This window comes from Oryctolagus cuniculus, chromosome 6, assembly GCF_964237555.1.
Source record: "Oryctolagus cuniculus chromosome 6, mOryCun1.1, whole genome shotgun sequence".
Classification (NCBI taxonomy): domain Eukaryota; kingdom Metazoa; phylum Chordata; class Mammalia; order Lagomorpha; family Leporidae; genus Oryctolagus; species Oryctolagus cuniculus.
The window spans coordinates 147,476,301-147,620,479 of NC_091437.1; the positions used below are offsets into that span (position 1 = coordinate 147,476,301).

The 144,179-nt window shown below is 38.8% G+C and overlaps 1 long non-coding RNA gene and 1 pseudogene across 3 annotated transcripts; both read left to right on the forward strand.

Annotated features, from left to right (window-relative positions):
* Positions 1–43,198: 43,198 nt before the first annotated feature.
* Positions 43,199–96,934, forward strand: LOC103348121 (uncharacterized). 3 transcript variants are annotated; one of them, XR_007918715.2, is made up of 7 exons: positions 43,199–43,420; positions 62,480–62,773; positions 63,233–63,384; positions 66,987–67,132; positions 73,639–73,725; positions 89,603–89,654; positions 93,514–96,934. It is a non-coding gene; the product is annotated as an uncharacterized lncRNA (long non-coding RNA). The 3 variants fall into 3 exon arrangements; XR_011389513.1 differs by lacking the exon at positions 43,199–43,420 and having other exon boundaries at positions 59,307–62,773; XR_007918714.2 differs by lacking the exons at positions 43,199–43,420; positions 89,603–89,654; positions 93,514–96,934 and adding an exon at positions 76,304–76,599 and having other exon boundaries at positions 59,307–62,773.
* Positions 96,935–98,546: 1,612 nt separating this feature from the next.
* LOC127490913 (U2 spliceosomal RNA) lies at positions 98,547–98,659 on the forward strand (annotated as a pseudogene).
* The last annotated feature ends 45,520 nt before the right edge of the window (positions 98,660–144,179 follow it).

The window sequence follows — 144,179 nt, forward strand, 5'->3', positions numbered from 1 at the left end:
TTGAGCAGCCAGAACTCAAACTGGTGCCCATAAGGGAGGCCAACTTTACAGGCAGCAGCTTAACCTGTTAAACCACAACACCAACACTGGTACTCTCATTTTGCAAACAACATGTGTTAACATGCATTACTCCTCGTAATTCTTACAACAAAAATTGCAAGAAAGTATAAATAACCTACCTCATGACAAGAAAAGTGTAAGGTCCGATTGGATATTTGTGAACATATCATAGGAAGCTTTGAAGTCTGCACAACCATGTCTTTTCCCTCCCTTTAACTGGTAACCTTGGCTCAAACTTTCTGAATTAAGTATCAGAATCTTTGGCAACCCCAGAAACATCCAGAAGACAACAAATGTATGTGCAATGCAAGTGTATCCAAGAACACTTCAGGACGGGAAGGCTGGAGGGGCACTGCTCTGGAGAATTCAGGAGCCTCAGTGAAAGACTGCATACGAGCTCCCAGGTGGATGAGCTAGGATCCCTTTATAAAGAGATCAAAGCTTTCTCTGCAAAAGTCAGCCATCTGTAGAAAATGATTCAATGAGTTGCCTTCCCAGCTTCAAGTTTGGAATTTATATTTCTGATAGTTAATAACAACAACAATAATAATTACTATTCCCCAAACACAAACAGTGCCAAACACTGTGTTGGAGTCTTTTCATGCATCATCAAATCCTTTCATTAACCCTGAAAAATAAGAATTATCTTTTGATAGATGACAAAGCCCTGACTCAAAGAGATTGAGTGACCTGTCCAGTTTACTAAAGATTACCAGAGCTAAGACAAAACTCAAATTCTTTCCATTAGGCCATTTTGTATTCTTTAGATTCTTATCTCATTTTGCCATGAGAAACTAGTGGTACATATTGAACAATCAAGAAGTTCAGTAAAAAGCCGATAAACTACACTTCCGGTTAACACTTTTATATTTAATTTAATTTTCAGCCTTATTTCTGCTGAAGGTGGCACTAAACAACTGGGTTTACTAAGATACTAAAATTGGTGTTAGCTCCTTATCCTAATACTCCATTTGTGAATTAATGACAAATGTATTGTGATTTGTATTGGAAATGTATTTTGAAACTCTGACTTTAGCTCTCTGTGTCAGTTTCATCATCTGTATCACAAAATGTTGATTAGAAACCTTCCATTGCACTTCTGTGCTACTCTGGCTCTTAGCTTCCATCTTCCAGTCCCCAGAGGAGGAAGCACCTCAGTAGGTGTTCTGAAATGGAGGGCCTGGGCTGCTGCTCTGTAGAGACCTTCCTGGAAAAGGGAGTATCTTCGATTTCCAAGGTCAGCCTGTGTCCTTCCTCCCTCAAGGTGCTGCGCTTAAAGAGTTTTGCGGGCAGAGGAGCGGCATGGACAGCTGGTTTTCTTTAGGTTACCCTGCTTGACAATCCCACCATGCCTAACAGCAAGTCGGAGCTCGAGGCTTTGTTTTGCTGTCTCACAAATCATCACATGGGAAAACTGAAAATGTAATGGAGAAAATTATCTCTTACTCCCAAGAGAAAAGGAGAAGCTCATTTGTTGAAGAGCACTTAAGAGAACATTTTAGAGATCTTCGGAAATCCGCATTCCAGCACGACTCTCCATATCTACCAGGCAGAATTGGAAGGGGTGCTGTCTGCTTTCTCTCCTCCACACTCCACTGATAGTGCAGAAATGCCGGAGTTGGAGCAGCTGGCGGCAGGCCTCTATCATGCTGTCTCAGGACTGAAAATGGGAAGAGGCATTTCAGGGGGTCAAGATGTAATCTAGGTTCAAGCCAAACCCAGGTCTCCAGCCAGATCCAGGCTCAGTTGCTGTCTAGACGTGACAGCCAAGTTTCCATCAGCTTTGCTATAATTAACACATGCACAGACAATCATTTCTTAGTAATATGAAATGAAGCCAAACAGAAAAGTAACTAGCAGTTTGATCTTGGGTTTCATTTCTGGGTAAATCAGTAGACATCTTTCAGAGGCATTCTTTCTGTGTAAAATCCCCAACCAACTAAACCAAGTGGAATGAAATAAGAGAAGCTGTGTTAACGTCTGCTCTTAAATTTCCCGTAGTTGTTGGGATTTGTCTTAGTTTGGGTTTCAGACTCTTTTAAGTAGCAGTTGCCATGTTCAACTTTCAATAACTTAATAAATCCGGAAATACTTAATGTGATTCATGTGGGAATCAGTTATTGTAATAGTCAATGTGAAATTGCTGATTTTATAGTCATACCTATTCCAAGAGCTGCGTTCCCTGAAATGATGGCAAGCCACAGCGTTTGCAACCCTGAGTCACTGCTTCTTACCTACGCAAAGCCTGTGATCTGGCCTCAGTTTGAAGTTGGCCTGCCCTTAAGTCTCTCCACTAAGTTGGGATTGCTAGGGAGGGGGTTAAAACGGGAACTGGGGGAGGGAGGAAGTTCCTTGAGATGAGTAAAAAGTGGATCAGCTATTAGTAAGAAGATATGTTAGGGATTAAAAGGTTACAAATGTTCCAAAAAATTATTTATGTTCTTATGGTCTAAAGCTTGAGGGATATTTTTTTAACCTTGAAGACAAGATGGAAAGCTTTAGCAAAGCTGACACAACTCACCCTCTTTCTCTTCAAAAACTTCATCACCTGCATCTCAGTTCACCAAAGATAAGTTGAGGAGCTGTTCCGTGGAAACTTCCCCTTTAAGGGGTTGCAGATATGAAGGGCAGTGTGTGTGTTCTCTTGGGACTCAGTCTTGTGGAGCAGACAAGTACACGTGTAAGTCTGAATCTGGCAAAACTGGGCAGAGTGCAATCTTTTCCTGGCTTCCCAAATGTGGGTTTCTGAATCCCCAAAACACTGTATTTGAGACCAAGAATGTCCATCACCAACCAATGTCTAGGTCCCCTTTTTACTTAGTAACAGAGGGTTCCAAATTTTATTTTGGATAAAACTGTATATGCTATAATAATACATTTCCTATTGTTCTTTGCATCTAGATGGGGCTCATTTCTACCCACTAAGAGGTGAGTGTAATTACCTTGTGGGAGCTGCTTAAAAGAAGGAAAATCAACAGAAGTTCTCCTTTTACCTTTCATCTCTGCTTGGACACAGCCTAGACGGGAGATGTGCTGACTAAAAGTGGAAGAACTGTCTTGAACCATGAAATGGTATTGACAATGAAAGCTGTGTGCTAAGGAGATGTGGGGAGCAACTGGGAGCAACTGGGAGCAACTGGGAGCAACTCGGACTAGACTGTTACTGGAATTAAGACTTATTCTATGCATCTGCTCTCCCACAATATGGCGCTGAGAAGGGAGTAACAGCTTCTACACAGCTGCCTCCAGTTCAACCAATAAACTGTAGGACCTGCTCCTGATTGGAGGAGAGCAGCGTACTCGGCGTGTGGGTAGCAGAGTTGGGATTGGTGGAAGAGGACTATAAAGGAGGAGAGAGACAACATGCACCAGGAACATCTAAGAGGAACATCTATCTGAAGGAACACTTGTGCAGCCCCCGAGAGAGCCGGCCAGCGGTGTGCCGCTCCCCTGCGGAAGTGGGGAAAGTGGCAGGGGGAACCGCCCTTCCACGGAGGTGGAAGGGACGGTAGCCAACCTGGGAAGAACCAGCAGCAAACCCGGGAAGGGCCGAGCAGACAAAAGAACAGCGCAGGGTCCTGTGTCGTTCCTCCATGAAGAGGCGGAGCGACAGGAGATCACAGGAAAAATAGCAGCCTGGCTACCTGGAAACTTTATGGAGATACAATATCAGATCTGAACTCTTCAACTTCCAGAAATGATTTACATGAGACAGAAATAAGTGTATATCATTAAAAACTATGTTGCATTTTCCCTGAAATGCAGCCAAACCTTATCATAACTGATTTGTCTGACATAAAACTAAACACATTGTATTATAACTTCTTACAATTTTCTGATTCTCTTAAATAAAGACTTCAATCTCTTTAAAAAAATAAAGCTTATTTAGTCCTTTCTTTAAGGATTTCTGTATTAAGTTAGCATGGCAGAAGGCTAGGGCATCTCAGGAGAAGAAAAGCACATGAACAGTGGCTCAGAGGTAGGGGTGAGTTGCAGATGGATGAAGTAGAAATCACTGGAAATTTTGGGAAAAGTCATTAGAACTGTGCTTCAAGGGTGTGTACCACTTATTAATTTGCTCTCAGCGTGTTTTTTTTTTTTCTGCTTGTGCTCCACTGTACATTTTAGAGAAATTTGGGCCCTGTAACTTGTGTTTTCAAGATGTTCTTTCTGGGAAGTATAGGAAAGTGATTAGAAATCTGGAGGAGAAGAGAGAAAATTATCTTCTGGTTTCAACTACAACTGCAGTAGTAACGGTGACAATGAAACAGCAGTGAAAGAACTGAGGTGGACAAAAAAGGCAGAGGTGCCACTACAGAAGCAATGTCACCGTGGCAGGGACTCCTGTGGCAGCAACCAGAGAAAAACCCTGGATTTCCAATCTGGAAGCTCATTCAGTATCAGCAACAGCAGTATCAGCAGCCCAGAGCCCTTTACCCTGGGGTCATGCGTTTGTTCCTGGAGGCAGAGAGAGTAGCACTTTCACTAGGTTGCTAAGGCATGAGTAATCTAATTCTTTTGTTTCTCAGGTGTTTCCAGCTCCTGCATTAACTGCTTATCTGAGAAGACCTATTCTTTCTGTTGAAGACTTTGGCTTTTGAAAAAGATAACTGGATCACAGCAAGTGAAACTAAATGAAACAAGAGATAGTATAGAGGGAAATCATGTAAGAGGTATGTTGAGTATTCCAGGACAAAATCTAAATTCCTTTGCTGAGCTCACAAGACACCTGGCTGCTGCCCAACACCAGGCTTTTCTTGTATATTTGTGGCTTCCTTATCTATCCTTATCTTCCTTTATGCTTGCCTGCTCATAATGACTTACCATCTTGGGTTTTAGTTGTTCACCAAATTCTTTTGGTTGCTGTGTTTTTCACTCTGAAATATATTTGAAATATACTAGTATGAGTGATATTCAGAAAGTTTGCAGGAATGCCTGTTATGGAAAACTATGTAGAGTTCAACTTTTGTGCCAAAACAAAAACTCATCTTTTAATTCCATTTCCCGTAAACTTTTTGAAGTCTTCTCCTGAGAGAGTATACAAAGTACATAAACAGGTTACATAATACCAAAGAAATAATAATGCATGAATGCTCCAGTTAATAAATGAAATATTGCTAATACTTTAGAGTTCTCTGCCCCCTCTGAATGACATCCTTTTCTGTCCCATCAGGAGGTGACCCTAACCTTTTTATTGTAACTATTCTCTTGCTTTTCTTTATATTTTTTCAGTCTTTGAATGTGTCCCTAAATAGTATTTTTCATGGTTTGAACATGAAAAAGTTTTGCATGTTTTGAATACTACACTGTATAAAAGTTTTGAATGCCGCATAAATTATATATAAAAATCTTTGCTTCTAAAGTAGCCACAAAATCATTAAAACTTTTCACTTAATTATTTTTATAACCCTTGCCTATTTTCCTGCTCAACTATGGTTTTTCATTTTTTATTTGTGTAACTCTTTATTTATTGATGCATTAAGCATTTGACTATAATGTGTGTTAAAATGTTATCTCAAAAATTTTTAAAACATTAATTTTAAAAAGTATGCAGCAAAAAAAAAATCCGCTTATAGATTTTAACCCTCCCATCCTGACTGCGTGCTCATTGTCAATGAGATGGCTGCAGTATTTCAACAAGCTCAGAAGCTGTCTCAGTCACAGCTCAAACACGTTCTGAACGTAAAAATTTTATAATGACAAGTATTTAAGCCCTAAAGACAGACAGGAACAAATGTTTTGGTTTTCTTATTTTTCCTTAATATTATTATTTTTTAAAATTTATTTTGAAAAGTGGAGAGGGAGAGAAAGAGAAACCCCAATCTAGGTATCCTGTGTTGGGGGCATAGACCCAACAACTTGAACCTTCACCTACTGCCTCCCAGAAGCTGCATTAATAGGTTGTAGGATGTGGGCATCATAATTGCTGTGACAAATTCCTGTCCTGATTTGCTACTAATTTACTTTCTTCCAGGTAGAATAAAATAAATACCAAAAATGAATGAAAAGATTAACCTCCAACTTTTCCAAAAAATTCTTTGCTTCTTTTTCACAAGATACTTTTATATTCTTCTTCATTGGTTCCCATACTTGGAGTTTATCCTTTACTGATATAAACTTTCCCTTAAATATATATGTCCCACTTTTTGTCCATTATTTTCCCTTTGAGCTATATTTGATATTGCCACTATAAATATCATTGCACTTGTGTTGTATTTTAAGAGTTACATGATTTTTCAGGTATATATCTAGAAGCAGAATTGCTTTGAATATTTCCTTTTACTAGTCATGACTAATTTTTTAAAAAGATTTGTTTATTCAGCACTCTGGCCTCAGAATCAGCCCTTAAAGCATTTGGATCTGGCTAAAAAGCCCATGAGAGTATCTCAGGCATGGAAAGCCAAGACAATGTGGCAAAAAATGATCTAAATGAAAGATCTCTGTGAGATCTCAGTGGAAAAAAGAGGCCATCAAAGAAGGAGGTACCTTTCTCTGAAGGGAGGAGAGAACTTCCACTTTGACTATGGCCTTATCTAAATAAGGTCAGACTTCATGAACTCAGAAGCGTTCCATAGCCTTGGCAGCTCATGACAAGAGCCTTGGGTGATTACTGACATCATAAATAAGAGTGTCAATTGTTAAATCAAAAACAGGAGTCACTGTGCACTTACTCCCCATGTAGGATCTCTGTCCTTAATGTGTTGTACTATGTGAATTAGCGGTATAACCAGTACTTAAACAGTGCTTTATACTTTGTGTTTCTGTGTGGGTGCAAACTGTTGAAATCTTTACTTAGTATATAATAAATTGATCTTCTGTATATAAATATAATTAAAAATGAATCTTAATGAGGAATGAGATGGGAGAGGGAGTAGGAGATGGGATGATTTGCAAGTAGGAGGGTGGTTATGGGGGAAGAATCGCTATAATCCAAAAGTTGTTCTTTGGAAATTTGTATTTATTAAATAAAAGTTTTCTATTAAAAAAGAAAAAATAACAAAAAAAGATTTGTTTATTTATTTGAAAGCCAGAGAGAGGGAGAGAGAAAGTGAGAGAATGTTCTAGCCACTGGTTCACTTCCCAAATGGCCAAAACAGTGGGGAATAAGCCAGGCTGAAGCTAGAAGCCAACAACTCCATCTGGAACTCCAATTTGGGCTGCTGGGGCCCAAATACTTGAGCAGTCTCTTCCTGCTTTCCCAGGTGCATTAGCAGTGAGCTGGATGGGAAAACGAAGAGCTGGTGCTAGAACTGATGGGATGATATTGGAACGGCATTTTAAGTTTAATGCACTATGCCACAACAAAAAAAGTCAAATGACTAAATTTTTAAAAACTATATTGCCATTTTATTTCCACCAGAACAATACATTTATCGACATTACATTTGCACCAGAGTGGATGTTATAAAAACATAATTTTTGCTAACAACAGATGGTATGAAATGATTTCTCATAATACTTCTATTTGGCATGTTTTCAGATTCAGTTGAAGACTTGTTTTTCTATTTATTGATCATTGTTAAAGAAAAATTTGCGATGAGTTAAATTTGCCAAAGTTTATTTGCTTAAGAAAACAAAAGTTCTGGAACCAGGCAGCATTCTAAAACAAAGGTGGTTCAAAATACTCCGCTCTTCCACATGTGCAGTTTACGGTTTTAGCCAGAGAAAAGGAAGTGACATGCAAAGACAACCTGAGTGGGTGCTATTTACACAGGCATGATGTGATAGACATTTGCCCAACATGGGAAAGGTCTGATTAACTGGCAGTAGGCGATTGGCTCAGACTTGGTTATTTGGTGATGGTAGTATACCACTAGGTAGATCACAATGTGTTCACACACCAAGTTAGGAAATAACTCACTAAGTAGGGTAGTTCCATCAAGCTAAACTTTATCAATCAAGTATGGAGACAGTTTTAGTTCAAACTTTATAATCAGTTTAATATCATTTTCTCTCTGTTGATAAGTACTATTTAATGTTTGCATTTTTCTTATTAGTGTGTAGTAAATTTTTACTCTGAGATTCTACCAAATGAATTGCAAATATATTCTAATTTATGTCTTATTCTCCCACTTTCATTAGGAGATTTATTATGATTAAAACTCCTAATTTTAATATGTGCCTTTAAAAAGTTAATAAATAATCTTAACAATTGTTTAAGAAATAATTTTCTACACCAAGATAGTAGAGATAGCCTTACATATTTTATTACAAAGGTTTTTATAGCATTGCCTCTTTTATCTGGTAATAGATCCTCCTGAAACTGACTTCTTTAATGGTGTGAACAAGGTGCTCCATGTCATTTCTAGCCGTATTCAGCCATAGCATTTACAGTTGCTGCAATGCATGTCCCGAAAGCCTTTCCTTCCCCATGGTCCTGCCCTTTCATCTCTGTTGTATGTTTAGTGTACATACATGCAGAAATTTGATTCAGAATTGTATATTCTGTTGGATGTTTTTCTATTTGCCATTCTTTGTACCAATGCCATACACATTTGCATATTACAGTTTAATGAGTCTGTACATGTGTATCAGGATTCTTCAGAGAAATACAAATGAGAGAAGCAGGGGGAGATTTTGCGTTAAGCATTTGTGGGAAATGACAACTTCACGCTCAGCACAGCAGGGTAGATATTAGAGATTCAGAGAAGAGTTGATAAATTGGTCTTAAGTCTAGAGACAGAATTCATTTTTCTTTGAGGATCCTTTGTTCTTTTTTTTTTTTTTTAATTGTTTGACAGATAGAGTTAGACAGTGAGAGAGAGAGAGAGAGAGAGAGAGAGAGAGAGAGAAAGGTCTTCCTTTCTTTGGTTCACTCCCCAAATGGCCGCTACGGTCAGCGCCGCACCGATCTGAAGCTGCACTGATCCGAAGCCAGGAGCCAGGTGCCTTCTCCTGGTCTCCCACGTGGGTGCAGGGGCCCAAGCACTTGGGCCATCCTCCACTGCCCTCCCAGGCCACAGCAGAGAGCTGGACTGGAAGAGGAGCAACCCGGTGCCCATATGGGATGCCAGTGCTGCAGGCAGAGGATTAACCAAGTGAGCCACGGTGCCGGCCCCAAGGATCCTTTGTTCTTATTCTTTAAAACTTTCACATGATTGCATGTACTTCACATATGTTATAGAAAGTAACATGTTTGACTTAACATCTATGGATATGTTGTTCACATTTTAAAAAATATCTGGATGGCAATATGTAGACCAGTGTTTTATTTATTAACACAAAATCAATCATTACAATATATGGTAGGAAATTTCTCCTTACACTGTTCCTTAAGAATCTTGGCCACTCTTAACCTACATTTCAGAAATAATAAATAATTAGAATCAGTTTATCAATTCCAGAAAATATTTAGAAAAATACTTTGGTAGAGTTTGTCCTGAATTCTTAGCTCATTTTGGATTTATTGAATATTGGCTAGAAGATAGGAGAGTACCAGAGGGGTGAAGTATGACATCAAAGTGTTTAGTTCGATCAACTGTAAAGCTGGTTCAGGACAAGTATGGGGAAGAAGATCCAGAGTTTGTTCTGAAAATCCTTTTTCAACTGGTCTATAAATTAGGGAGTTGTGTGAAAATAGGCTTTTAAAATTATGAAACTTGATGCAATTTTCTAGGGATTAAAGCAGAAAGATAGCAGACGTATAAAAGGATTAAGCCTACAGCATTAATGCTCAGAGACCAATAATAAAGAGGACAAGAAAAAGGAAAAAAAAAAAAAAAAGGACTCCAAGAACAGCCACTGAGGAGGAAACCAAGAGAGTGATTTTCTAGAAAATTATGTTAAGAAAGTATTTTGAAGGAGAGAGTGCGCCAAAAATAGCTGATCAGGTAATCTACCTACCTATTATTGAAAAGTTGATTTAGCCTTCTGTAGTCACTGGATGTTTTGGTGGCCTGGTAGGACTGTACCGTTTGGCTGAGAAAAGTTACACAGAAAGTAAAAAGAAAGGACTACAGGTCACATTTCCAAGGAATTTGAACTGGGACTGTCATGGTAAAGTGGAGCTGGAGAAGGTTGCACCACCCTAGGAAATTTACTTTTTATTACTGTCATTGTTATTTATTTATATGGAAGAAGTTACTGCATGTTTCTAGGCAGAGTCAGCACTATTTCATGAGAGGGAAGAATTGACAAAAACTGTCTCTGTGAGGCTAGTGTTGTGGCATAGCAGGTCTTAAGCCACAGTCTGTGATGCTTGTATTTCACATGGGTGGTAGATCAAGTCCCAGCTGATCCACTTCTGATGCAGCTCCTCGCTAATGCACTTGGGGAAAGAAAATGGCCCAGTTCTTGGGCCCCCATATCCACTTGGGAGACCTGGATGAAGTTCCTGGCTCCTGATTTCAGCCTGGCTCAGTCCCAGCTGTTTCGGCCATTTGAGGAGTGAAACTTGGGATAGAAAAATCAATCTCTCTCTCTCTCTCTCTCTCTCTCTCTCTCTCTCTCTATTTCTCTTTCTCTCCCTCTTTCTGTATAACTCTGCCTTTAAAATTAATAAGCAAACAAAACCTGTCTGTGTACTCCTGTAGCTCTTCTGTCTGCCCCATGCGCCGAGTTCCCTTATAAAGGGATTATACGCTGATAGTTCTTTTTTATTTTATTTTCTGCAACAACATTGTAAACTCCCTGTAGTTGGGAGTAGCATTGAATTTTATGTTCTACTTGCTGGGTGGTCTGTATTGATTGATTGGCATCATAAAGTGTTAATGACTATAGGATGCTTAATGATTTACTGGCTCCCCAGAGCTCTGTAAAGCAGAAGCTTGATGAGGTACTGCTTTTTCTCAAACACAAAGGGATGGCTCTTACATGGTGGGAGTTTAGAAATCTGTGGCAAGTGATTAGGAGAATGGGACGTGAATCTTCCCAGGCTTTAACCACACATTCTGCCTTCCTGCCATTCATGTAAATAGTTGCTAAGCCCTTCATTTGATGCCCCAAATGAGAGAATTTAGTGTTACTTTCCATAAGCATAAGTAAGCAAACATAATAATTCCTTTCATAAACAAAGACTCCCTGGCATCTCTTTACATTCTTTTTGTAAAAAAAATAATTTATTGTCATTTCATTGGAGAAAGAGATAGATTGATTTTCTGTCTTTGGGGTCATTCCCAATACCCTCAATAGCTGGGGCTGCACCAGGTGGAAGCCAGGAGCTCAATGTGGATCTCTCGCTGAGGCGTCAGAGATTCAAGCACCCGAGCCCTCCATCACCTGTGGCCTGCCAGTGTACACACTAGCAGGCTGCTGGAAAGGAGAGTGGAGCTGGGACTCAAACCCACATTCCAATATGGGATATAGGTCATCCAAGTGGGGTCTTGATCTTTGCGCTAAATGCTTGCTGGTTGACATGCTTTCTTGATTAACAAAGCCTTTCCCTGACTTAGAAGAATGGTAAGCCCTAGATAGTCAGAAATTCTTTTGACTTACCTGTGCTAACAGTGGAGGTCCTGAGGATATTCTCTTTATGGACTTCTAAAAGAAATTCTCTTCATTATTTGAAGACTGACTCACTTAATCTAGAAGTGATCTAACTAGGACTATAACCTAGTCACTTCATTTTCAGACTCTTCTTTCTCATCCACATCCCACCTATAAGAAAACGATCATCTTTAAATGGCCTTTGCAACTTGTTAGCAAACAAAACAAAAAGGTTGCTAAGGCCCAGAGGCCAAATGTATCAACTTAAGAGAAAATGGTGTGTGTGTGTGTGTGTGTGTGTGTGTGAAAATGTACACATTCAATTTCTGGTCTAAACATGAAATGACGGCCGGCGCCGCGGCTCACTAGGCTAATCCTCCGCCTTGCGGCACCGGCACACCGGGTTCTAGTCCAGGCCAGGAGAATCACCTGGCTCCTGCCATCGGATCAGTGCGGTACGCCGGGCGGCAGCGCGCTGGCCACGGCGGCCACTGGAGGGTGAACCAACGGCAAAAGGAAGACCTTTCTCTCTGTCTCTCTCTCTCACTGTCCACTCTGCCTGTCAAAAAAAAAAAAAAAAAAAAAAGAAATGACATTTCCTTAGGCAATTATTCTGTGTAGGAAATACAGCCATATACTGTGAAACACCCTCAGTCATCATCCACTCCAAGATTTATTTAATAAGTAATTCTTTTTCAATTAGTGTTATTTACTTGAAAGTCAGAATGACAAAGAGGGGGAAGGAGGGGGAGAGTGAGAGAGACAGAAAACATCAATGATCAATTCATCTTCAAAGACCTCCACAGCCAGGGCAGTGCTTGGCTGAAGCCAGGAGGCAGGAACTCCATTCAAGGCTCCCAAGCTGGTGGTAGGAATCCAGCACTTGGGTCATCATCTTCTGCCTCCCAGGCACCTTAGCACAAAGCTGGATAGGAAGTGGAGGTGTAAGGACTCCAAGGAGGCACTCATACATGGGATACAAGCATCACAGGGGGAGGTTTAATTTGCTGCATCACAACATTCACCCCCAATAAGTGTTTTTTCAGACTCTGGTTTTATCGGTTCATGGATGAGTGAATAAATACTGCCTTCCTTTTTTCCCACTGCAGCCGCCTCAGTGGCACTGCTAGTAACTGCTCCTGTGATTGACCGTAGTAACTATCAACTGAAATTCCCTCTCCTAGTCTGGAGAGGCCGGAGCACTCACACTGTTCTGCTGGCATACTCTTCAAAAGAATGTTGGAAACGCTCATTTCCTCCTCACAAATTTCTAAACTGACATCTAAATACTTTTACTTCTTGTTTGCATAGTTGTGAAATACGGAACACTGAACATCATAAAATATTGACACAAAAACGGTGATATCATCTTTAAAAATATCTAATGGAACTTAATATCCTGAATGAGTTGGTATGTTAATTGATAAAAATTAACAACTTTCTATAATCCACATAAAACCCCATTTAAAGTGTCCAATTTCATGGTTTCTAGTGTATTCACCTCACTGTGTAACATTTACTACAATCTAAATTTAGAATTTTTTTTTTGACAGGCAGAGTGGACAGTGAGAGAGAGAGAGACAGAGAGAAAGGTCTTCCTTTACCATTGGTTCACCCTCCAATGGCCGCTGCGGCCGGTGTGCTGTGGCCGGCGCACAGTGCTGATCCGAAGCCAGGAGCCAGGTGCTTCCTCCTGGTCTCACATCGGGTGCAGGGCCCAAGCACTTGGGCCATCCTCCACTGCCTTCCCGGGCCACAGCAGAGAGCTGGCCTGGAAGAGGGGCATCCAGCGCTTTGACCGGGACTAGAACCCCGTGTGCCGGCGCCGCAGGTGGAGGATTAGCCTATTGAGCTGTGGTGCAGGCCTAAATTTAGAATATTTTTGTCATCTCTAAAAGAAACCCTGAACCCATTAGCAGTCTCTTCCTCTGCCACCATAATCTTCCCTCACTTCAGTCCTAGGAAACCACACATTTATTTTCTTTCCTTATATATGTTCCTGATCTGGTCCTTTGTGACTGGTTTCCTTAATAACATAATGTTTTCATAGCTTATCTATGGTAATAACATAGATCAGTTCTGCCAAATAATATTCCACTGTATGACTATCCCCCCCCTTTTTTTCTTTTCATCAGTTGATGGAAATGTGGTTATTTCAACCTTTTAACTATATGCTGTTGTGCATATTCATGTACAAAATTTCTTTAAAGATTTATTTTGTTTATTCAAAAGGCAGAGTTACAAAGATAAAAAAAAGAGAGAGAGCGAGAGATGTCCTTCATCCATGACTTTACTCCCCAAAAGGCCACAATGGTCAGTGCTGGGCTGTATAGAGGCCAGGAGTCAGGAGTTTCTTCCGCATGGGTGCAGGGTTCCAACCACTTGGGCCATCTTTCTTCCATTGCTTTCATAGGCACATTAGCAAGGAACTGTATCAGAAGTGGAGCAGTCAAGACTCAAACCAGTACCTATATGGGATGCTGGCTTTGCAGGCTTTATCTGCTATGCCACAATGCCAGCCTCCCATGTACAAAAGCTTTCATTTCTCTTGGCTATTTATCTGATCGTGAAATTACAGAGCTATATGGTAATTTCATGTTTTATCTTTTAAGGAAATTTTTCAAAAAATATTTTTCAAAGCAGATACACCATTTTGCATCCCCACTTGCAATATATGAGGGTTATAATTTCTCCACATCCTCTGTAGTGTTTATCTTAAAGGCGTAGTCAGAGGAAGAAGGAGAGAAAGAGGGAAGGAAAGAGAGAGAGAGATCTTGCATCTACTCATTCACTCCACAAGTGGATGTGCCAGGCTGAAGCCGGGAGCCTGGAATTCCATCCTGCAAATACATGGACTATCTTCTGCTGCTTTCCCAGGTGCATTAGCAGGGAACTGGTTTGGAAGTGGAGCATCTGGGACTTGAACTGGTGCCCGTATGAGTTGCTGGCATCTCAGGCAGCAGCTTAACCACTGCACCACAACACTGATCCCTTATCTGTCGTTTTGACTGCAGGTATCTCAATGGATGGCAAGAAGCAGCTCATAGGGTTTGGATTTGTATTTCTGAGAACACAATGATGGGGAGCAATTTTTTAACGTGCTTATTGCTCATTGGATGTCTTCTTTGGGAAAAATATCTATTCAGGTAATTCTAATTAAAAATGGATTTTTTAACTTTTATTTAAGAAATATAAATTTCCAAAATATAGCTTTTGGATTACAGTGGCTTTCCCCCCCCATAACTTCCCTCCCACCCACAACCATCCCATCTCCTGCTCCCTCTCCCATTCCATTAACATCAAGATTCATTTTCATTTATCTTTATATACAGAAGATCAGTTTAGCATATATTAAGTAAAAGTTTCAAGAGTTTGCACCCACACAGAAACACAAAGTGTAAAGTACTATTTGAGTACTAGTCATAGCATTAATTTACATTGTACAACACATTAACTACAGAGATCCTACATGAGGAGTAAGTGCACAGTGACTCCTGTTGTTGACTTAACAATTGACACTCTTGTTTATGGTGTCAGTAATCACCCTAGGCTCTTGTCATGAGTTGCCAAGGCTATGGAAGCCTCTTGAGTTTGCCAACTCCGATCTTATTTAGACAAGGCCATAGTCAAAGTGGAAGTTCTCTCCTCCCTTCAGAGAAAGGTACCTCCTTCTTTGATGGCCCATTCTTTAAAATTGGATTATTTGTCATTTGATTACTGAGGTATAAGAATAATTCATATATTCTGGATATACACCCCTTATCAGATATACATTTTTCCAGTATTCTCGCTTTCTATTTGTGCACTTTTAGCTATTGGAATAATATAGTGTGCAATGCAAAATTTTAAGATCTTGGTTACTCCAATGTATCTATTTTTATTTTGTCATGAAAGGTGTTGGTGTACTGTACAAAACAAACAAATAAAATGAAAAACACCAAACCCAAGGTTTACCAAACCCAAGGTCATAAGAATCTACTCCCCATGTTATCTTCTAAAATTCTACAATCTTAGCTCTCACATTAAAACTATGACCAAAGCTAATTTTTGTGTGTGTGAAATAGAAATTCCCTCTACTCTTTTGTATGGGATATGCAGTTGTCCAGCACACTTTGTTGAAAAGTCTTCCTTTCTAATTGAATTATCTTGCAACTCATTGTCCATATCCACCAACCAAAACATGAGTTATCCTGACACTATCCCATCACGCCCCTTCTCCACATACATTTTAATTCTATTTCCTTGTTCTAAATGCTGTTCTTGTACTAGTATCTTCATTAGTTTAGCTTTGTTGTAAATTTGAAATTGGGAAGTGTGAGTCATCCAACCTTGTTCTTTTTTTCAAGATTGTTTGTATTTCCAAATAAATTTTGAGACCAGATTGTCAGTTTCTGAGGAGAAAAAATAGCTGGAATTGCACTAGGGTTTTCAATCTGTCAATACATTTGCATGTATAATGATCTTAACAATGTGGTCTTATGACATGTGAGCATGATATGTCTTTTGATTTACTTAGGCCATAAATTCTTCAGCTCACATTTTGCAGTTTTACAAACTTTTATTAAGTTTTTTCTTCCCAAATATTTTATTTTTGATTCTATTATAAATGATTTTTCCCCAAAATTTTATTTTGAATTGCTCATTCTTATGTCTAGAAATGCAACTGATTTTGTGTTGACCTTTTTTTTGCACAGCAACCTTGCTGATCATTTGTTCACTAGTCTGAATGTTTAAGTGAATTCCATATGGTTTTCTCATGTCAGACAATGTTATCTATAAAAAGCTTCTGATTCTTTCTTTCCTCTTTCTTTCTCTCTCTTCCTCTTTCTTTCTCTCTCTTCCTCTTCTTTCTCTCTCTCTCTTTCTTTCTCTCTTTCTCTTTCTTTCTCTCTTCCTCTCTCTTTGTGTCTCTCTCTCTTTCTCTCTCCTTCCTTCCTTCCTTCCTTCCTTCCTTCCTTCCTTCCTTCCTTCCTTCCTTCCTTCCTCTCTCTCTCTCTCTCTCTCTCTCTTTCTTTCTTTCTTTCTTTCTTTCTTTCTTTCTTCTTCTTTCTTTCTTTCTTTCTTTCTTTCTTTTTCTTGCCTGCCTAATTCCTATAGCTAGGACCTCCATAAAACGTTAAAGGTGTTAGGACAAATGTCATTGTATTACTCCTGTTCTTAGAGAAAGTTTCACTCTTTCCTTATCAAGTGTTATTATAAACTGGTTTTACTTACATTCCTTTCTTTTTATGAGATTGAGGAATTTCCACAAATAATGATGAGACAGTCTGAGAAGGATTACTACTCTTTAGTTTTCTGAGTGTTTTAACATAAAAGGATGTTGGGTTCTTTTAAATTCTTTTTTTGTGTCTACTGATAGGATTATGTGGCTTTCCAACTCTGCTATATAAATATGTGTATTTTGTTGATTAATTTTCACGTTAAACAATCTTGAATTCTTGGGATCTGTCAGGATTTTTCAACATTACCAGCGGTTTCTCATTGGCTCAGTATAAATCTTGCATTATATGGCTTATCAAAAGCTGACCTTTGCCCATTGAATATTTAAGTTCCTCCTTTAGATTCATCTTTTCATTTTGAAGTTTTATTTGTTTATATTAAAGGAGAGAGAGAGAGATTAAATCTTCCATCCACTGTTACACTTCCCAAATGGCCACAACAGGTGGGCCAGGCTAAAGCCAGGAGCCAGGAATTCCATCTTGGTCTCCCATGTGGGTAGCAGGAACTCAAGTACTTGGGCTGTCATCTGCTACTTTCCAGGCAAATCAGTAGGGAGCTGGATTGAAAATGTAGTAGTTGGTTCTCAAACAGGCACTTCAATGTGTAATGTGGGAGTCCCAAGTGGTGGCTTAACCTGCTGTGCCAAAATGCCCACCCCTTTGTTCCCTCTTTTTTAAAAAGTATCAATTTTATTTATGAGAGAGGAGAAAGAGAGAGAGAGAGAGAGAGAGAGAGAGAGAGAGAGAGAGACTCCCATCTGCTGGCTTACTCTCCAAATGGCTACAACTGATAACACCATACCAGGTACTCAATCTGTATCTCCCATTTGGGTTACAGGGACCCAACATCCCAGGGTGTACATGAGCAGAAATCTGGGTTGGAAACAGAAGCAGAACTCCATATTAGGTTCTCCAATATGGAAAGCAAGCACCCCAAGGAGTGGCAACCCATTACTCCACAATGCCTGCCCCATTAAGTCCTATTTTTATCTTCATTATTTCTTTCATATATTTTGGACTGTTTTTTAATGACTTTTTGAAGGTAGGAGCCTATTTAAGTACCAAATTTCATTATATCTAAAGATTTCAAAATATTCTAAGCTTGGGTTCTTAGACCAAGGAGCTCAAATGATAAAGGACAATATTCGCAGACTACTTGCTATATTTCTGACACTATTCTAAGCCTTTTGTGTGTCATTCTATTGAATCCACTGGAAAAAGAACACATGATATTAGTATCTTCACTTTATGATGCAGAAATTATGGCAAAGGAAGGTTAAGTGATTTGCCTGAAGTTGCCATTTTCGTCCTTTTAGTTCCAGGTTGGAATTAGGCATGTTGTGTAAGATTGCTCCTCATCTAGTCCTGAAGGACCACAAAGAGAGACAAGCTTGCTAAAATCCAAGTGTGTAGCAGGCCAGAAACGTGTTTCCGAAAGAAGAGGACAAAATCTCTCCTCAAGTAGTACAATAGTCTGGAAAAAGAAGAAAGACAGGAATACTTCCAGGCATAAGATCAAATATGATTTGGAGAGCCAAAAGGAACAAACCAGCTGGGAGCAAAATGTTTCCAGTATTTGGAGCACATGGAGTAAACCATCAGATAAGCATGGAAAGTCAAACAGAGAAAAGCCATGGGGGTGGTTGCTTTAGTTTTATGAAGCTCATGTGGTATGGTTAACAGCCTGTCCCAGTGTATGGTGAATTTGTGATATTTACTGTCTCAAATGTTTAAGTTTGGTCACCATCTCACTCTGGCATTTGAGTTTACAAACCTAAATGCCATTCAATATAAAAGGCAATTGTTTCTTTGCTAGACTCATGGTCCTTATCCTATACGGTCTTTAAACTGTGTATCTCCCAAGCTGCACCTGCTGGCTGCATCAGTGAAAGGCTTCCCTAAGTATCTGTAGGATAAAGGAAGACTGAAGGAATGTTAACAAAACTAGCATTTTTAATCAAATTGTATAAGGCTACAAAGCATTTATAGAGTCATTCCAAACATCAAGAAGGGTTTTTTCCCCTAAAACCTCTACAGTACAGAAGATACAAAATTTTACCTCTTACAAGAAGCAAATGCAGATCACTGAACAATAGAGGGTCAGCAAACAGGGAATTGTCACTTCTCAGTCACTGAAATATCTGAAAAGTGAAATGGGAGGAAGTGTTCATTTTCATCCTGCTCATTCACATGTAGTGCTTGGGTGTTTATACACTGACACTGTTTGCACACACACATAAAGCTTATAGTTAATATGCAATGCCTATTTTGCAGTATGTCAGAGGATCACAGTTCTTTAAAAACTCAGCTTAATTAGGAATTGTATTCTTGTTTCTTTAGAGAATTGCTTTAACTAATATTATTTTATCATCAGTATCACTTGAGATACTATAGAATATAACCCAAGACAAACTTTGTGTTAATATTTGATGTGAGACACATAAAATTTGAATATCCCTTCTCAATTTATAATTCACCAGAGCATGGTGACAATTTGGCTTCACTACAACTATGTCTGAATGCAAAAGTTTTCTTTTTGAGCAATAAGGATTCTACTTGCATGAGGAATCTCTTTTTTCCCTTTTAGTTTATTTTTAAAGCGATTTATTAATTTTCCCTTTGGTAGAAGTAATTCCAGAGTTTGCTTTTTCTTTTTGTCTTTTGAGGAGGAAGGGGTCATTTTCAGGCAGTTTCCTTAGTCATTCTAGGCAGTCAGCCAATGAAATATAGACTAAACAACACAGAGGTTATTAATGCTACCTCACTATACATGTACATGGCTGGTGATGCACAGAGTCTTCATTCCAGGACTGACATTAAAAGGGTTATGCAATTGTCTAGGTTCCAACGTCACTAACAGTTTTCTGAGGGAGTTGGAAGGAGATAAGAGAACAGACCTTGGGGAATGATTTTTAAATGGCTCAATAGTGATGGCAGAGCCAGACTTAAACCTACATCAGTGTGCTGCAGAGAATTAATCTCAGAGTATCTTAAATACTGACTTTGAGAAGAGAAACTTCAACCACGATTCCAAAAAAAAAACAAAACAAAAAACAAAACAAAACAAAACAAAAAACCATGTGTCTTTCACAGATATATTTAGCGTTTCTTGGCAATAGAAGAAGCTGTATTAATTGGAAATTTTTTAAAAAGTCTTTTTTATTTAGTTGAAAGTCAGAGTTATGGAGAGAGAAGGAGAGGCAGAGAGCAGAGAGTGTGAAAGAGAGATCTTCCGTCTGCTGGTTCACTTCCCAAATGTCTGCAATGGAAGGAGCTGCACCAGTCAGAAGCTAGGAGCAAGAAAGTTTTCCACGACTCCCACATAGGTGCGGGAGTCCACGGATTGGACATCCTCCACTGCTTTCCCAGGTGCATTAGCAGGGAGCTGCATTGGAAGTAGAGTAGCCAGGACTCAAACCAGTGCCCATTTGGATTGCTGGTGCCACAGGCGGCAGCTTTACCTGCTATGCAGCAGGGCCAGCCCCAAACGAGAATTTTTAAAAAATAAGCCTGGGGCGGCATTGTGGCACAGTAAATTAAACCTCCCCCTGCAGCACCTGCAACCCAAATGGGCACTGTTTTGAGCCCCAGCTGCTCCACTTCAGATCCAGATCCCTGCTAACGTGCCTGGGAAAGCAGTAGAAGATGGCCCAAGTTCTTAGACCCCTGCACCCACGTGGGAGACCCAGATGAAACTCCTGGCTCCTGGCTTCAGATCAGCCCAGCTCTAGCTGTTGCAATCATCTGGAGAGTGAACCAGTGGATGGAAGACCTTTCTTTCTCTGTTGCTTCCTCTCTCTGTCTGTAACTCTGCCTCTCAAATAAATAAATAAATCTTTAATATAAAAGTAAAAATAAAAAGTTAACCTTTTGATTGAACTATAACATATATACAGAAAAGTGCCTAAATAATGAGTATAGACTTGATAAATGTCTATAAAGTAAATATACCCATGAGAACAATTTTGATTAAGAAATAGGACATCACTCACATCCCAGAAAATATGTCCATAATTTCATCTAGTCAATACCCTCCCACAGGGTAACTCACATCCTGAGGTTTATTACCAATAGATTAAATTATTTTTATTCACAAATATTAGACATTGCAGTGCATATTCTTTTGCAGCTCACTTTGATTTCTTTAATTTTTTAAAAAGATTTACTTGAAAAATAGAGTTACAGAGAGGAAGATAGTGAGAGAGAGAGAGAGAGAGAGAGATGCAGAAAGGGATAGAGAGCGATCATCCATCTGCCGGTTCACTCCCCTAATGGCCACGAAGGCTGAGGCTGGACCAGGCTGAAGTCAGGGGCCTAGAACTCCATCCAGGTCTCCCATGTGAGTGGCAGGCATCCAAATACTTGGACCATCTTCTGCTGCTTCTTTCCCAAGTGCATTAGGAGGAAGCTGGATGGAAAGTGGAGCAGCTGGGACTTCCATAGGTGTTCATATGGGATGCTAGCATGTCAGACCTCAGCTTAACCCACTGTGCCACAATGCCAGCCCCATTTTTCCAAAGTTCTACATTTTATTTTTTATTTAAGTATCTTTGCAGTTCATTCATTCTTTTTAAAAAAAGATTTATTTTATTTATTTGAAAGACAGAGAGAGGTAGAGACAGAGAGAGGTAGAGACAGAGAGAGAGGTCATCCATCCACTGGTTCACTCCCCAGATGGTTGCAAGAGCTGGAGCTGTGCTGATCTGAAGCCAGGAGCCAGGAGATTCTTCCATGTCTCCCACGCAGGTGCATGGGCCCAAGGACCTGGGCCGTCTTCTACTGCTTTCCCAGGCTATAGCAGAGAGCTGGTTCAGAAGAGGAGCAGCCAAGACCAGAACCAGCACCCATATGGGATGCCAGCGCTTCAGGCCAGGGCTTTAACCTGCTGCACCACAACGCTGGCCCCTCATTCATTCTTACAAGTGAATGGTACTAATGTATAAATATATCCAGTTAATCATTCTATTAAAGACATTGGGATAGAAAATATTCCACACTTTATATATCATTGTGTTTTATTTACTAATATTTGCTTGCAACTTTAATATCTATTTCATGCCATAGATTGGTCAGTAATCTTTGTTTCTTGTTTGGTATAAAGACTATTCTGCCTTTATAAAAATTACTAAGAAGTTTCCCACTATTTTCATTCTCTGAAAGACTTTGTATAAAATTGACACTATTTCTTCATCAGTTTTTCAGGAAGAATTAACTAGTAAAGTCAATTTGATTTTCATTTCTTTTGTGAGGGTTTTCATGACAGAATTAATAACTTTAACGTACATGGAAGTACCATTTCAGAAAGTTATATCAAGTTTCATGAAGTTGCGGCTTTGAGTGATTTATCAATTTCATTCAAATTATTAAAGCCATAGACATAAAATTGTTAATAGCAGCCCTTTATTATAGATAGTGATTGTTTTTATTCCTGATATGTTTATGTTTTGTGCTATTTTTTTCTCATTATTCACACTAAGAATTTGTGTTTCCAGCCTGTTTTTAGTGATTTTCTTTATAGTACTTTTGTTTTTATTCTCTAAATGTGCATTTTTTTTCATGAAAGGAGATTTTTAAAGTTTATTATTTATTATTTTTAAATTTTTATTTGAAAGGCAGAGTGACAGAGAGATCGTCTGTCTACTAGTTCACTCCCTAAATGCAACAGCAGCTGGGGCTGAGTGAGGCTGAAAGCGAGGGGCCAAGAATTCCATCTGGATCTCCCATTCGGGTGGCAGGAGCCCAAGCACTTGAGCCATCATTTGCTGCCTTCCAGGGTGTACCTCAGTTGGAAGCTGGATCAGAGTCAGAGGCAGGACTCCATCCTGCACACTCCAGTACGGGATGGGTGCATCACAGGGGTGGCTTAACCAACTACTCCACAACTACTCCTAGCCCTGTTAAATCCAGTTTTTGTCTTCATTATGTCTTTAATTATTTTGGGCTGCTTTTGGATGCTTTTATTACTCTTTTAAGATAGAAGCATATTAATATTGAATTTTAATTCTTATTCTTCTACAACATATTTATTCTATGGTATATATTTCCCCATACATATTGCTTTAAGAGTCTATTACACATGTCTTAATTTATAGATTAACTATGATTCAGTTATAGTATCTTAAACATTTACATTGTTAATTCTTATTTGAACCATGGATTATTTAGAAGTGCATTATTTTTAGGCAGCTGGAGATGTAAATTATTATAATTTATTTCTAGCTTAATAAAATAATATATACTGAATTATTTCAATTTATTGTGGATATTTATGATTCAACATATAGTCAATCTTGGTCAGACTTACTTGAAGTGTCAAAAATTCTGTGAAGTTTGGCCTCTTGGCAGCAATATTTGATAATTACGTCATGCTTGCTCACCACATTCCTCAGCATTTGTTTATACAAGGGTACTTTTTTTTTTAAAGATATATTTTTGTTTATTTGAAAGAGTACACAGAGAGAGGAGAGGCAGAGAGAGACAGAGAGAGAGAGAGAGAGGTCTTCCATTGCTGGTTCACTCCCTAGAGAACCACACTGGCAGGAGCTGCGCCGATCAAAGCCAGGAGTTTCTTCTGAGTCTCCCACAGGGGTACAGGGGCCCAAAGACTTGGGCCATCTTCTCCTGCTTTCCCAGGCCATGGCAGAGAGCTGGATCAGAAGTGGAGCAGCCAGGACTCGAACTGGTGCCCATATGGGATGCTGGCTCTGCAGACTGGCACTTTAACCTGCTGCACCACAGTGCCAGCCCCTATACAAGGGTGATTTCAAAACATTCATGAAAACATGAAATCAAGAGTTAAGTTTGGACTGGGCATTTCAGCTAGTAGTTAAGGTACCTGCATCCCATATCAGAGTACCTCGATTCAAGTCCCAGCTCTGCTCTTGATTTCAGTTTCCTGATATTCACCCTGGGAAGTGAAATGACATCTCAAGTAGTTGTGTCCCTGTGGCCACCTGGGAGAACCTGGACAGAGTTCGTCACTCCAAGCTTCAGCCTGGCCGAGTACTGGCTGTTTGTGGGACATCTGGGAAGAGAACTAGTGCATTGGCATGCTCTCTGTCTCTTTCCCGCTCTCTGACTCTCAAATAAATAAATTTCAAAAAAAATAGAAAAAATATTTTTTGCAAAAATTTTGAAATCCATGTATAATTTTTCATAATACACATTTACATGAAATTTTTAAATACCCCGAAACTTTTGTGCATGGATCTATATGAATGTATATCTATATAAAAATATACCTACGAAACATATAGGTATAATTACAGTAAGTGGTTATCAGCTAGAGGTGATTTTTCTATATTTGTTGACATTTTTAGTTGTTGTAACCAGAGGTTGGGAAGTATTATGGCAGTTCGGTGAATCTAGGCTAGGAATGCTGAAAATATCCTAAAATGTACAAGGAGTTTTCTACAAGAAACACACGTTGCTGTATCACCTATTTAGAGTTGTGCATTAAAGCCTCTCTCTCTCCTCTCTCTCTCTTTCTATCTCTCTCTCCCCCTCTCTGATGAGATTTTATCTATTTCTCCTTTTGTGTTTTCAAGATATTATGAGATTTTTATAGTCATATAACATTGATATCTTTCAGATTATCTCATAATCATTGTTAAATAAATATTTATTTATTTGAAAGGCAGAGTGACAGAGCGAGAGAAACACACAGAGATCTTTCATCTGCTGGTTCACTCCCCAAATGGTCTCAATAGCAGAGTTGGTTCAGGCTGAAGCCAGGAGCCACAAACTCTATTTGGGTCTCTCACGTGGGTAGCAGCAACCCAGGTACTTGGGTTCTTCTTCAGTCTTCCCAGGCATGTTAGCAGGAATCTGGATTAGAAACAGAACATCTGGGACTCAGATTGGTGCTCTGATATGGGATGTTAGCTTTGCAAGTGATGCTTAATTTGCTGCACACAATGCCATTCCATCAGCTTTCTTTTGGTTAGTGTTATCATAGTATCTCTGTTTGTGTACCTTTATTTTTAACTATGATTTGTCATTGTAATTAAAGTGCATTTCTTATCAAAAGTCTAGAGAAGGCATTTTAAAAGTGATTTTGGTAAACTTTTTTTACAGGTATATTTAGCCTATTCCCACATAGTGTAATGAGTAATGAAAATAGACTTTTAATTTGTCTTACTATTTATACTTTTATGTAATTACTCTCCTTTTAAATTAATCAAATGTTGGTTCATTGTTGTTTTTGTCATTTATTAACTTGTTTTTTAAAGCTCAGTATTAGATGTACAGAAAATTTGTGAAGATAGTTGAGAGCATTTCCACTCAGCCTAAATCCATTTCTCTATTATTGAGCCCTTTTATTAGTGTGGTGTCTTCCTAATATTCAATGATTATTATTAAGTAAAGGCCATATGTTCAGATTTTCTTTGCTTTTACTAAATATACTTTTACTGTTCCCAGATTCCATTCATAATACCATGTCATGTGAATAGTCATGACTGCCTAAGTTTCTCTTGGGTGGGACAGCTTCTCAGAATGTTCTTGTTTATGAAGACTCTGGTATGGTTAAGGAGCACTTTTAGTAGAATGCATTTCAGCTGGGGCTTGTCTGATGTTTTCCTCAGTTTCTCTAGAGTTATCTGATGGGGAGAGGAAGACCACATAGATGAGTGCCATTTTATATGGTAGTAAGGGTACATTTTAAAAATATTACTGAAGCCGGCGCCACAGCTCACTAGGTTAATCCTCCGCCTTGTGGTGTCGGCACACCGGGTTCTAGTCCTGGTCTTGGCGACGGATTCTGTCCCGGTTGCCCCTCTTCCAGGCCAGCTCTCTGCTGTGGCCAGGGTGTGCAGTGGAGGATGGCCCAAGTGCTTGGGCCCTGCACCCACATGGGAGACCAAGAGAAGCACCTGCCTCCTGGCTTCAGATCAGCACGATGCACCGGCCGCAGCACGCCAGCCGCAGCGGCCATTGGAGGGTGAACCAACGGCAAAAGGAAGACCTTTCTCTCTGTCTCTCTCTCTCTCACTTTCTACTCTGCCTGTCAAAAAATATTTTTCTGACCCCTGTTGATGTTATTGCTGATTATGAGGCAGAGGCAGTGTCAGTCTCCATCAGAAAGTTACTTTTTCTCCCTTTCCATACTGAATTCACTGGAAGGAAGTCACAAAGCTCCACACTTAAGGAGCGGGATTATGAGTTATACTACACCTTTTAGAGGGAGAGGTATCTGCATACATTATTCGGCTCTTCTCCTTTGGTTACTTTCAATCATTTGTTATATCATTTTGGACTAAAGAATATCTATTTTTCCACTTTGATTTATAATTCCAATTTTTTTTTAAAGATTTATTTATTTTATTTGAAAGGCACAGTTACAGAGAGAAGGATAAAGAGAGAGCAGTCTTTCATCCACTGGTTTACTCCCCAAATGCCTGCAACAGCCAGAACTGGGCTGATTCAAAGCCAGGATCAAGCAGCTTCTTCGTATCTCCAAGTTGGGTGCAGGAGCCCAAGTACTTGGGCCATCTTCCACTGCTTTCCCAGGAGCTTTAGCAGGGAGCTACATCAGAAGTGGAGCAGCTGGGACTTATATGGGATGCTGGCACTATAGACCGAGGCTTAATCTACTATGCCACAGTACTGGCCTGTATGATTGCATATTACTTGATTTTTTTTTAAAGATTTATTTATTTGAAAGTCCAAGTTACACAGAGAGAAGGAGAGGCAGAGAGAGAGAGAGAGAGAGAGAGAGAGAGAGAGAGAGAGAGGTCTTCCATCCGCTGGTTCACTCCCCAGATGGCTGCAATGGACGGAGCTGTCCTGATCCAAAGCCAGGAGCCAGGAACTTCTTCCATGTCCCCCACGCGGGTGCAGGGACCCAAGGACTTGGGCCATCTTCTCCTGCTTTCCCACGCCATAGCAGAGAGCTGGATTGGAAGTGGAGCAGCTATGTCTTGAACCAGTGCCCATATGGGATACCGGTGCTTCAGGCCAGGGGGTTAACCCACTGAGCCACAATGCCAGCCCCTCTGTATTACTCTATTGATTTTGTCACTCATATTGTTCCAGTTAAAGTGCATAAATCTGTTTTTCAGATTTTTATTTTATATTTTTATTTTATGTTTTATTTATTTATTTTTTAAGATTTATTTATTTACTTGAAAGTCAGAGTTACAGAGAGAGGAAAGGCAGAGAGAGAGAGAGAGAGAGAGAGACCTTCCATCCGATGGTTCACCCCCCAATTGGCCACAACGGCTGGAGCTACACCGATCTGAAGCCAGGAGCCAGGAGCCTCCTCCAGGTCTCCCACGTGGGTGCAGGGGCCCAAGGATTTCGACCATCCTCCACTGCTTTCCCAGGCCATAGCAGAGAGCCGGATGGGAAGTGGAGCAGCCGGGTATTGAACCGGTGCCCATATGTAATGCCAGTACCCCAGGCCAGGGCGTTAACCCACTATGCCACAGCGCTGGTCCCACAAATATACTTTTATTATTCTTTTATTCAATATCTAGTGGTTATAACTTACAGTACAAAATGTTATTTTTTTATTTTATCAATATTGCTAGACTCAGACTTCTTACACTCTTCTTACACTTTTCTTACACCCTTTCTTGCTATTTGTACTATTTTGTCATGCATTTTAATTCAATATGTATTTTGAACTCAATAATATGTTAGATTTATTGCTTTAGTCTTTTCCATTGTTCTTTATTCCTGTCCAAATTTCCTTGTTTCTATTAAGGATAATTTCCCCTCAACCTGATAAACTCTGTTATATTTGTTTCAATGAAAAGATTTATCATTAAATCTCTACCATGTTTTGTTACCCGAATGAGTTTTTGGAAGAAGTTTTTCCTAATGTTTATAATATTAAATTGACGGTATTTTCTTTCTGAATTATAAACACATCGATCCTTGGTCCTCTGGCTTCTATTACTTCTGTTTTGAAGTCAGCAGTCAGTGCTTCTTGCAGTTTCTTGGAAAATAATAATTTTTCACTGGTTTTAAATTTTTTTCTTTATCTTCGTTTTCAGCAATTTGATATGACTAAATATCTTATATATCTTTATATGGTTAAGTAAGCTTCCTGAATCAATAGGTGATTTCTTTGACTGAATTAAGGAAATTAGTAGTGATTAACCCTTTAAAAATTGCTTCTACCTTCTCTTTGCATGTAATTTTATTCCACAGCTATTATTAAGCTGTGTCTGATATATTTGTCTTTGTTCTTTTTTCTCATTCTTTATTTTATTTATTATTATTTTGAGGATTTATTTGAAAGGCAGAGCAACAGAGAGAAGGGGGGAGAGAGAGAGAGAGAGATTTTCTATTCCTTCTGGGCCAGGCTGAATCCATGGGCAAGGAACTTCATCCCAGTCTCCCACATAAGCGACAGGGACTTAAATACTTGGGCCGTGTTCTGCTGCCCTTCCAGATGAATTAGTAGAATGCTTAATCAAAAGCTGTGGAGCAGGGATTCAAACCTGCATTTGGATTTGGGATGGAGGTACAAGAAGTAGATGCTTAACCACAATGCCCACTCTTTTATACAATAACTTTATATAATTATAATTTTATAATAGTATAAACATAACTTATTAAGATTTTAGATTAAAATAGCCTGTTTAAAATGTCTACAGGTTATAATGTAGCAGATGCATTGTAGAGGTGTCTAATAAAATGTTTTATGATTAGTCTACATTTTATACCATTTGAAAATGAACTCATGACCATTGTGTGGTGTTACTTTTTCAAATATGCTTTGTAAATCTTAACTGGGAATGAGGAACTAAGTGGCTCAGCTGTACCAGCTGCTGAACAGAGAGATTTGCAGGGCCTTGTGGTGATGCATTTAGAGAACGATGTTACTTACCACAATTGCAGAAAATGCAGTTGGAGAGCACAGAAGATTGAAGAGAGTTGGTGTTAACTTAAAAAGAAATAAAATAGGGAGCTGGCATCGCAGCATAGTGGGTAAAGCCACAGCCTGTGATGCCGGCATCCCATATGGACATCTGGCTGCTCCACTTCTGATCTAGCCCCCTGCTAGTGCACCTGGAAAGGCAGCAGAAGATGGCCAAAGTGCTTGGGGATCTGCATTCATGTGGGAGACACAGAAGAAACTCCTGGCATTGGCCGGGCCCAGCCCCTGGCTTTTGAGGCCATATGGGGAGTGAACCAGCAAATGGAAGATTCTCTCTCTGTCTCTCCCTCTCTCTATCTCTCCCTCTCTCTCTGTAATTCTAGCTTGCAAATAAATAAATCAATCTTTGTTTTTAAGGAAAAGATTTATTGTTGGGTGGGGGAAGCATTATGGGGCAGGAGGGGAGGGTGAGAGAGTAAGAGAGCACATGTATGGGAAGTAGATCCTATTAAACCTTTGCCTTGGGCAGGGAAGTAGGAGCAGCAAATCCTGTTAGGGTGGGGGTGGAGCTGACACCTGTGGTTGGGCCATCTGTCACCTGGCTTCCAGCAATGGTGGGGAGGGTTACAGCTTAGGATGGTGCCTGGGGCATAGATGGCATCACAGATAAGACAGCACCATTTTACTAATGGTTTTTTATATAATGTGTTTTTTATAAAGTGAGTGTTATATGGGATTATATCAGCTCCAAAAGTCCAGAAGGGGTGGAGGGACAATGATCTGTCAGCTACTTTCTGCTTCCATGGGGCAATGAGTTAACTCTCCACTGGCCAGGGGCAATGTCTCAAGCTGCTGTTTCCTGCTTGGGGAACTTAGTATATCCCTATAGCAGCATTTGGTTGACTGCCTGGTTGGTGGGAGCTTTGGTTTGTTCCATTATCACCTCCTGTAAACACTTAAACAGACAAGATAGTGTAAAAGGGTGAGAATAGCAGCAAAGGGTCCCAAGAGTGGCATTAACCAAGTAATGAGAGGATTTCCTAGAGGAGAGGAAATGGGGGGTGTCTCTGGACCTAGTGAAGACTGTTTGATAGATGTGGTTTTACCTGGCATTGGTTAACATAATAACAAACTGTTAAGGCCCATCTGTTCCATAGTACCATGCCTGTTAGTGAGGTGACATGGCTTTGGAGACCTCAGATGGCATCAGCTGAGGTTTCAGTGGACCTAGTGACCTCCTCTTGTAACTGTTGGAGTTGTTTTGGAGTTGGTTGGTCAAGATAATATTGTGGCCCAAAGCTGTTCCTGAGATCACTACTGAGGAGAGACAGGCTGCAAAGCTGATCCCAATCAAGACAGGGAGAAAGGTCACTCATCTCTTATGGATAGAGGGGTTTGCCTGTAGAAAAATTCTGAACAATCATACATTAATTGGGAGAGAGGACCATCAATACACAGGTGTTGGAAGTAGACCCATTGATGTAAGAATAGAGGGTGTGATTACAAAGGAATGAGGCCCCAAGTGGGCTAGACAGGGTTTAGAATAAAGGACAGAGTCATTATTGGAGGACCTAAGAAAGGTGGTGTCTAAACCATGGCTAAGTTTTCTGATTGAGAGGCAAACAGAAGGGGCCTGATAATAATCAGGTGGTCTTTAAAGCCTTGCCAGTTAGGAGACCCAGATCTATCTATCTCTTCACATCCTAAGGGAGGTATGAACCTCCTTGGGGAAGGTACTCTGTTGACTTCCAGTACCTAGCTGGCCTGGGAGGAGAGATGGCCAAGTAAAGCCAGGTGGCAATTCTAACAGGAAATTTACAGTTCTGCCTGCAATGTTACTGACCCTACTTGGCCGTCCCCTCAACAGCGGTTGTTACTTTGCAAGCTGGGCAGAGTGAAGGGCTTTTCAACTTAGAACCAATAAGGTCTGTGGCTCTGACCTAGGCGTCCTTCGACTCCAGGGCAGTTCCATTTCCAGTGACCCAACTCTTGGCTGGCAGAGCTCTTCATAAACTGACTTCTGCTGAAGCCCTGACTTTTCATATTGAAAGCCACTACAGTGGCTTGTTGGGTCTCCTTGATGGCAGATCACTGTATAGAACAGCCACTAATTGGCCTGCCAGCTATCTTTACATCGCTTCTGTTGCTTAGCTTTCTCTTCAACCTGATTTCTGTTAAAGCAGACCAGAGGAAACCTTTAAGAGGATGAAAGTCAAGGGGTGCTCAAGTCCCATCTCTAATCTTTGGTGGCCTAAACTAAAAGTCGCAGGCATGTTCTGATAGTGTTTTTTTTCTGTGAGGTAGACAATGCCCATGAAGAAAGCTATATCTTCACTTTAAAACTTTCTTTCCCTTTGTTTGGTCTCAAAGGGAGGATTTGCCTGTTTTCTGTGCCCATGGAAAAGTAAATCTAGCTGTGAAATTACAATTTACACTCTCCTTTGGCTATGCTATTATTACAGAAAAGGTTAGCCAAACTAAAGATCAAATTGTACATCCTGGCGGGGGGGGGGGGGGAGTCCTTCAGTATAGAGTCAGTTCCCCATCCTAAAGAGAATTGAGAAATGAGGGAACAAGCTATTCTTCCCAGATCACTTACTGACAATAAAAATATCAAATGAAAACTTAGCAAGCAGTTTCAACCAATAAATAACATGTTATGAAAACATTTACTGGAAGATCCAATGCCTTTTATAAATTTTCAGAATACATGTATTTGGAAATTTCTCTTAAATATCTAACATGGTGTAGCTTGTTTTACCAGAAAACTCAAGCACAAACATGTAAAAACATTTTTAGTTTCTTTCTAACAACAAATTCAAAGCATCTGATACAAAGATTCAGGTCACATGAATCAAAATGTATATTTGATTAACTTAGCAGTTTAGATTTATGAGCAGAGTTTTTTTAATCGTTCAGATAATTAAAACAGAATTCTTGTTTATGTGATCCCTTTGACTCTTAGACCTATCAGTATGATCAATTGTGACCTGAAACTGATCACTTTGACTAGTGAAATGGCATTGGTACATGCCACCTTGATAGGATTGAATTGGAATCCCCTGGCACGTTTCTAACTCCACCATTTGGGGCAAGTCCGATTGAGCATGTCCCAAATTGTACATCTCCTCCCTCTCTTATTCCCACTCTTATATTTAACAGAGAACACTTTTCAGTTAAATTTAAACACCTAAGAATAATTGTGTGTTAATTACAGAGTTCAACAAATAGTATTAAGTAGAACAAAAAAAATACTAAAAGGGAAAAGTATTAAATTGTACATCAACAGTAGGGACAAGGGCTGATTAAGTCACTGTTTCTCATAGTGTCCATTTCACTTCAACAGGTTTCCTTTTTGTTGCTCCATTAGTTGTCACCGATCAGGGAGAACATATGATATATGTCCCTTTGGGACTGGCTTAATTCACTCTGCATCTGCTAATACTAACTGGTAGAATAAAAAAAGGGAGAGAACTATCCAACATGGGAAGTGGGATACACAGTAGACTCATAGAATGGCAGATGTCCTAAATAGCACTCTGGCCTCAGAATCAGCCCTTAAGGCATTCAGATCTGGCTGAAGAGCACATGAGAGTATTTCAGGCATGGAAAGCCAAGACACTCTGGAAAAAAACAAAAAACAAACAAACAAAAAAACCTAAATGAAAGATCTCTGCAAGTAAGATCCCAGTAGAAAGAACGGGCCATCAAAGAAGGAGGTACCTCTCTCTGAAGGGAGGAGAGAACTTCCACTTTGACTAGGACCTTGTCTAAATAAGATCGAAGTCAGCGAACTCAAAAGGCTTCCATAGCCTTGGCAGCTCATGACTAGAGCCTAGGGTGATTACTGATGCCATAAACAAGAGTGTCAATTGGTAAGTCAACAACAGGAGTCACTGTGCACTTACTCCTCATGTAGGATCTCTGTACTTAATATGTTATTCAATGTGAATTAATGCTATAACTAGTACTCAAACAGTATTTTACACTTTGTGTTTCTGTGTGGCTGCAAACTGAATGAAATCTTTACTTAACATATAATAAATTGATCTTCTGTATATAAAGATAATTGAAAATGAATCTTGATGTCAATGGAAGGGGGGAGGGAGAGGGAAAGGGGAGGGTTGCAGGTGGGAGGAAAATTATGGGGGGGGGAGCCATTGTGACCCATAAAATGTACTTTGGAAATTTATATTTACTAAATAAATGTTAAAAAAAAACAGAGTTCTTAATAAATTTTCCCATGTAGACATACAATATGTATACACGTATAACAAAACATACAAGATAGAACAATAAAGCAGTTTCAGTAATAATAGTTTTCTAAAATCTTTAACTGTTTTTATAAATTACTGATTAATATTACTTCCTGCTCTTAGTAACCTGGATTAACCATACTTTCTCTCAGTTGGAACCTGTAGCATGTTATTGACTTCACCTGCTTATAAAGCCATCCCAAAGTACTGAATACAATAGAAGTCACTGGAAAACATCTCTCAGAATCTATATGAGGCCAGTTAAACACAGAACCATTAATGTTTAATTTTATGAGCAGCGAATCTGATATACAAAACTCTGGATGACAAAAGACTTTTTTTTTTTTTTTTTTGACAGGCAGAGTTAGACAGTGAGAGAGACAGAGACAGAGAGAAAGGTCTTCCTTCCGTTTGTTCACCCCCTAAATGGCCGCTACAGCCAGCGTGCCTCGCTGATCCAAAGCCAGGAGCCAGATGCTTCCTCCTGGTCTCCCATGCAGGTACAGGGCCCAAGCACTTGGGCCATCCTCCACTGCCTTCCCAGGCCACAGCAGAGAGCTGGACTGGAAGAGGAGCAATCGGGATAGAATCTGGTGCCCCAACCAGGACTAGAACCTGGGGTGCTGGCGCCGCAGGCGGAGGATTAGCCAAATGAGCCAAGGCACCGGCGACAAAAGACCTTAAATAGACATATTTAAAATTATAAACTCATTAATCAACAAGAAGCATTTACTTACTTCACACAGTATTTTCAAAACCATCTGTAAGATTTTACAAAATATTTATCCCTTTTAGGCCACTGGGTCTTTCTCATTAAGATAATCATCATGTCTAGTAACACAAGATCATTAGACTTTTTAACTTTTGGATATTTGTATCAGTAACATTTTACATTATCATAACTTAAAATTTAACACCACTTCACATCTTGACAGTACCTCTAATATAATCCAAATAGCCTGATTAGTTGGTGTCTCTACAAGATGAGAGACATATTCTTTGACATTTTCAGTGGCCCAACTGGACATATCAAAGTCTTTGGACTTTGATATTTTTTTTTTTTTTGAGTACCTGTCAAGGATGCCAAGAAGGCTTAAAATATCTGGTTGAAATAAGATCCCTTAACAACATGACATATAAAGACCAGATTTGATCATTGTTACAAGGTGATTACTCAAATGTTTTAGAATAATCATATATTTAAACAAACTACAACTCAATTAAAAAAAAACTCAGCTATTTTTAACCAATTTGAACCTAACAGAGACATCAAGAAACCATAATAGATTAATTTAACAGAACACAAAATCTGTGCCTCTCTGTGCCCAAAAATCAGAAATAAAACCTTAAATTTAAGAATGGAATAATATCCCATAACTTGGAACAGTTTTAACAGTCAGAATTAGGGAAAAGAGAATAGCTTACTGGAGCTGACTACAAAATTTACGGAGAGTCACCAATTAAAGCTATTAAAAGGAGATGCTTCAGGTTTTAAAGTTTTTTAGATGATTTAAAATATTGATTCCCATATATACATCGTGAAAACCTCTTTGCTTTAACAGAGGATCGGATTCTAGTTCTATGTCAAATAGATTAATAGCTTTTGCTTTCCATCTGCTGATTTCATTGATTTATATTTTGAAATCACCCCTTAGAAGTCTCCAAATTAAGACAACATTTTCTAAATAAAATAACACATCAAATTTCAACGTTAGTTACTTTCAAGCAGTGTTGAACTATTTTCATATGGAAAATTTATGAAAACATCAGCAAACCCAATAGTTTTGCTATAGAATATAAGGTATTAAGAGTATCAGCATTTACATTTAGACACATTTTTCTCATTTGCCTTTACCCAATTTACATTTAGCAATTATACTTGCATGACTGAAGATGCTGGTATTATACCATACCTCTATCTGAATTAAGGTCAAAATTTCATTTACATGGAATTCTACTGTTTTTATAAAACTCTAGCTATAAATCAATGACATTAAACCAGAGATTCCAAAATCCACATTAGGGGTTATAATGAGTACTGATTATCCATTCCTATGTGATCAGAAACCTGCTAAAACAAATTGCAAAACAAGCTTGGTAAGTTACAAGGTAAAATTTTTAAAGGCAGTGATCTTTCTAGATTTGAGAGAAATTCCTTTAAACACAGTGTCCAGTTACAGTTGAACCAAATTTTATGCATGACATTGTTATTTACCAAAGACATCTTTTTTAGATTTTAATTGAATTTGAGTCTACTTTTCTTTTACCCAAAGAACACCTTAGGCCAATGGTGCCCTAGTCAACAGTCAGCCGTTTGGGATTACCTCTGAAACAAAAGTTCACAAAACTACCGGACAGGTCCCAAAGGTGAGTATAGGCTGGGGCCCATGTGCAAGGGACAAAAAGGCCACTGGAGATTGTTCACCATTATGTTAGGTTTAATGGGGGAGAACACCCTTCAGAGTAGATGGACACCCCTCTGGTTGGAAAGAGATTTTTAAGGAGAAGAATGTGATAGGTGACAGAGTAAGGGGCATTTAGGGAAAAGAAGATATATCTGGAAATAATAATTAACTTGGTGAGCTGGCTGCTTTGAAGGGCCAGTCTAGGAAATGCTTGCTACTGAGACCAGGAAATCAAATTTGTAGGAACTGAGGAGACCTGATGAGGTATGGAAGCATTGCTTCAGGCTGTGCCCAGTCTCAGTGACAAATTACTCTCCAAGGAAGGAAGAATAGAATGTAGTTTTCAGCCTACACCTTAGTGGGGCCAAAAGCCATGAGAATACCTGATCATCCTGTCTGGCTTGCTCATGCTAAAACAAAAGAGCCATCAGAAGGGTGGGTTAGGTGACTTAAGAGCACAGGGGGATGCTGTTCTTATGGCAAAATTGGAATAGGAGGGGGAGAGGTGAAGACTGGTTGGAAAACAAGGTCCTGAGGGTGATGGCAAGGAGGTGGCCTGTTCCCAAACTTGCCTTTGCTTCTCTTGGAGGAAGGTGTTAGAGAGGATCATGGATAAGGCAAGGGGAGTAGACTTTGGACAATGGCTGATTTCTGAGATAAGGGTGGAATTCCTGGGTGGGAGGGGGAGGTACAGTGAGCTGAATCAGTGAGAGTCAGAGGGCGAACGTAGAAGAAAGAGGTTTTGGCTTTTTAGCAAAAGCTTTAGAAGTCAAGAGAACTTGAGCTGGAGAAGGTTTAGAGCTGAGATAGGAGAAAGTTTAGACTTAGGAGATTTTTTTTCCACTTTTCTGAGCATTCACAGAAGTGATAAAGATCTTGAATAGTGTCAGGGTCAAACGTGGACTGGTTTGACAAGGTAGGAGACAACCGAGAGGAGGGTTGGACTAAATGCAGGATGGAGAGGTTCCCATGGTGACCATGGAATCAGACTGGCAGATAACTGGCATCCCTAAGATCACAGCCATCTGATGGGGATGGTACGGGAACAGAGAGTGGGGGTTGTCACCCATGGAAGGCATAGAGCTCATGGTTTTGGAGCCTGGTACCAGGACTTCATGATGAAGCAGAGTGGAACCACAACCCATGGTAGAGGTCTCCGTGAGAAAATTCCCTATTCCCTATCTTACTTCAGGAATTTGAAAGGCCGGTGTGTGGATGGAGATCACGGAGCATCTGGGGGTGTGTTTTGTGGCTGGCAGAAATCCAGGATCCCAATGCAGCTGAGGTCCCCTGGGGGAGAGCAAGGTCGACGGGAGAGCCTATATCCAAGTCACAGCACCAATGTAAGGCTGTCACAAAACATGCCAAACACTGGAGTTAAGGAGAAGGTTTATTGTTGGGTAGGGGAAGCCCGACAGGCAGGGGTGGGGGAAATGAGCATGACAAAGTAATAGAGAGTAAGAGCAAATTCTTTTTTTTTTAAAGATTTATTTTATTTATTTGAAAGACAGAGTTACAGAGAGAGGTAGAGACAGAGAGGCCTTCTATCTGCTGGTTCACTCCCCAGAAGGCCTCAATGGCTAGAGCTGCGCTGATCTGAAGCCAGGAGCCAGGAGCTTCTTCCGGGTCTCCCAAGCGGATGCAGGAACCCAAGGACTTGGCCCATCTTCTTTTGCTATGCCAGGCCATAGCAGAGAGCTGCATCAGAAGTGGAGCAGCCGGGACTAGAACCGGCACCCATATGGGATGCCGGCACTTCAGGCCAGGGCTTTAACCCGCTGCGCCACAGCACCAGCCCCAAGCAAATTCTTTTTTAAAAATAAATAAAATAAACTTGATATGAATTTATCTTTGTTGATGTATCATCTTAGTCTGGAATACATTACTTAAAATACTTTTTTTTTTCAGATTTGGCAGAATTAAACAGACTGGTTATATAACTATCTGGGACTTAGCTTCCTCATCTGTGAAGGTTTTTTATAATATTGAATTGATTTTCACCTAGGGAGGAAGCAAACTCAAGAACACAGACTTCATAGACAGAATGGTTAACATTCCAGCTTGACCACTGGCAACTGTGTGACCCTGGGCAAGATATTTGACCCCTCTGAACTCATCTGTCTAATAGGGGTAATAATAGTACATAATTCTTAGAGTTGTTGGACGATTAAACAAGTTAACATTTGCGGAGTGCTTGAAATAGTGCTTGGCATATAACAAGCACTATGTAAGTGTTTGGCAAATAAATAAAATTAGAAATGGAAGAAAAAAAGAAATAATTTGGTCTCAATGAAAGCTTGTTTCTTCCCTTTCCAAATGCTTAAAAGCAACACTTTAAAAAAGCCTCCTTTGGGTGAAATATAGTGTAAGATTTAGGTCAGATAAGGATCATTCTACACTTCTTTTCAAAACAATTTTCCACATTTTCCATTTAAAGTTTCTTCCAGGTATGTGAACACATACAAATGTTTATTTATGAAGATTATGAATATGTGTGTATGTAAATGTTTATTTATGTACACCATTGTATATCTAAGGACATTCAGTCCAACCCTTTGTTATTGCATTAGCCCTCTGTTGAATTCTGAATTCTGCTCTGCATCATTTTTCCCCTTGTTCATTGACTGATCCAACCTGGAGACGACAAGGAGAAATGGTGCTTGGATCTAATTCCAATCATCTCGCTTTCAAAAAAATGGAATAGTGTTTATGTTAGAGTATTTGACCACGAAGAAGTAAAATTTTTTTGAAGGCCTAATTTTAAGGTCAAGTTTGCTCAGGGAGGGGCCCTGCTCTTGGCTGAGAGGCCACATTCACCACTGGCCCCTTACCTGGAGACCACAGATGGCCAATTATATGACAACTAGTTGCTGGACTGGAATAGGGTGCAGTGAGGGAAGCCCCAGTCAGAGAAGGTTCTCGGCCAGCAGCCTTTCAAGTGTTGGAGGGTTCTAGGTGTTCCCAAGGATCTCCATTCCATGACAAGCATTTTATCAGAGAGCAAAAGTTTTCTTAACTTGTAAATTAGAGGCACAACAGTGACCAGTTAGTTTTGCAATAGCTAGCATGATATTGTGTAATTGAGAATGACCCATTCTGAAAAGAAAAAAGTCACAGGCATTTCTAGTAACTGTTTAAACACCCAAATACTTGAGCTGATCATATATGCCCAGAGTTTCCCTCAAAGACACTAGTCTGGGTTTCTCACTGTACTCAGTTTCAGGCTGACATGATTTGGCAGGTGATAGCAGCCTTTGGCACCTTTCAGGTCAGCTGAAGGAAATGGAGAGTGGCTGAATGGGGGAACAGCCTGGAGGAAACACGTGCCATGTACTTAATTTTCCTCGCCTTACACATCGTATGGCATTTTAATTTTTTTGAAATCCAGGTGTGCCAAACAAACAGCCTTCATTAGATGGTGTGCTTCTGAAAAAGACTTCAGCTTTTGTCCTTCTTTCTCCAAATTCCCTCCTCCAGTCCTGAGAGTTCCTCTCTAAGTTGCCGCCAGGAACTGTACCAATCAAAAGAGGGGAGAGTCCCAGTGATCAGCCACCTGCTGGGTGCAAAGGGTTTCCCAGCAGAGCTGTGTTTACCTCTTCTCCTTTTGCTTTCTCTTTCCCTCAAGCTCTTCCTCTGCAGAATTGGAGCTTTGCCTCCTCATTTCCTTTCCTGAGAGCACACTGTGATAGTAATGAGGTTTTCTGTAAGGTCTTTTAGTTGTCTTTTCACTCTTGGAAGAAACACTCAAACACAGGACTTAACTCCAATTACTGTCTTCATGGTTGATTTGCAAGCTCACCCAGTAGTTCCAAAATTTGTAGAGCTCCAAATTGTTAATAACCATGGATCATTTTTTCCTACAAAATTGTGAAAAAGCAACTAGAGCCCTGGCTAACTTCTTATTCAACAGAAATCTATAAAGCTCTTAGTAGATACTATTTAAGAAAGCAACCTTTTAATTCTCCGTTAAGGTAGAATTATTATTCACTTGAATAATTAAGAAACATTTCTCCTTTTCTGTGTCTCTCTTCTTGCAATTAGTCCGGTGCATAGATGGACCTGTCAATCACGTTGCTTCTCAGAGGTCCCTCATCTTTAGTCTCTATAAGAATTATATGAGTATGCAAAGATTAGGCCATTTTACCTGCGATTGTGAAAACCCAAGAATAGATGATGGTCAGTAAAAGACTAAAATAAAATTGATAAAAAAGTAAAACTCAGAAATTTGCATATATTCAGGTTTCTTAACTCTGGGGTTAGTACAGGGGATTTGAGGCCTCTTTAGAAAACTGTGATGGTTAATTGCATCTTAAATTCTTTTCCTGAGGTGTAGGCTTTGCAAATACAATATTACAAGAGCTTCTACAAGGTGATTTTCTCACTCTTCAGAAAGGGCGATTTAGGGCTGCAGTGCAGATTGCTTTTGGAATCAAGAAAATAAAAGGTTTAGGCTCTCTAATATCAAGTAAGGCCGTAACAAACAAATACAGTGCAAACTTTAAAACACTACCAGTAAATATGCAACGCCTGGGCAGAAGAAGTGGCTGGGTCTTTCCCCTGAGTAGTGATTTAATATTCATTCATGATGAATCTCCAAACTGCACTCAAGGTTAGGGCCCTAGCTACACTGCCTGGAGACAGCTGGAGAAACTCTTGGGTTGTTTTCCAGTTCGCTTACTGTTGTTCTTTCAGTTTGCTTTTGTAACGTGACTTGGTGTTGTGAACTGTTGAATTAGGCCCCCATTGGAATCCCTGGGCATGTGTTTAACTATTTGAACTTAAAAAGTTTAGCTTTCATTTTCTTTCTTGTAAATAGGAATCATCATACGTACTTAGTGCTGCTGTGAGATTTCAGTGCCTCTACAAAATGTGCCTAGTGCTAGAGAAAATGTGCTTCCTTTCCCAATTTCCTGTCTTAGTAAACCCATTAACTCTCCACTTAAAAAATTAAAGCACTTTCTGGGACCAGCATTTGACTTAGTGGGTTAGATGCTGGCCACTCATATCAGAGTATATGAGTTCCAGTTCTGCCTCTGCTTCTGATTCTAGCTGCCTGCTAAGGGGAAGTGGTAGGTGATGACTTAACTAATTGGGCTCCTGCAACCCATGTGGAGACCTGAACTGAGTTCCAGGTTTCTGGCTTTGAACCCCAGGCCATTTAGACATTTGGGGAGTGAACCCACAAAGGTGGCTATCTCTCTCTGTCTCTCCAATAAATAAAAAGTTAAATAAAAATTCAAACACATCTAAAAAATTTTTAATTGTATTTATTTATTTTTAAAAAATATTTATTTATTTATTGGAGAGGCAGAGAGAGGTAGAGACAGAGAGAGATCTTCCATCTACTGGTTCACTCCCCAAATGGCTGCAATGGCTGGATCTGGGCTGATCCAAAGTCAGGAGCCAGGAGCTTCCTCTGAGTCTCCCACGTGGGTGCAGGGGCCCAGGGACTTGGGCCATCTTCTGTTGCTTTCCCAGGCCATAGCAAAGAGCTGGTTTAGAAGAGGTAGCCGGGACATGAACCAGTACTTATAGAGGATGCTGGCGTCACAGGTGGAAGGCTAGCCTGCTACAGCACAGCGCTGGCCCCAAAGCACTTTCTAAAGGATCTGTCCTTTAGTTACTTATCACGTTCTCCAAAATACGGAACAGTCATTCAGTCATTATTAATGGAGAAGCAAACGGCACATAAATTGTCTTGAAGAGGTAGTGGTAAGTTAAACATCAAAAACACTCTAAATGGTAGCATTTTTTTTTTTTTTTGACAGGCAGAGTGGACAGTGAGAGAGAGAGACAGAGAGAAAGGTCTTCCTTTGCCGTTGGTTCACCCTCCAATGGCCGCCGCGGGCGGCGCACTGCGGCCGGTGCACCACGTTGATCTGAAGCCAGGAGCCAGGTACTTATCCTGGTCTCCCATGGATGGGCCCAGGTACTTGAGCCATCCTCCACTGCACTCCCTGGCCACAGCAGAGAGCTGGCCTGGAAGAGGGGCAACCTGGACTAGTCCAACCAGGACTAGAACCCGGTGTGCTGGCGCCGCAAGGCGGAGGATTAACCTAGTGAGCCGCGGCGCTGGCCTAAATGGTAGCAGTTTAAACTGCAGAGAGGTTTCAAAAAATGTGTACCAATATCGGGTGTTGGGTATTTCTTAGTGAGGAAGATGCTAAGAGGCTTTACTTATTTCTGGAAGCAGAGCCTATGGGAAAGCTGTAGGTTCCAGGAATCAAGTTCCACTGAGGAGTTCTGGGTGAATAGTTCTTTGACCTACAGCTATTTCAACACTGCCTCCTGGTGGTGAATAGAAAATATTTTTATGAACAGATTAAGTATTACGGAAGGAATTGGTTTAATTAAATGGCAATAATAAAGTCTCCACAGAGAGTTAAAATCTAAGAACCAAAATGTGAATAATGTCAAATTAGGTTAATATATGTTTTCTGCTGGGGCAAGAAGCCATTATGCCACAATGGTTTGGATTTTGAGAACCCTTTTATAAAAGATGAGCAATGGGAGTTCCTTTGGCAGATGACAGATTTTGTGAGAAACAGTTACAGATTGGTTGAACAAGGGAGACAGGGATTATTTCATTTGAAGTGTTTTGGGAGGAACACTGCTTTTCCCAGTAGTCATTATGGTAAACTGGTCAACACCCAGGACATTTGGTCAATGCCCAGTAAAACATGCCAGTTGGAAAATATGTTAGTGTCCTTTACATCCACATTTTTTTGTTGCATCAAATGACTAGCCCCAAATCACACAGACAATTAGTGGCAGATATTAGGGTCTGTAATAGTCATTATTCTTTGAGCTCTTGTTAAGTGCTAGGAACTGTGTTAGGTAATACAAGCACAGTGATGAACAATTAAAGACAGTCCCTACCCTAACAAAGTCACTGACCACCAATAACTACACCCATTGTCTCCTATAATCAGAATACATCTACAACAACAATGATTTTCAAAAATGACATTTGATAGGAGACATAATAAGTTTGAGCAGGGAAACTCTTGGGAATGTAGATTCTCTAGGGTAGGCAGGATTCTACCTCTTTTTAATGAGTGATTGCCAAGAGCAATTTTGTTAAGGCCTTATAGAAGATACAAAATGAAGCTTTTAACACTAGAGCAATAATAAATGGATCTCATTTTGACACTATTAGTGTGTATCTATAGACCTTTGGGTATGTCAAAACTCTCTTTTCCCCACAGGAAACTCAGTACTTACTCATTTTAGCCAACATGGAAAGAGTTCACCTGTTACTGTTAAAAATCATTACTACATCAACATTGTAATCATCTTAGTATGAAATTCATGAATTAGTTCACAACTGATTTCATCTAAGTGATTAAAGTGCTTAAATAATAGTAAATGGACTGCTGCTGCTTCTAATAATGTAATGAATTCCCAATGCATTTTAAGCCTCAGAAATCACTGTTTTTTTCTTTTATAATATTATTTCTTTCTTTGAGAAGCAGGTAAACACACAGCACTCTCCTATCTGCTGATTCAATCCCCAAATGCTGGCAAAGCCTGGGGCTGGGCCAAAATCAGGAGCTGGGAACTCAATCCAGGTATTTTTAAAAAAATATTCTTTTATTTAATGAATGCAAATTGCATAGGTTCAACTTAAGTAACATAGTGATTTTTCCCCCATATCCACCCTCTTACCCCCACTCCCGTCCCACCTCCTACTGCCTGTTCCATCTCATTCTTCATTAAGATCATTTTTAATGAACTTCATATTCAGAAGACCAATTCTATACTAAGAGTTCAACAGTTTGTATCCACAAATGCACACACAACGTATAAAGTACTGTTTGAGTACCAGTTATACCTTTAATTCTTATAGTACACTCATTAAGGACAGAGATCCTACATGGGACTAAGTGTACAGTGACTCCTATTGTTGATTTAACAATTGACACTCTTATTTATGACATCAGTGATCACCCGAGGCTCTTGTCATGAGCTGCCAAGGCTATGGAAGCATTTTGTGACCACAAACTCCATCAGTATTTAGACATGGCCATAAGCAAAGTGGAAGTTCTCTCCTCCCTTCAGAGAAAAGTACATCCTTCTTCGATGGTCTCTTTTTCCACTGGAGTCTCACTCACAGAGATTCTTCATGTAGGATTTTTTTTTGCCATAATGTCTTGGCTTTCCATGCCTGAAATGCTCTCCTGGGCTTTTCAGCCACATCCAAATGCCTTAAGGGATGATTCTGAGGTAAGTTTTACTTAAAGCAATTGTCTTTCTATGAGTCTTCTGTGTGGACTGATTCCCATGTTGGGCATTCCCTCCTTTTTAATTCTATTATTATTATTACCAGGCACTTGATGTTATTTATATGATTTCTTTAACACTTAATCCTATCTATACATTCACTTTAACACTTAATATGACCACTTTAACAATTAAAATGGCATTTTTAGCACCAATTTTAATGGGATTTGGAGTCCCATGACAAGCTTTTAAATTGTACCCTTAAAAGCTCGTAGGAATGTATGCAGAACAATACAGCTTTACAGTTACAAACTTCTTCCTTCTTCTCTTATTCCCTCTCTTATTTATTACTGAGATCTACTTTCAGTTGACTTTATATACATACGATTAACTCTATGTTAAGTAAAGAGTTCAACAAATAATATGAAGAAGAGAAAATAAATTAAAAAACTGTTCTTCGACAGTCAAGACAAGGACTGTTCAAATCATTGGTCCTCAAAGTGTCAATTTCACTTCTACAGCTTTCGTTTTAGGTTCTCTATTAGTTCTCACAGATCAGGGAGAACATATGGCATTTGTCCCGTTGGGACTGGCTAATTTCATTAAGTATGAAGTTTTTCAGATTGATCTATTTTGTTGCAAATGACCAGATCAAAAAAACACTGTTGATAGTTTTTATTTTCATGTTTACCTAGACAGCAAAAACTTCTCTGTCCTTTGTCTTTTGGTTGTCTCTCTCTTCCTTGCCACTTTGCCAGAGTGAAATAATATAGTCCAAAGGAAGTTCTGTCATTGCTTCTTAGTTCTTACTAATTTTCCTGGACAGTGAAAGGGGAAGTCACTGCCCAGAATTCATTTTATTGGTAATTTAAGGATTTATGAGTTTATGAACCTATTATATGACTTAGAACACAGACTTTATTTTCCATTATATAAAATATTCTTGCCAAGTTATTTTGAACAAATATCTATTTGTTTTCACATGTTTGGAGATACATCCTGTTGGCTTATGTTTAAACAGGATCAGTGGTACCTGTGTTTCATAGGAATTTGGGAGGGACAAAAATCATGCTTTTATTCTGCCCCTCCTAATTCCAAGGTAAAAGACATTTCAAGTTCCAGACAGTCTTCACTGGGATGTTTAAGGATGCAAATGAGGTAACCCAAGTAGCGTGTTTAGCATAGGATGAGGTACTTAAGTTCTTAGTAAATGGTAGCAATTTCTTTTATCACTTGATGAGATAATTGGCAAATGAGCTAATAGATGGCAGCTAGCGAATGTACAAGAAGTTAGGTAATTCTCAGGGCACACATTGGCAATCAGTGACACCTAAGAAGAGAGGTTATTATCAGGGTGAATGTCAGGGAAGACACTAATAATCAGCAGAAACATACATAAGGCAGGTGGTTACTGTGGTGTTATCAGGGATATCATGGGTCCAGTCATAGGGAGAATTATACCCAAAGTATAAAATTGTATCTATGGTAAAGTGGATAAGAAATAAAGAAAGCACATAATTATTGTGAAATTGTGATGTGAAATGGAGATCTTGGACCGTGGAATCTTTGAGGAAAAGGGAGGTAATTTCAGGGCATGGTTTATATATAGATAAGAGAAATATAACTCTTGAAATCAGAATCTTAAATCAAAACTAAGCAGTTGGAAGCAATGCTTGCATTTTCATATACCTCCATAGGGTGTTAGGAGCCAACACACCTCCAGGACTGCACACTTCATAACTTTGGTAGGGTTCCACCAGCAGGGGCAGGAGGGGCGAGACAACCTGTTGGTTCAGTTACCGAATGCAAGAGTTGAAGTTGGGTGGGAAAGAGAAATCTTCTTATAAGATCTAGTGAATAGATGTCTCTGCAAATAAGAAAACTGGCCAATGAACACCCTATGAAGAAACTGATCCTGAAACAAAGTCTGCATGATCCTGTATTCTAGGAAAAGAGAGTAAACCAAGGATTTGTAATTTAGATTTTGTGTTTGATGTCCTTCTTAACCCAGAAAGACTGCTTAACTTCCCTGAACCTTAATATTTTCTTTGTAAAACTTTGTATGTTAAAACTACGGACACCAGGTAGGATGCTTGCATCTCTCAATGGAGGACATGACTTTGATTCTCAGCTCTGACTGCTGATTCCAGCTTCCTCTAAAGCAAATGCTGGCAGGCAGCAGGTGGTGAGTAAAGTAGTTAGGTCCCTGCCACTCATGAGGAAGAAGTTGTTTGACTTCCCAACTCCTGCATGGATCCAACACACTCCAGTTGTTGTGGGCATTTGGGAAGTGAACTAGTGGATATTAGCTCTCTGTCTACACATTAGTCTCTCCATTTCTCAGACAAATTTTAAAAGCTAGAGAGTTTGTACAACATATAACCTGCATGGGAAATCATACAATGGATTCTCAACTCTATACAATGTTTGTCATTATTTTTACCCATTCTTTTGCATTGTGTTTTTATTGAGCCATCTCCTCTTTTTCTGAGCACACATTCTTTTACATTTAAAAGAGGAAAGTTTCAAACAATGCTCTCTTCCCTCATATGTGTCTTGGCAACAGTGATACGGGAGTCCCCACTGACTTGAAAAAAGAAACTACTCTATCTTGAGCAGAACTCCAAATATCTCAAAGGCCAGTTTTCAGGAATACAACGGAGTGCCAAACAGGACAGAGCTGCACAAGATAAGGGCCTGGCTGAGTTGAGTTGCAGTCACTTATGGGGCAGAAAGCTCAGATTCTAAACCCAGGAGCTCTTGCCAGCTCATTCATTTTTTCAGCATAATGAAGACAACACATACCAAGAGCTACTTCCCAAAGAGATGGGAGACTCCAAAGTTCTTTCAGTGGGAAGTTCTCTTCAGCCCTTAGATGCCATTAAATTAGCAATTCTCTTCTAATTTCATTGTTTGTTTGCAGTATGTGTTTTTATGATTGTATTTCTATTTAGAATACCAGCTGGCTTCTTGTATCAAAATGTGGGACTTCTGTTGTCTTGTATTTGTGGAGATAAGAAAAAGGTTGTCATCCAATTTCAGGGCAGGGACAGGTCGCTGTGATCTTTCAGTAATTTCTTACGGGGAGGGAAATACACTTGTGTGGTTTTTATATGCAAAATCCATCCAAAGTTGTAGAAACAGGGGCGTTGCAGAGGGATCAGAAATTATTCTCTGATGAGAAGAGAGCCATGATATCACAGAGGCGGGATCTGCACTGGCTTCAATGGAGTTTCATTGAAGTCAGAGTCTATTGCCTAATGTCATTCTTAGGTGGAGTTAGACAATTTAAAACTTATGAGTCTGAATGTCTTGCTGTTCATGGCTTGGAAAAAGAGCACAAGGTATAACTATCAAAATAAATACATGGAATGATAAATACTTGTATTGTTGCTTGTTTGTTTAATCATTGCTTTGGGATTTATATTTTTTCCCACTCTAATAGTGAATTTTATGATACTGAGCTAAAAATCTTTCACTCCTTTCTGTAAACACAAAATATATTTCTTTTTGTTACAAATGGTTGTTATGGAATCCATGCGGTTTGCCCACACAGAGGATTTCTTGTGTCAATGCAGTGACTATTGGGTTGCTCACATCATCATTATCCTACCCCTGCATTTCTGTCCTTTTGATATTTTGCAGAAGTTTCCAGGGCAAGAATGGGCTTATAAACAATCTTGCTCATCTCCTTCATCCCCTAGGGGCCATCAGAGCAGTTAGAAACAGACTTTTCTCCGGGCATGTCCTTTTTATTTATTCAGGAAAATGTCTTATTTTCCTTCATCCAGACTAGGTAGTATTAACAACTCCTGTAAACAGAAGGGACTTCTACAGTCATCTAGCTCAAACTCCTTATATTTCAGGTAAGAAAATACAGCCACAATAATTAAAACTGTCTGAACAATATTATAGTTAATGAGCTAGTACAAACATCCACTCTGATATATGTTGCACTTGGTTGATTTGATACCACCTTTCCCCAATACAGTAATAGCCTTATAGTGAAAAAAAAAAAAAAAAAAAACAAGCAATCATTCTATTATCTGCCTATTTATCTATCTCTCATTCATATATCTATTATCTTTCATCTTTGTTGTTTTTCTTGTCTGTGATTATTTGGAGAATGATAGGATGTCAGATAAAAAACAAATAAAATAGCATATCTTTTGAATCAGTAATTTGTAAATATATTGGAGAAAATTTTAATTTCAATGTTGATTTATTTGCATTTACTTGAAATCATAGCAACAGAGAGAGAGAGAGAGACCACTTATCTGCTTTATTACTCCCCAAATGGCTACAACAGCCAGGACTAGGTTGGGCTAGGCAGAAGCCAGGAATCTGGAACTCCATCTGAGTCTCCACATGAGTGGCAGGGTCCCAAACACTTGAGACATCTCCTACCTCCTTTCAGGGTGTGCACTGTCATGAAGTTGGAATCAGGAGTGGAGCCAGAAAGTGAGCCCAGCCATTTCAATATGGAGGCAGGTGTCCCAATTGGAAGCTTAACCTCTTGGCCAAGTGCCTACCCCCAAGCAGTTAACTTTAGATATGCTTTCCTTAATAATGCTTTAGTTCTTTGCTTGAGAGTATTTTTATTTATTACCTTCCTCCATATATTACACCCTTCTTTCTGGTGGCTAAAACTCCTTTTATAAAACATTTCTCAATTTTCTTCTCTTAGCCAGAATGAGTTTCCCTGAGATGTTTCTTAGAAATCTAATTCTTATCACTTCTATCTTTTTTTTTTTTTTTAATTTGAGAGGCATAGTGAGAGAGAGGGAGAGAGCTCCTATCTGTTGATTCATTCCCCAATTGCCCACAAAAGCTACTACTGGACTGTAGATGAATCTAGGAGCTGAGGAGGTAACCAGGTCTACCACAAGTGTGGCAACAGCCCAATCATTGGAGCCATCACTGTTGTCTCCTATGGTCTGCATTGTGGGAAGCTGAAGTTAGAAGCCAGACTTGGAAGAGGCCGGCCTTGCAACATAGTGATTTAAGCTGTTGCTTGCAATGCCAGCACCCAATATGAGCACTGATTCAAGTCCTGGCTGCTCCATTTCTTATCTGACTTCCTGCTAATGCACCTGGAAAGCAGAGGAAAATGACCCAAATGTTTGGGCCCTTGCTACCTACATGGGAGATGCAGATGGAGTTCCCAGCTCCTGGCTTCAGGTTGGCCCAGCCCTGGCCATTGCAACCATCTGGGGAGTGAACCAGTTGATGGAAGGTTCCCTACTCCCAGCCCCTACTCTGTATATCTGCCTTTCTAATAAATAAATCTAACAAACAGAAAGAACCCAACGCTGGGAATTAAACCCAGGCACACAGATATGAGATGTGGGCATCTTAACCACTATTTTAAATGCTCACATCATGTCTTTTTAATGTATTAACTTGAGGTCCTTGAGAGAAAACTATCAATCAATTATATTTTGTGGTATTGAAAGCAGGGTCACTTTTATTCTCATCAGTTTAGCTTCAGGGATGTGAGTTCGCCATCATTTTGCCCAAGCAATATTTCTGTTTTCAGAGTTTGACTCTATTGTCTGATTAATCTGTCATCATTTACATGTTTTATCTACTTTGAAAAACAACTTGAAAACCATTAGACAATGGTTCCCTTTTGATTTGAAAATGCTATATATATATGTTTGATGACTTAGAGATCATATTTATGTTCATATCTTTCTTAGGTAGTAAGGTACCAACCAGCAAATTCTCTTTGAATTATTTATGTTAACATCTCTTCAACACTGCTCTCTCCACTCCAGAAGGGTGGGTGTCCATTGCCTTGGGTTGCATTAGTATCTCCCTAAGAGGGCAGGCTTTCTGACATGCATTTATGCATCACTGTTGGTCATGATCAAGTGGTCCGATTGGTCTTGTCTGACGAAGACAGTGGATGGAGCAGCATGTGCAGATATCATGGTGATCCAGGCAAAAAAAGAGAGGGAGCATAGTTTTCTCTATGTCATGTGGTCTTCCCTGATAAACCCAGCATTATTACATTACAGGACCCCATTCCAATAGCCCAGTCCAATCTAATCACTCTCCAAAGACCCCATTTTCAGACACAATAATTGGTTTAACCTTCCACCCTCTTTAATATTTATGAATTTAGGACTTTAAACCACAGTAAGTCTCAATCCAATACCAGGTAGTGCCACTACATTTCTAGTGATTTATATCAGCAACTTGTACCATCCCTTTCCTCAACCACAAATAGGATGTAGATTACACAGAACCTTTATATACAGGCTAAATAACTACTGCAAACAATGAGATTAAAAACTTAAAGTGGCCAGAAGACTACATTTGTCTCAGGCCATATTTACTTTAGACTTCACAGGTAGCTCTGCCATGGGGTACCCAGGCAGTAGTGGACCAGTCACTTCCTTCTCTGGGATTATCTCCTCTCTTCTCTGAAAACTAATAGAGAGAGAATAAATAATCTTTTCCTTTCAAGGCTTAAAGGGCTTCTGTTATTTGGCTCTAAGCATAACTTTTGTAGTCTATGCCATGGCAAGAGAAAAACTGAAAATAAAGGATTAGTGGCAATAAAACCAAAATGGTTTATGGGGTTCAGAAGGTAGTGTCACTTAGGGTTCTTTATTCATAAGACAATATATAGGGATAGGCTCGACATTTCTGTTATAAATGGACTATCTCTTGGTGTTAAGTTGATTGGAATATTTTGCTTAGAATACAAGATTTTACTAAAAAAGTAATAATCTCATTTTACATAAGAAAGAGTAGGGAAAACATACTGAAAACAAAATTGTTTTAAAACCAGGTACTCACCTTAGAGTCAATGGGAGAATCTTTTCCTTCTGATCTAGTACTTGAAGCCAAAGGAAAAAAAATGAGGGATAGTTACAAGAAAACCAGAGGAGGCATGAGTAATAAAAAATAAAGGAAAGAAAGAAAAAGAAAACTATGAAAATTTGTTAGCTGAGAATTTTGGTTCTTGAGAGAGATTATCTTTGAAGTTTATTTTGTAACCATCGAAAGAAAGACATGAGGTGGTATTCTTTGAATTAAATGTTGAGGTTTGTCCTAAACACAGGAAAAACAAAGACAGGTGCTGTTATCATCTACTTAAATAACAGTTTCTCTAAAGGATAGTGTGAAGTACGTAGCCAAAATTAAAGGATAATCCAACTTTATAATCAGATTTTGCCCAATAGATAGAATCAGGGAGAAACACAGGCTGTGGTGGAAATGAACTCCCAAGACTCTTCAAAACTGGATTGCAGCATAGGAGAGGATAGATCTAACTAGATGGAGAAATTTGGAATCTGCTGGCCACATTTTCACTTTCAAAAGGCAAGCCAAATTCTAAGATTCCTGTGACTTCGTAAAAGTACCACATCAGCCTTGGAATGTACACTTCTGGAAATCTTTTATGTGAGAAAAATGATAGCCTTATACTATTGGCCCACTATTGTTTTGAGTTGTCTGCTATAAGAAAATGAACCTAATTATTACTATGGATAAATTTAACAGTAGACTAGAGAATGGGAAATTAATACATAAAAATAATGACATTTTCCAGGAAGCATCAAAAGAGATTTTGAGAAAGAAAATGACAGAACTGTGGAAGATATATGGAGATAGGTATGTGTGCGTATTACAAAAGAAGACCATAGCAAGAGAGTGTACGGTGAATGAGGGACAGGAGAAGGGATTGCATTAGTAAAGTTTTTGTTTCTTTAAGGTTTTGAAGGATCACAGTCCAGCATCAGGCAGATCCATTAGTCTTGCATCTGGTAATCATGGTGGAATGTGTTTGGTGGAAGGATTTCATGGAAAGGCAGGAATCAGAAAGTCATGGTCAAACTCAGCTAATAAAACCCAACCCTCTCTTGAGAACTCCCTTCAGAGGACGCCATTTCAATAACCTAAATAACGCCTACTATAGGACCTAATTAGACTTCTGAGACTCCCTAATTAGCCCAAGTCTCTACCTTTTAAAGACTTCCATGTGGAGGGGAACCCCTCAATATATGGGCCTTTGGGAGTGCCCAAACCTTATCCAAAGCATAACAGGAATGTTTGAACAGAGCATTTTTGAAACATTTTCAGAAAGTTGATGGCTACAAAAAGTATGTCTCAAGTTTATCTACAGAGATAAATCCATGACTATACATTTCTTGATAGAACTATAGAACATCTAACATAAAGCTCTTAAAAACAACCAGAAAGGGCAGAGTGACTTCAAGAGAACAAAAGTAGGTTTCTCAATGAAATGAATACCATGATACAATGAAATGCTATTTGTAATTTATTTGAAAGGTAGAGAGAGAGGAGACAAGAGAGATATAAATCTTTTATCCACTGGTTTTGTAGTGGTAGTGGGATTCATGTACAGAAGTGAGACACCAAGACCTTTAACAGGAAGTAATCTTTATTATTATTATTTTGTTATTGCTAATATTATTATTATTGTGGCAGCTTAAGGCCCAGTTGGATTTTTATCCAAAAGCCTGAGCCCAGAATAAAGAGGAGTAATGTTTATATATGGTTTTAGCCTTTTTGCTTCCCTTATGTGGCTACATGCATACATTTGATGAGGTATTCTAATATTACATGGTGGCCACTGGAATCTATGTAATACTGAGCAAGAGTACATAGCTATTGATGTTTCTTTCACACACATACTGAGCTGTGTGCTATCTGGCAAAGGGTAACACCATTGCTTGGTTCAGAAGGCAGAAGCTGAACGGTTACATAAAAGCAGATAATAACTACAGTTGAAGTATTCATAAGCAAGCAGATAATGACCACATTTAAATTTTTTTGTGAGCTTGGGGAGTCCTTTACCAGAGTTTACTCCCCAAATACCTGCCACAACCAAATCCAGGAGCTAGAAACTCAATTTTTGTCTCCCCTAATGATGACAGGGACCCAGCTACTTGAGCCATCACCTATTACCTCCAGGTATGCATTAACAAGAAGCTAGATCAAAGACTTGAACTCAGGCAATCCAATAGGAGATTTGGATTTTCCAAGCAGACATTAATCCCTGTATCAAATGCCTGGCCCTGAAACATTAATTTCAAAATGTTGGCAGAAGGAAGACAATCTGGGATTCCATAACCAGGTAAAAACTGCTTAAGAAAATAGATATGTTGTCACCTCTACAAAGTCAAAGATCTCTTAGCAAATCCTGAAAGAAATACTAAAGGAAATACTACAGAAACAAGAAAGCTAAACTCAGAGAGAGAAATGATAGGTGTAAGCAAATAAATTAATATACAATGATTGTAAATAAGCAACAACTATGCAAAATAATAAAATAATGACTAATTATAGCTAATGACTAAATAGCTAATAATAGCACAGGTGTCAAGAGAGACTGATGAATATTAAAGAGTACAAATGTATGGATTAACATTAAACTTTGCTAAGCAAAATTTGAAGAAAAATTCTAAGATATTAAAAATAAAAAACAACTATATGGAGGTAAAACACATGCAAATGTTGGGACAGACCTTTGCTACAGAAGTTAAGATGCTATTTGGGGCCGGCACCACGGCTCAATAGGCTAATTCTCCACTTAGCGGCGCCGGCACACCGGGTTCTAGTCCCAGTTGGGGCGCCGGATTCTTTCCCGGTTGCCCCTCTTCCAGGCCAGCTCTCTGCTGTGGCCCGGGAAGGCAGTGGAGGATGGCCCAAGTGCATGGGCCCTGCACCCCATGGGAGACCAGGAGAAGCACCTGGCTCCTGCCTTCAGATCAGCCAGGTGCGCCAGCTGCAGCACGCCAGCTGTGGCGGCCATTGGAGGGTGAACCAACGGCAAAAGGAAGACCTTTCTCTCTGTCTCTCTCTCACTGTCCACTCTGCCTGTCAAAAAAAAAAAAAAAAAAAAAAAAGATGCTATTTGGAAGGAGGGCATCCCATATGCTGTGCCTGGTTGGAGTCTCAGTTCCACTTCTGATTCCAGCTTCTTGGTAATGCACACCCTGCAAGGCAGTAGTGATGTCTCAGGCAGCAGGATCCCTGCTACTTATGCGGAAGACCCTGACTGCATTCTGCGCTCCTGCTATCATTTGGCCCAGTTCTGGGTATTGCAGGCATTTGGAGAGTGAAGCAACAGATGGAAAATCTCTCTCTCTCACTATGCCTTTTAAATAAACTGAAAGTAAATAAATAAATTTTTAAATAATTAAAAAATCTTTAAAATATCTAGGTAAATTTAAATAAACATTGACTGTAAAAACAATGTATGACCTATAGAATCTAAAATAAATGAAGAATTAAAATCAATGACAAAAATAACATGAAAGACTGAGAGTGAGAATAAATCTAGCATACTGATTTAAAATATTTTCAGGTTCTTCTTTTTTTCTGAGAGTTGGTAAAACCACTAATCTGAGGTAGACTTTAACAAGAATACAGTTACCATTTCTATGATATCATTAAATGAATAATACATGGATAACTAATAAATTAATGGGAGTGGAAGTAGATAATTAAAAATTCAGTTTTGGTGGTAATCTAGAATGTGTAAACCAGAGACAAAAAACACTTTGCCTACAAAAGAACAAAAGTACAAGTGAGATTAGAATTTTCAATAAGTATAGAAGCAATGAGGCTAATATGCACTTAAATATTTTTTAAAGCTTATTAACTTATTCATTTTTATTTTAGAGGCAGAGAGATGGAGGACAGATCGACAGACAGGCACACAAACACACATTCGGAGGGAGAGAGGGAAAGAGAGAGTGAGAGAGAGAGAGAGAGAGAGAATGTTCCTATTTAACAGATGACTTCCCAAATTTCGGGAATTCAATCCAGGCCTCCCACAAGGGTGGCAAGGACCCAACTACTTGAGCCATCATCTGCTCCCTCTCAGGACGCACATAAGCAGGAAACTAGATTAATGAACACAGCTAAAATTTGAACCCAGGCACTCTGATATTAGATGTAAGTGTCTTAAGCAGCATTTTAGCTGCTAAGCCAAATTTCTGTCCCTATTTCAAGTGTTTTATTATTATTATTATTATTAAAGTGATTTGTTTTTTTTCCCAGAAAACTTTTATTTAAGGAAAACAAACTTCATGCATTTCTTAAACACAACTTTAGGAATATAGTGATTCTTCCCACCGTACTTATCCTTTCACCCACACTCCCACCCCTCTTCCTCCTCCCTCTCCTATTCCCATTCATATTTTTTTTACTAAGATCTATTTTCAATTAACTTTTTACACATATGATTAATTCTATACTAAGAGTTCGACAAATTGTATATAAAAATACCATCCTCAATAGTCAAGACAAGGGTTGTTCAAAATTGTAGCTTCTCAAATTATCAATTTCATTCTATAGATTACTGATGCTCTATTAGTTACTACGGATCAGTGAGAAAATATAGTATTGGTCCTTTGGAGACTGGTTGATTTCACTATGATGTTTTCCAGTTCCAGTTTCATCCATTTTATTGTAAATTGTGGAATTTCATTTTTTTTTGCCACTGTGTAGTATTCCATGGTGTACATATCCAATAATTTCTTTATCCAGTTTTCAATTGATAGGATTTGGGTTGATTTAATATTTCAGCTATTGTGAATTGAGCCGCAATGAACATGGGAGTATAGATAGCTCTTTCCTGTGCTGACTTCATTTCCCTTCAGTAAATACCCAAGAGTAGAATGGCCAGGTCATATGGTAGGTCTATATTCAGATTTCTGAGGAATCTCTACACTGTCTTTCACAGTGGCTGTACCAGTTCACATCCCATCAACAGTGAATTAGGGTACCTTTTCCCCCACATCCTCAGCAGCATTTGTTGTTTGTTAATTTCTGTATGAAAGCCATTCTAACAGGGGTGAAGTGAAATCTCATTGGGGTTTTGATTTGTATTTCCCCGATGGCTAGTGATCCTGAGCATTTTTTCATGTGTCTGTTGGTCATTTGAATTTTCTCTTTTGCAAAATGCCTGTTTAAGTCCTTTGCCCATTTCTTGACTGGATTGTTTGTTTTGTTATTGAGTTTCTTGATCTCTTTATACATTCTGGTTATTAATCTTTCTTGATCTCTTTATATATTCTGGTTATTAATCTTTTATCAGTTGTACAGTTTGCAAATAATTTCTCCTATTCTGTTGATTGCCTCTTCACTTTGCTAAATGTTTTATTTGCGCTGCAAAATCCTCTCAATTTGATGTAATCCCATTTGTCAGTTTAGACTTTGATTGCCTGTGCCTCTGGGGTCCTTTCCAAGAAGTCTTTGCTTATGTCGGTGTCTTGCTGGTTTCCCTAATGTTCTGTAATGATTTGATGATATCGGTTTGTAGATATAGGTCTTTTATCTATTTGAGTGGATTTTTGTGTAAGGTATAAGGTTGGAGTCTTGCTTCATACTTCTGCATGTGGAAATCCAGTTTTCCCAGCACCATTTGTTGAAGAGACTGTCCTTTCTCCAGGGATTGGTTTTAGCTCCTTTGTGAAATATAAGTTAGTTATAGATGCTTAGATTGATTTCTGGCAATTCTATTCTAGTCCATTTATCTATCCATCTGTTTTTGTACTAGTACCAGGGTGTTTTTAATTATAACTGCCTTGTAGTATGTCTTGAAATCTGATACTGTGATGCCTCCAGCTTTGTTTTTGCTGTATAAGATTGTGTTAGCTATCCAAGGTCTCCTGTGTTTCCATATGAACTTCAGCATAATTTTTTCTATATCTGAGAAGATTGTCTTTGATATTTTGATTGGTATTGCATTGAATCTGTAAATTGCTCTTGGTAGTAATGACATTTTGATGATATTGATTCTTCCAACCCGTGAACATGGAAGATTTTTCTGTTTCTTTGTATTTACTATTTCTTTCTTTAATGTTTTGTAATTCTCAACCTTGGTTAAATTTATTCCAAGGTATTTGATATTTTCTATAGCCTTTGTAGGTAGTATTGATCTTAGTAGTTCTTTTAAACCATGACATTGTCTGTGTATACAAAAGCTACTGTTTCTGTGTGCAGAATATCCATAAGCATCTTTTGTAAGGCTAGACAAGTGGTCACAAATTCTTTCAATTTCTGTTTGTTATGGAAGGTCTTTATTTCACCTTCTTTCATAAATGAGAACTTTGCAGGGCACAGTATTCTGCACTGACAGTTTTTTCTCTTAAGATTGGACTCTATCTCGCCATTCTCTCCTAGCCTGTAGGGTTTCTGATGAGAAGCCCACTGTGAGTCTAATCGGAGATCCTCTGACAGTAACCTGGCATTTCTTTTTGCACATTTTAGAATCTTCTCTTTATGTTTTACTATGTTGAGTTTGATTACAATGTGTTTTGGTGGAGATCTTTTGCGGTTATATCTATTGGGAGATCTATGTTCTTCTTGGATATCTTTTTTTTCCAAATTAGGGAAGTTTTATGTTATTATTTCACACAAAGGCCTTCTAATCCTTACTCTCTTTCCATGCCTTCAGGAACTCCTAAGACCCATATGTTGCATCATTTGATAGTATCTCAAAATCTGGCACTCTTTTTTAATTTTCTAATTTATTTTTTTTTTGGTCTCTCTTTAAAATTTCTAGCAAATTTTCTTTTAATTCAGCTATTTTTCTTCTGCCTCATCACATCTGTTCTTAAGGCTTTCCACCATATTTTTAATTTTTTCTACTGAATTCTTCATTTTCTTTTTATTTTTTTCATTTTCAAATATCTTTATATACAGAAGATCAATTTAGCATATATTAAAAAAGCTTTCAACAGTTTGCACCCACATAGAAACACAAAGTGAACAATACTGTTTGAGTACTAGTTATAGCATTAAATCACAATGTACAGCACATTAAGGACAGAGATCCTACATGAGAAGTAAGTGCACAGTGACTCCTGTTGTTGACTTAACAAACTGACACTCTTGTTTATGGCATCAGTAATCACCCTAGGCTCTTGTCATGAGTTGCCAAGGCTATGGAGGCCTTTTGAGTTCGCCGACTCTGATCATATTTAGACAAGGTCATAGTCAAAGTGAAAGTTCTCTCCTCCCTTTAGAGAACAGTATCTCCTTCTTTGATGACCTGTTCTTTCTTTCTTTTCTTTTTTTTTTAAACTTTTATTTAATGAATATAAATTTCCAAAGTACGACTTATGGATTACAATGGCTTCCCCCCATACCGTCCTTCCCACCCACAACCCTCCCCTTTCCCACTCCCTCTCCCCTTCCATTCACATCAAGATTCATTTTCGATTATCTTAATATACAGAAGATCAGCTTAGTATACATTAAGTATGGATTTCAACAGTTTGCTCCCACACAGAAACATAAAGTGAAAAATAATAGATGATTTTTTTTTAAATGATGATGAAATCAGAGTCTGCTCTGAATTCTTCATTTTCAATATTTCATTTTGATTTCTATTTTTTTTTTAAACTTTCATTTAATGCATATAATTTTCCAAAGTACGACTTATGGATTACAATGGCTTCCCCCCCATACCGTCCCTCCCACCCACAACCCTCCCCTTTCCCACTCCCTCTCCCCTTCCATTCACATCATGATTCATTTTCGATTATCTTAATATACAGAAGATCAGCTTAGTATACATTAAGTATGGATTTCAACAGTTTGCTCCCACACAGAAACATAAAGTGAAAAATAATAGATGATTTTTTTAAATGATGATGAAATCAGATCAGACCTATTGTCATGTTTAATCCCAGTGAGAGTCAAGTTGGGAATTGATAATTTCTTTCTTTTTTTTTTCTTTTCTTTTTTTTTTTTTTTTTACAGAGGATCAGTTTAGTATGCATTAAGTAAGGATTTCAACAGTTTGCACCCCCATAGAAACACAAAGTGAAATATATTGTTTGAGTACTCGTTATAGCATTAAATCTCCATGTACAGCACATTAAGGATAGAGATCCTACATGAGGAGTAAGTGCACAGTGACTCCTGTTGTTGACTTTACCAATTGACACTCCTGTCTATGGCATCAGTAATCTCCCTATGCTCCAGTCATGAGTTTCCAAGGCTATGGAAGCCCTCTGAGTTCTCCGACTCTTATCTTGTTTAGACAAGGTCATAGTCAAAGTGGAGGTTCTCTCCTCCCTTCAGAGAAAGGTACCTCCTTCTTTGATGACCTGTTCTTTCCACTGGGATCTCACTCGCAGAGATCTTTTGCCAGAGTGTCTTGGCTTTCCATGCCTGAAATACTCTCATGAGCTTTTCAGCCAGCTCCGAATGCCTTTAGGGCTGATTCTGAGGCCAGAGTGCTATTTAGGACATCTGCCATTCTATGAGTCTGCTGAGTATCTCACTTCCCATGTTGGATCACTCTCCCCTTTATTTACTCCATCGGTTAGCGTTAGCAGGTACTAGACTTGTCTATGTGTTCCCTTTGACTCCCAGTCCCTTCACCATGACCAACTGTGAACTGAAACTGATCACCTGGAACAGTGAGATGGCATTGGTACATGCCACCTCGATGGGATTGAATTGGAATCCCCTGGTATGCTTCCAACTCCACCACTTGGGGCAAGTCAGCCTGAGCATGTCCCAAATTATACATCTCTTCCCTCTCCCATTCCCACCACCATGTTCAACAGGGATCACATTTCAGTTAATTTTCAACACTTAAGAATAACTGTGCATCAATTACAGATCTAAACCAGTCATATTAAGTAGAACCGATAAAAAAAACTACTAAGAGGGATAATGTATTAAGTTGTTCATTAACAGTCAGGGCTATGCTGATCAAGCCACCATTTCCCATAGTGTCCACCTCACTCCAACAGGTTTCCCTCTTGGTGTTCAGTCAGTCGTCACCGATCAGGGATTTCTATTTTAAAAATCTCAATTTCATGAGAAAAATTTTCATTCATATCACATATGAATTACTTTTTAAAGAGTTATTTATTTATTGGAAGAGAGAGAGAGGTCATCCAGCTGCTGTTTAACTCCCCAGATGGCCACAGCGGCTGGAGCTGTGCTTATCTGAAGCCAAGAGCCAGGAGTTTCTTCCAGGTCTCCCACACAACTACAGGGGCCCAAGGACTTGGGCCATCTTCTACAGCTTTCCCAGGCCATTAGCAGAGAGCTGGATCAGAAATGGAGCAGCTGGGACTTGAACCAGTACCCATATGGGATGCCGACACTGCAGGTGGTGGCTTTACCCATTGCACCACTGTGCTGGTCCCACAAATTTCTTTAGTTCATGAATTTGATTCTGATTACTTCTAAGTAATCCCACAATCAACGTTTTTGAATTCTGCCTGGCATTTTGTCAATCTCTTCATCTTCACGTTCTAGTATTTACAAGTTATGTTCTTTTGGGGGCATCATGTGGCCTTATTCTTGTTTCTTGAATTGCTGTGTTTATTATTAGCCATTTGTGGAGATACTTGTTTGTTTGTTTTTTTTTTCTTTTCCCTCTGATGGTTTTTATCCTTGGACTACACCTCTGTGGCTTAGTGGAGTGTCTGCTGTTTCTATGAATACCCAGAGGCATGTGCTGGGTATGATCAGGGAGCTCTGTTCAGTGCTTCAAGGTGAGGGGAGTATCCAAGGTAAAACACAAGTTGAGCATGGTAAATTTCTTTTTATTATCTTATTATTACTATTTTTTTTTAATCAGAGGGGAGATATGCTTTCTTCTGTTGGTGTATTCTCACAATCACCTCCTCTCCTCCAAGGAGACCAGTGCCTCGGCGCTAGCCCCAGTGAGGACAATATTTTTCCATGCTACCACAAGAACCATACAAAGAACTATCAGTCCTGGGTATGGGCACAAATCCCACAACAGTGACCTTCCCCAGGGAATCAAGGAGTCCTGAGCACGTAGAACCACCTACAGTGACTGCCCCAAATCCCAGCCACATCCTGCACCCTCCCAGACAGTCTCAGTGTTTTCACAGTCCCAGCACACAAGGCTCCCATGGTCAAAAGCATCAAGATCCTTGTCAATTCTCCCAGTCTCCTCCTTGCTGGTTGCTGGGCACCCAGACATGGGGTGGCACAACTGTTATGTATATCTAAAATGGCACCTACCCTCTCTTAGCTAGTTACAGGACGCCAGTGCTATGTGGTTGGGAAGAGAGACACATGCCCTCCCCCCATACACACCTGCTTTTTTTCCTTCTAGGTTGTCAGGTACACTGTCCCCCACAGGGCTCCAAGATGGACTCGTGCCACCAGGTTCTTGTGCAGCTTTATCACCAGTGGCTTGGGCTGCTGCAGTCTGGTCTCGCCTCACTCCAAAACTGGTGCTGACGCTCTTGGCTGCTGGGGTCCTGAGCTGTGCATGTCCAGTCCTCCACACAGCTGTATAGTGTTTCCTGTGGAGTTTTTCAAATGAAGAGATGGAAGACAGGAGCCTTCATCAGAAGAGTGTGCTGCTGGATAGCTCTTGGCCAGCACTTTTTATTAGAGGGTACACACAATTCTACAAGGTAGCAAGCACATAGGCACAGCAATACAGCAATGAAAGCCCTCCATACAAACAGGAAAAACCAAACCCTATGTTCCGAGGTGAGGGATAGAAGCTGATCCATACCATGCAGTATGATGATCTGAATCTTATTCATAATCTTGACTCCCGAAACTAGTATTCACTATTAGTTACAGATTACCCACCATACTGCCTTCTGCCACTGCATTCCATTGGGAGGTTGTACCCTCACCTAACCTGCGTAGGCAGAGACAGAACCGCAACCTTGTCCTATTCCATGGGAGTGTGCTCCCCTGAGAACATTTAGGCAATGCCCTCTACATTCCCCCAATTAGCATATAGTTTCCTCTTAGTTTCCTCCCTAACCCTTCCCTGAGATTGCAATCGCTCTATTTTTTTAAACTATCCTCTCCTAGACTAGAGCAGTAGGCTCCCTCCCTATTCCACCAGCTTGAAAAGCTATTTTTTTTTATTTTAAAAAGAAGGGAGCAGTGAACAAATGAGACAAACATAAAAGTAATAGGAAGATGTTCAACTTATAAATAAATGTCACTAATTACATTAAATAAGAATTTACTAAATGTTTGTGTTATAAAATAGAGGTAATGAAACTGGGTTTATATACAGTGTTCAATCCTGATTATGAAAGACACTTCTTAAAGTCAGAGAAAAAGGACAAAAACTGTCATGTAAAAAATTACTAAAAAGAAAGTTGGTGTTTGTATACCAATATCAACAAAGTAAGTTTTAGTTCAAGAATTTCTACTGGAGTCAGAAACATTTCAGAATGAAGATCTGAATAGGCAGCTACAGTAATTCTAAATTTTAATGCAGCCAGCAATATTGTCTCAAGGCATACAATAAAAAACTGATAGAATTAAAGAAGAATTAGACACATACACAACCATGGTTGGTACTTTTAATGCTTCATCAACTAACAGAAAAAAACACCATTCAAAATTTGAGGAACTGAATGTCAAGATTTGAAAACTTGAACTAGCAATATATACAGTACAATCAGAGGTAACATCCCATTATGTTTGGCATAGTCTATCATGGATCAAAAATTCCACAGATTCCACATTTCCTAAAGGGAGGGAGTCAGAGAAGGTCATGGCTCATTGGGGGTGATTTCTAAGGTGTTCCCCAACAGTCACACACACATTTATTTGGCAGCTGTTTATAGATTACAGATCATGTAGAGTTTTGGACTACTGACACAGCTGTAGTTGTCTGCTCTCACAGAGCACTTATTGTAGTGGAGCCAAAGACTCAAACATTCAGCAAACCATATGCATGTGCAATGACAGAGCCATCAGTGAGAAATGGGAAGGAGAGATGCCTAATCCATCCTAGTGGTGTGGTAAAGGCAGTTAAGAAGACTACAAGGGTGAAATCAAAGTTAAGCTGATTCTGGAAGGGAGATTTCTAACCGTCCAGGTGGTGAAAGTAGGGAAAGATGTCCCATGTAAAAGGCACAGCCTGAGCAAATTCCCCACATACGATGTGTGCAATGTTGCTGAAGGTCAAGAGCCAGGTGCTCTTCTTCAAGTCGGAGGCTTAACAAAGGCACAAAGAAAGGACTCAAAGCATTCCTCACCTCAGCTTACATTGTCAGCCCTCACCTTGCCCTTACTTTTTTGTCTTTTCAGCTTAGCCATGGGGTCCCCTGGGGACAGAGATTGTGTCATGTTCAACTTTCAGATGTTTTCTTCTCCCACCCTTTGGAGCAAAGATTTCTCTAGCACTCAGCCCTGTACGTGGAGAACGTTGGTGGACTGAATTCGTGAGTCGGCAAGGATCACTCTTTCCTGGGAGGAAATGTTTGCAGCCTGGGTCTCCTGGCCTTTTTCCAACCCGAGGACCACCTGCCTCCCTACCCTGACCTTGAACGTGATCCTGTGTGGCCTCTCACAGCTGCTGCACCCACCCCACCTCAGCTGCGGGTGCGTCACTGGGCGGATGAAGGGATCCCCGTGTACCATACGCACATGGCCTTGTTTGTGAGTGGTGCGGCCCCCAGGGAAAAACAGACCGGCCAGCCAGCCCTGCTCTTCGTGTTCCATGTTGTTGTGTTTTGTAGGAGGGCGGAGTGTGTGGTGAGGGGGAAGGGCTCGGGTGGAGAAGTCGTGTTTTGCAGGCCTAGGACTCCCTGCACTGCGGCTCAGCTCCCTGCGTTGTTCCCCAAGCAGCAGGGGAGGGGGCTGGGCTGGGCCTTGCAGCACAGCCAGGTCACTGAGCAACTGGGGGAACACCCCCTCTCTCTGCCAAGTGGGCAGTGTTCAAGCTGGGCCTGGCAGGAAAGCCTGCTGAGTCACTTGGGACTGAAGTCGGAAGCATGTGGGGAGGGTGTCGGGGATGGGTAAAACCCCAAGTCCTAAACAAAATAAATCTCTTGTCTACAGACCTTGAGCTACAAAGCGACACCCTGGAACAAAAGTGTTTGCATCCCTACACTCAGATATAACTTATGTGAATACCAAGTGGCAGTGTCCAGACTACTGTGAGATCCCAGTGAGGAGGATGGTGGCCAGATTCAGCAGGTCTGGACATGAAGGTCAGTTGTTTGGTCTAGGATATTTCTCATCTCTTTGCATTCTGTGCTCCTGCACATTTAAAATCCCACTCCCCTCATCCTTACCTCCAAAATAAGCCTTAGATCTGAGTCCTAGGATAGGTCCCTTATTTAACCAATTCTGGTTTTTAAGATGATCATTATTTGATTGTGTTATTAAAAAGAAAAACTGGAGCACAGATTCAAAGCTAAAAGAAAACTTCCTGAAAAAACAAAGATTTTAGAAGAATGCAAAAGAAACTAAATACGTCAACCAGGCTCCCACTTTGGGGAGAAGTGTGGAAGGACCACAGTGGTGAGTTCCAGGGCATGGCAGCCCCTTTCTGTCCCTCTCCCCCAGGTGTCCTGATCTAAGATAGCAGCGACAGGGACACTCCAAGGTTCTTAGCTGTCTAAAAGTTTAAGCTGTGAAAATGATCATGGCTGCTGGGCGTGATTCTGGTGTTGTGTCTTTAAAAGCCTCTCCCAGATTTCTCAACCTGCTGAGTCAGTGGAGGAAATCTGGCCAGTCTCCACTCTGATCCCAGAAGGGAAGCTTCCAAGTTAAAGGGTGGGAGCTTTGAATGGGTTGAGCAAAGCAGAAGAGACACAGGGAGTAGGTGTCTGAAGACTTGGAAGGACAGTGAACGCTGAGTGAGGCTCAGATATCTGGGATCTGTTCCATGACTTGTCTCATTATCTCTGGGGATTTGCTCCTCTTGAGGCTTGATTTAATGATGTTGTGAGACAGTCCAACACTGAAGGTCCATGTTGCAGAGAGGTCTGCAGAAGCCACAAACTAGATCGCCTGAGGTTTTACTCCTAGCAGGGCATACTGCCTCCAAAAGACAGATGGACACTGGCAGTCACAGTGTGGAGTAGAGAGAGAAGATGGAAGCAGCTGCTGCAAATGACTGATTAATCTTCTGCTTGTACTTTGGACCCCCAAGGATTGGTAGAAATGGGTTTCCTGTCTTATCCCTAACACCATTCCAGAGTGTCAAACAGTCTAGCCTTGGGTGAGTCCAGAGTTGCTTGGAGGTACCAAGTTACATGCTGGACTTCTGAAACTCACCACACAGGATTATTTACCTTCAGACATTTAAAATGGCATTCTGGAAGTAAACCTTCTGCACTTGGAAATCCACCACTTCAAAAAGCATGATTTTGCTGTTAAGAGCATTAGCTCCAAATAGTACAGCCTTGAGTTCAAGTTCCAGGCATACTTCCATATGCCTGCAGAGCTGCTGGATTCAAGTGTGCAAGGTGTTCACTGTCTAAGGATGTCAGGCTTAGGAGTAGCTGGGCTCTGAAATCCAGTTTCCATTCTACTATGTAAGCTAGTACTTGGCACAAGAGCTTCTTCCATTTGGAAGAAGTGGGAAGTGGTTCATTTTCATTATCACAGAGACATCAAACACATGCTAAGCCAAAAGTCCTAGGATTACACCCACCTGCAGGGGCCTTTTCTTATTCTATTCAAGGTGATAAACCAACATATCACATAGTGGTTAGTTATGAACAACAGAAATATTTTTCTCTTTGTTCTGGAAACTGAGCAGTACAAGATCAAGTTACTGGTAGATTCTGTGACTGGTGAAGGCCAGTGTCTTGGTTCATAAACAGTACCTTTTACCTGGGGAGAGAAGCTATCTGGCTCTCTGGTATCTCTTTTATAATGACATTAGTTCTATTCACAAGGGCTATTGACCCCACCTCCTAGAGCCATCATATTGATGATTGGTGGTGGTGGTGGTGAGGATATAAAGGTTTAGATCATATAATTCTATACCCTCCCTCCCTGATTTTTGCTCCTCTTGCATGCAAAGTACTTCTACCCCATTCCAATAGCCCTGAACATTTTAGCTCATTCTCATATCAACTATAAATTCTAGGTCCAAAATCTCATTTAGTTATCATCTGAATAAGATATGGGTAAGATTCAAAGTATGATTCATCCCAAGGCCTTTTGTCCTCCAGCTGTAAAACTGTGGGATCCAACAAGTTATGTGCTTCCACAATATCACTGTGGAGAAAGATACCAGCTGGACATTCGCATGTAAAAAAGGAGAAAGAAGAAAGGATAATAGGTCCCAAGTCAGTCTGAACTTTAATTGGGAAGATAAAATCAAATCTTAAGCAAGCCTCAAAATAATCTTTGAGAGTAAGCATTTAGCCTAGTAGTTAAGACACACACCACACACATAGAAGTATTTGGGTTCAATTCCCAGCTCTGGCTCCTGGTTCTAGCTCCCTGCCTATGCAGACCCAGTGATGTAGCTGTGATGATGGCTCAAGTACATGGGTTCCTGCCACCCATGTAGGAGACTCAGATTGAGTTCCTGGATCTTGGCCCAGCCCTGACTATTATCTATTGTGGGTATTTGGAGAGTGAACCCTGTAACTCTGCCTCTCAAATGAAAAAGATGAGGTGGGGGGGAGGAGAGAATAAACTTTCTGGAACTTGATGTAATACCTTGTAGATATAGTGAGTCAGGAGCTGGATTTCCAAGATTTGGGGCAGTTCCACCCCTATGGCTTTGCTGGGCATAGCCCACTTCACAGCTCTCACTGGTTGGAATCATACTGTGGTTCTTCTAGGCTAGACTGACATGAAGGTGGCTTCCGTGAACTGGATCATTGGGTATTTTGGGGCCCAGTTCTTGGATTATGCCCAGGGCTCCAGATGGCTCCATCATTTGAAACTTTGGTGGGCGTATTTAGTCCCCCACAGCATTTTGAACTGGCAGAGGTGCAGTATCTAGGCACTGGTAAGGTTTACTGTGGGCAACACAGCATGTGTCATTCAAGGACCCACACCTGGGGTGCCCAGGGATTGCTATCTCAGAACGTGGAGAGTGGAGCTCTGAAATAGTTTTGCCCCAAGTCACTTTCTGTCTGTAATGGGAATGACACCCCTAAAAACCTCTGAGATGCTTTGGGATCATTCTTACATTGTCCTTAAAAATACATTCTGGCTTCTGTTTAGAATGTGCATCCGAATTAATCTCCTTATCTTTGAGTCAACTGACCATGCTCTTGTTCTTTCCTGTACAGGAATTCTATTTTTTTTCCAATACAGATAGGCTAAGAGTTCAAAATTTTGTCTTCAAATTGTATCTCTCTTCTTGGATTTTACTACAAGAATTCAAGAAAAGCCAAGTTGTACCTCCAACAGTTTGCTTAGAAAATTTTTCAGCCAACAAATTCATTCCATCACTTGTTAAATTCTACCTTTCATCAAACACTAGGACATGGAGACAATTCAGTCAAGCTCTGCTGAGCCACAACACTGGCCCCTGTTGTGTTCAGTAAAGTCTAACCAAGTAGCAGAAACTCTGGGTTGGATGGATTGATAAGTTTGGATCTATTAAATCAGATGTCAGGAAACTTCACACTAGAGGTGAAATTTAAATTGGGCATCCTTATGAAGGTACTTAGCAAGGAAGATGCATAAATTAAAACAATAGGAGATAAAACTGTTTCTTTGTCTGCTTTAATTCATTAACTAAGTATTTGGGAAAAATCAAAGGGACTAAAATAATTTTGAACAATGGGGGGGAACTTGTTTCGAAGTGGTGGTAGTTTTGGACACTGTTTTGTAGGCATCCACAGCGGATAAGAGAAACCTTGATAACTGCTCCCCAAGTAACTCACCTGACTTATTGGAGAGGTGCTTGCAGAGGCAAGGCTGCAGTACAGAGTCCATTACTTCTGTTATGCTGCTGACTGGGAAGAAACAAGGACAGAAGTGAGTGAGTCTGTCATTATCAGTGATTTCCCTTCAGAACATTCTGTCAATAAACCTGCCTGCTAGTAAAGGCCCGGAAGACAGAGAGGCACCTGCTTGTCTCCATCTATTCTGAAAGGCGAGACCCAAATAAATGCAGTTTTCACATATTTTAAAGAGAGAAAAACCCAGAAACTTTTCAAATCATAAGATACTAACATGAAAATTTTTACTTTGTCATTTTTCTACTTTGCAGACTGAATTTTGAATCTATTTCTGGCTTTGCATATAACTGCCTTTGTGGCCTTAAGAAAATCAGGCAATCCCTCTGAGTCTTTTATTTGTTGTTGAAATGATGGAACTCCCAACCTTCCTAAAGCAGATATTTTCTCCTTTTTATTCTGTGAAACCACTATTTAAATTTCTCTTCAAGAATTTGTCAAAAGTTGTAAATATTTTATGTATTTACTATTCTTATTTTTGAAACTCTGCCTCACCAGTTGAAAATTATTGTATTGTAGACTCTTACTACTTATATTGGATATTCAATGATACATGTATTTGTTTAATACATAAATGATACATATTAATTAAATAGAAGTATTTTCTTTAAAAGTGAAATTTTCGTGTAAGTTTAAGTCACCATTAAAATTTTTATTTGTCACTTAGCAATTCTTTTCAATCTTGTTTCATCCAGCTAGCTCACTATTGGGTTAAAGATAAAATCAAGGGGCCGGTGTTGTGTCATAGCAGGATAAACACCACCTACAGGGCTGGCATCTCATGTGGGCACTTGTTTGAGTCCCAGCTGCTCCACTTCTGATCCAACTCCCTGCTAATGCACCTGGGAAAGCAGTGGAAAATGGCCCAAGTTCTTGGGCGTGTGCACCCATGTGGGAGACCCAGAAGAAGCTTCTGGCTTCTTGCTTCAGCCTAGCCCAGCTCCAGCCATTATGGTCATTTGGGAAGTTAACCAGTGGATGAAAGGTATCTCCTTTTTCTCTTGATTACTTTCTCTCTGTAATTCTGCCTTTCAAATGAAAAATAAATGAATCTTTAAAAAAAGATAAAATCAGGAGTAACATGTTCTGCATTGCCCATATCACAATCAACATAGACTGGAATATTGGACCATTTTAATCCAAGATTATTTGTGTGATTGAAGGGCTATCACTCCTGTCCTTAGGTGCCTTTCTCTACTGGTAACCAAAGAACCCTAATTCTATCCTGAGATACTAACTTATTTGGTTAAAGTCTTGAAACTCAAGTGCAAACAGCATAGCACGGAGTGAGCTCATTTATGTATTCCAAGAAATTAACTCGTTTCATTAGGATAAGAAGCATTGCCATTCAGGAGAGTAGGCAGCAGGGATCTGATGCAGAGGAATCCCACAAATGTATTGTACATAACACATTTCATACTGCTCATGAAGAGCAATAAATGTAGGCCTCTGGCCATGTGATGCCATTTATAGAACATAATTATCTCTTACAAGGAAGCCGAATCTCTAGAGATGCAGCTCAACTATCAGGAATCTGTGTTATGGCTGCACTGGGCATTCATGTGAAACTAAGCAAGAGGCCTCCTTTGTAGATTCAGTTATTTTTTAACAGCAGAATAACTGAAGGGCTCTTTTAAACTTTGATTCTTGTCATTCAACTGGAGAAATGGTGTGCTTCAAAATTTGACCCTATACAACTAATAAGAATTTTAATTTCAAATTTGTAATTTTAAACTAATAATGTTTATAAAGATTCACCATAAAATCTCAGCAACAAAATATCATATCATATGATTTTTATTAATTAAAAGAGAACACATTTCATGTAGTTCATTCTAAGAATGTAATGCCACCCTTCATCTTTATCTCTCACCTTTTCCATCCTTCCTTCCTTCCTTATTTCCATCCTTCCTTCCTTATTTCCTTTCCTCTTTTATTCCTTTCTTCTTTCCTTTTTTAATTTTTGCAATAACATATTTTTAATTTACTTTTAGTCATGTTATTGATGCTCCATTACATAAAGAGTTCAACAGCTGAAAAGTGGAAAGACCATTGTTCAACAGAAATATAGACAAAGACGATGAACAATCAAAACCCTAGATGTCATTTCACTAATGTATATTAAGTTTTTTGATACTGTATATTTTAACTACCACAAATCAGAGAAAAGTTGTGGTTTTTTATGTCTGGCTTATTTCACTAAGCATAATGGTCTTCAGTTGTATCCATTTTGTTGTGAAAGACAGGATATCATTCTTTTTTGGCTGAGTAGTATTCCTTTGTGTATATATACCATATTTTCTTTATCTAGTCTTCCAGTTATAGACATGTGTATTGGTTCCATATCTTACCTATTGTGAATTAAAGTGCAATAAACATGGGTTTAAAGGTAACTCTTTCACATGCTGATTTGACTTCCTTTGGGTATATTCCCAGGAGTGGCATGGGTAGGTCATATGGTAGATCTATTTTTAGATTTCTGAGGAATCTCTATACTGTCTTTCATAGTGGTTGTATCAGTTTACATTCCCACAAACAGTGTATTAGGGTACCATTTCCCCCAGCATCCTTGCCAACTTTTTTTTTTAATTTTTGGATGATAGCCATTTTAACTGGTACGTAGTGATATCTCATTGTGATTTTTATTTGTATTTCCTCGATGGCTAATGGTTCTGAGTACTTTTTCATGTGTTTATTGGCCATTTGCATTTTATTCTTTGAAAAAATGCCTGTTCATATCCTTGCTCACTTTTTTTTTTTAAAAAAAAAACCTTTTATTTAAAAAATATAAATTTCCAAAGTACAACTTTTGGATTATAGCAGCTTTTCCTCCCACAACATCCCTCCCACCCACAACCATCCTATCTCCACTCCCTCTCCCATCCCATTCTTCATCAAGATTCATTTACAATTATCTTTATATGCAGAAGATCAACTTAGTAAATACTAAGTAAAGATTTCGACAGTTTGCACCCACACAGATACACAAAGAATAAAGTACTGTTTGAGTAGTAGTTTTACAATTAATTCACGTAGTACAACACATTAAAGACAGAGATCCTACATGGGGAGTAAGTGCACAGTGACTCCCATTGTTGATTTAACAATTGATACTCTTATTTATGACCTCAGAAATCACCTGAGGCTCTTGTCATGAGTTGCCAAGACTATGGAAGCCTCTTGAGTTCACAAAGTCTGACCTTATTTAGATAAGGCCAGTATCAAAGTGGAAGTTCTCTCCTCTCTTCAGAGAAAGGTACCTTCTTGTTTGATGGCCCGTTCTTTCTGCTGGGATCTTACTCACAGAGATCTTTCATTTAGGTCTTTTTTTGCCAGAATGTCTTGGCTTTCCATGCCTGAAATACTCTCATGGGCTTTTTAGCCATATCTGATTGCCTTAAGGGCTGATTCTGAGGTCAGAGTGCTGTTTAGGGCATCTGCCATTCTATGAGTCTGCTGTGTATCCCGCTTCCCATCTTGGATTGTTCTCTCCTTTTTAATTCTATCTGTTATTATTAGCAGACACTGGTCTTGTTTATGTGATCCCTTTGACACTTATTCCTATCTTTATGATCAATTATGAACTTAAACTGATCCATTTGACTAGTAAGATGGGATTAATACATACCACCTTAATGGGATTGATTTAGAATCCCTGGCACATTTCTAGCTCTACCATTAGAGGTAAGTCCGAATGCTTTGCTTCACTTTTTAAATGGATTGTTTTGTTGTGGTTGAGTTTCATGAGCTCCTTACATATCATGGATATTAATCCTTTATCAGTGGCATAATTTGCAAATATTTTCTCCCATTCTATTAATTGTCTCTTTACTTTGCTGAGTGTTTCTTTTGCAGTGCAGAAGCTTCTTAGTTTGATGTAATCTCATTTGTCTATTTTTGTCATTATTGCCTGTGCCTCTGGGGTCTTTTCCAAGAAGTCTTTGCCTATGCCAATGCTGTTCAGAGTTTCCCTGTGATTTTCTTCTAGTAATTTGATGATATCAAGTCATAGATTTAGACCCTTGATCTGTTGTGAAGTGATTTTTGTATAAAGTGAAAGGTAGTGGTCTTGTTTCATAGCTCTGCATGTGTAGATGCAATTTTATCACACCATTTCTTGAAGAGACTGTTCTTTTCCAGGGATTGATCTTAGCTCCTTTGTCAAAGATTAGTTGGTTATAGAGACATGGATTAATTTCTGGAGATTCTACTCTGCTGCATTGGCCTACATGTCTATTTTTATGCTAGTGCCAGGATGTTTTGATTATAAGAGTTCTGCACTATGTCTTGAAATCTAGTATTGTGATGCTTCCAGCTTTGTTTTTATTGTGTAAGTTTGCTTTGGCTATTTGGGATTTCCTGTGTTTTCATAAGAATATTAGGACTTTTTTTCTAGATCTGAGGAGAATGCCCTTGGTATTTTGATTGGGATCATATTGATTATGTAAATTGCTTTAGGTGATATGGACATTTTGATATTAATTTTTCTAATCCATAAACATGGAAGGTTTTTCCATTTTTTTTTGTGTGTCTTCTATTTCTTTCCTTAATGTTTTGTAATTTTTGCTATAGAGATCTCTTACATCATTGGTTAAATTTATTTCAAGGTATTTAATTTTTTTATAGCTATTGTGAATGGGACTGATCTTAAAAAATTCTTTCTCATTCATGGAATATTTATTGTATCTAAATGCTACTGATTTTTGTGTATTGGTTTTATACCCTGTAACTTTGCTGAATCTCTAATTAATTTTAATAGTCTCTTAGTGGAGTATACTTGTTCCTTTATATAAAAGATCATATTGGGGCTAGCACTTGGCATAGCAAGTAAAGCCACCACCTATAGTGTTGGCATCCTATATAGGCACCAGTTCAAGTCCCAGCTGCCTCACTTCTGATCCAGCTCTATGTCATGGTCTGGGAAAGCAGGGAAAAAGGATCCTAGTCCTTGGGCCCCAGCACCAATGTAGGAGACCCGGAAGAAGTTTCTGGCTCCTGTCTTTGGTTCAGTGAATTTCCAGCTGTTGTAGCCATATGGGGAGTGAACCAGTGGAGGGAAGATCTCTGTCTCTGTCTCTTTTTCTCTCTGTGTGTAACTCTGACTTTTCAAATAAATAAATAAATCTTTTTAAAAAAGGACCATGTCATCTGTGTACAGGGATAGTCTGACTTCCTCCTTTCAAATTTGTATCCCTTTGATTAGTTTTTCTTGCCTAATAGTTCTAACACTTCCAGAAGTATATTGAATACTAAGATGAGAGTGGGCATCCTTGTTTTGTTGAAGGTATTATTGGAAATGCTTCACCCTTTCCCCATTCAGTGTGATGCTGGTTTGGGTTTGTCATATATTGCCCTAATTGTGTTCAGCTGTGTTCCTTCTATATCCAGATTTTAAGTTTTTTTTTTTTTACCATAAAAGCATGTTATATTTTATCAAAAGCTTTCTGTGTTTCTATTGAGATAACCATATAGTTTTATTTTTCATTTTGTTAATGTGATGTGCCATGTTTATTGATTTGCATCTGTTGGACCATTCCTACATCTCTGAGATAAATCCTGTTTGGTCTGGGTGGATAAACTTTTTGATATGCTGTAGGATTTGATTAGTTAGTATTTTGGAGGGGGGAGGTTGCATCTATATACATCAGGGATATTGGTCTCTAGCTCTCTTTCTTTACTGTATTTTTTTTCTTCTGGTTTTGGAATTAGTGTGATGCTGGCCTCATAGAAAGAGTTTGGGAAAATTTTCTCCCTTTCAATTGCTTTGAATAGTTTAAGAAGAATTTGGATCAATTCTCCTTTAAAGGTTTGGTAGGTAGAATTCAGCAATGAAGACATCCAGCTCTGGGCTTTTCTTTTGAGGGAGGGTGGCATTTATTACCTTTTAGTCTCAGCCTTGGTTATTGTTCTATTTAAGTTTTCCATGTCTTATTGACTCAATTTAGGTAAATTGTATGTGTCCAGAATTTTATTTCTTCTAGATTTCCAATTTGTTATCATATAGCTGTTTGTAATAATTTCTGTTGATTGCTTTTATTTCTGTGTTATCCCTTTAACATCTCCTTTTTCATTTCTGATTTTATTAATTTTGATCTTCTTCCTTTTTTTGATTAGCTGGGAAAATGATGTATCAATTTCATTTACTTTTTTGAAAGAATCAACTCTTTGCTTATCTTTTGAGTGATGCTTTTGATTTCAATCATGTTTCTTTCTTCTCTAATTTTTATTTCTTTCCTCCTACTAATTTTGGGTATGATTTGTTCTTGTTTTCTAGGTTCTTGTGACACATTGTTAGATCATTTATTTGCTACCTTCCTAATTTCTCAATGTAGACACAAATTACAATAAACTTTCTTCTAGACACTGCTTTTGCTATGTCCCAAAAGTTGAGATATGTTTTGCTGTCATTTTCATTCATTTCAAGTTTTTTGATTTCTCTTTTGATTTCTTCTATGATCCTTCAATTAAAAGTTAGAGCATCTCTGGGTAAAGTACTCTGGGTGACAGGTTTTTTTTTTCTTTTAGGACTTGGACAATAACTCTCCATTCCCTTGAGCCTGTGGGGTTTCTGATGAGAAAACTTCTATCAATCTAATTGGAGAATGTTTAAAGGTAATCTGGTATTTCTCTCTTGAATATTTTAACATTTTTAATATTTTATTTTAAAAGTTTGTTTATCATCTATTGTGGTGAAGATCTTTTCTGATTATGCTTATTTGCAGTTCTATGTGTTTCCTGTATTTGGATGCCCATATCTTTCTCCAAATTGGGGAAATTTTCTGTTATTTTTTATTTCACTGAGTAAGTTTTGTAAGCCGTTCATGTTTTCCATTTCTTCAGGTATTCTTAAGACATGGTATATTTAGCCATTTAATAGTTTTCCATAAATCCCAAACACTCTTCAGTTTTTCTAATACTTTTTTTCATTTATTTTTGTTTGAGATACTTCAAAAGATTTGTTTTCTAGTTTGGATATTCATTCTTCTGCCTCACTGAGTCTGTTGTTAAGTATTTCCACATATTTTTTGTTTGACTATTGAATCTTCATTTCTAATACTTTGGTTTGATTTTTCCTTTAATATATAGATCTTCATATTTCTTTATTTCATGTAACTACTTCTCTGTGTTTTTGAGTAATCTTACATTCATTTTTAAAAATTCCTTCTCAGGTATTTTGTTAATCTTGTCATCACTGCCCAATATTAATGTATTATTGTGTACATTTTAGGGAGGCATATTGACTTTCTTATTCACGTTTCTTCTATTTCTGCATTTATTTTAATGCATCTGGGAAATCATTGTTGAAGGTTTTTTTTCCTTGGAAATGTGCCTCTGTCATTTGGCTGAATGCTAAATGATATATAGAGGTGTGTGCTGGGTGGGGAGAGGGAGCTCTGGCCAAGATTTGTGAGCGGAGCAAAAGTCCAGAGGTTTCATCCAAGTTTAGTGAGGTTGCTCTCCTCTATCATCAGTGGGAGGAGGGATATTCATGCTGGCTGGCGTGTTCTCAGCTTCAGACGCTCTCTGTGCCAAGGTGAACCAATTGAATCACTGTCTGGATTGAGTTCAGAATACCTGTTCACCCAACTTACTCAGGCATATGAATTGCACAGAGCTCTTACGCACTTCCTAGTATGAGCACGGAGTCCTCCTTGAGGTCTCTTCCTTGAACTCACGGAGTCTTGAGCTTCTGGAGTTGGTTGAGGTGAGTGGCCAGAAACCCAGCCGCACTCCACAAACCTTTCAATCCCATGGTCTATGCAGAACTCACGCTGTCACAGGAGCTGAGAGTCTGTTCTCTTCCCTGTGAGCTTCCCTGTCCCCAGAGTGGGCTACCTGAGGTCAGCTGAAGCTCCACCTCAGCAAACTGAGACTGGTGCTATGGTAGGGAGAGGGATAACAATCATAATGGCCTCCCTCCTTATAGTTAAGTGGACGTCCTGTCCTCACCAGCTCTCCAGGCTGGATTCAAGGTCACTGGGGACTTGGAATTTTCCCTCAGTAAAATCCCAGTGATACACAGGCTGCCACAGCCTCCTCTCACCTTGCTCTAGGAAGATTGTGCTCATCTACCAGCTGCCAACCATGAGAGTCACTGTAGCTGCTGACTGCTATGTATTTGTACATTGTCTTTTTTGGTCAATGGAGTTTGTTCTATTCTGTAGGTTATCCATTGAGAATCTCTCTCCAACTGTCCCCTGGGAATGTGGCCCTCCCTTTGTTTTTTCTGGTATCTTCCCATAACTAAAACCTGTGTGTCTTCTCTCTATTCAGCCATCTTGAACTTCATATCATATCATTTAAATCAAATCTACTCATCGTCAAATTTTTTTTTAAATTACTCACCTATTTGACAGGAAGAGTGACAAAGGAAGTGAAAGGGAAATGCAGAGACACAGACAGATATGTAACTTCCATTTGAGGGTGTACTTCTTAATGGCTGGGACTGGTCCAGACCAAAGCCAGGAGATTAAACTCCAGCTAGGTCTCCCATGTGGGTAGCAGAGACCACGGACTTGCACTATCATCCATTGCTTTCCAAGGCACATTAAAAGGGTGCTAAGTTGGAAGCCCAGTAGCTGGGACTCAAACTGGCACTCCTGTTACATCACAACAATCAATTTTTTTATGATTCATCCTATTTATTTGAAAATCAGAGTTAAAGAGATAAAGCTGGGTTGGGGAGGAGAAAGAGAGAGAGTGAGAGAGAAAAAGAGAGAATCTTGCTTCTGTTGGTTCACTTCCCAAATGACCGCAATGTCCAGGTTGGGCCAGGCTGAAGCCAGATGCCAGAAGCTTCTCGCAGGACTCCCAGGTGGATGCAGGGGCCCAAGCACGTGGGCCACCTTATGCTGATTTCCCAGGCACATTAGCAGGGAGCTTGACTGGAAGTGGAGCAACCAGCACTCCAACCGGTGCCCCTATGGGTTGCCAGCATCACAGGCAGTGGCTTTACCTGCTAGGCCACAAAGCTGGCCCCCAAATATTTTTAATAACAGTAACAAGAAACTATAAATAATACTTTCTGTTTATTACTACCTTATAATTCAGTCTTTATGGCAGATGTTCATAGTCATATATACATTTTACTCCTTCATAAGGTTTTTCTTGAAGGTTAAATCAGATAATACTCTGTAAACCACTGTCACATAACAGCTCACTGTTTACCCAATTCTGTTCTCTCTCTTAGTAACAGCACTGTAGCTGTGTTCCTGCTCACCTGCTAAAAAATCATGTTATCTGATTCCTGGTGAAGGTAACAATGCTAGTTCATAACAAACACAGACACTTTTTCCTGAAGATGGAATTGTAGTTGTCATTGTTCTTAAATGATCACAGGAGGGGAGTGCTGCACTTTTATGTGAATGAGAAATAAAGATCTATCTTGTTAAAGCCATTGAATTTTGGAGACTCTTTTTAAATCGCAGTTCTTATCACCTTAATGTAAACATTACGGAAAGTTTCACAAACATAAACAACTGAAATATTGCCAGCTATTATTATCAATTTTATTCTAGTATTAATTATTCTCACATTCAGTCCAGAAGTTAATGTAAAATAAATGAAACTAGGAGGCTCAATGGAGGATATGGACATTTTTTCCTAGCTATTTCAGTTACTGATTTGAAATCTTATTTCTAGTAGTTATATTTTATCTGCTTTGTCAACCTAGTGATAAGGCAAAACTGAAAATAACAAAAACCCTTAAAAGTAGAATTCAGAATAAAATATATATGAGAAGGGAAGCCATTCTAGCTTTCCACAGATGGAGGATCCTATGAATTCCAATTTAAGGGAACTGGAGAAGAATGATTAGCTTGCACTTCTATGCAATCCGTGACAGGTATACATTCTGGAAAACACGGGATTTCCAGGGACTATTTCAGAAAAACATGTGAGCTGTTTTGATTGCTGCATGTATGATCGGAAACAGGATATGAAGAAGGGTTCTCTGTTACCTTTTAAAACTATGGGTTCCTCTATCTGTGTTCCTCTATGCTCATATCCTATCAGCTTTTCTCATTATTCTACCCCAAAATGACCTAAATGAAACTAGTAAGATTCAGAGAAAGGGAGAAAAATGCTTGGAACCTCCACAAAAGGACAAGTTGGGTCACGGTCTCGGAGGGCAGGGCTCTCTTTGTTTTTCCTCTTTCCTTCATGGACACCACCTTGTATGGTTCCAACAAACCCTGCATGTACAGGAAAACCTGCATCTCATTTCTGCTGAAATATGTTTTCAATTTAGGATTTGAGTTTCCAGATTGACTTGTGAACATCTAAAGAACTCAATGTCACCATGACATAATGTTCCCCAAAGGCCAGTTGCCCATCAGCAAAGAAATGGGCAGTGATTAGCTGGCTGTCAGTGGTCAAAGGTGCTGAAGTGACTGCGGAAACTGACGTGGGAAAAAGGAGAGGGAAGAAGGGGAAAGGGAGGGTGTTGTGGGGGAGGGGAAATGGCACAAGGGGATTTTGTCAGCTGAAGGGTTTTTTTAGAAGATGAAGGATGAGGACATACTGGATAAAAAAATAGAAATTTTACAAATAACTTGGAATGTATCAGAGATCACTTTCAATTTAAAAAAAATTAAAACATGAAATTCCAAACCTAGGGTGAGAAACTGCAACCGAAAGAGAAAGTTTTCTACATTTGAAGAAATTAGATTTACAAAAGTTTCATGGGCTAATTATTTTATAATTGTTTTAAAAATTACAGTTATAGCACCTAAGAGTCAATGGTGATTCTAACTACCACTACTATCTATGAGGGTCTTTTTCCATGCCAGTCACTCTGCAAGCATTTTACATTTATTCTGTGGGAGTGTTAATATCCCTGCTTTACAAAAGAAAACAATATTATTCAACAGTTTACAAATTTGTAGCTGTCCTTTTCTTGGAATGGAAAAAGCAATCACCAAAGTAGGAAGAGAAGAAAGCAAGGAGATGTCATCATGTTTACTGTTAAGAACGGAGGTGGTGGGAAAGCACTTGTTCAGTTTGTTGATCTATGTCTGTGAGTTTCCTTCTCCCCATCTCTCGCCTGCCCTGCAAGCCACTCCTTTTCTCCTCATTGGACTCTCTCTGACTGAGATCCAGCTATCCGTAGGGTAAATATCCCACTCCTTGTATAACTGAGTATCACAAGATGAGCCTCTTCAGCATGTTTACCGAGAGTTGCTTGGAGATCTGTGGTCCTTTCCAACGTTTCACTTTGGAATTTTCTGTATCATTTTCTCAGTAAAGCTTTTTGTTCACTATTTTGACTATGCTGATTCATGGGATTTTCAAAAATGGATAGATATAGTTGACACTCAAAAATTCTATGGTATAACTCAAACAGTGCTTTATACTTTGTGTTTCTGTGTGGGTGCAAGCTGTTGAAATCTTTGCTTAGTATATACTAAATTGATCTTCTGTATATGAAGATAATTGAAAATGAATCTTGATGTGAATGGTATGGGGGAGGGAGTGGGAGATGGGATGGTTGCAGGTGGGAGGGAGGTTATGGGGGAAAAAGCCACTGTAATCCAAAAGCTGTTGTTTGGAAATTTATATTTATTAAATAAAAGCTAATAAAAGGACAAAATCCTAAGAGGCCACTCTGAAAAATTAGGAAGTTTCAAACATTGCTGTGGGTACCTTCACAATTCCCATTCTGACTTTCAATACTATTCCATTTCATTGCAACTTCAATTTATTTATGAGTGAATTTGTGTCTAGGAAATTGGGCCAAATTTCAATCCAAAATCAAGTACATCTGGAGTTATATATCAAATACTGTGTGACTTCAGTTCCAACACTTCTGCTTTAATTTTCTTAGTTGTATGAGGAAAATAATGCCAACTTTTTCTAGTCCTTGTGCTGATCTTATCACTCTATTTTTGAAGTCTCTCAGTCAGAACAAATTTTTACTTTCCTTGTGTTCTGCAATACTTTTAAGTCAGTAGCATAGCACTTACCATGCTGTATGAACTAGTTGTTAATATGTATAGTACCCTGTAAGATTACCAGTTTCTTGAAAGTTAGGATTGTCTTTTTTTTAATTCCTTTGCATTATTCTAATTTATTTTGAAATTATTCTATTATCCCATACTATTAAGTGTTGGTTATGTGTTAATTTGCTTTAGTGAGTCATATTTCTTTAATTTCTAAATATATGTATTTGAAGGGGGGAGAGAGAGAGAGAGAGGGAGAGCTTCCCTCAGCTGATTCACTCTTCAAATGCCTACAATGGCCAGGGTTTGGCTGGACCAAATCCTGGGCCTGGGGACACTGTCTGGGTTTTCCACATGGGTGGCAGCTACACAGTTACCTGAGCCATCAATGCTGCCTCTCAGGACTTGAATAAGCAGGAAGCTGGAGATGAAATCCAGAGGCAGGAATCAAATCCAGGTGCTCCAGTATGGGATGTATGCATCTTTAACACATGGCTAAATGTCTACCCCTGTGTCTCTTACACTTATCACCCCTCGTAGAAGCCAATCTCTGTGTAGGTCCTTGGCTAACCTGTTTTTTTTTTTTTTAGGACTTGTAATGAATGAATTCTTTTTTTTTTTTTTTTTTAATTTTTGACAGGCAGAGTGGACAGTGAGAGAGAGAGACAGAGAGACAGGTCTTCCTTTTTGCCATTGGTTCACTCTCCAGTGGCCGCCGCGGCCGGCACATCGTGTTGATGCAAAGGCAGGAGCCAGGTGCTTCTCCTGGTCTCCCATGCGGGTGCAGGGCCCAAGGACTTGGGCCATCCTCCACTGCACTTCCGGGCCACAGCAGAGAGCTGGCCTGGAAGAGGGCCAACCGGCACAGAATCCGGCGCCCCGACCGGGACTAGAACCCCGGGTGCCGGCGCCGCAAGGCGGAGGATTAGCCTACTGAGCCGCGGCGCCGGCCAAATTCTTCTTAGATATTCTAAGGTTTTCCTTATCCTTTATGGAGTGGTTTCTAATAAAAATGACCAATACCGGGTGTGATCTGCTCAGGAGACTCTACTTGTGTGTGTGTGTGTGTGTGTGTGTGAGTCTAGAGTGGTGCTACTATCAGACCATACCGCATTTTGATTGTTAACAAGAGTGATTTTGTTCCAAAAGAATTTATTAGGATGAAAGAAAAGGTGACAGAAGGTGTATCCCTTTCTCACTTATGCTCAATATTTTAGTTCAGGCTTCAGATTTTCCTTCAGTCTTTGGCAATAGAATAGTAGAAACATAATGAGCTCAATGTCCAAACAAGATAAAATTGCTTGAGTCAATTCTGAACTTGTTCAAGTTGGGATAATTACTGGTGAGAGTGATAAATATCACCCAATTCAATATTGTACTGTGGAGGATCTTAGCTGAAGTTAATTCAATTTTATGCTGCCATACCAGTTTACAAAATTTGATTAAACAGCTAATTCTCACAGTGAATCAATGAGTTCATTTTATTTACTTTGTTTGCTTAGCTTTCTAAATTTCACCACTTACATACTTGTCAAGTTTTTATTGCTAGGACTTTTTTTTTTAATGCTTTAGATTGGAAATTCTGAAAATGCAATAGGAAATAGTATTTCTCCTAAATGATTTTTCTAACCTAGACATTGTCTTCATATGTGTCCTAAATGAACTCTAAATGACTCTTAGTGACATTATGCAAATTTTTCATTAGTAAGGGACATTGGTTTACAGTTTTTAAAAAAGTATCTGTTTCCAAATTGTAGTCCTTATCTCTTCAAACCTTGAGGAAGACACACAAAGATGTAAGGTCTCACTGGTTGAATGAGTGTAAGGACATTTTTAGTCTTCAATGGCGTGACTTCTAAAGGCTCTTTCCAACTATTTTCTCTTCTTTCCTTCAACAGCTGTACTGAATTGAGAGAACGCTCTACTTCGGTTTATAAAGCCTCTCCCATTGTTTTGCCTTTGGTGCTGTTTCTGGATGACCAATTTTATAAATGTCCTTGGATAATCAGCTCCTTTCTAAGAAAGTTCTTCAGAGGTCAGAGGCTAATGGCATGTATCAAACATCAGGCTCTCTGCTTTATTGCTAGAGTGTTTGGTTAAGATCAAGATCTCAGATAAGAGTGAAGTTGCTCTGACTGGGAAAGGAAATGCCCCCAGTACTGCTCAGTAATTCCTAGAGGGAGCAGGGAGAAGGAGAGCCGAGGAGCTCATGATAGATGTTGTTTGCTTTTCTCTAAAGTCATTATTTAATCAAAGTCCCTTCAGTCACTGATGGAAGAGCCATAGTTTGAGTTGTGGGTAAAATTAAGAAAGATTCACCCTCAGACCAACACTATCAAGATTAGCAGCAAGTCAGATGACTAGAAAGGAACTGTGAAGCAAAACAAATGAGTTTCCAGTTCCCTGAGTTTAAATCCAGGCTCCCTGGGTTTGGAGGTCAAAGCTCACCACTCAAAGTGACACCTCATATTTTATTTAAGTGCTTTTCTTCTGAGGAGTTGAAAGCACCTGGCAGACATTAACTATTGTATGCAGTGAAAGAAGACACAGACATTATCCTGGGAAGAGCTACATTTGGAAATCTGAGTCCCTTATTCCTTCTAGTGTAATAATGCCAATTTCATTTTCTCATATCTTTGTTTTATACACACTTTTGTGGTGCTCTGCCACTTCAACCAGCTGCCTGCTGTATAGGACGACAGCTTATCTAGTTGGAAGGCTTTCCTCAGAAGAAAATTTAGAGTTTCCACACGGTTACCCCAGAGTCCCTATGCCTGACATTGTCTGCTCTGTTAATTGTCTTTATCTTTTCCATTTTTCTCATTTTTATAATTATTTGTTTCTCATTTTTTCACTGATCAAAGACTGTCTTAATAATGTGCAACAATCAATTTAGTAGCCAATGGGTAGAAGAACATGGAAAATCATTAAAATGTGGTGTAGAAGCAAAGGACACTGTTTATAGTGACAACTGTAGTTCAACTATTTTATTTTACTGATGAGGAAATTAAAACCCAGACATTGCCAAGTCCTTCATTACCAGAGTGGAGGGGAGGAGGAGAGCAAGGCACACTTTCACTGAGGGTGAAACTCTCCTTTGAAATTCCAGGCTCCCAGGAAGCCCTGGTCTGGGCAGTTCCCAGCCTGGGGATGGCTGCTGGTCTGCTGCATCAACTTCATCTTCAGCAACTCTGTGCCCTTAGGGCTCAAGTCCTTCCTCAGAAAAAGAACAATGCACTACATGGTGGCCATGCCCTCCAGGTCTCTCTTAGAGCCTATGATGAGCCTCTCTTTGGAATGTGAGTCACATCTGGCTCATCACACTTCAAACCTGCTTGCCACACTGGCCAAGTTTCTAAGCCACTGAGTCCTCTCCTGTCACAGGTCAAAGGGAGTTCAGAGAGCACTTGTCACTTCTGATCCCAGGGCTGCAGGTCTCCAGAGCTCTCTGGGCAGGTCATGACAGCCCTCTGTGTCTGACATTTCAGAAACAACATGAATGTTTTCCTCCAGGAAACCCTACCTGGCTCTCTAAATGTCTTCTTACCATTTTCAGCCCTAAGCATCCTGTGTATCTGACATGGGCTTGCATGCATAAGTATGTATGTGCTTCCTCTCTGGCTCTGTGAAGCCTACCACAGCAGAAACTGCATCTTCTGCACCAGTACCTGTTGTGTTACTGCATAGACAAGTAAATGCCCAAGAAATACTTTATATTTTTCTCTGTTTCAAAAGTTATTGTTAGAGATGGACATTTGGCACAACTGTTAAAGACTCCTTCTGAGATGTCTACATACCATTAACGGTGCCTGGGTTCAAGTCTTGGCTCTGCTTTTGATGCAGCATCTTGCTGATGTACACCCTGGGAGGCAGCAGATGATGGCTCAAGTACTTCCACCACACACAGAAACCCAGATGGGATTCCAGGCTCTCTGTTTTAGCCTGTATGAGTCCTGGCATTTACAGTGTGTCGGCATTTACAGAGTGAACTAGCGAGTGAAAGATCTCTCTGTATCTGTCTCTGTCTCAATCACTCTTCTTTCTGCCTTTCAAATAAACACTAAGTAAGTAAATAAGTAAAATTTTACAAAGTTGTAGTTACAAGAAAATCTTCATTCCTCATTTTTATTTTTTTTTATTCAGTCTCCCTATCCACTGTGACAGTGACTGTTTAAGCAGGACTATTACCAGAATAAATTTGCATAGGTTTACTCATATGCTTTGAACTTTTTGATGTCATATTGTGAGATGAATGTTATTATCTTCCATCTACCAGTTCACTCCCCAGAAGACTGTAATGATGCAATGACCAGAGCTGGGCCAGGCCTAAGCCAGGAGCCAGGAGCTTCTTCCTGGTCTCCCACATGGGTGGTAGGCCCAAACACTCATGCCATCTTCTGCTGCTTTTACTAGACCTTTAGCAAGGAGCTGGGTCAGAAGTGGAGCAGCCAGGATCTGAATCTGCACTTATATGGATAGTTTTTGTTGCAGGTGGCGGTTTTACGTGCCATGTCACAAGGCCAACCTCGTGGGTACTACATTTTTATTTTGGAGATTTCTCCCCTTAGCGGCCCCCTTTCTCTGAAACACTCAGGAGCTCACGCTGTCCTCACACTCTCACCTTTTCCCATCCCCCCATCTCACTTACTCAGAACCTCTAAACTCATTCACATTGAAGCATAAAAGGATTCCAGTGCTTAATGTATTTCTCTTCCACAGTCGCTTGCAATTCCCAGGTGCTGAATGTTAAGCTAAAAAGACAATTTTTGCTTGGTACAAGTTCAGACGGAGTATGTGGGAGTGTCCAAATGCACTGCCTGCCCATTCCTTTCCTTCAAAAAGATCCACAAGGTGAAAATAAATACTGTTGTCCCCTAGGCAGATTTCCAAATCATATTCTTGTTTTGCAGGCTTCAAGATCACTTCACCATAGCAGTAGTCTGTATGAAATATTGAGCTGTAATAAAACCTATGGGTTAAGAGTAAGCGGGTTAGTGTTCCAAGGTGGGTATAATCCAAAGTCCAAATGCTCCCCTCAGGACAACTCTATAGTAACAGGAAAACAAACAGGTGCAAGGCAGGTGCAGTGGAATGAAACAGCATTCACTAGAGAGTTACACATAGTTGTCAAAAATACTAATAAAAACAACAGTTTATGCCATGCCAATCTCTTTGTATTTCCCCCTATTAAATTAGTGTACTAAAAAAAGCAACCATTTTTGAATTGAGAATTAATTATACCCAACCTTAGAAAATTATTTTTGTACTGTTTGCTTGGTTCACTCATTTCTTTTCGTCATTTATCGTTATCTTATGAATTCATCTGTGATGTATAATTCGGTTGCTTCCACAGCATGTATTCCATTCTCTATATATGCCATACCTGGCATGAGGTTAGGAACCACTTCTGCTTTGCCACAGTAAATGACCCACAGAGGAACATGGAACCAGGACCTGTGTCACTGCCTATCTGGGCTTAGGATCTAAGCTGAGTCCATTCAGAGTGAAATACTTGATTTCTCTGTGTTGGTTGATGGAAGTAAATCCACATGTGTTTCTGGACAATGTTCTGACATAAGACTTAGGATGACTGTAGCCATTTTTGCTATCATGAAAAATGCCAATCTGAGAAAAGCGTCTGATGACACATAACAAGGATAGCAAAGAAGAGGGAATTGCAGAATGGTGGTATTAGAACCTTGTTTAACCTACATCTGCAGCTATGAATGCCTTTTTACTTAAAAAACTATACATCCTCTTTATTACTTAAATCTGACCCAATTTTTTCTATTTCTTCTATAAAATGCGTGCTAAATTATGAGGTATATATCAAAACGTATTTGTGTTTCCACTTCAAGGTACAAGTTCTCTTTTTTTTTTTTTTTGTATTGTTACGTTTAGACACAGCCTAACTAAAGTAAAATGAACTGATTTTTAGTATGCATTTAGACAATGTATATACAACCACACAAATGATATTTTAATCACGATTGGAGTAGGTTGAAAGGATGGCTGCAAATTCTTCCCATCTCTGTATACTGTAGCCTTTTCTTTAACATGTAAGATCTATTTTTCAACTACAAACCCTGGTCTCAGCCATATGACTTGGTTTAGCAATGGGATGGTAACAAATGTGACATAGGCAAAGATTTAAAAAATGTTAGTGTACTGGAACTTGATGCCATTGGAATCCTGAGACATGAATGAGACCAAGCTGGTCTCCTGGAGGGTGAGAAGTCAGGTGAAGTAATGTATCCCAACTCAAAACCTGCCAGTGGCCGATCATGAACAAGAAGGCATCCCAGATCATAACGTTTCCATGTGATCATAGATGTAGGCAATGTCTATAAGACTCAAGACAAGATGGATTTACCCAGAATAGAAAAACACCCAACTGATTGGCACACTCTCAATCTGAAAGGGTAAATGTTGCCTTAAGCTGTGAAATTCATCAATGGTTTGTTACACAGCTAGATAAAACTGGTTGAAAAATATAGAGTACTTTCCTCACTCACAAAGTTTCCTGATGTCCATTTCCAGTGAGTTTTGACTTCACTGTAACATAGCTTTTATTCTGATTTATCTCATGATAGTTTATTTAGGTCTCTCTCTAATTTCACATGAATAAATTCACACATAAAAACATTTAATGTTTTTTATTTCTGCTTTCTGTAGTTTGGCACAATGTTTTAGAAATCCATGTTTTTGTTTGCATCAATAGCATGTTCCTTTAATTGCTGAGAAGTGCTTTATTTTGTGACTATTTGACAATTGCTTATTCATTCTACTTGATGAACTTTTGGGTTGTTGGCAGTTGGGATAAGTACAAACATAGGTTCTCTGAATATTTTTGCACAAGTCTCTTTGTGGCTTTGTGTTTTCGTTTCTTTCAGTTAAATCCCCAAGACTTGAAGTGCTAAATCATATGGTAGATGCTTTTAACTTTATTAGAAATTGCCAAACGTTGTCCTAAACTAGCACCATATGAGTGTTCCAATGGCTCAAATGGTAAAAATGCATCATGACTTTAACTTGCATTTCCCTGAAAAATAATATTAATGAACATCTTCCACTTAATTGCCCTGTTGTGGGTGTCTTTGGTGAATTCTTGGCTCAAATTACTGCTCCAGTGTTTAGTTGCTTAAACTGTCAGATGTCTTTTAAATAATTTTTAAATTATATTTGTATATATATACTTTATATGTTTCCAAATATTTGTCTTGCTTATTTTCTTCATTCCTATATGTCATTAATATCTTCCTTTGTACATCTGTTTTCTTTATTTAAGAATTTGCCTTAACATTTATGATAGTGCAGGTCTATTTGTGACAATTCTACCAGCTATCATTTTAGAAAATATTTTATTTCACTTTGTTTGCTTTTTTAAAGATTTGTTTATTTATCTGAAAGTCAGAGTTACACAGAGAGAAGAGAGGCAGAGAGAGAGGTCTTCTATCTGCTGGTTCACTCCCCTACTGGCCACAACGGCCAGAGCTGCGCTGATTCGAAGCAAGAGGCAGGAGCTTCTTCCAGATCTCCCACGCTGGTGCAGGAGGCCAAGGACTTGGGTCATCTTCTGCTGCTTTCCCAGGCCAGGGAAGAGAGCTGGATTGGAAGAGGAGAAGCTGGGACTTGAAACGGAGCCCCTGTGGGATACCAGCACTGCAAGCGGCAGCTTTACCCACTACACCACAGCACCGACCCATTGACTTTGTTTTCTAAAGGATACTTTTGGGCCGGCATCGTGGCAGTTTAAGCTGCCTGCCTGTGACTTTGACATCCCTTATGGGTGCCATTTCGTATCCCATCTGCTCCACTTCTAATCCAGCACCCAGTTAATGGCCTGGGAATAGCAGCAGCAGATAGCGCAAGCGTTTGGGCCTCTGCCACCCCTGTGGGAGACTTGAAAGAAGGTCCTGGTTCCTGGCTTTGGCCTGGCTCCACTCTGGCCATTGTGGTCACATGGGCACATGAAGAGTTTTGTTCACTACTATGTCCAATGTGACTTAGAGCAGTGTCAAACACACTTCAATAAATATCTGCTTGTGATATTATTTAGAAAACTTAACAAAATAGGCACTTAAGATTTATTAGTGCATCTTTTCTATTGCACTGTATCTTAGTCTGATTAAAAGAAAATCTTCTGTAAGAATATCTTTAAGTTCTAGTCTTCAGATAATAAAACTTCTAGCATCTTCTGAACCTAAGAATCTTCTTGTTTCATCTCTGAGTTGGGATGTTTTGTCTCCCTGCACACACACACACACACACACTCTATCAGCTTGGTTTTGCTGTTCCACATTAAACTTTCTCATCAACAGAGGAAAGAATTCTCAATAAAAAAAGGAAAATATATCATGTGGCTGGGATTATACTCTAATTTCTCTGTAGGGTCATGTCTTCTATCTTCATTGAAGATACATTCTTTTTACTTATTGCTTTGAGATTGAGTTTTACTTATTGCCTTGAGATTGAGTTTAGGTATTAGATTGACTGTCCCCCAAAAGCCCATGTGTTAAGGGCTTCTTGGTCCTCCAAATCTTCTGTTAATGGCTAATGGATTGACATTAATGATTAAGAGACTAATCATAGAAATTTAATAAAATTACGATTTATGAAGGTGGGGCCTTCAGGAAGTGATGGAGCTGGACCAGGATATTAGGTTGAAGTGTCTATATTAGAATTAAGATGATTTTATAAGAAGAGATGTAGATGTAGATGAACATGCTCTCTATCCCTCTACTTTTGTCTCATCATGTGGTCTTTCCTCTGCTTATTCCAACATCTACCACCATTAGTCGATGCCAGACCAACAAGGTGACATGAACTTGGACTGTGAACCTCCAAAACCAAGAACCAAAAAACTTCTTCCTTCAGAAGTAGCTTCTTTCAGTTATTTGGAATTAAAATTTGACTAACGCATCTATTTATTCACTTTTCAAGCCACAACTTCAATTCCTTCCTTCTATCTAGCTCCTCTTCAAGCAGTGGGTTTTATTTTTTACCTATCTCATTGAATGTAGACACTTGAGTTAATTATTAGACCCATTTGTGGGATTTATTTTATAAACTTCTTAGCAACCAATTTCTCTGTAGTGATATTACCCTTTAAGCTAGAACTATAAATTGAACACATATTTAGTGGTTTTATTATGCAATTCTTAGACTTTTAGTTTATTTCTCTACCAATACCATAATCTGAATGACATGAAGATAAATTCAGTAGCAGAATAAATGATGCAAAGATATATGCTCTTTGAACTTTTAATGCAGAAAAGACTCCGTTGTACTGAAAATCATGCTTTTTTATCGCACCATTCTAAATACCCAAAGAAACTTTGTTGTTTTGCTAAGATAAATAAACATTTATTTTCCTTTCATTTATTGAATTTATTAGTTACTTTCTAAAATATAAATTTCTCAGTCTCTTCTTCCCACTATATCCTAGAAATGCTGTATTCTGGAAAGGACAGTTTATGTGTAAAATGCTTAGCCAAGTCTTAGCACCTGGTTGATGTTTGATATATTCTGGTTTGTTCTCTTATTCTTCTTGATAAATTTAAAGGTGTACTGAAGGATTAGTGGAAATGATCTTAAGATGTATGGGAGGAAAATACAGATTTTTTTCATTGTACTCAAGTATGGCAAAGTTTGAAGAAGTAATGCCAGCTCTTGCACACAACAGCAATTAATTAATAAGTTAGTCAATTCTGCTAAAGCTGAATGAATAGAGTCTATTCACACTAAAGCAAAACTTTGATCTATGATACATGAGCAATTTTAGCGGATTCTGACTTCTCACTCATTTTATTTGTTTATGCATTCTAATACTAAGGAACACATGTGATAGCCAGTTTGATAAAATAGTTCTCCATGGGAGGAAAGAAAACAGGCCTACATTCGCAATGAAAATTTCCTAAGGAATGGCAGCCAACTGAATTTCAGGATTATTTTACTCTGTAATTTTTGAATGGACCAAGACATTTCCATTCCATTAAAACTAAATATTCTTCATTGCCTGAGAAAATAAGCTATCTGTACTATTTGATTTTTCTGCAATCTAGATTATGAGATTTATCCTTTTGTTGCAGAAAATACTGGCAAAACAGATTTGAGAATTTATTAGGATGGTTTCTAATGTGTACAGAATAGATTTTGTGGTTGACCAGTATTGTTCCCAGACATCTGGGTTTAGTGGTATCCTGTCACATACTTCCCGGTTGATCTTCCCACAGGAGAGCCTCAAGACCCATGTGACAGCATGGTGACTGGGAAAACTCACTCTTTCTGAGCTGAATGGGAAACTAAGTTGCAGTTCTGGGCTCCTAGCTTCAGCCACACCCAGATCTGGTGTGGTAGCCATTTTGGGAGTGAACCAGCAGATGGAAGATCGCTCTGTTCTGTGTCTCTTTCCCTGTCTTTCTGCTATTCTGCTTTTCAAATAAATCAGTGAATCTTAAAAATTTTTTAAAACTTAGCTGTGGAATTGGATGGGTAACACAAATATAATGCCTCTGCATTCATGTACTCAGATTTTTTTTTTTTCACAGATTCTGCTCCAATGTGAAGAAGCCCAATGTGGAAGTCAAAGACTCATTGTAGGTATGATTTCCATAAAAGAGATCTTATATATTTCTTATCAGTGAGCAAAAAGTCTCCATCTTATATCAAAAGTCTGATTAATGTGCTTTTTATAGTTTTCAGTTATAGTACATATTTATATATTTTCCTCATGATTCTTCTTTTTAAATTTTTTAAAAAATTTATTTAAATTATAAGCTTCATATATTTCATATATACAGATTTAGGAGACTTCTTGACTAATTGGCCTACCATAGATTTGAAGAGGGATTTTCTACTGTACCTTACATTATTTTTATCATTACAGCAATGCTGCAAGGAATGTGGCACAAAAATTTTTGTAATTCAGATGTAAATGGGAATTTCCTCTGTTGAGAAATAGTTAAAATTTGTCTTGAGCCCCACCTTTTGTATTCAGTGGAAACTCCAAGCAGTCCATCCTGTGTGTGTTTTCTAATGTATACCTTTTTTGTTATCCTCCATTTCTGATTCTTGAATCCACATGTAGTTCTGCTGTGATCATTGCTCTTCATTCTTTATCCTATAGATGCTGAGGGAGTTAAATAAGGATGTAAACGCTTTAATTCAATGATTGACACTCAAAAATTGTGATGTTATTTCCATTGTATCTGTTAAAAACCAATACTCATAAAGATTTTCCCTCTCTCTCTCTCTCTCTCTCTCTCTTTGTGTGTATGTGTGTGTGTATGTGTGTATGTGTGAGAGAGACACCCCAGTTTTCACAAAAAGTATCACCAGAATTTTAGTCTGGTCATCCTTTCTCCCAAACCTGATATTTTGCTGTGTATCTATTATGAATTAGGGGAAATCAAGTCTCCCTTGAGTATACACAGGAAGCCACCTATCCCAGGCTAAGCAGAAAATGTGTTTCCAATCTTCTTACCAACACTAATAAAATAAGTGGTTTATGTTCCAGCCTCACTGGATTAGTTGTTGCTTTCCAGACTCTGTGTTTTGCTGCTGTTTCTTGTTTCTTTTGTTCACTCGCACTGCCTAATGATCTATTTTGGCATTGTAGTAATCCTATGCATTTTGTGTGGATCCACATAAGTTGTCCAAATCCTTCTTGCTCAATACAGGTATTTTATAATTATTGATATTGAGAAGAGTTATTTTAATGTTAAACAGAATTCATTATAAAGCTGCATAACATGTTCTTCAGTTGCATAGAAGATCTTTGTTAAATAGTTTGTCTTTGTCTTCCTCATTGTGTAAGTAGACTGAAGCAAGAACATAAAAATTTAGAGCATTTTTTTTATGATGCCCAATAAAAATGCCTGCCAATCTCTGTTGAGTAATTGAAGGATGGATGGATATTTAACAACTTGAAGTACTGACACATTTTGACACATAATGTTTTAACTGGCACAGAAAATGAATTCCTTGTTATTGCTGTTAATTTTCTTTTCCGTTTGGTAGTCATAATAATGTGGTTATTATTGTTTCACCATTTGGGATCAGATATTTAATAAAAATCTCAGAGAACTGTTATAAATACTAAATTTTGATTCAAAACGTGCTGGAGGTTCGCACATGGAAGCGGAAAATGAAGATGGAAAGGAATGTAGTCCAGTTTTATGTCTGAGCCTCTGCGGTCCATATAACTGGGCTTCACAGATATTGGAGTCATAAGTCAATCTATTTTCTTTGTTAAAATTAGTTCAATAAGCTTTTCTGTTACTTGCAACCAAAATAAAGCAAAGTGATAATCTATCCACAGTTAGGCTATTATTTACTCTTACCTCTTTTATCAGTGTCTTTACCTCTCTTAAATAATTCTCCAAATATTCTGTTAATTCGCTCTCACGAATCAATTCTGGGTTTTAAAAATGAGAATCTCGGGGTAAGTATTGTGGCACAACAGGTTAAGCCACTGCTTGGAACACCCACATCCCATATCAAAGTGCTGGTTCTACTCTTACATCCTGCGCTTCTGATCCAGCTTCTTTGTAATGATCCTGGTAAGGCAATAGATGATGGACCAAGTTCCTGGGTTCCTGCTACACTTGTGTAATATCTGAATGGAATTTCAGGCTTCTGGCTTCAGCATGGTCCAGCCCTGGCTGTTGCAGGCAATTGGAGAGAGAACCAGAAGATGGAAGATTCTCTCTCTCTCTCCCTCTCTCTCTCTCTCTCTCTCTCTCTCTCTCTCTCTCTCTCATCTCTTGTCTCTTCCCCTTCACCTGTCACTCTGCTTTTCAAATAAATAAGTAAATCTTTAAAGAAACAGGATTGGGAAAAGCTAGTTTGTTAGTGTTTTAGCCTAGCATGAATCCATAATCTTTGAGAATGTTTGAAAGAGTTTTATAATATGCATACTTCACTTCTTGGAAGCATCCTTTTTTTCAGAATTTGGCTGAAGTTTGGATAGCTACTGCTGCTTCATGGAAACATATTATCTTTAGTGTCATATCTCCTATGTAAAACTTACCAGTGATGTAGATTTGAAAAAACGTACTTAACATTTCTAAATTTCAGTTTCTTGCTTTGCACAATGGGGAAAACAGTGCATCACTTAGAGTAGGACTTGGCCTATGATGACTGCTTGCTACATGGGCTACACTCCTCTTCTTAATTAATTTATAAATTGATGGGATACTTCCAACTGTTCAAATAGCAATTATTAACTCCTGTTTTCTGCCTCCAAGTTGTTCTCTTCTCTCTTTTTCTCTCTTTGAAAGCTTATTTTAGGATATTTCATTTTTTCCACTTCCATCTCAGAGGAGAGACAAATAGGAGCAAAAAAATGTAAATAAAAATCACCCTACATCACCTAGTTTGGTCTCAGGCATGACAGAAACGTAGTTTTTCACTTCAGTAAGCCTTAAGATTTTGGAATTTTGGTAGCATATTCCTATGTTCTTGTGTTCTTGTTATGTTTAAAATCTTATTTTCCTGTAAACACTGTTTTCTCAGATTAGTAATTGCTAAACACTAAAATTTTCTAGAACACCAGACTGAGGTAGGTGCCCCCTTGATGTCATTCCCATCGACACACCTATCATTTCACAGAGGTTAGTACATGTTTCTCATAGTCATAGTGTCAATGTGCCTCAAACACACAAGCACTTATTTCCGATATTACTGTTTGACAGTGCCTCCAATTCAATCCTGCTTCCCCAGACAGAGACAGCTAAGAAGCCTGCTCACATTTCCTCCTCTCAACCTCCTTGCTGCCAGCTTCCCTACCCCCTATCCTGAAGCAAGTTGGGAGACTGTGCACATTTTCTTTGAGGGCTACATGTCCCATATGGCTTCCTCCTCACCTGCTCCTCAACAGATGGTTGTTTATGTTCTGTCAATGTTTCTGATTCCTTGGTGGTCAGAATTCATTCCCAGTGCAAATAGGAACATTGGAACCTCTTCCATACTCACCTGAATATATTTCCAATTTCCATTTTTATGAAAATAGCTTTCACTGAATGGATTAATCTTATTTCTGGGCTTTTCCATTGACCAAACAACAACAGCAGCAACAGCAACAACAAAACCCAGGATTTTAGCCATATTTACAGTCACGTACCTGTTTGTTGCTTCTTTTCTGATTTCCTTCAAAAAGTCTTCAGGCTTGTGAATCACATTGAGTCAACCAGTGAGCCCTGGAAGCAGAATCCTGCCATCTCTGATTGTTAGCCATGTTCTGTGATGGATTTCAGAGTACTTTTATTTCCCATTATTTTTGGATTAAAAAGAAAACAAAATAATCGGAATATCTAAGAATGGGGCACAACACTGTGTACTTGAAAAATATTCACCAAGATCATAGTGAGTGTCCGTCAGGTTTTGGAGTTCCTGGGCAAAATAATATCAACAAAGAATGAAAATGTTTAATATGTTATTTTTTTTTATTTCCCTTTAGGAAGAGACTAAGAAAATAATGTCCTTTGTTTTCCTCTGAAAAGGAGAAATGAAGCCTAAGGCATAACATAATTAGTGTCCTCATCATTTTATACCAGGTATGAATTTTTTCCAGGAATGTAAGAATGACACATTACATTATTTAATGATTTATTAAACTAAATTTTATTCGGAGTCCTCATCTTGTTGGCCTACCCACAAGTTCAGTCTTGGTTGCTATTGGAGATTACTCTTGTCTCATCTTAAATGGTTGTGTGAAAGCCATATGAGGCTATTCCTGAAGACCGTTGCATTCTTGGGCATGCTGGTCATCATTAATGGACTCTTCCATTCTAGTTCTCATGGTGATTTGGAGTCAGGAAGCACTGTGGCTCCTCCTGTACTCTTGGCTCTTCCTGCAGGACTAAGACACAGCGTTCACCAAATCCTTCTGTGGCAGCATCTACTTACTAGGCTCTGAGTTGCAGCAGGAGACAGGCTTGGTATGCTGAGGCTCACATTTCCTGCAGATGTCTCTCCTTTCACAGTCCTGGACAATCTCCCCGTTTTTAAGAATCTATATGTCTTCTTATTGATCACTAATCCTTTGCAGCATCTTAACCTCAGATGTGATATGAATTCCATGTCAAATGAAATTAAAGCAGCTTCTATTAACCTTCTCACTGCCTAGAACACAGGGACTTTTGAGAAATACATGGCAGAATGCTTTTGTAGAAAGCACTTCAGTTTAAAATTATGCATAATTGGGCCTAAAATCAGAAAGGTCACTGTACTAGACAGCTTTGTATCACCATAAGGAAATGTTTGGCACAAACTAACCTTATAAAGAGGTTTATTTAGTGCAGAGTTTTAGACATTCAAAATCCATGGTCAGGCAGCCCCATTGGTTTTGTCTCTGATGAGGGTGGCCCGTGATACCACACCATGTCCAAAGCTTGCATAGAAGTAATTATACCTCAAAAAGGAAGCAAAGAAAGCTGGGTGGGGTCAGTCTTTCTCCTTTTAAAAACCTTTTGCATGAATTCAGGCCTTGGTAGTGAGCTACCTTCTAGGATCACACCCCTAATGACTGGAGGACCCCAAGTAGGCCCTATCTCCTTAATGGTTCCACAGTACCTCTCAATGCCACCACCCCAGAGACCAAGCCTCCAGTCACATGACTCTTTGGAGAGACACAGGTAAGCCTAGCCCAACCCTTAGCAGCTGCTTAATGCCAGGAGTTGGAGTACAATTCTCTCATTCCTAAAATGAAGACAGTGACACTACTTGTGCTAGGGTTAATGTTGCTATGGAGGTTATGTGTGTAAGACACCTGACCCAGAAAAATTTGATCAGGCAGTAAATGATATATCTTATTATTAGACACCTGATGGTTGATATGAGCTGGGTGGAACATTGTCAATCAGGAACAGATTCATATGATCATGCTAAACCAAGAGGGCTCCATGCTTTTGAATGGCAACTCTAATTCTCTCTTTTTATATGACATCTTTTTTCCTATTCTTTAATCCAACAAATGTTTATTACTTATGATAAATCATATATTTTGCTATGTTCTATGACTTTAATAATAATATAAGCTGTTGTGTCTTGCCCTAGTGGAGTTTATATTGAGATGTGTTTAGGAGAGTTGGGGGAATCCGATTAAAATGCAGTGTATTGAGTGCTAAGACAGATGGGGACCCTACGTGCACAAGGGCAGGAGTCCAACCATGAGTGTGGAGATAAGTGATCTCTAAGCAAAGAGGTCGCCTTCTATCTCATTAATCAATTGCTTGTCTGATCCTTAGCCTTCTTACAGAGGTAAAAGTTTCTGTAATTTCTCTTAACTCTGCTCTTCTCATTGTAGAACACAAAAAAGCACTGTCGCCAAAATTCTGTTTCTTTCATCATTAATTTTCATTTAGTTGCCTTAGATAAAACAAAACAAAGCAAAAACACCAATGCCCATACCAATATTGGCTCCTAGCTTCGTTTCACTTAACTTGCCTGTTAAGTAGATCAAGACAGTAACACTATTTTTTCTTGTTCTTATTTAACCTGAGATATTCTCCTTGAAAAATTTTACTGTCATATTAAATAAATATTTAAAAATAATACGTATGTTCCTGTACTCCTCTTTCTGAATACCCTACATATTCCTCCCCAGAACCCTAAGTTACCTAAAAGTAAGAGCAAGCCAGAGAGATCCCAAACCTTCTTAGATCAAATTAGGATGAAATGATCCAGAAATTGCCATACCTGGCATTCAGGGTAATGGTTAGGGTGTTTCAGATCATTTCAAATTGTGAAACTTTATAGATTACTGAACCTTTATTGAGATCTGAACACCCTGTATTTATTTATTTAAAAGGTTTATCTTATATTCCAGTGGTGGTTTCCAGGCCCTAAAGATGAAAAGTCCATCTGATGCCATTGTGAAACATCATAAAAGCTATCATAACCGAATCTGAACAGAGATCTTGCCAATCATACTCCTGTGGAGAAACAAGTGAACTCAGTGTTTTCTTTTCCTGTTCTTGCAAGTTTTGAGATCTCTTTCTTTTCATATATAGGGACTTGGAAAGGTCAGCGTTCACTAAGAGGGGAAAGAGTTGGACTTTTTTTAAAATGGAAATCTTGGAAGAAAAGAAAGCACAAGCAAAAACACATTTTCCAAGCAGTTGCACAGATGAGATATTATTGTGTGGCGTACAAGCTTACAGCTGGTAGTAATCACTCCCTAACATCCTACAGTTACTTCCTGGTATCAAATGTGAGCACATGTGCGCCTTTCCCTTCAAGGGCACTTTTTATTCATGGTTGAATATAGGCTATCGTGGTGATCCTAGCCCACTTTTATTAGAGTGTGTTTTTAATCATATAAAAGGTCTTCACTGCATCTTTTTTGTGGGAAAAACCGTAAACTAACTGAAGAATTGATAACAGAAATTTCTTTGCTAATAAATTTAGTTTCCTTTTTTACATTTGGACAGCATGTCTTCAGTCATGTGTGCCATTATAGGCTGTTGTATGTTCACATGTAGTTTACCTATTTATTTACTATAATGCATACTCAAGGAAGTAATTATTATTTCCAGAATGTAGTTCTTTTAGAGAATACAGTCATCTGGGGCTGTCACTATGGGGTAGCAGGTATAGCTGCCACCTGTAGTGCCAGCATCCTATATGGGCGCCAGTTTGAGTCCCGGCTGCTCTTCTTCAGATCCAGCTCTCTGCTATGGCCTGGGAAAGCAGTAGAAGGTGACCCAAGTCTTTGGGCCCCTGTATGCACATGGGAAGACCTGGAGGAAGCTCCTGGCACCTGGCTTTGGATCTGGGCAACTCTGCCATTGCAGGCAATTGGGGAGTGAACCAGAGGATGGAAGACCTCTCTCTCTCTCTCTCTCTCTCTCTCTCTGCCTCTGCTTTCTCTGTGTAACTCTGACTACTTTCAAATAAATAAATAAATCTTAAAAAAGAGAGAATACTGTCATCTAGTTCATATTAAAAATAATTAGCACTAAACTGGAAGATATTTTGACTTCACATCTATATTTTTTCCAAAACTTTAACAACAATTTTTCGAGGTGTATTTCAATATACTGTCATCATTACTACAATAGGCTAGAAAAACCTGGTATTCCAAAAATATATTCACTTCATAATTCCCAGAATCTGTGAATATTACTGTATATAACAAAAAATGAGCGTTACATTATATGGCAAATAGGTGATTAAGTTAAAGATCTTGAAAAGAGGGATTTTATCTGTATTATCTGGGTAGTCCCCAAATATCATCACAAATGTCTATAAGAAAGATGTGGAGAGAGATTAGATAAAGATCTACAAAACAGCTGATAATACAAAGATGGAGTGAAGAGAGGATGATGACAGCTACCAGAAGCTAAAGGGTCAGGCACGGATGCTCCCCTAGAGCATAGTTGGGAATATACTCCTCCTAACATCTGAATTTCAACCTTCTCTGCCCTCCAGAATGGTGGGGGGTTGGAATTCTGCTGTTTTAAGCCACTAAATTTGTGAATGTAACTTGTTACAGTAGGCAATACAATTACCTTAAAAACCAAAACCAATAAATTAAATTGTTTTAAGGAAGGTGTTTAATATTTCTTTTCTATATGCAGTGAAGAAGCTCCTGCCATTTTCTGTGAAGTGCTGATTGTTTCCTATTTTTAAAGCTTTCTGTAAGGTTGATTCCACTTTCTTACCCAATCCACCCATGCAGTTTTGTTAAAACATTTCTTCTGATTGTGATTGTACATGTGGTATTATTCTGATTTGCTTGGAAAGATTTGGGCCAGTAGTTAAACTTCAAGGTTATTTGTGTTATCTGAATTATTGGAGATTCTTTATCCCACTCTCTTCTTTCACAAAAAAATGAATGCCCTAGAAACAATACTAAACATTGCACAGTTAATGAATAGTTAATAAATCAAGCAGATCTTTTGCCTTCATAGAGTTTACAGACCAGGATAATACATCTAAAGAAACAATTGCAAAAACAATGTGAAAATGTTTACCTACAGTACTTGAAGGCTTTGCTATTTCAACTTTTATAGTGGTGGGGCTGGCATTGCGGCACAGTGATTAACAAAGGATAACCTACCACTTGCCATGCTGGCATACCATATTAGAGTACCAGTTAGTATCTGGGTGCTCTGATGCTAATCCAGCTCCCTGCTAATGCAACCGGGGAAGCAGTAGATGATGGCCCAAGTGCTTGAGCCCCTGCTATCCATGTGGGGGACCCAGATAGAGTTACAGGCTTCTGTCTTTGGCTTGGTCCAGTCCTGTCTGTTGAGGCCATTTGGAGAGTCAACAAGCAGGTGGAAGATTTTCTTTATCTTTTTCCCTCTCGCTCTGTAAGTCTATCTTCCAAATAAATAAATTTTTAAAAAGTTTATAATTATAATTACTCATATTTTATGGAATACTTAAAATGGCTTAACCTGAAGAGGTTACTATTTAAAATCAATAGATGTGTGTGTAGGTTGAAATCATAACACACGCACATATATATAGGACACTATGCACATCGCTTCTCGGCCTTTTGGCTAAGATCAAGTGTAGGATACTATGCACATGTAGATACATAAGCATGCATCTTGGATTCTTTTTGATTTTAAGCAATTTTTAAAAGACTATTTATTTGAAAGGCAATGTGTGTGTGTGTGTGTGTGTCTGTGTGTGTGTGTGTGTGTGTGAGAGAGAGAGAGAGAGAGAGAGAATCTTCCATCTGCTGGCTCATTCCCCAAATGGCTGTGAGAGAAGGGGCTGGGCCAAGCTAAAGCCAGAAGCCAGGGACTCAGTCAGGGTCTCTTACATGGGTGCAGAAACTCAAGAACTTGAGTTATTGTCTGCTGCCATCTCAGGCTCATTGAACTGGTACTTCAGTATGAGAGTCAGGCTTCCCAAGATGTAGATTAAGACTCTGTGCAACAATGTCTGTGCATAGCTTAGGTATTTGATATAATTTTGTTAATTCTCTCTCTGAGGAGAAAGAAAATGAGGCCTGATTACAATAGTATAAACCACAGTGATTCTAGTGCCCTGAAGTTAAATGTACTAGCCATTGCGAAATGCAAAGACTGGAACTGAAACTCCACGGCCTTGTGACAAACAGTTAAGTCTCTCTGTGCTGTCCTGTATAGCATACCGTGTTCTCAGGAATGCTTTGAGGTTTCAAGTCTTAGCATCAGTCCTTTGCAACATTATTCCAAGGGAATTTGAACTGATTATTCGGTTACTAGGTTGTCAACAAGAATATACTATTCTTTTGTTATAAAGTGCTATAAAATGAAATAAAATTGGGTGTAATGTTTGACAGGCAAAGGGTGATGAAGAAACTGGATATTAAAATAAACTCCTCTATTTGTAGAGCATCTTATGAAATAGTATAAACCACGTGAAATTGCCAATACTTAATTATGTTTGACCTATAAAAACTGTGATTTCATATGGCCAGCACAATGATTAGTGGCTTCTTGGCAGCACATTGGTGAATTTAATTTGACTTAACACAATGTGCCAAACTAGGTAAATTTATTCAGGCAAGTTTTCAGTTTGTTTCAATTACACTCACCAGAAAATGAGTGGTTCTCTCTCTCTCTCTTTTTAAAGACTTATTTATTTGAAAGACAGCCTCTCTCCCATACACACAGTGTGAGGGTAAGGGAGGGAGAGAGAGAAAGAAAGAGAGAGAGTGGGCAAATTCTTCATCCAGTGGTTCACAACATCTGGGGCTGAGCCAAGTTGAGGGCAAGAGCCAAGAAATCCAACCAGGTCTTCCAGGTGAGTGGCAGAAGCCTAAGCACTTGGACTGTCATCTTCTGCCACCCGGGTGCATTGGCAGGAGCCTGGATCAGAAGGTGGACCATAGTAGATGGGACTTGAAGCAGGCACTCCAATATGAGATGTGGAGATCCCAAGCAGCAGGTTAACATTTGGTACCACCATACCCACACTGAATGTTTCTCTTTTATTTAACAAAGATCCATACAGACTAAATTGGATTTCTGCAAAGCCTCTAAGAAATTCTCAATCTGTAATAGCCCTACAATTTTAATAAAGAAAGATGTTCTCACTCAATTCAGATTCTTAATAATCTAGATCAGAGATTGATGAAGATTTCCTCTGAGGAAATAGCTAATAAATATTTCAGACATGCAAGCCATGTGGACTCTGTAGAAGCTTCTCAATTCTGAAACAATAGCACAAATACAGCCATAGATAACAGGTAGGCAGATGAGCATGGTGAGGTTCCAATAAAACTATTCATGTCAAAATTTGAATTGCACTATTATTATTCTCTCTATTATGTTCAGTAGTTAAAAATTATAAAATCTATTTCCAGCACTAATAGACTATTTACAAATACAATGAGAACAGTAGCCCATGACCTGTAGTTTGTTGATCCCTACTTTAGAAGCTCTTGTCAGATAGATAGGAAAGTGCCTGTGAGATTATATGGGGGTCTATGAAGCATTACATTTAATCAAGGAGCCAAGAGAATCTTTCATGTTTGAATTTCTCTGAATCCTACAATCTTAAATTTCTACTTGGGAGGGCCACCACAAACATTTTTTTTCTAATATTCGGCAGGTTCTAAGACAGATGTGCTTTTCTCCAGGAGATAGCCTCAGCAGCACTGTAACTAGCTAAGTAGAGAAAAGGTAACTGATTCAGAGAGGAAACGCCAAGGGAAATTTCATTTCCGCTCTGGCAGAGAACCACCAGGCAGTGTCAGGGATTTTGCATCCACTCACCAACACCTGTCTCAGATGAAGGTAGCGCTTTGAAGGTCAAATAGAACAGAGAATTGGGCATCCCCATCGAGATCCAAGGGCTTCCTTATGAACTGGTTTCCTCACGCTGGAAGTCCTAAATGAGATTAACTTGCCTTTTTCTCCCTTGCCCCTGTCGTTTCAACTATTAATATCTACTGAACAATCTTTCATTTTGCCAGCTATAATCACAAACAGCCATGAGGTCAGACTGTTACTGCTCCACAAAGCTTTCATTCAGTGATTGATTTCATGTCTGAAAAAAAAAAAAAGAATTACCTATAAGTTGTAAGTAATTGAGTGTGAGCATTCTTCAGGAAAACGGACACTTCATACTGAGCTGGAGATTGGCCAACCAACAGCGGTTTGGGAAATCTTTTCATTCTGTCCTTTGTTAAATAATCGCTCCTTCCACACTAGATAGCTGAATTTTCTCTTTCATCCATGCCTAAAAATCAAACCATTTGCCAATTTTACAGAAGTTATTTGGAAAAAGAAGGTGATAGTGCCATTTCATCCTGCTTCAAATGGAAGAAGATGATTTCAATAGAGTAGACAAAGAACTCTAAGTCACATTGAATCTTTTCTTTGTAATATGTGAGAAACTTGGAACTGAATCACTGGTTTGAGACATATGAATGGTGAATGTTACATGCCATTTTCTTATGTCATACCACTAGGTTATAGATTTATATATAAAGTATACTTTGGCACCATAGGGCCTGGTTAGAATCATCATTTACTTTTGATGAGTTTCTTTACCTCCCTGTGCCTCAGTTTCCTTGTCTGCAAGAGGGAGTAACAATAACAAGTTGTTCTTGGGACAGATGAGTCAGTTGTTCTTTGTATGGTTTATCTCATTTAATTACTATGTCTCAAACACCAGTCCCTTTGACTACTGCATGAACTTCAGTCATTGAGAAAATTCCAGCTTCTGCTTAATTCTTTTCTTTTCTACTCACACCCTATATCCAAGTCATGGAGCTGACTTAATTGCTACACATTTCTATGTTTTTAGACTATGTCAGGGTGCTTCTCAAAAATGTATATTATGAAAGAACTACATGAGTTTCCATACTTTTGCACCAAAATAAACATTTTTTAATTCTACATTTTTGTGAACTTTTTGAAAACTCATATGCTTAGATTTCAAAATTATTTTTCATAAAATAAACATCTTTTAATTCCATTTCCACAAGCCTTTTGAAGTATACTTGTCCTATGCTTAGAAATGCATTTCCCTTTCTTCAATTTGCCTGAAAACTGATTTCCACCTGTCTAGATTGCTTCTGTTTAAGATGAACACCCTTAGCCTTTGTCTTCTGCTCACTATTCTAAGCCAGGTGCTCTGTGCTATGTGAGACTTCTACTCAAACACTTGTCACATTGCATTATTTATTTATCTGTCCCCATGGTTTCTATGCTACAAACTCTTTTCAGGAAAGGACTATTTTTCCTTAGCTTTAACCCTGTAGTTTAGCGTTAGTCAGAAGTAGGAAGTGAAACTGATTGCCATAATTGACCAGTAAGAAATCATTTATTGAGATAGATAAGATTTGAATTGTATGGTAAAACTGGGAGAGATTTGGTTGCTTATACCCTTAGTTCTTGCACATGTTGTCAAGGGAAAACAAAAACAAAAGCAAACTACCACGAGGGTGAGGTAGACAATAAACCACATCCTGGTTTGTCCAGAAATTCCTGTGGTATCTCAGTTTCTAGCTTCAGTGCACAGGTGCCATTCTTCCTCCTGTTACTGCATTCAATGATGTCATAAGCCTGAGTCTGTGTCACAAAAACCTATACAAGGCGAGAGAAATGCAGATGTCAGGTAGCTGTATAACTACTTCTCAGCACGACATTTATCATTTTGTTAATAGACAACTAAGAGGGGGCAAGGGCAAAAAGTTAGGTAACAGAATTATAACACTAAACCAGAGAGCATAAACTTATCCCTCTAACACAGACATGCCAAATTTCCAAATTTTGAAACTGGTACCATACAGGAATATTTATGTATCTTTGTATTATAAGGAAGAGACAATTGCGTAGTAAGTTATCTGGGTCCAAGTTTCTTCTCTAACACTAGAAACAATTCAAGGATGAAACATAGATGAAAGTCAGCAGAGATGCAAGATTTATTTGCGTGCAAAACAGAAATACATACTCAAGAGGCAGTGCATTCATACCAGAGATCCGCACTCAATGAGGTTCAGGTCCATCCATTTATAGGATTTACAGGTATAGGAGATGGTGTTTGGGGCATGTGTCCTCTAAGTAAATATTCATAAAGTTTGGAGTTTGAAGTTAGGCTTAAGTACTGCCCATTTCTTTGAACGTTTTTGGAAATCTCAGAATTGTCATGGTGTTATGTGTATGATGGGAATAGGAGTGTCAGCCATGGTAACTTTATTATAATGACTTTTTCTTCATCTGTTCATCTATATTTAATTTTATTTGTATATGGAGCCAAGATGGTGGAATAGTGAGGGCGCGCACCGATAGTCCGGGAAAATTTAGTTTAATAAAAGGGGAGTTACGGTAGCCGCAGAAAAAAAGAACCAGGAAAAAATTGCACGGGAATCGTGAATCGGAGGACCTACTGGGAGAACAAGGTCGCCCACCGTGCGGAAGCCAAGTCGCGGGACCGAGCCGCAGAAGCCCCAGGGTCGGCACGCCAGTGCTCCAAGGGGAGTGCACGCCACACAGACAACAGCGGGGAGACTTGGGACGCTCAGGGCTCCGAGTCCACACATCGGCGCTGGAAGGGGAGGTGAGCTCAATAACCCGAGACATTGGTGGGGAAACGGGGGTCAGAATCTAGAGGGGGGCCGGAAAGTGCAGCAAACTCACTACCGGAAAGAAGGAAAAAAAAGCTTCCGGGTTTCTCTTCCCCCTAACCTTGCAAAGGTTACAAGGCTGCAAGGCTTGAAGAGACAAAGAGCAGGCCTCCTCTCTGGATTTACATATCAATGGGGGAGAGCTAAGGAACTGAGTCACTACAATTCAGTAGCCTAGGCAACCCAGTGGAAGTCCAGAGGAGCCAAAGACTGGAAGCTAAATACCATCAATTCTGCACAGCCATGCCCTGCGGTGTTACTTACCCCCTGAATAAATAAAATAAATAAATAAATAAATAAAAAGAGAGAGATTTACCACGCATAACCTGAGGGTGTCACCTTTGCACACCCTTAACCAGGAAGAACCAGGCAGAGCTCTCAGGCCGCACCCATCTCAAGCCTCCAAGGCTCCTCCAACAGCAGGCAGTCCACTTAACACAGACACAGTATAAAAAAAAAAAAAAAAAAAAAAAAAAAAAACGCACAGTGACGCAAGAAGAATTAACTATGCCGAGTAACAAACACAGAAATAGAGGGAGCAAGATCAACGATGACACTATGATGCCTCCAAATAAGCAAAACACCCCAAGCCAAGAGTATGAAGATGATGAGATAGAAGAAATGCAAGATACGGATTTCAAAAAATTTATGATAAGAACATTTAGAAGTTTTCAAAAGCAAATCCTTGAACTACAGAAATCCTTAATGGACAAGATTGAAAATCTCTCTCGTGAAAACGAAATTTTAAGGAAGAGTCAAAATGAAACTCAGAAACTAGTAGAACAGGAAAGTGTTATAGTGAAGAGAAATCAAAATGAAATGAAGAGCTCAATAGATCAAATGACAAACACATTAGAAAGCCTTAAAAACAGAATGGGTGAAGCAGAAGAGAGAATATCGGACTTAGAAGATAGAGCACAGGAAAACATACAGTCAAACCAAAGAAAAGAGGAAATTAGAAACCTAAAAAATATTGTTGGGAATCTACAGGATACTATTAAAAAAACCAACATTCGAGTTCTAGGAGTTCCTGAAGGCATGGAGAGAGAGAAAGGATTGGAAGGCCTTTTTAGTGAGATACTAGCAGAGAACTTTCCAGGTTTGGAGAAGGACAGAGATATCCTAGTACAGGAAGCTCATAGAACCCCCAATAAACATGACCAAAAGAGATCCTCACCACGACACGTGGTAATTAAACTTACCACAGTGAAACATAAAGAAAAGATCCTAAAATGTGCAAGAGAGAAACGTCAGATTACTCTCAGAGGATCTCCAATCAGACTCACAGCTGACTTCTCATCAGAAACCCTACAAGCTAGGAGGGAATGGCGAGACATAGCACAGGTGCTAAGAGAGAAAAATTGCCAGCCCAGAATATTATATCCTGCCAAGCTCTCATTTGTGAATGAAGGTGAAATAAAGACCTTTCATAGCAAACAGAAATTGAAAGACTTTGTGGCCACTCGTCCGGCCCTGCAAAAGATACTTAAAGATGTGCTACACTCAGAAACACAGAAACACGGTCATCAATATGAAAGAAGGGAAAGGAAGAACACCTACCAGTAAAAGAGCATGGGAAGCTCAAAGCATATACTAGAAAATATTTCCGGGAAAATGGCAGGGCAAAGTCACTACGTATCAATAGTCACATTGAACATTAATGGTCTGAATTCTTCAGTTAAAAGACACCGTTTGGCTAACTGGCTCACAGAACACAACCCAACTATTTGTTGCCTACAAGAAACACATCTCTCTAACAAAGAGGCATGCAGACTGAAAGTGAAAGGTTGGAAAAAGATATTCCATGCCAACAGAAACCAAAAAAAAGCAGGTGTAGCCATATTAATATCAGACAAAATAAACTTTAATACAAAAACTGTTAAGAGAGACAAAGAGGGACACTATATAATGATTAAGGGTTCAATTCAACAGGAAGATGTAACTATTATAAATGTATATGCACCTAATTACAGGGCACCGGTCTATTTAAAAGATATGCTAAGGGACTTAAAGGGAGATTTAGATTCCAATACAATAGTACTGGGGGACTTCAATACTCCACTCTCAGAAATAGACAGATCAATAGGACAGAAGATCAACAAGGAAACAGCAGATTTAATTGACACTATTGCCCAAATGGATCTAACAGATATCTACAGAACTTTCAACCCTACATCTACAGACTTCACATTCTTCTCAGCAGCGCATGGAACCTTCTCTAGGATTGATCACATACTAGGCCATAAAGCAAGTCTCAGCAAATTTAAAAGAATTAGAATCATACCATGCAGCTTCTCAGACCACAGCGGGATGAAGCTGGAAATTAGCAACTCAGGAAACCCCAGAAAGTATGCAAACACATGGAGACTGAACAACATGCTCCTGAATGAACACTGGGTCATTCAAGAAATCAAAAGAGAAATCAAAAACTTTCTGGAAGTAAATGAAGACAACAACACAACATATCAAAACTTATGGGATACAGCAAAAGCAGTATTGAGAGGCAAATTTATAGCAATAGGTGCCTATACCAAGAAATTGGAAAGGTACCAAATAAATGAGCTTTCAGCGCACCTCAAGGACCTAGAAAAACTGCAGCAAACCAAACCCAAATCTAGTAGGAGAAGAGAAATAATTAAAACCAGAGAAGAAATTAATAGGATTGAATCCAAAAAAACATTACAAAAAATCAGCCAAGCGAGAAGCTGGTTTTTTGAAAAAATAAACAAAATTGACACCCCATTGGCCCAACTAACTAAAAAAAGAAGAGAAAAGACCCAAATCAATAAAATCAGAGATGAAAAAGGAAACGTAACAACAGACACCACAGAAATAAAAAGAATCATCAGAAATTACTACAAGGACCTGTATGCCAGCAAACAGGAAAACCTATCAGAAATGGATAGATTCCTGGACACATGCAATCTACCAAAATTGAACCATGAAGACATCGAAAACCTAAATAGACCCATAACTGAAACAGAAATTGAAACAGTAATAAAGGCCCTCCCAACAAAGAAAAGCCCAGGACCAGATGGATTCACTGGTGAATTCTACCAGACATTTAAAGAAGAACTAATCCCATTTCTTCTCAAACTATTCAGAACAATTGAAAAAGAGGGAATCCTCCCAAATTCTTTCTATGAAGCCAGCATCACCTTAATCCCTAAGCCAGAGAAAGATGCAGCACTGAAAGAAAATTACAGACCAATATCCCTGATGAACATAGACGCAAAAATCCTCAATAAAATTCTGGCCAATAGAATACAACAACACATCAGGAAAATCATCCACCCAGACCAAGTGGGATTCATCCCTGGTATGCAGGGATGGTTCAACATTCGCAAATCAATCAATGTGATTCACCACATTAACAGACTGCAGAAGAAAAACCATATGATTATCTCAATTGATGCAGAGAAAGCATTTGATAAAATTCAACACCCTTTCATGATGAAAACTCTAAGCAAATTGGGTATAGAAGGAACATTCCTCAATATAATCAAAGCAATTTATAAAAAACCCACAGCCAGCATCCTATTGAATGGGGAAAAGTTGGAAGCATTTCCACTGAAATCTGGCACCAGGCAGGGATGCCCACTCTCACCACTGCTATTTAACATAGTTCTGGAAGTTTTAGCCAGAGCCATCAGACAAGAAAAAGAAATCAAAGGAATACAAATCAAGAAGGAAGAAGTCAAACTATCCCTCTTTGCAGACGATATGATTCTGTACTTAGAGGATCCAAAGAACTCTACTAAGAGACTATTGGAACTCATAGAGGAGTTTGGCAAAGTGGCAGGATATAAAATCAATGCACAAAAATCAACAGCCTTTGTATACACAAGCAATGCCATGACTGAGAAAGAACTGCTAAGATCAATCCCATTCACAATAGCTACAAAAACAATCAAATACCTTGGAATAAACTTAACCAAGGACGTTAAAGATCTCTACGATGAAAATTACAAAACCTTAAAGAAAGAAATAGAAGAGGATACCAAAAAATGGAAAAATCTTCCATGCTCATGGATTGGAAGAATCAACATCATCAAAATGTCCATTCTCCCAAAAGCAATTTATAGATTCAATGCAATCCCAATCAAGATACCAAAGACATTCTTCTCAGATCTAGAAAAAATGATGCTGAAATTCATATGGAGGCACAAGAGACCTCGAATAGCTAAAGCAATCTTGTACAACAAAAACAAAGCCGGAGGCATCACAATACCAGACTTCAGGACATACTACAGGGCAGTTGTAATCAAAACAGCATGGTACTGGTACAGAAACAGATGGATAGACCAATGGAACAGAATTGAAACACCAGAAATCAATCCAAACATCTACAGCCAACTTATATTTGATCAAGGATCTAAAACTAATTCCTGGAGCAAGGACAGTCTATTCAATAAATGGTGCTGGGAAAATTGGATTTCCACGTGCAGAAGCATGAAGCAAGACCCCTACCTTACACCTTACACAAAAATCCACTCAACGTGGATTAAAGACCTAAATCTACGTCCTGACACCATGAAGTTATTAGAGAACATTGGAGAAACCCTTCAAGATATTGGCACAGGCAAAGAATTTCTGGAAAAGACCCGGGAGGCACAGACAGTCAAAGCCAAAATCAACTATTGGGATTGCATCAAATTGAGAAGTTTCTGTACTGCAAAAGAAACAGTCAGGAGAGTGAAGAGACAACCGACAGAATGGGAAAAAATATTTGCAAACTATGCAACAGATAAAGGGTTAATAACCAGAATCTACAAAGAGATCAAGAAACTCCACAAAAACAAAACCAACAACCCACTTAAGAGATGGGCCAAGGACTTCAATAGACATTTTTCAAAAGAGGAAATCCAAATGGCCAACAGGCACATGAAAAAATGTTCAAGGTCACTAGCAATCAGGGAAATGCAAATCAAAAGCACAATGAGGTTTCACCTCACCCCGGTTAGAATGGCTCACATACAGAAATCTACCAACAACAGATGCTGGCGAGGATGTGGGGAAAAAGGGACACTAACCCACTGTTGGTGGGAATGCAAACTGGTCAAGCCACTATGGAAATCAGTCTGGAGATTCCTCAGAAACCTGAATATAACCCTACCGTTCGACCCAGCCATCCCACTCCTTGGAATTTACCCAAAGGAGTTTAAATTGATAAACAAAAAAGCGGTCTGCACCCTAATGTTTATTGCAGCACAATTCACAATAGCCAAGACCTGGAACCAACCTAAATGCCCATCAACGGTAGACTGGATAAAGAAATTATGGGATATGTATTCTTTAGAGTACTATACCGCAGTAAGAAACAACGAAATCCAGTCATTTGCAACAAAATGGAGGAATCTGGAACACATCATGCTGAGTGAAGTAAGCCAGTCCCAAAGGGACAAATACCATATGTTCTCCCTGATCGGTGACAACTGACTGAACACCAAAGGGGAAACCTCCTGAAGTGAAGTGGACACTATGAGAAATGGTGACTTGATCAGCATAGCCCTGACTGCTGATGGACAACTTAATACATTATCCCTCATAGTATTTTTTTTTTTGTCTGTTCTACTTGATATGACTGGTTTAATTCTGTAATTATCACACAGTTATTCTTGAGTGTTGAAAATTAACTGAAATGTGATCCCTGTTGAACGTAAGAGTGGGAATAAGAGAGGGAAGAGATGTGTAATTTGGGGCATGCTCGGGCTGACTTGCCCCAATTGGTAGAGTTGGAAACATACCAGGGGATTCCAATTCAATCCCATCAAGGTGGCATGTGCCAATGCCATCTCGCTATTCCAGGTGATCAATTTCAGTTCACAATTGATCATAATGAAAGGACTGAGAGTCAAGGGGAGCACATGGGCAAGTCCAGTATCTGCTGACACCAACCGATAGAATGGATAAAGGGGAGAGTGGTCCAGCATGGGAAGTGAGATGCTCAGCAGACTCATAGAATGGCGGATGTCCTAAATAGCACTCTGGCCTCAGAATCAGCCCTGAAGGCACTTGGATCTGGCTGAAAAGCCCATGAGAGTATTTCAGGCATGGAAAGCCAAGACACTCTGGCAAAAAGATCTCTGTGAGTGAGATCCCAGTGGAAAGAACAGGTCTTCAAAGAGGGAGGTGCCTTTCTCTGAAGGGAGGAGAGAACCTCCACTTTGACTATGACCGTGTCTAAACAAGATAAGAGTCGGAGAACTCAGGGGGCTTCCATAGCCTTGGAAACTCATAACTGGTGCATAGGGAGATTACTGATGCCATAAACAGGAGTGTCAATTTGTGAAGTCAACGGCAGGAGTCACTGTGCACTTACTCCTCATGTAGGATCTCTGTCCTTAACGTGCTGTACACTGAGGCTTAATGCTATAACGAGTACTCAAACAGTATATTTCACTTTGTGTTTCTATGGGGGTGCAAACGATTGAAATCTTTACTTAATGTACACTAAACTGATCTTCTGTAAAAAAAAAAAAAATTATCAATTCCCAACTTGACTCTCACTGGGATTAAACATGACAATAGGTCTGATCTGATTTCATCATCATTTAAAAAAAATCATCTATTATTTTTCACTTTATGTTTCTGTGTGGGAGCAAACTGTTGAAATACTTAAGGTATGCTAGGCTGATCTTCTGTATATTAAGATAATCGAAAATGAATCTTGACGTGAATGGAGGGGGAGAGGGAGTGGGAAGGGGGGGGTTGTGGGTGGGAGGGACGGTATGGGGGGGGAAGCCATTGTAACACATGAGTCGTACTTTGGAAATTTATATTCATTAAATAAAAGATAAAAAAAAATTTTATTTGTTATGCAAGTGTCACATATTTCATACATACAGTTTTAGAACACAGTTGCACTTCCCCACCTATCCTCCCTTCTGCCCAAGCTCCAAAACTTCCTCCCCTTCCCTCTCACTTCCCCACTCTTAATTTTCACAAAGATCTGTTTTCAGTGTACCTAATGATCATACAGTTAAAATTACTCTAGGTAAAATAGTATGAAGAGGAAAATAAAAAAAAAAAATCACTGGTCCTCAACAAAAGATGCAAGAGCTATAAACAATCATTGAATATCCAAATGTTTACTTCACACCAATACATTCCATTTCAGGTACTCTATTAGTTACCTCAGATCAGGTAACCATGTTATATCTGTCTTTTTGAGACTGGCTTATTTCACTAAGTATAATGGTTTCTAATTATCCATCTTGTTGCAAGACAGGATTTCATCTCTTTTTCTTAAAGCTGCATAGTACTCCTTAGTGTTTATCTACTATGATTTCTTTATCCAGTCAACAGTTGATGGACATCTGGGTTGATTCCATATCGTAGCTATTGTGAATTGGGCTTCAATGAACATGGGGGTACAGATAAACGTTATATACTGATATCTTTTGGTTTGTGTAAATTCCAAAGAGTGGGATGGCTGGATCATATGGTAGGCCTATATTCAGATTTCTCAGGTATCTCCATATTGTCTTTCACAGTGGCTGCATCAGTTTACATTCCCACCAACAGTGGACCAGAGAACCGTTTCCCCCACATCACTGCCAGCATTTGTCATTTCTTGATTTCTCTATGATAGTGATTCTAATTGTAGTGATTCATTGTGATTTTGACTTGCCTTTTCCTGATTGCTAGTGGTCCTGACCATTTTCTCAAGTGTCTGTTGGTCATTTGGTTTCCTCTCTTGAAAAATACCTGGGCAGGCGCCATAGCTCAATAGGCTAATCCTCCACCTTGCGGCGCCGGCACACCTGGTTCTAGTCCCGTTCGGGGCACCGGATTCTGTCGCAGTTGCCCCTCTTCCAGGCCAGCTCTCTGCTGTGGCCAGGGAGTGCAGTGGAGGATGGCCCAAGTACTTGGGCCCTGGACCCCATGGGAGACCAGGAAAAGCACCTGGCTCCTGGCTTTGGATCAGCGTGGTGCGCCGGCTGCAGCCCGCCGGCCGCAGTGGCCAATGGAGGGTGAACTAACGGCAAAAGAAGACCTTTCTCTTTGTCACTCTCTCTCACTGTCCACTCTGCCTGTCCAAAAAAAATAAATAAATAAATAAACAAATAAACAAAAAGAAAAATACCTGTTCAAGTCTTCTTTCATTTTTTCCCCCCAGAAATCTTTTATTTAAGGAATACAAATTTCCTTTATTTCTTAATTACAACTTTAGGAACATGGTGATTCTTCCCATTGTACCCATCCTTCCATCCACTCTTGCACACCTCGTCATCCTCCCTCTCCTATATCCATTCTTATTTTTTGCTAACATCTATTTTCTTTTTTTTTAAAACTTTTATTTAATGAATATAGATTTCCAAAGTACAGCTTATGGATTACATTGGCTCCCCCCCCCCACAATGACTTCCCTCCACCCGCAACCCTCCCCTTTCCTGCTCTCTCTCCCCTTCCATTCTTATCAAGATTCATTTTTTTTTTTTGACAGGCAGAGTGGACAGTAAGAGAGAGAGACAGGGAGAAAGGTCTTCCTTTGCCATTGGTTCACCCTCCAATGGCCTCTGCGGCCGGCGCACTACGGCCGGTGTACCGTGCTGATCCAATGGCAGGAGCCAGGTGCTTCTCCTGGTCTCCCATGGGGTGCAGGGCCCAAGCACTTGGGCCATCCTCCACTGCACTCCCTGGCCACAGCAGAGAGCTGGCCTGGAAGAGGAGCAACCGCAACAGAATCCGGCACCCCGAACTGGGACTAGAACCCAGTGTGCCAGCGCCGCAAGGTGGAGGATTAGCCTAGTGAGCCGCGGCGCCGGCAAGATTCATTTTCAATTTTCTTTATATACAGCAGATCAGTTTAGTATACATTAAGTAAAGATTTCAACAGTTTGCACCCACATAGATACACAAAGTGAAAAATACTGTTTGAGTACTCGTTATAGCATTAAATCACAATGTACAGCATATTAAGGGCAGAGATCCTACATGAGGAGAAAGTGCACAGTGATTCCTGTTGTTGACTTTACAAATTGACACTCCTGTTTATGGCATCAGTAATCTCCCTAGGCTCTATTCATGAGTTGCCAAGGCTATGGAAGCCTTTTGAGTTCACCAACTCTTATCTTATTTAGACAAGGTCATAGTCAAAGTGGAAGTTCTCTCCTCCCTTCAGAGAAAGGTACCTCCTTCTTTGAAGACCTGCTCTTTCCACTGCTATCTCATTCACAGAGAGCTAAGATCTATTTTCAATGAACTTTTTACACATATGATTAACTCTATGTTAAGTAAAGAGTTCAACCAAGAGTATGAAAATAAAACTGTTCCTCAACCATCAAGACAAGGGCTGTTCAAAGTCATTGCTTCTCTAAGTGTCAATTTCACTTCTATAGATTGCCTTTAGGTGGTGTATTATTGCAGTCAGGAAGAACATATTGTATTTGTCCTTTTGGGACTGGCTGACTTCACTAACTATGATATTTTACAGTTTCATCCATTTTGTTGCAAATGACAGGATTTCTTTTCTTTTTTTTTTTACTACTGTGCAGTATTCCATGGTGTACATATCCCATAATTTCTATATCTGGTCTTTATTTGATGGGCATTTGAGTTGATTCCATATCTTAGCTATTGTGAATTGAGCTTCTATAAACATGGGGGTACAGATAACTCTTTCATATACTGATTTCATTTCCCTTGGGTAAATTTCCAGGAGTGGGATGGTTGGGTCATATGGTAGGTCTGTTTTCAGATTTGTGAGGTATCTCCATAATGTCTTCCACAGTGGCTGCACTAGTTTACATACTCACCAACAGTGGATTAGGGTAGATTTTTCCCTGCATCCTTGCCAGCTTTTCTTTTATGTGTGTATGAAAGCCATTCTAACAGGGGTGAAGTGTAACCTCATCACGGTTTTGATTTGAATTTCCCTGAAAGCTAGTTATTGAGCATATTTTCAAGTGTCAAGTGGCCATTTGGATTTCATCTTTAAATGCCTGTTTAAGTCCCTTGCCCATTTCTTAAGTGGGTTGTGTGTTTTGTTCTTGTGGAGTTTTTTATCTGAATATTTTAAAATATTCTGGTTATTAATCCTTTTTCAGTTACATAATTTGCAAATAATTTCTCCCATTCTGTCAGTTGCCTCTTCACTTTTCTGAGTGTTTCCTTTGTAGTGCAGTAGCTTCTCAATTTGATATAATGCCATTAGTCAGTTTTGGCTTTGATTGCCTGTGCTTCTGGGTTCTCTTCCAAGAACTCTTTGCTATGTCAATGTCTTGCAGTGTTTCCCCAATGTTCTCTAATAATTTGATGGTATCAGTTCATAGATTTAGATCTTTAATCCATTTTGAGTGCATTTTTGTGTTAAGTGTAAGCTAGGGGTCTTGCTTCATACTTTTGCATGTGTAGATCCAGTTTTGTCAGCATCATTTGTTGAAGAGACTGTCTTTGCTCCAGGGATTGCTTTTAGCTCCTTTGTAAAAGAGAAGTTGGTGTAGATGTGTGGGTTGATTTCTGATGTTTCTATTCTTTTCTATTGGTCTATACATCTATTTTTGTACCAGTACTGTTTTGATTATAACTGTCTTGTATTATATCTTGAAATCTGTTATTGTGATGCCTCTGGCTTTTTTGCGTGTGTGTAAGATCACTTTAGCTATTCAGGGTCTGCTGTGTTTCCGTATGAATTTCAGCATTTTTTCCTATAACTGAGAAGATGTCCTTGATTAGCATCACATTGAATCTGCAAATTTCTTTCAGAAGGATGGACATTTTGATGGTATTGATCCTTCCAATCATGAACAAGGAAGATTTTTCATATTTTTGGTATCTTCTGTTTCTCTCTTTAATCCTTTGTAATTCTCATCATAGAGATCTTTGGCATCCTTGGTTAAATTTATTCCAAGGTATTTGATTATTTTCTGTAGCTATTTTGAATGGGATTGATCTTAGAAGTTCTTTCTCAACTGTGGTATTGTCTGTGTACAAAGCCTGTTGATTTTTATGTGTTGATTTTATATCCTGCCACTTTACCAAATTCTTTATCAAATATAGAATTATGCCATCAGCAAATAGGGATAAATTGACTTCCTTCATCTATATTTGTATCCCTTTCATTCCTTTTTCTTGCCTAATGGCTCTGGCTACACCTTGAATAACAATGGTGAGAGTGGGCAACCTTTTCTGGTTCCATATCTTAGTGGGAATGCTTCCAACATTTCCCCATTCAATAGGATGCTGGCCGTGGGTTTGTCAAGCATTGCCTTGATTTGTTGAGGAATGTTCCTTCTACCCAATTTGCTTAGAGTTTTCATCATGAAAGGGTGTTGTATTTTATTAAATTCTTTCTCTGCATCTATTGAGATAATCATATGGTGTCTGTTCTTCAGTTTGTTAATGTGATGTATAACATTGATTGATTTGCAATGTTGAACCATCCCTGCACACCTGGGATAAATCCCATTTGGTCTAGATGAATGATCTTTCTGCTGTGTTGCTGGGTTTGATTGGCTAGTATTTTGTTGAGGATTTTTGCGTCTATGTCCATCAGAGAAATTGGTCTGTAGTTCTCTTTGCTTTATCTTTTTCAGATTTAGGAATTAAGGTGATGCTGGCTTCATAGAAGGAGTTTGGGAGGATTCTCTCCCTTTTTATTGTTTGGAATAGCTTGAGAAGAATTGGAGTTATTTCTTCTTTAAATGTCTAGTAGAACTCAGCAGTGTAGCAGTCATCAGACTGTAAATAAATTTGTTCAAATGTATTTGGAGGAAAGAAAGGCCTTTGTAACCCCTCTCCTGTATGCTTGTAGTTGTGAAATCATTCAACTAGAATGCATGGTGATGTTCGGCTTGTTTTAATATTTGAAATTAATTTCCATTCCCTGTCTGAAACAGAAGCAGGGGCATGGTGAGATAGTAAACATAGTACAGGAGAAAAGTCCAGGGACCCATAATGTTCCCTAGCCACCCTGTGAGAACTCACTGTCAAGCCATAGTGGGGAAATCACTGTGGCTTTCCTTCCTATTACTCCTGAGTTTTGTCCTCTCCTTCCTGCTGGCTCATTCCTGTAGAAATGAAAAGATGTGTAACAGCAAAGGACCACACCCTGACATTTTGTTTTACCACCATTTCGTAGCCAACTTGGGACTGGTGAAAATTTAAAAAGTAATAATAAATCAAATGAAATAAAGTTACTTTCAGTGTTGTTTTCTGAGTTCTTCTCCCTTTGCAGCAAATAAATACAGGAACGTGAGAAGCAACACATCTAGTGTTTCTTAGTTTTAAGATGACACATACAAAATAAACCAACATTTTGGTCAACATGAACTTCATCAAGGTCAATTACTTTTGCTTCCCAGGGGAGGTTTAAATAACATGTCCAAAACTAGACCTTTAGCCTTTGCTACAGATTGTCAGAATTTCCCAACCTTTGAGAAAAATACATGTTTCTCCACCCATCTATCTTATTTTCCTTAATGTATTAGTGGTGCCCAGTAATTTCATGTTTAAGTAGTATGTACATAGTTAAATTCTTTACCTTAATAATTCATGAGATTCATTCCATTTGTACTATCTCCTTGGACTTGTTTGAGTGAAATTAGAATCAAATGAATACATTTTATCAGAAATTTTACTAAGGTAACTGGGGTCTTCATAAAAAACTAATATTTTAGGGGAAAAAAGTCCAGATCTAACAATCTTTATTTTCTGATACATAGATATAGGTTGCTTTCAAACTAGGTAACAATATTACCATCTTTACAATTTTAGAGAAAGAAAAATATTAACAAATAGGGAAAAAACATTCCTAACTTACATCCTTTAGAAAAATGGATAATGAATATTGAAACCATTTACTGTTCTACTTAATACTACTGGTTTAATTCTGTAATCAATGCACAGTTATTCTTAAGCGTTGAAATTAAAAAAAAAGAAACCATTTACAAGATTTTAAAAAATAGATCAATTTCAACTATGTGAACTGAAACAACAAGATATATTGGAAAACAAAATTAATGTCCTCAAAATCACTCAGCACTATGAAATATGAATCAGATGCCTCTTGGGTGCAATTCACAGTGTTTGGCATGAGGAACTTTAAATATATGTTTTTGTCCTTGTAAAGCATTGAGTTTGAAAGATAAAATATACTCACAAGTAGGTTAGTACAATATAAGTTTTCAGTGAATGATCTAGTCAAATTCTGAACTTCAGAAAGGGGAAAATACTGCAATGTGATGGCCTTAGTAAGTAGCCTGATTTAAGTTGAGCTTTAACAATTTGGACTTGGAGAAGAAGAGAGGAGAGAAAGAACATTGGTCTCAGAGAGAAATCTGAGAAGATTACAAGAAGCTCAACACTTTAGACAGACAATATATGCTTAGCAGCAGAGGGTTGTGGAGACCACCGGAACCACATCACGAGTGTCTTTTGTGGGGAGCCTTCAGTACTGGGGAAAGAATTTAGACTGGATTATGGATTCAGTAGGAAATTAAGAAGCATAGTCAATGCAACCACAATTATTCATACCCAAATTAGAGAAATGTAGATGAAAGATATGGATCATAATATTAGGAAAAAAATCTCATAAGTGATACTGCTGGACAATCTGTTGATTTTTGAACTTTCCACCCTTTAATTAATCTTTTCTATTCTTATTTCACCTGAGCTGACTGTTCCATGGCACTTAACCCACCAGTTTGTAGTTCATGTTTCTTCTTTTGTGAATTAGATTCATATGTTTAATTTGTATTGTTGTCTAAAGCACACTAATTAAAACACATTGCACACTCAATAACTATTGTTTAAATAAATGAGTGAATATTGAAATAAGGCAATTCTAGCAATTAAATGTTTCAAATAATGGAACTAGAATACCAATATTTACTTAGACATAAAATGTTAATATCTTTGTTTCTATTGTCACGTTTCCCATGCCTAATCAGTCACCAAACTTTTTAATTCCAAACCAGCTCTTACATCTGTCCAATCATTACCACTCTAATTGCTGACCTCTTAATTCAAAATATGCTTTTCACATCTTGGTCTGTTGTTGTAATTAATACATGGAGATTACCTCAAAATCAGTGCTGCAAAATAATATAAATCTTTATTCATGATTTTTGGGTGAATTATTTGTGAAGGCTCAACTTGGCAATTCTTGCTTGGAGTCTTCCATTCAGTGGCATTGAGATGTCAACTGAGGCTGTAGTCATTTCGAGATACAGCTGGACTGGCTATTTAAAATAGTGCATTAACAACGCTCTCTTGGAATTGCAGCTGGTGCTGATAACTATCTGTGCAATCATCTACATCGTGATCTTAGGCTAGCCCGGTTTCATCCATGATTGTCAACCTTCCTCAGAGAAAGCATTACTAGAGAATGAAGCTGAAGCTCCACAGCCTTTTCAGATTAGTTTTGTAAATCTCAGAGGATCCTTCTGCCGTGTTCTGTTGACTGAAATTGTCGTTAGCGTGCATCACATCCTGACGAAAGTGGAGGAGATAAAGAGCCTCTCCTAGATGAGGAGGATATTTCTCAATATCTGAGCCACATTTTGGAACAGCTACATTTTCAATTGTGGCATCATCTTCTGCTAACATGCTTCTTTTGTAGCCCTATTTTATAATTTTTAAATTATTTATTTGACAAGGAGACACATACACATACTCACAGAGAGATAGGAAAAGAGAGAGAGAGAGAGAGAGAGAGAGAGAGAGAGAAAGGAGATTCTATCTGCTAACTTCTCAAATGTTTTATGTATCAGGGACTGGGTCTTGATAAATACAGGCACCAGGAACTCACTCCAGGTCTCCCACACAGGTTGTGGGAACCCTAACTATTTGAGTCATCACTATGGTCTCTGAAGATCTGCATTAGCAGTATAGAATCAGGAACCAGGGTTGAGCATTGAGTCCACACATTTCAAAATATGAAACAGGCATCTTAACCAGTAGACTAAATGTATACCACCGTCACCTCCCACCTATCCTTATTTTTCCTTCATGACTCCACTACCATTATTTTCACCATCTAAAGTCCTTTTTCTTTTAAAGATTTATTTATTTATTTGAAGGCAGAGTGACACACAGAGAGAGAGAGAGGGAGAGAGAGAGAGAGAGAGAGGTCTTCCATCCATTAGTGCACTCCCCAGATGCCCGAAATGGCTGGAGCTGCACGGATCTGAAGCCAGGAGCCAGGAGCTTCCTCCAAGTCTTCCCATGCTGGTGCAGGGGCCCAAGGACTTGGACCATTTTCTACTGCTTTCCCAGGCCATAGCAGAGAGCCGGATCAGAAATAGAGCAGCCAAGACTTGGACTGGCACCCATATGGGACGCTGGCACTGCAGGCTGTAGATGGGTTTGATAAAATGAAAGAATTGAAATAAGGTCATTAATTTGTAATATATTGGAAGAAGTAGAAAGGCTGTCAGATTAAACAAAGATAGGGGCCAGATGACTTGAACCTTTCAGAAGGTAGATAAAGAGTTTGGATTTTTCCTAAGTGTGACTAAAAAGCCATCAGAGAGTTTTCAATTTGTAAATAAAGACTCAGTGTTCTGAACATCATGAAGAGTTCTCTGAGAAACATTACTCTAAATATATCTATCCATCGACATAAAAAGAGATTAATTGTATTGGATGAAAGGGAAAGAATTAGAATAAACAATGCATTTAAAATAAAATACACAAATAACTTTTTATGGATACCCCTCCCTATAGTAGAATTGGAAGTAACTACCCCAAGAGCAATGATCAACTATATTAAAGTACATTTTTGGGGCTGGCGCATTGGCTCAGTAGTTAATCATCCGCCTGCAGCACCGGCATCCAATATGGGCGCCGGGTTCTAGTCCCGGTTTCTCCTTTTCCAGTCTAGCTCTCTACTGTGGCCTGGGAAAGCAGTGGAGGATGGCCCAAGTGCTTGAGCCCCAGCACCTGCATGGGAGACTGGGAAGAAGCTCCCGGCTCCTGGCTTTGGATTGGCGCAGCTCCAGCCGTTGCAGCCATTTGGGGAGTGAACCAGGTGAAGAAAGACCTTTCTCTCTGTCTCTTCCTCTCACTGTCTGTAACTCTACCTCTCAAATAAATAAATAAAATCTTAAAAAATAATAAAGTACATTTTCACTGGTAAAGAAATTTCTCCGAATGACAAGGTTAGTGAGGATCTAGAATCTTCTGAATGCATGATGATACTGGGAAAAATATTGGTCACTCTCTTAAATGACCTCTAACAGAAAGCCAAATATGTATCCATTAGTGAAGCACAACCCATTTGGATGGAAAAAAAATCAATCCAATGTCCAGATGTTTTATCAGCATTACAGGAAGTAAGCACATACTGTGAAACAGGCAAAATGTGCTCTTAAGCTTGTATGAAGTTGCAGGAACTGGGTTTCCAGGGAAGGGGTATTTTGAGTTATGAGCTTCATTATGAAGGTTCAGATATTGGGTGATCCCTATTCTCCATGAAGATTTTCCTCAAGTAATTAGATTTTTTTAAGTTTTGTGTTTTGTTTAGTAATAATGTGGTCTGTAGTTGCATTTACACTATATCTATTTTGTTGTTAACTGATAGAAATCACAGTAAATGACACCTAGTAAACATTAGTTTCCCAGATTTCCTGTTATCCACATTGTTTGATCAATTTGGAAGGGAATCAGATAGATCTATATTTGAAGTTAAGCACTTCCACACCACACTACGCTATCTGAGCATTAAAGGGAACCTCTGTCTGCTCACATCTGCCCACAGTCACATGCCACGGTTTTCTGTATGAAATTTGCCCCTTCATTTATTTTTAAATGAACCAATTCAATCCTTGCAATTCCTTTGTTTATTTGTTGTAAATGTTGAATTTTTTCTTTTATAATTACCTTTCTAATTTCTTATAACAGTTACTTTCAACAATATTATGATATTTTATTACGATAACAGTAAATAAATATTTCTTCCTACTGTATTCTGTGTAGAAAATGGATATATTTCATGTCTTAAGTTAGTTGATTTCTATTTATTTCACTGCTTCTTATTAAAACTAAGACATAAAAAATCTTTTTTCACTCAAAAATTTTAGTCTAAATTATAAAGAAATTGCTTCTGTCCTCAACTTCACTTTTCTAGTTTGGACATAGTTAGGCATAGGACAGGCATATTCATTACAAACAAACAAACATCTTTTCTTCTCTACTGGTTCCTAAAAATTGGGCTATGAATTCTTCATAAGTATACTACCAAGTTTTCATCACTTGACTAACTTATCTATTATTATTTTTAAAGTTTTTATTTATTTGAAAGGCAGAGAGAGAGGGAGAGAGAGAGGCAAAGATCTTTCATTCACTGATTTGCTCCCCTGAGTGTCTATAAAAGCTAGGGCTGGACCAAGCTGAGGCCAGGAGCCCACAACTCAATCCAGGTTTCCTACATGGGTTGCAGGGACCCAGGTGCTTGAGTCATCACCTGCGCTGCTGCCTCCCAGGAAGACATTAGCAGGAAGCTGCAATCAGAATCAGAGGTGGGACTTTAACCCAGGCAGTCTAACACAGGATGCAGGGTTCCCAAGTGTCTTCTTAGCCACTGAGCCAGGTGCTTGCCCTGATATACTCATTTTTATTGCAATTAAGGATATATACCCTCAAGGCAGTATTTGTTAGTTAGAATGTATAATTGAATGGGAAGTGGTTGACCAGATTTTTAGTAAAATATGTGAATTTTTTGCTTCATGAATTTATGAGACTATTATTTGCCAAAATAACAAAATTTCTACAGAATTTTTAATGATGTGTATATGGCCAAGCAAATAAATGAATTCTTCTATGGGTTGGTTCTTTGATAATATTTAACTTCATATTTCTTTATATATGCTACTCAAAATCCAAGTTTTTGAAAATATTCCTGGAGCACACAAAAAGTGTGACCTTTTGATTTATCATCACATCCATGGTAACTTATGAAATCTTTGATCCTTGACTCAAAAGGACATATCCATACAGTCCTTCTTTTAAGATAGTCATTTCACCCCGTAATGAAAAACCTTTTACAGTTCCTAGTAAAATAAAAGTACAGACTTGTTACATGCATTAAGATCTTGAAGTCACATTCTTGATGTTTCTCTAAAGACACAACCATTCCCAGAATAGTGATTTTTACGCTTTCTTGTTGCTTGTAGAAAGTCCCAAAAGACAAAGCCAAAAGTGGTTGTCTTTCTAATTTCCTGTGTTTTTCCATTTTTCTAGATAGTTCTTTTTCCCTAAACGTTATACCTAGTTTATTTGAAGAAAAAAAAACCACTCATTCCATGGAATAATGCTTTTCTTGTCTTAAAGCAAAATGTTTTTGCTTACAGTAAGGCAATGAAAATTTCCTTTCATTATTTTTATCTGCTGGGAGAGTGAATTTCTCATTTAATTTTCAGATGATTGGTTTTTTGAGTAAGAAAATTACCAAGTACAACTGCCATATTTGTTGAATGCCTTCGTGCAGACTATGTGATAGACCTCAAATCCTCACAATTCTTGTTTTGTTTTATTTTAGCAGTTGTCATGCTAGTCAAGTTTAATGAAGAGAATACACCTGACAGACAGGTGGGCATCCTGAATCCAGAGCCTAGTCTGTATTCAGAATGATACGACTATGGGCACCCCTACCTCTCCTTTTGTTTTCCCCTCCTCTCTCTTCTGGGAAATTATTGGGTGGAGGACTTTCTGGGTATGGAATTCCCCAAAATCCTCTCAGAACCTTATTAGCACAGTGTTATTGGAGCTAATTAGCCCCTTGGTGCAGGGCTCACTTGGGTGGGAAATCAGATTTCCCTAAGCTGCCCCAGGGAAGAGGGCTGGAGCCCACTTAGCAAGGTTATTGAACAAGAGCAATAGTTTAGGTATGCAATTGGTGGTCAGGCTTGTTTCAGTTGGAACTTTTGTGATTACGTAAACCGTGAAAAATTTTGTAACATGTGATCACATGCTGGTGATTATTATTTTTTTCTCCAAAACATATCATCTAAGTATTTCCTAATTTCTTTTTTTTTTTAAAGAGGATTGATTTATTTATTTGAAATGCAGAGTTACAGAGAGGCAGAGGCAGAGGTGAAGAGAGAGAGAGAAGTGTTCCATCAGCTGCTTCATTCTCCAAATAGCCACAGTGGCCAGAGCTGTGCCAATCCAAAGCCAGGAGACAAGAGCTTCGGCCAGGTCTCCCACATGAGTGCAGGGACCCAACGACTTGGGCCACCTTCTACTGCTTTTCCAGGCCATAGCAGAGAGCTGGATTGGAAGTGGAGCAGCCCCGACTTGACCTGCATCCATAGGGGATGCTGGCACTGCAGGAGGCAGCTTTACCCACTACACCACATTGCTGACCCATAAAAGAAGCTTTTAAAAGATAATTGCCACAAAGATTTCTATCCCCGGCTGAATGTTACTATTTTTTTACTGGGTAGACTGGCATGGTGCTATTTCAAGAACAAAACTAAAGCAGTATAAAAAGATTCATCTTATATTTTATTTCTTTATTTTAATGCACTTTACATATTGTGAAATAACCTCAACCATTCTACATATTTTAATCTGAAATCAAAGTGGAAAATCCTCACTGAAAACTTTTAACTTTCATAAAATTTCATACATAATTCTATATATTCCAAAATCATACTAAATTACCTATAGTTATTTTTTTATTTAGTGCATATACAAAAATATAATTTTGAACACTAAATATACAGTACAACATATAATTACTGTTATAAAAGTTAAAACAAATAAATAATACATAATTTCTTAGTAAAGGTTAAAATATTTATACAATCACTCTAATATTTACTTAGAAGCTTCAGTCTTATACATTTCTTGTTGAATATATTTTTTGCCAAGTACCATTAAATTATTTAATTTTCTATATTGTAACTTAAATGAAACAATTTTTAGAATAGATTCTTTTTTTTAACTTTTATTTAATAAATTTAAATTTCCAAAGTACAACTTTTGAATTATAGTGGCTTCCCCCCCCCAACCTCCCTCCCACCCGCAAACATCCCATCTCCCACTCCCTCTCCCATTCTATTCATATCAAGATTCATTTTCAATTATCTTTATATACAGAAGATCGATTTAGTATATACTAAGTAAAGATTTCAACAGTTTGCATCCACACAGAAACACAAAGTATAAAGTACTGTTTGAGTACTAGTTATACTGTTAATTCACATAGTATAACACATTAAGGACAGAGATCCTACATGGGGAGTAAGTGCACAGTGACTCCTGTTGTTGATTTAACAACTGACACTCTTGTTTATGGTGTGAATAATCACCCAAGGCTCTTGTCATGAGCTGCCAAGGCTATGAAAGCCTCTTGAGTTTGCCAACTCCAATCTTATTTAGACAAGGCCATAGTCAAAGTGGAAGTTCTCTTCTCCCTTTAGAGAAAGGTACCTCCTTCTTTGATGGCCCGTTCTTTCTGCTAGGACTCCCTCACAGAGATCTTTCATTTAGGTGTGTTTTTTTTTTTTTTTTTGTTTTGTTTTTTTTTTTGCCAGAATGTCTTGGCTTTCCATGCCTGAAATACTCTCATGGGCTTTTTAGCCAGATCTGATTGCCTTAAGGGCTGATTCTGAGGCCAAAGTGCTGTTTAGGACATCTGCCATTCTATGAGTCTGCTGTGTATCACGCTTCCCATGTTGGATCATTCTCTCCTTTTTACTTCTATCAGTTAGTATTAGCAGACACTAGTCTTGTTTATGTGATCCCTTTGACTCTTAGACCTATCAATATGATCAATTATGAACTCAATTTGATTACTTTGACTAGTGAGATGTCATTGGTACGTGCCACCTTGATAGGGTTCAATTGAATCCCCTGGCACATTTCTAACTCTACCATTAGGGGTAAGTCTGATTGAGCAAGTACCAAACTGTCCAAACTGTACATCTCCTCCCTCTTTTATTCCTCCTCCCTCTCCTACTCTTATATTTAACAAGGATCACTTTTCAATTAAATTTAAACACCTAAGAATAATTGTGTGTTAATTGAAGAGTTCAACCAATGGTATTAAGTAGAACAAAAAAATACTAAAAGAAATAAAGTAGTAAGTTGTTACTCAACAGTCAGGACAAGGGCTGATCAAGTCATTGTTTCTCATGGTGTCCATTTCACCGCAACAGGTTTCCTTTTAGGTACTCAGTTGTCACCGATCAGGGAGAACATATAATATTTGTCCCTTTGGGACTGTCTGAAGGATTCTGATGTGAACACATAGTACTTGAGTTATTTCTATGGCTATATTGTAGCTTTGTACAAACTCTTCTCTCATAGCCTGATTTTCTGCATTCAGTTTGCTCAAGGTCTAAAGAAGTGTCCTACAGTTCATCTTCTAATAACAGTCAGGATGTTTCTTTAACAATATGATTCTAGTCTTCCAGGTGGAATCCTTTTGATTTCTACTTCTAAAATACATCCAGCATTTATTGAGGTCCTACACTTGCACTTTTGCCACTCTCATCATGACGCCATCTCTTCCCTGCCAGACTAAATGGCTATCCTTATTCTTACTTTGCTTCTCTTTCATTTCTTCTCAACATGGCAGGCAGAGTGATTTCTTTAAAGTGCCAAGTTATATCATATTTACTGTTTTGTTCACACACTCCAGTAGTTCCCATGTCATACACAACAAAAATCCAAATCCTTACAATGGACTGCAAGGGCTTCCATGGTCTAGTAGTCACCTGAAATTTCCTTGTTCTTGTTATTACAGCTCTTCTCCCTGGACTACATACCAGCTCTACTTGTTTTCTTTTCCAGCCCTAGAACATGCCAGCCATTCCTCCTTAAGCCTGCTGCATATACACCTGAATTGATCTCACACAAAACAAGCACAGGACTAAGTTGTTCACTTTCTATAAGCCTTTCTTCAAAATCACCTCAGTGAAGCCTTCCTTGATCACCCTATGTTAAGGTTGAAACCCATGCTTTCAGCCTCATCCTTTGGACTCTCCACTCCCCTTACCTATAATATTAATTCTTTTACTTCTCATAAGTTTTGCCATTACTTATTATATTTATTATTTATTGTCTCTCTCTTTAAAGCAAGTAAGCTCCATTAAAGGATAGGTCTCTGCTTGTTTTGTTTATTCTCATAGCCCTAGAACAGGGTCTGATGCATAAAGTGCATTTAATAAATATTTGTAAAGTTTTTTTAATAGCATAGAATCTAGTCTCAAGAAACATAAGTTAGCTGATAGTAGAGGTTATGTTTGGGAAACATACAGGAGTGGATAGAGTTTCTACTCTCTGTATATTTGTAATGACGGATTTTTTAAAAAAAACTATCACTTTTATCATTCTATGCATATCTAGAAGCAGAAAGAAGAAAAATCATCTTTAATTTACTATTCTTACAGATTCCATACTGACTTTGCCTATGCAATAATATGGACTTCTAAACAAATTTAGATTATAATATTTCTTCAGGGGGCATTTGTTGTGGTGCAGTAGGTTAAGCCCCTGCTCAAGACACCCACATCCCATATCTCAGTGCTGGTTAAATTCCTGGCATCTGACCTTGGATGCTTCTTGCTAATGCATCCTGGCAGGCAGCAGATGATGGCTCAAGTTTGTGGGCCCCTGTTACCCACTAGGACACCCAGAAGGAGTTCCAGGCTCTTGACCCAGCCCTGGCTATTGCAGGCATTTGGGGACTGAACCAGTGCATGGAAGATCCCTCCATTCCCTTCTCTCTCCCTTTCACCACCATCACTCTACCTTTTAAGTGGATAAATATAAACATTAAGGAGTACTTTTGCAATAAAGCATCTTATTTATTTTTTCTTAGATTTTTATTTGTTTATTTATTTGAGAGAGAGAGAGAGAGAGAGAGAGAGAGAGAGAAAGCATTCCTATGTGTTCATTCACTCCCCAAATGCCATTAATGGCCACAGCTGCTAGGCTGGGCTAAAGTTAGGAGCCAGGAACTCAATCCAGGCATCCCATGTGGGCGACACAGAGACAACCCTTTGACTCATCACTGCTGCAACCCAGGGTCTGCAGGAAGCTGGAGTCAGAAATTGAAGACAAGTGCTGAGCTCAAGTATTCCAATATGGGACTTAGGCTTAGTAACCAACAGGCTAAACAGCCACCCCTGGAGACTTGATTCTTATACACTGTTCCATTTTTTTTTTTTAATTACAGTGGAAAGATTCTTGATATGTGTTCGCTGTAGATTAAAGTTAACATGAAGACTGGAATGCTTAGTATCATACACTATGAGACTGCATTTTACCCATAATTTCTAATTAGACCATATTTCAACTTAGCATAACCCAAAAACCTAGAAGTCTGTATAGACATATGTACACAGTGATTTTGTAGTATTTATATTAGTAAAGTTCATCCATAACTCTTTTCCCAGAGACACAGATAAATGTAGGGGATAAAAATAGACTGTAAATCAAATATGTCATAATAATCTATCTTTAGTAAAATATGTCACCATTGGTTGATTATAGTACCCCAAATAGGCAGAGGAAAGAATTGTCTGTAAGATTACTATTAAGATGTATCCATTTTTTCAAAAGAGCAAATGCTAGATCATTTTGGAATTATATTTAATTTTGATAATATAATTAGGTATTTCCTAGCATGCTCTTAAAACAAGAGCTCACAAAAGTGGTAAATTTTATGGGTAAGGAGCAGGACGTTTAGAGGAGAAATGCTGAGATTACGGGGAGGTGGCAGGTAGGGTAATGCAAAGGTAGAGACTTTGGAAGAGGATGATAGCAGAAAGTCACTGATTTCAAGGTGCTTGTTCAAGGATCTCAAAATCAATTTTTTGCTTCATTATTGGCCCTAGAATTAGCAAATAGAATTGCACCTCTTTCACTCCTTAATTCATGTATCCATTCACTCAGCAAAATTTCACTGAGCACATACTGTGTAAGGAGCACTGTGGTAGGCAAGAGCGCATTTGTAGAAAATTAAGACACAGCATGTGCGTTTGAAAGGGATTGCTTGGAAATTCAATGAGGTCAAGTGTCTGTTGCTTCCTGCCCCAGAGCAGCCCTTGTCAGGCTCACTTGGAGCTCTCCCTTCATTTCCTGAAGGGACTCAGCCAGTCCCAAGGCTGCCAGGAGTATACAGCAGTTTACACAATCTGACTCCAGCCTGCTGGAGCTGCTCACGTGCCCAGCTGCTTGGACAGCGACACAGAAGGCAGCTGTGCAAGCCCACAGGCCTTGCTTGGCCACCCAGGAGCTCTCCCTGGAGAGGAGAAGCCGGAGAGGCAGCCCACCTGACTACTGCAGGACATTGAGAGGTCAAACTAGGAAGGGTCTGGAAACTACAGACCATCACCTTCAATATCAAACAGTGCAAAACAAGGCTTTTGGGGGACATTTGGGAGCTGTACGGTTAGCAGTGTTATAAGCTAAGGCTAGCATTTAGTTTCTGTATTCCTGTCACTTGGCTCAGGAAGGAAATTAAGAGAGGGGCTCTGCAAAAACACAAGGTGCAGTTCAAGTGACAAACTTAATATCTGAGTGACTGTGAGTTCATTAACATCTGGAATTCAGAGGTCCTATCTATAAAAGAGGGGAAAATAATAGCATCAACTTGCTGGAGCTACAGGGATATCAAAGGGAAAAATGTAACTGAAGTAATTACTGTTTCCCAGAATGCTCTAGGGGTCAATACCACTGACCATACTGTTTCATATTTTAATACTTTTATTACTTTTTGTTTAATTTGCCAGTTTCTCCACTCTGCTCATTCTTCTGACTTATTGAACACCTAATGCCTTGCCAGATGTTTTACAAGATACAAAAAGATACAAATGTGAAAGGGATATGATTCTCTTGTGCTAAGAGCTCCAAACTCTTTTAAGAAGAAAGGTGTCCAATATTTGCTGTGGATAAGCCATATGTCAAAATCTGAAAGGGCATCATGCGCTGTCATAGTTCACATTCTGTCACTTTAACTGAAGAGCACAGACTAGGCAGTCTCTAAAGGATAAAGGTTTATTGAAGCTCCTGGTTCTGGAAATTCAACATTGAAGGGCTGCATCTGATGGAACTTTCTGCAGTTCCGGCAATTACATGGTGAAACAGCAAGTAGAAAATCTATTTCTCTATCTGTCTCTCTGCCTTTCAAATAAATAAAAATAGATAATTTTTTTAAAAAAAAAGTTGCAAGAACAATTAAGCTAATGGAATATTTACTTAGAAAAGCACTTGAAATCAGTTTTAAGTAGTGTGAATCTCTTCTGCAATTTAAGTAGGTTTTTCTTTCTTAAATACAACTATAGTAACTGCAAAGTGGGAAATGAGATGTCTATAATAATTATGGTATAGGTTATATCATTTTCACAAAGAGATCCAAAGCATAGCTTCTTAAATAGAGTAGAAACTTTTTCGTTCTTTTCTTGTTATAGTGTAGAAACAAGTGGTATGGATTGATCAAGCCATTCTGCTTCATTGGCCATTGAGGGAACCTGGGTACAAGCTGAGCCACTCCCAATCCAAAGTTCAGTCACCAGAAATAGCATAGAAGAAGCAAATGGAGGACAAGCAACATCTATTAAGCAAGTGACATGGAAGTTGCAAACAAGACATCTGCCTACCTGCCAAGAATTCTCCTTCTTCTTCTTCTTCTTTTTTTTTTTTGTATTTATTTATTTAAAAGTCAGCATTACACAGAGAGAGGAGAGGCAGAGAGACAGAGAGAGAGAGAAAGGTCTTCCATCCGATGGTTCACTCCCTAGATGGCTGCACCGGCCAGAGCTGTGCCGATCCGAAGCCAGGAGCCAGGATCTTCTTCCTGGTCTCCCATGTGGATTCAGGGGCCCAAGGACTTGGGCCATCTTCTACTGCTTTCCCGGGGCCACAACAGAGAGCTGGACAGGAAGTGGAGCAGCTGGGACTCGAACTGGCACGCATATGGGATGCCAGCGCTTCAGGCCAGGGCATTAACCCACTGTGCCACAGCACCAGTCCCCCCAAGGTTCTCTTAACTTGCAAAGGAGGCTGAGTTTAGGTGGACAGAAATATAATACTGGTTTTAAGTTACATTAAACACATATTGTGCCTCCAACAATTTAATGGGCTCTCTTTTTATATGTATTTGGATGAATTGACTAGTACAGTTATAGAGTTGACATTTCCATCCTAATTTAAATTTATAGTATGAAGAACTTTAAGGTAGACTAAATAAGATATCCTAGAACACACTTTTTACTACTACAAATATTACTGATTTTTCTCTCCTTTATTTCTTATCCATCATTAACGTTATATTACAGTCATCTATAATATCTAGACTCTTTCTATAAGTATGGACCTGTCTTACACACCTTAGTATCTTAAAGCCAATAATTGGGTCATATATCAGAAAATTAATTTTTAATACATGAATGGATAAACTGCAAAATACGTATAGAAACTTACATACAGAAACTTCTTAAATGCTGTTTGACTCATTTATTGAGTATTTTATATGGGACATTTTTAGGCAACAAAGGATGAAGAAAAAAATAGATGACTCCCCTTTACCCCATAAATGGGTAGCTTAAATATTTTTTCTCATATTGATACCTGAAGACAGATACAAGGACTTGTATATTTACATAGTAAATAATACTGTATGGGCAACTTTAAGAGACTAGTAATTTAGTCTTTAGCACCATGAGAAGTTTAGTAAAAGTTACCTTCTTTTATTTATCTGCTATATTTGTCTTTTTTCTCAACTGAATCTTTGAAAGGTTTGGGATTCAAGTGAAGTTTACTTGAGGTTTCTTATCTTCCTGAAGCAGTTTACGAGAATTTAAAGATTTTTCTCCACTTCCAAGTTGCAACAAAACAAATTTGTCTACTGATTTATGTTTTTTTTTTAACTTTTATTTAATGAATATAAATTTCCAAAGTACAGCTTATGGAGTACAATGGCTTCCCCCCCATAACGTCCCTCCCACGCGCAACACTCCCCTTATCCACTCCCTCTCCCCTTCCATTCACATCAAGATTCATTTTCAACTCTCTTTATATACAGAAGATCAGTTTAGCATACATTAAGTAAAGATTTCAACAGTTTGCACCCCCATAGAAACACAAAGTGAAAAATACTGTTTGAGTACTCGTTATAGCATTAAATCACACTGTACAGCACATTAAGGACAGAGATCCTACATGAGGAGTAAGTGCACAGTGACTCCTGTTGTTGACTTAACAAATTGACACTCTTGTTTTTGGCCTCAGTAATCACCCTAGGCTCTTGTCATGAGTTGCCAAGGCTATGGAAGCCTTTTGAGTTCACCGACTCTGATCATATTTAGGCAAGGTCGTAGTCAGAGTGGAAGTTCTCTTCTCCCTTCAGAGAAAGGTACCTCCTTCTTATGTATATTACACTTTCTCTCATTTCCTGAAATTTCAATTGCTAGAAAGAAGTTTGCCTGTTTTTAATTTTCATTTCCCTGGCAAGCTGTCTTACTTATTCTCTCCTTTCATTTTTCAGAAGAGATATGTTTTCCTTAGCCTCAAGCTCAGTCACCACAGGTTTAAGCTTATTTTTCCCAAATTGCTACCTTTGTCTTCTCAGCTACAAGGCAATGGAATGCCTTCTTTCAAAAGAAGCAAATTTGAGGATTACCTCTCCTGTTCCTCATCCTATTATGGTGTTATCATATTATACACCCATGAAAAGAGATGTGATATAATTTACTTATAGTAACTTTTAAAGATTTATTTGTATGAAAGGCAGAGAGTTTCTTACACACACACACACACACACACACACACACAGAGAGAGAGAGAGAGAGAGAGAGAGAAAGAGAAAGAGAAATATCTTCCATCTGGTGGCTCACACCCCAAATGACTGCAATGGTCAGGGTTGAGCCAGGCTAAAGCCAGGAGCCTGGAACTCCATCTGGATTTTCCATGTGGGTGGCAGGGACTCAAGTACTTGAGCTGTCTTCTGCTGCTTTCCAAGCACATTAGCAGGGAGATAGAAGGGAAGTAGGGCAGCCAAGATTTGAATGGGCATCCATTCACTCATATGGGACGCTGGCGGCACCTTAAACCACTGTGCCGCAACACCGGCTTCTATAATAACAACTATTTAACACAAGTACTTAGAATATTTAAAAATTTCAAAAGAAACATTAACACGTAGAATCTGCTGAATCCGCGGAATGAATCTGGCAACATTTGTTGGTTTTGGTGAATGCTACATAACATAAAATATATTTGTTCTATTCAAGTTTATATCAAAACAATCTTGCCCATATTTAATCCAAGCTAAATTTTCCATTTTTTAAAAAAGATTTTTTTATTGGCTTTAAAAGCAGAGTTATACATAGAGATGGAGACAAGCATAAAGATCTTCCATCTTCTGGTTTACTCCCTAAATGACTGCAATGGCTGGGAATGGGCTGGGGTAAAGCCAGGAGCCAGGAATTTCTTCTGGGTCTCCTACATGGATGGCAGGGCCCCAAGTACTTTGACCATCTTCTGCTATTTTTCCAGGCATGTTAGTGGGGAGCTAGACTGGACTTGTAGCAGCCAAGACTTGAACCAGCACCCATGTGGGATGCCAGCATTGCAGACTGTGGCTTAAACAGCCATTCCACAAGGCTTACCCTGTAACTAAATTTTATAATCAATATATTCTATTTAGTAAATGATCTATCTAAAAAAACACCTGCTGCTTCAGTAAAGTTCAGTAAAATGTTCTCTGTATCCATGCCTTGTACATCAATTTTTCTATGTGTGAGTACATGTATGAAGGCATGTATCTGGATTTTCAATTATTTGCCTCTATTTCTGTCAACAGAACCTGAAAATTTTCTGTACAACATGTATGGTAATGAGTGTAAAGCATCCATTTAATCACAAGTTGAGCATCTGCTGTGTCTCCAGCATTATGACAAGCATTGGCAAACAAAAGCAAATAAAATGTCAATGAGCAGCCTGTTGAAGTTTGTATTATTCAGTAGGCAGCAAATAAAAAGACCAGAATTCACTTCATTCATTTTATTGCTGATGCAAAGTCCTTGATGTCCTTGATACCTCAGATATTACTAAGCATTTTTGTGTTTCCTTAACATAGGATGTGAATCCTCAGTTCACCTGATGTGGAGCTGTGGAATTGAATTTGCTTGGAGTAAACTTTGCCCAAGATTTCAAAGTCAAGAGAGATCCAGGAGTAACTAGTTCAGAGAGTCATTGTGAAGATTAAATGAAGTTAAGTATCTATACAAGAGTCCTTTCAAAAAGTTGTGGAAATTGGAAATAAAATATGTTTATTTTGGTGCAAATTTGAAACCCATACATTCATGGAATCTTCAAATATTTCATTAAAAATGTGTGTTAGGAAACAGCTATGATTAGATTATTTGCTCCAAAATAATGGTTTCCTTAATTTCATTTCTGTAGACTTTTTGAAGAGCCCTTATCTTAGTCACCATTCTACAAGTAAACTAAACCAATATACAGTCACCCTTATTTAAAAGAATTGGCTTGTGTATAGAGGCTGACAATTCCCAAGATCTTTACTGTGAATCAATGCCTTGGATACCAAGGAGAGTCAATGGTATAGTTCTAGTTAAAGAGACTTATGCCCTGGGTAAGGTCAATGTTTCATTTCAGGTGTGAAAGCAGGAAAAGATATATGTTCCACTTCAAAGACAGGAGTGATATTATCTTACTTTGCAAGGAGTCAACCTTTTTATTTTATATTCAAACTTTCAACTGATTGAATGAGGCCCAACCACATAAGTGAATGCAATCTGATTACTCAGTCTACTTATTTAAATATTAATTGCTTTCAAAGCATCCTCATGATAATGTTTGGTCAAATGTCTGGATACCCTGTAGCCTGATGAAGATGATCTATAAAACTGGCCATCATGATAGGTAAAGTCCCTGCATGATGATTAAAATGGGGCTTCATAAAAGTCTTAAATAAATAAAATGATAAATGAATCCAACCAAATGGTACCAACACAAAGGGGTATCCATGTCAATCACTGTTTAAGAGGAAAAAGGATAAAACAGCAATGCATAAATAGTATTTGTGTAGAAGCTCAGGATTCTTTTGGGAGAGTGAAAAAGGAAACTGATTTCAAGAATTCACAATAAAAAACAGACTATTTACACAATTTTCCCAGGAATGGATATGGCACACAATCAACTACAGCAAACCACGAAATGAGAAAATCCACTTGTGGCCAACCCAAAGGACAACTTTCTAACCACAAGCTGGGATGCCTGATGAGCCATGATTCCAGTGGTAAATTCCAAAATGGAAATGAAGGGGATGATGCTATATCTCTGGGCTGACTCTACATTCACCAATTCCATATTGCAACAGATAAGGGCATAAGAACACGGGAGGTTGTCAAAACTTAATTTCCCTCAGGGAAATAAAGGGAATGTCTCAAGGAAAAAAAACTGATAGACATGAATGTGGCATGGATTATGTTTTCCAATAGATTCCAGGGTTTCAACTTGTCTGTGTCTGAATAACTTATACTTCCTGGATGTCTGCTAGTGCCAGACATGATATCAATGTTATCAATTTATGACCCATTCAAACAAAACCACTGTGATGTCCATGCGGGCATTCCTGTTACATGGATGTCACTGGGCCTCCTCATTGGCAAATGCCCTGAGGTTTAGACACTGCTCTAGAACAGAGGAGACTAAGAGAGATAGTCATGTCTTCAGATATTTCAGATTATTCAGAAATCTTCAGATACTGCATTGAGGAAATATGCCTGTGAAGACTGTGACTGGAACAGTTATTTGAACAAGTATGGAATGTAGTGAATTTTTCAAATTTGGTGTTTCTTTACCATTCTTGCAACTTTTATATTAGTCTAAATTTCTTTAAAATAAAAATGTTGGGGGCAAAAGAAAAGAGCAGATGAAATTCTAAACACTCTTCCCCTCCAAAAAAAAGGGAAGGAAGAAAGAGATCAGTAGATAGATAGATTAGTAGATAGATTGATTTCAATACTAGCGTTGTCACTCTTCAGGTGTGGAACTTTGAGTCATTTAATCCTTCCAGTCTTCAATATTATGCTCAATAGAATGGGATAAACAAGCTTAATAATGCAAACTTGTAGTGAGAATTAAATGGTTAGCAGAAGTCATCATATCACATCACAAAATGCCTCATATTATAAACATAATATTATAATTTGCTTGATGAGTTTAATTTGCTTATATTATCAGAACAATTATTTCCTCTTTTTTTTTCTTCAGAGAGAACTGCCTCAGATTTACTGTGTACAGATTTTGCAAGATCACGTCTTCTTAAAACACTGACTTTGACCTCAGAGTTAGCTAACATATGTTGGATGTCACAATTTGAATGATTGTACCTTTCTCTGGGAAAAGTCAGTTGGTTATCATTGCAAGGATAATAATGGAAACTTTTAGAAGATCTGTTTTATAGTTTTCAGTCTTCTCTCTGGCAGTGATTTTACAAAAATAAGGCTCTTTTCAACACACACACACACACACAAAATCGTTAGTAAACTTAATCTCTGCCCAACTACTGTGTAGTACCATTTCCCTTGTAATAGGCCTATCAAAATAAATGAGGAATGTACTTACAAAACTCTTGATAGTTCTAAAATATGGTTTGTGTAATGAATAACATAAAACCTTTGTTATAATTGTTAGTAAATTACTGTAACTAAAAACACCAGCTGACATGTATTTATTCTTTGAAATAATTTAAAGTTACTGTGTGATTACACTTATATAACATTCTTTAAATGACAAAATGACAGAAATAGAAAATAGATCAGTGGTTGTTAGGGTTATTACTGAAGTTAAAATGGGAGCTGAGGAAGGAGATAAGTGTAATTACAAAAGGGTTACATATTGTGATGATGATGGGATTCTTCTATATCTTGACTCAAGTGGTAGATTCCTGAACCTACATCTGAGAGAAAGTCACAGAGAAATAAATGCACACACAACAGCCAAAACTGGCAGAAGTTGAATAAAATTGATGGATTTTATCAATGATAACTTCTTGTTTGTAATTTTGCACTATAGTTTTGCAAGATGACAGCACAGGTAAAGGTAAAAGTTATAGTTTATCTCTTTATTATGTATTCCTATGCAAATAAACTTACAATTATCTCAAACCAAATGTTTAACTAGGAAAAATGCTACTGAATGTCTTTTATCTACTTCATGCTTGTGATAACCTTGTGTGGTAGGGATGAGATTGTTTTTTCTAGATCATTTCACACATTTTACTAACATTTTTGATTCTGTCCAACATCCAAGTGATGCCTTAGCCTTTCCAAAAGCCAATAACCAATTCAGAACTGCTGCTTCTGCCTAACCTGTGTACAAGTCAGGCAAATGTTGATGTATTAGATTTCCCATTTGATGAAGTAGCAAAAACTTCTCCAGGAAGAACAGCAGTGGCTAAGTATGCCCAGGGGTAACGTGAAGTTACTGTTGTCTAGTGTGACACCTCGAATAGCCTGCCCGGCAAGCCTGCCACCAACGATGACTGTCTGTAACGAGAGTCTGGGATCAATTAACGAAAGTGAACTTCTAACCTACATGAACTGTCACTCTTGAAGCCTAGCTTAGCTGATCTCTGAGTTCCTGGAGGTTAATCACAGCACTCCACTGCTGACAAGGGCTTCCCTTCCTTTCCTACCTTCAAGTACTAAATTGTATGCACTGAAGCTCCAGAGAGAAGAAAGTTATTTTCCCTTTATCTTTATAGTAGGAATAAAATGACAGAAATAGCCTTGTTCAAAAATGCATGCCACATATCTTGTGTAGTGTTTACCATCTATTTTTATCAAATATCAATTCAAAATACAACCGGAGAAGTCTCAATTCACAATTCCTGATTCCTGATCTATACACAAGAAAAAAATCAACTGTCTCTTAAATACTTGCTGTGTATCACATGTTGTCTTTGTGTAGATATGTACCAATCATCATTGTCAAGTATTCTACACAATGCGTGGTATTTTTAACATCCATTTAGTAGATGAAACCACCAAGGTGCAGGTAGACTGAATGACCTACCAGGTAGCACAACCCGCATATGGTGGAGTAGGATGTAAATACAGCCTGTGCCAGCCTGTGTTTTCTGATAATTTACAGGGAATATCCATTCATTACATAGAAGTGCGTATTCAAAACTGAAGACATCAGTCCTGGTTTGTAACAATCAAAATTCTCCTATAAATTTTAGTTATTTATTTTTGACAGGCAGAGTTAGACAGTGAGAGAGAGACAGAGAGAAAGGTCTTCCTTCCGCTGGTTCACTCCCCAAATGGCCACTGTGACCAGCGTGATGTGCAGATCCAAAGCCAGGAGCCAGGTGCTTCCTCCTGGTCTCCCATGTGGGTGCAGGGCCCAAGCACTTGGGCCATCCTCCACTGCCTTCCTGGGCCACAGCAGAGAGCTGGGCTGGAAGAGGAGCAACTGGGACAGAATCTGGTGCCCCAACCGGGACTAGAACCCGGGGTGCTGGCGCTGCAGGCAGAGGGTTAGCCAAGCGAGCCGAGGCGCCGGCCCCTATAAACTTTAAAAACACATTCCTACAGCTTGTCTAAGCTTTATTAAAAAAAAACTCCATTATGTGGAATTTATCAACTCTCATTTATAAATGGACTCAATATGGTCAGGTGTCTAAAAATGACCACCCCTATGCGTACAGTGTGTGGTTTACTGTCTCCTGAGTTTTATCTTCTAATTCCAGCTCTCAAGTTTATTGTTGGACATTGCAGTTCAGGGTCAACCATGTATCACCAAAAAATTTTTAATTCCGTTTTTAAGAGCTGACTCTTAGTAGTTTTATTAAGCTTTTTGTTGTAATATGAAGCTCATTCTTTTTTTTTTTTTTTTTTTTTTTGGACAGGCAGAGTGGACAGTGAGAGAGAGAGACAGAGAGAGAAAGGTCTTCCTTTGCCGTTGGTTCACCCTCCAATGGCCGCCGCTGCAGCCGGCGCACCGCGCTGATCCTGGCAGGAGCCAGGAGCCAGGTGCTTTTCCTGGTCTCCCATGGGGTGCAGGGCCCAAGCACCTGGGCCATCCTCCACTGCACTCCCTGGCCATAGCAGAGAGCTGGCCTGGAAGAGGGGCAACCGGGACAGAATCCGGCGCCCCAACCGGGACTAGAACCCGGTGTGCCGGCGCCGCAAGGTGGAGGATTAGCCTATTGAGCCACGGCGCCGGCTTGAAGCTCATTCTAAAACCCATGCTTTCTGTCTTAGTGAGTTGATGTGAAGAAAAATTAAGATGAAGTAAGTGAAAAGGCTTTGTCAGCTATGAAGTAGAAGGCACTTGCAGTCACCACTGCTGTTATTATTTTTCAGAATCATTTTACTGCCAGGCAACAAAAGAGGAAACGCTTAAATTGGACGCTCATTGTCTTTTAATTTGAGAGGAATTATACATTCAGGTCTGAATTAATTCACTTATTTCTTCATTCATTCATTCAACAAGTGAGTTTTAAGCATTTTATTATATGCTATTCACTACACTAGATCCTTATTAACACTGTACATGAATATTACTGTCACACTGTAATTGTGAAAAAACTACATCCTATTCACCATTAATCAATCTCCCATGTCTACTCCTAGCTGATGCCCAATAAATGTTAAGTGCGGCAAAAAATAAGATTCAGTCCTTTTCCATTAGAAGCTTATGATGTTATTAACAGATAATGGGAAAATAAATGTCATGAATCAAAAGAGAGGTGCAGTTTATATTTGGTGAATTAGAGTTATTCAGTTAACTCTATGGAAGGAGTGGGATTAAGCCCTTCCTGCTATCCTCAGTAAGCCAGAAATGATTTAGAAATACAATTTTTATTTTATTTATTTTATTTTTTAAATAAATATTTATTATTTATTTTACTTGAAAGAGTTACACAGAGAGAGGAGAGGCAGAGAGAGAGAGAGAGAGAGAGAGTTCTTCTATCCAATGGTTCACTCCCCAATTGGCCGCAATGGCCAGAACTGTGTTGATCCGAAGCCAGGAGCCAGGAACTTCCACTGGGTCTCCCAAGTGGGTGCAGGGGCCCAAGGACTTGGGCCATCCTCCACTGCTATCCCAGGCCATAGCAGAAAGCTGGATGGGAAGTGGAGCAGCCGGGTTTTGAACCAGCGCTTATATGGGATGCTGGCGCTTCAGGTCAGGGTGTCAACCCACTGGGCCACAGCACTGGCCCCTGTCAATATGCCCTTCTTCCCAGAGTCTGTTCTGATTTCTCAAGCCACACTGTTGCTCAAAGAAACAGATGTAAGGAAGCACTTGGGCGTTTGGCGCAGTGGCTAAGTTACTGTTTGGGACACCTCCTCCCCATACCAGAGTGCCTGGGTTGAGTCCCAGGTCTTCCACTTCTGATTCAATTTCTTGACAATGCAAGTCCTGGGAGTCAGAAGATGATGGTCCAAGTATTTGAGTGCTCACCACCCATGTGGAAGATCCAGATGGAGCTCCAGTCTCTTGTTTTCAGCTCCTCCAGTCCTACTGTGGGCATTTTGGGAATGAACCAGAAGATGGAGAATCTCTTTGTGTGTTTCATCTTTCTGCGTTTGAAATAAAATAATAAATACATTTTTAAATGCTAAGAAGCACAGAAGATAATTCTTGGAATCAGGTAAGTGTGAGAAATATTAAAGCAGGGAAATGAAGGTTTTTTTAATTAAGTTGAGTAAAATTTTTTTTTAAAAAGGGGAAAAATGACTAGAGAATTAGAGGGACATAATAAATTTCTACTTCCTTCCTTCCCTTTCAGCAAAGATGACCCTCCAGGGACTAGAAACAGTTTGGGAAGATGTTTCCAAAACTCACACAGGTTTAAGCAGCAGAGTCAGTATTATCATTCATCTATTTATGTTTTGAGTTTTACTCAGTCATTAATTATTACTTTATAAGATGATTACAAATGGTAAGGATGATTACAAACTACTGCTTTCTGGGGCTAACCATCACTGTCCCCAAACACACACAAACACACATACAGCCTAACCAATGCGGTAAGTTATGAGTATTCAAAGATAAAACAGAGTCTCATGGATCTCAACATCTATGTGTGAAGTCAGACAATTGAATTCATTACTGTAATTATAATAAATATCATGGGTTTATGCAGAGGAGCCTATGGCTTTACAGTCTACTGCTAGTGCATGATCATGCTAAATTATGTAGCCTTTATCACAGCGTCTCTGCTGTGTTGGACTAGAAGATAAAATGGGTCAAAAAAACCAGGCAATTCCACGTGGTTATGTTTTGAAACTGCTAACTGCAAAACATTATTTGCAAGCAAGACTAAGTGTTTTCTAGTCAATCCTACTGGTGCTATTTTATATCCACTGTATGGTAGGCACTGATTTCTTAGCATTATTGAAAGCAACCGCCACTCTGTAGGCAGAAATGTATTCTCTAGAGCTGTTTTTACAATAACATTTATTTTAACAATAATATGCTTAGTCTGCTGTGCAAATACAGCTTCACTGATTAGGCAGCATGCCCAGTCAAACATTGTTTCGGGTTATAATTATAGTTATTTAATTGTTGAACAATCTCATAATAGCTGCAAAAGAATCGCAGTCTGTTTACACAGAGCGATTTCAAATGTGTTTCTTCTCTTCATCCTTTTTCCTCTTTAAAGGAGGACTCAGGATAATTCCACTGGAGCCTGAAACCCCAGAGTATTATTAAGGTCCCTGCAAACACACGAGGACCAGGAGACTCCCTTTTGGTTAAAGTAAGAAGCTGTTGCCATGATTTGTTTTAATTTGATAAACAGAGAGAGCTGTTCTGTTCTGAGATCTCTTCCCCCACCCCTCTCAGACAGGGGGGTGTTTATGTACAGCTGTGAGGAATTACTCACAGGAGGTTTAAACAGTGGAAAAAGAAAACATCCTCTTTCTCCTTGGACCCACCCAGCCCACCAAGGTTTACAGATTTAACCAATAGAAAGGCTGCAGTTCACCCAAAGCTCTCCTTGGAAAATGGAGACCCGGCGTCCACCAGGACAGCATCGAGACCTGGAGTACTGATAGAGTGCCACTAACTGCAGCAGAGGTTTGGCAAACGAACACATCTCTGAAAGGATACTAGCATTGACAGAGCCCCCGTGAGCAGGGCTTTGTTAAAAAATCTCAGAAAAAAGAAATATAGAAAAAAGAAGAATGAAAATATGAATTTCACTATGATTCCTGGAGGATTATTAAACTCCATCTACATCAACAATGAACAAAATCTATATTTTCCTACTTTAATTTTGTATTGATATTGGATAAAATAGAATACGGTCTCTTCTTTCAAATGTTTTCTCCACTCAAATTGCTTTTCTGTATGCATTGTTATTTAATTGCTTTGGGCTGTACAAAAAAGGAAGCAGAGAACTTAACCAAATGAAAAATTCAGTTAAAACATTTTAGAATAATTGCTCAATAATGCCATGGAACAAGTGGTTTAAGTTTAATAAATCATTCACTAACCTTGCAGTTATTATACATATATTTATATATAATTCATATATTATGTATAGAATATATATTTATATATAATTAATTATATATAAAAAACATCAGAGTTGTTATTTGTGCATTATTGTTACATAAAGGATTTTAGCTCATTTACAAAGACTAGTAGGGAATCAGATTTAATATTATGAGCCTTATAGACGTTGAGCTTTAAAAATATGCTGTGTGTCTTTTTTCTTTCCGTATCACTTTTCAGTGACTTTTTGAGAAGTGATTCATGGATGTAATTTTGAGTCAACCTAATAAATAATAAATATATTAGAGATGAACAGGTTGATACACTATTTTGAAAGGCTAGAATTAAATGGCAATGTTTCATGGTACTATATCTTGTCAACTACAATTTTTTAAAAAAGAAGAAGAAAGAAAACAGGAACCAAAACATATTGAAAGTTTTGTCTCTTGAAGTGGAATTCACCAAAGTTTCCTTTCTATCAAAATAGTTCTTGTGGCCCTGTAAGGAATCTAGAGAGATTGTGAAGAATATGTTATGAAAAAACTATCATGGATTTCAGGTTTTTTTCAACAAAATAATTTTATCCCTTAATTCCATTCTATTTTCCACAAACTTTTTGAAGCTTCCTCATATATTTAAAGAAACAGTATTTATGGAAATCACTGCTCAGTCACACACTTTTAGAGTGATGTGAAAACCAACTTAAAATCAAGAATTCAATATTAATTTTATTTGTCATTTAAATTTATTTGAATATTGCACCTAAATACAGTAACTCAACTGGTTAGTGACAAATTCAGGTGCTAGGTTGGCCGTATAAACACACCTTGTAATTTTATGCTCTAAAATTTATAACACTAAGATTCTTAGACTGAATAGTTTTGTTCCATGAAACCGTTTCATATGATTAACCTTGATTTTTTTCAAATATAATTTCCAAGAATAAATTGCATATAATCTTTAGGTAGAGAGGATCTGAACTCAAACATGTTCAGCAGTAATGGCAATGGAGAACTGATGAAACAGGAATTTCCGTAATCTTCCATTCAGAAATGATGGCAAACACTTGAGCTATCAAGTATTAGTTATAAATATTTATATGTGATACAAATAGAGTAGCTTACCTGCAAAAGCAAAGTTGACCATTGTTATGAAATTATGAGCGAGATAATGTTTGGTTTTTGTAAATTAACTATTAGTTGAAGTAGAGAGATGCTTATTCAGTTTTCCAAGGGATATAAAATCAACACCTTGATGTTTAATTCTTTGGATATTTTCAATAATAACAAAATGACTTTGAGAAACAGTTCTCCCCTTTTCTTTCACTCCCCCTATCCCTACTGTCTTTTCTTTTACATTTCATTATAAACTGGTTTTCATATTTTTAAATATCATTCTTGAGTTTAATTTTGTTTCTCTCTCTCTCTCTCTCTCTCTCTTTTAAGATTATTTATTTGAAAGGCAGAGTTACAGAGAGGCAGAGGCAGATAGCAAAAGGGAGGTCTTCCAACCGCTGGTTCACTCCCCAACTGGCCACAACATCTGGAGCTGCACCAATCCGAAGCCAGGAGCCAGGAGGGTCCTAAGGGTCTCTCATGCATGTGCCGGTGTCCAAGGACTTGGGTCATCTTCCACTGCTTTCCCAAGCCATAGCAGAGAGCTGAATCAGAAGTGGAGCAGCTGGGACTAGAACCAGTGCCCATATGGGATGCCAGCACTACAGTGGTGGCTTTACCCACTATGCCACAGTGCCGGACCCTTTTGTTTCCCTTCTTAAAAATGATCTTATTTTTTTTAATGTTGTATTTCCAGAATCTATCTCATCTGATAATATCTACTCAAAAATAATTGTTGAGTGGGAACATAAAATATTCCTCTTTCTTGCCTGGTTTATTTCAATTAACATAATTTCCTCCAGGATCATTCATGTAGCTACAAATGTCAGGATTTCATTCTTTATTATGGCTAAATTCTATTTTCTTTATACATTCACCCATCAATGAATATGAAGATTGATTCTGATTCTTGGTTTGTATGAATTGTGCTACACTAAACATGGGAGTGTAGAAATCTCTTCTATGTATTACCTTCCTTTCTTTTGAATATATTCCCAGTAGTGGAATTTCTAGATCATATATTACTTATGTTTCTAAATTTATTAAAGAACCCTCATACTGCATGTTCTCAGTTTTATGTGGAAGTTTAAAAGTTGACCTTGTAGAGAGTAGACTCATGGTTACCAAAGGCTGGGATGGATGAGCAAGGGGGATGGGTGAGGGTGGTTAATGGTACACTTGGATAGGAAGAATAACTTCCAGGTTTCCATAGCATGCTAAGGTAACTATGGTTGACAACATTTAATTGTATATTTCAAAACAGCTGCTAATTAATATTTTAAATGTTCTCATACAAAGAAATGACAAGTGACAAGTGAGGTGGTAGATGTGCCAGTTACTCTGATTAGATTTTTGTGCATTGAATGCATGTATTGAAATATCAGAGAGTATCCTATAAATATGTACCATTATTGTATCTCAAAAAATCAAAAGAAAATATTCATTGGATGAAAATGAGTAAATTCTGTCATGGATGCTAATGGTTGAACATGTGAAAAATACTCCTGTCCCTCAGAAGAATGACATGGAAAAAGAAGAAAAACCATTTGTTTATTGTTTGTTGTTCTGTACTTTCTGTCGATTTACAAATATCTGTTCGAACCTTGCCTTTGGAGTTGCGGCTATGACTACCTTGAACCAGCTTAAATCTCATCTAGTTTTGAAGCCCATCTTTGAAGCCCACTGAATTGCTGAACAGGATAACAGAAGCAAGCTAAATAGAGGTAGCCTTTAAAACATAATTAGCTTGGATTCCAGGGGCTTAAAAATCGTCCATTCATGGCTAGAAAATGAATATTAGTTATCCAAAAGTCTGCAGCTGTTGCATTCTCTTGAGAAAACACAAAGTAAGACCTACCCATGCCAGTTTTTTTTTTTTTTTGATTGCTTAACTTCAATGATTCAGAGATAAAATCCCAAAATAGGCATTTATAAAGGCAAATATGAGAGGAAGGAAAGACTCAGAAACGGGTTTGCGACTCACTGCTG